Below are 121,896 nucleotides of genomic sequence, written 5' to 3' on the forward strand. Positions count from 1 at the left end.
TCCATAATTAAAACTTACACATTGTATTTGCCCATATGTCCCGGTTATTACACCGTTAAAATTATGTCCCTATCACAATGTATGGCGACAATATTTTATTTGGAAATAAAGGTGCATTTTTTCCGTTTTGCATCTATCACTATTTACAAGTTTAAAATAAAAAAATATAGAAATATTTCATCTTTACATTGATATTTAAAAAGTTTAGACCCTTAGGTAAATATTTACATGTTGTTGTTTTTTATTATTGTAATTTTTTTTATATTAAACATTTTATTTGGGTATTTTTTGGGAGGGTGGGATGTAAACAGTACTTTTATAATGTAAATGTGTGTTCAGTTTTATTTTTTTCACTTTTAGTTGTAGTTTTACTTTTTGGCCACAAGACGGCGGCCATGAGTTTGTTTACATGACGTCACTCTAAGCGTAACATACACTTAGAGGGATGCATGGGGGACGCAACAGCCAGAAAAAGCGGAGCTTCTGAGAGCTTTTTCTGCGGGGGAGAGGAATCAGTGATCGGGCACCATAGCCCGATTCACTGATTCGTGGGCTAACGATCCGCGGCCGGGAGCACGCGTGCACGCGTGCGATCGGCCGCGGGAGCGCGCGGACGCGCACATGGCTTCCTGGGCGTAGCTAGTACGTCCAGGAGGCCAAAGTAGTTAAAAAACATTTTTCTTTGCATTTTTAAAATTGATTTTCTCAAAAACTACAATGTCTTTTTGAAAAATTCTTTTTTTTTACTTGTATTTTTAATTTTACATTGTTAATGGCTGGGTTCTCAAACTTCACACAGTTGGTCACTGAGTGACTGGGATTAATATTCAGGAAAGTGGATGGAGCTTACAACAGCCAATCAAAATTCACCTATTGATTTTCAAGGGCAATATTTGTCACTCTTACACTTGATAACAGAAGCCTCAAATTTGGTATAATCAGTCAGTGGGTAACTGGGGTTCAAATTCTGAAAAGGGTGCAGGGCCACAAAAAGCCAGATTTGTTTAATTCTAATGGTAAAATGTAAATTATTGATGCCAAGGATCCCAAAGCTCATAAACTTGGTCAGTGACTGACTGTATGTCAAGGGTAGAAAAAGTGGGCGGAGCCAACAACTTGACACATTGGCCACTGGGTGACTGGGATTAATATTCAGTAAAGTGGGTGGAGCCTACAACAGCCAATCAAAATTCACCTATTGATTTTCAAGGGGAATATTTACATTGCTGTTATTCTTACGCTGTTAATGGCAGAGGCCTCAAACCTGATACAGTCGGTCATTTGGTGACTGGGGTTCAAATTCTGAAAAGGGTGTGGAGCCACAAACAGCCAATCAGATTTGTTTAATTTCAGTGGAAAAAATATAAATTGTTGATGCTAAGGACCATAAAGCTCACAAACTTGGATATACAGTGACCGTTTGTGGCAAGGTTTGAAAAAGTGGGCGGAGCCAACTACTTTTTTTACATGGGAAAATATATACTGCAGCCATTCTTACACTGTTAATGGCAGGGTTCTCAAACTTGACACAGTTAGTCACTGGCGGGCTGGAATTGAGTGACTGTATGTCAATGTTAGAAACAGTGGGCAGAACCAAAAACAGCCAACTTTTTACACGGGAAAATATAAATTGCAGCCATTCTTATGCTGTTAATGACAGGATTCTGTAACGATCGGTGAAGCAGAGATTACCGGTAATCTGCAGTATCACGGGGAATACAGACGTATACCAGACTATAAGTGATCTGCAGTCTCACCGATAATCCAATATACTAGCTAACCTCTGTTCACCTGAGTAGAGTGTAGTGTTTTGGTGTAACAGTAACAAGCCTCAGCGCAGTCGGAAGTACTGCGCTGATTCCTTCCGCAGATCTGGACTCTCCAAGACGGGAGGAGTTAGACTGATAGTAGGAAGGTTAGTCTGAAAGTGACACTCAGGAGGAGATGCCACTGACAGGACGGGGAACCGCCTCCAATAGTGAGGTCGGTTCTCGAGGTCGGACAAGCCAGGTCGATACACACGGACAGATAAGGTACAAGATCAGGAGGCAAAAGCAGAGTCGAAGTACAGGCAAGGTTTGGCAACAGGGTATCAGATATATCAAGGTACAAAATCAGGAGACAGAAGCAGGGTCTAGGACGAGCCGGGGTTCGGCAACAGAGTATCAGAGATATTGAGGTACAAGATCAGAGTTCAGGAGGATAGTCGAGACAGGCAAAGGGTCATAACAGATAATCACAATCAAACTAGTACTTTAGCTATCAACAGAATCTAGCTAAGTGTAGGATTACAGCTCCAGCTGGTCCCGGCACACTTGCGGATCTGACTACGGATCTGAGTGCTCCCACGTATGTGATCGCACGCCAGACAAGGAACAAGTGAACAGCCAGCAGTACATATACTCAAGGACCTTTCCAGGACCTCACTAATTGCTGGACCAATGAAAGTTGTGGAAAATGTCAGCTGACCAGCCTGGTCAGCTGACTACTTCTGGCTGTTATATAAGCTCTGTCTCTGTGCGCGCGCGTGTGTCACTCTGAATCCTGGTGGACTATCAGTCCCAGCCACACCAGAACTGTCTTGTAATGTATCTTGAGTACCACATGTGGGGGCCGCTTCCAATGCGGATTCCGCCGTTTTCAATGCGGATTCCGCCGTTCCCAATGCGGATTCCGCCGCTCTGCCTAAGCGGCATGCGGCGGTTTTTCCGCGTTGTGACGCCCTGCTGGACGCGGAAACAGCCGCCTCACCTTGAGAGACGGCGGCTTTTCCGCGTTTCCTTACAGATTCTCAAACTTTACAGTTGGCCACCTGATGATTGGGATTAATATTCAGAAACGTGGGTGGAGCCTACAGCAGCCAATCAAAACTCTGCTAGAGATGGTCAATTCAGATGCAAATCATTCTAATTTAATGCAGAATTATGCACATTTTTTATGCAAATGCATGCCAATTAATGGATCAATAGAATATTGCCTCAGCTATAAAAAAAACTATATTCACCCAGAATATGTAATCTAGAAGCCCATTAAGCATTTCTTAATAGCATTAAATTACCCAAAATTAAGGAGGAAGATCTTGAATGGCTAAACTCAGACGTTACCGCAGCTGAGGTATTAGGAGCAATAAAATCTTTAACCCTGGTCAAGGCTCCAGGCCCAGACGGTCTGACGTCAGAATTCTTTAAAATATTAAAATCTGAAGTGAGTGAATCACTGGCTAAACTATATAACAACATACTATCCAAAAAAGAATTCCCACCAACAGCAAATGAAGCCTTTATAAGACTCCTACCAAAACCAGGGAAGGATTCACTAGATCCAGCCTCATATAGACCCATATCATTGTTAAATATAGGCTTCAAGTTGTTATTAAAGATACTGGCTGACAGACTATCAAATTTCCCTCCAGGACTCATTGATGATACACAGGTGGGATTTATTAAAGAATGAAATGCAGTAATCAATATCAGGAGAGCTTTGACTTTCCTGGTTTGTGGTAGAACTAATGGAAGAAAAGATGCTTTGGGGCCTCTCTTGGCACTTGATGCTGAGAAAGCCTTTGACAGCATAGAATGGCCATGGCTAATGGAGGTTCTTCAAAGGTTGTGATTCTCTGGAAGATTTTTGTCATATGTGGGCCTCATGCATGTACAACCCCAGGCTCGTATTTCCTTGAAGGGGACAATTTTGTCTACCTTTAAAGCCATTGGTTACCTATTAAAAAATAAAAAAGTCAGATACTCACCTAAGGAGAGGGAAGGCTCGGTCCTAATGAGCCTTCCCTCTCCTCTCCTGGTGCCCTCGGTGCTGCGCTGGCTCCCCCGTTCGTGTCCGCCGCCGCAGGGACTTCGGAGGTCTTCGGGAGCACTCGGGCTTCCGAAGACGGGCCGCTTCATACTACGCACGTGCGAGTGCATCATACGCGCATGCGTAGTATGGAGCGGCCACTCGGGCTCCCGAAGGCTTCCGAAAGTTCCCTTCGACTGCGGAAAGTGGCAGTATTTGACCGAACTGGTCAAATACTGCCACAGGGGATCCTGCGTGGGACTGGGCACCGGGAGAGGAGAGGGAAGGCTCATTAGGACCGAGCCTTCCCTCTCCTTAGGTGAGTATCTTACTTTTTTATTTTTTAATAGGTAAACATTCACTTTAACCTAGGGAGAGGAGTACGACAGGGCTGCCCTCTATCCCCACTATTATTTAATTTAGCCCTGGAACCCCTATCACACAGAACCAAATATTTGAAGGTATAGCAGTTGGCAAGCAAAAACTTCTATCAGCGTTATTTGCTGATGACATCATGCTATTTGTAGCAGACCCAGAGAGAGATGTAGATAAAATAATAACACATATTAAACTTTTTGGTTCATTCTCAGGGTTTAGTATAAACTTCCATAAAAGTGAACTACTGTTTCTTTCTTCTAAAATAGCAAGTAAACATCACCCAAATTTGGAAAGATGGCAGCTAAATTATAAAAATGAATTCATTACTTACTTAGGCATACAATTACCAAGACAAATTGACCAGTTATATAATCTAAACTATACTCCCTTAATTCAGAAAATATTGAAAGAGCTAGCCGGGTGGGAACACTTACCTCTGTCTTTGGCAGGTAGAATACAACTGGTAAAGATGTTTAGTGTGGCTAGACTACTTTATCCTCTTCAAACACTTCCTCTACTGCTAAAACATAAGGATATTAAAGGTCTGGAATCTGCCTTTATAAAATTTCTATGGAAATCTAGTAAGCCAAGAATAGCACTCACCTAACTGAAAGCCTCCTTCCCTCAACTGGGATTAAATTTTCCCAACTTGAGGACTTATAATCTTTCTGCAATATTCAGACATATAAGAGATTGGCTGGGGAACACATCTTTTTACACTCCAATAAACCTAGATAGGGAAATGGTAGTCCCATTTTCATTGATAGGTATATTACAATACTCCTTGGCATCAACTCCCTGCCCACCTAAAACAAAATATTCTCATAAGAGATACTATCCTTACGTTGAAAGAAGTGAGAAAATGTTATGATTTTTCCGCCCATATATATAAAAATTGGCCCTTTCAGGGAAATACGGCCTTTAACCTCTTGAGGACCCACCCTTCACCCCCCCTTAAGGACCAGCGCTGTTTTAGCTGATCTGTGCTAGGTGGGCTGTGCAGCCCCCAGCACAGATCAGGGTGCAGGCAGAGCGACCAGATCGCCCCCCTTTTTTCCCCACTAGGGGGATGATGTGCTGGGGGGGTCTGATCGCTCCTGCCTGATGGGTGTTGCGGGGGGGGGCACCTCAAAGCCCCCCTCCGCGGCGAGATTCCCCCCCTCCCTCTCCTCCCTGGTGATCTGGGCTGCACAGGACGCTATCCGCCGATCGCCGATCTGCCCTACGGCGCTGCTGCGCAGCAGCGCCGTACAATGTAAACAAAGCAGATTATTTCCGCTTGTGTTTACATTTAGCCTGCGAGCCGCGATCGGCGGCCCGCAGGCTATTCACGGAGCCCCCCGCCGTGAATTGACAGGAAGCAGTCGCTCGCGCGAGCGGCTGCTTCCTGATTAATTAGCCTGCAGCCGGCGACGCAGAACTGCGTCGCTGGTCCTGCAGCTGCCACTTTGCCGACGCGCGGTATGAGTGTATCAGCAAGTGGTTAAACCGGGGGACATGCATGAGGCCTACAGACAATGGGAATCAATGGATATTAACGAACTGGAAATTTTTTTGAATCTGAGCTTTGTACGAAAGGTAACAGGGGGCTTAGGGGTGGTGGGTTCTCATCCTAGCTTTGAGGATCTAATAAGTGGCTTAAAATTCAAACAATGACTCTCAGGGATTTCTCACTTTTTGAAAGATACAAGACTCATTAAAAATAACTATTGTACACAAATAGATAAATGAGCAGAGCTAATGGAATTGCCAAGAGATAACTTTATAGAAGCCGTAAAGCTAGGTTGGAATGCAGTTCAGCAGACTATTCCAGAGGCAAATTGAAGGTAAATGTTTCTCAAGACTCTTTATAGAGCATATATACCTATTAAAAGACCTTATCATCCTCAGAGTTCGGATGATGAAATATTGTGTCCCAAATGTGGAAGTTCTGAACCAGGTCTGGACCACATGTTATGGTTATGTAAGGATATACAATACTTATGGCACACGGTCCTGGAATTTGGGAATAATATCACTTGCAATCAAAGAAAGGTAGATCCCATGCTATGTTAATTTCACCATGCTAACCAAACAGGAGAAGTGGAACCACCCCCGATCAAAAATTGGGAACACCTGTTATTTCTAGCTGCAAAAAAAATGGTCATGAAAAAAGGGTTAGATAAATCCCCCCCTACATTGAATGAGACAAGGGTAATACTCGATCATATACTACAGCTTGATCGATTGTCTTTAGAGCGAATGAAGCAAAAAACGTTCCCAAAAATTTTCAACACATGGCAACCATACATTGAGAAGTCTTACACGAGAGACCAGATTATACAACTAATGAGATTTTTTTTAAGATACGGTATGGTATTTGAAAGGTAAAATTGGGGGCTATTTGGGGTTATTAGAAATTTGAGTTTCAAATTTATATCTAAGTTTTAACCAGGAATAGCCAATTTGAGGAGTCTTTCTAAGGATGTGGAGTAGTGGGGTGGGGAAAGGGGAGGAGGGAAATGTGTGGGGACAGACAGCACTTATTTTCTTGTTTTTGTTATGTTCAGTAGTGTAGTTATCCAAAGGGTAACCTTGAATATGTAACAATTATAAAGTTTGGTATCAAGGAATAAAGCTGGGCATACACGGTTAGTTTTTTATTATCAATCAAGCCGCTGATAGCTCGACTAATAATATCCGACGTGTCCGATGACCCGCCGGATCGATTCCGTGCTCGATACCGGCAGGCAGGACAAAAGAAAAAATGAAGCGCAGATAAGAAAGTGCCCGCGGGGACGAGCAGGAATCGATCCGGCGCCCGCGGGGACGAGCAGGAATCGATCCGGCGCCCGCGGGGACGATCGGGGACGTGCCGGGATCGAGCCAGCGGCTCGATTCTGGTGCAGAAAACGAGCCGTGTATGCCCAGCATTAGACACATTGGTCAACAAAAGACTAACTTTATTATTTAATCCTTTGACAGCGTTGTTGTGGCCAATATTATAGAAATAATTGATCTGTCATGACTGGAACATCTATCACTCATTGTCATCTGCATTCATCTGTGATACCATGTATAAGATTGTTTCAAGCAATATGTCTAGAAAGGTAAACTAACCAGAATTGTATATTTTTTTCCCTGTTGCCTTTTGTTATTGTCCATACACAATCAATCGATTCCGGACTCAACCCTTGCACGAATAATCTTCAGAATTTATTGTAATAATGTATGCGTTTATACAGCATACAAAAAAGCACAATGTTTCGGGCTACATGCCCTTTCTCAAGTGCTTAACCATCTGAACAAACTTAGACCTTCATATGAACACACACATATTGACACACCCCTCCAAAGCATTAAGGGGCGGGCACAAAACTTTTCCAGAACATTAACCCTTACTCCTGAAAGGACAACCATTTAGTATAAGAAGTACTTTAAACTGAAGTCCTCGTTAAGGCCACTGGGGGACTGCGCCCCCAACCTGTCCATCCACCAAGCCTCACGCCGCAACAGCGCACTCCTAAACTCTCTACCTTCTTGGTGCTGAACCACTTCGAGTACCTGCCATCGAAGCTGGCTCACGCCATGATTAAATTCCCCGAAATGGCGTGCGAGGGGATATTCCCGTTTTTTCTCCTCATCCTTTTTCTTTTTACACGCTTCGGGGTGGCGAATGTTGCTCTTATGCTCGTTGAGTCTAGCTTTAATGTCCCTTGAGGTCTGGCCAACATAGGACAGACCGAAAGGGCATTTGATTAAGTAAACAACACCCGTCGAATCGCAAGTGGCGAAATCTCTAATAGGAACCGGCTTAACCGATCTAGTACTTTGTACGTTGGGCCCCCTTATGATGCCATTGCAATGCTGGCAATTGAGACATGGAAAGGTCCCTTTCCTAGGGGTACCCAAAAACACCTGGCGGGGTAATTTAGATCTCCCAATGTCCGCCCTAACCAATTGGTCTTTAATGGACTTACTCTTACGATAGACGAACCTAGGGGGTGCTCGGCAGATCTAGGCAAGCTGGGGGGTTGTCCACAGACCTCAGGAATCACTTTGTTAATCTCGGGGAGTCACAGATCATCGTAGGAGGTCCATGAAGCCTCCAATCATAATCCAGTCCATACACAATCAATTGATTCCGGACTCAACCCTTGCACGCATAATCTTCAGAATTTATTGTAATAATGTATGTGGTTATACAGCAGACAAAAAAGCACAACGTTTCGGGCTAAAAATGTTTTTTTATTGGCCAGTAGTTGCCATCCGAGACCATTGATTAATGGTCTACCTAAGAGCCAGTACATTCGGTTAAAGCGTATCACGTCTGATGATACGTTATATACGTAAAGTTCTGCTGAAGAAAATGCTTGCTAAACAGATAAAGGTGCGGTCGGGGGCTGATCAAGTTGACTGTGATGAGGTTAGAATTGTATTATTAAAGGAAAGAGAGACTCTTAGAGACTTAGAATTATTGATTGATGAAGGTATAACAGAAAATTTACAAGGTCCTGAAGAAAGGCCCATTGTACCCACTGACCTTAGAAAAAGATCGAAGTTTATGCCACCTATCTCGTCTGATAAAAATGTTCAGGCGTTCTCTGAGTTAGTGTCGAGAGATCTAGAAAAGGTTAGATGGGGAAAAAAGAAGGACAATTTAACAGAGAATGAAAGAAAAGCCCTCGAAGAACTCAAAAATAATGATGATGTGATGATCCGCTCAGCTGGCTGCACAGGCAGACAGCTGTTTGTCCATTCCTCTAGTCTGTGGGCTGCAGGTCTCTGGAACAGAGACCTGTCTTTCCATTGCAAGTTTCTGGTCTGTTCTCTTGCTGGGGAATTTGCATACATTCGTTATGCAAATCCCCTACCTGCCTTCTTTGATGACTGGCACTATAAGAGCTTTATGTTTCCCAGAAGGCTTTGCTGGTCATTTCCTTTCCATGGTCTGTTCCTGATGGACACTGCTGGAGTGTCAGCCATTGCTATCTAGTATAGTTAATTCCTGGGGGTTGCTTTAGGCTCCCCTTCTAGCCCAGTCAGGTTGTATTATCTGTATTGCCTGTTCTGTCTTGTCTTGCCTGTTTCCATTGTCCTGTCCCAGCGGTGGTGGACAGGAAATGGTTCTGATCTCTGTTCTTGGAGTATAGCTGGTGCAGCGGTTGCTACCAGCTATCTCTTCTGCTCTGTCTCCTGGGATCGCGCTAGCTACTTTTCGCTAGCGCTGTGGATCCTTCTGTTCTGTCTCCTGGGATCGCGCTAGCTACTTTTCGCTAGCGATGTGGATCCTTCTGTTCTGTCTCCTGGGATCGCGCTAGCCACTTTTCGCTAGAGCTGGGGATCCTTCTGTTCTGCTACTCTGTACCTGGATCACGCTAGCCACTTTTCGCTAGTGCTGTGGATCCTATCTCTCGTTTGTCCCTGTTTTCGTGTGTCTGTCTTGTCCGCTACGCTTGCTGGAGGCTCGGTGAGGTAACCGTTAAGAAAGCGCTCGCGTCCTCTGTTTCATGTTTGTCTGTTAATGGTTAGTTAGGCATGCTTGTCTCTATTGTGCTTATCATGTGGAGATCACGCATAACCGCGTGCACTGTTGCGAATGAGTGCGATGTTCGTGGTTAGGATGCAAGGACTGGGGAAGAGTCTGTGTTCATGGATAGGGAACTGGCTAATGGACAGAAAACAAAGAGTTGTGGTCAATGGATCGTACTCAAAATGGGAGACTGTTAGCAGTGGGGTCCCACAGGGGTCTGTTCTGGGTCCAGTGCTCTTCAATTTATTTATTAATGACCTAGTAGATGCAGTAGTGAGCAATGTTGCTATTTTTGCAGATAATACAAAATTGTGCAGAATCATCAACTCTCAGGAAGATAGTGTCATATTGCAACAGGATCTGGATAGGATGGCTATATGGGCACATACATGGCAGATGAAATTCAATGTTGACAAATGTAAGGTCATGCATTTTGGACGTACTAATGGTCTAGCACCATACAAAATAAATGGGATACAGTTGGGGACATCAAACTTGGAGAAGGACTTAGGAGTACTCATTGACAACAAGTTAAATAATCGTACTCAATGCCAAGCAGCTGCAGCTAAAGCTAACAAAATTTTGGGATGCATTAAAAGGGAAATAAAAACTCGAGATGCTAGCATAATATTGCCCCTGTTTAACTCTCTAGTAAGGCCACATCTGGAATATGGAATTCAGTTCTGGGCACCATATTACAAAAAAGATATTGCAGTTTTAGAGCAGGTGCAGAGACGAGCAACAAAATTGATGCGTGGGATGGAAGGTCTCACTTATCGAGAAAGGTTAGATAAACTGGGTTTATTTAGTCTAGAGAAAAGACGCCTTAGAGGGGATCTAATTAACATGTATAAATACATCAGAGGGCAATATAATACCTTGGCGGATGAGCTTTTTGTCCCTAGGCCTTCTCAAAGGACTAGAGGACATGATCTGCGCATGGAGGAAAAACGTTTTAACCATTTATTTAGGAAAGGGTTCTTTACAGTAAGAGTGATTAAGATGTGGAATGCATTGCCACAGGAAGTCGTTATGGCAAACTCTATACCTGCATTTAAAGGGGGCTTAGATGCTTTCCTTGCGTTGAAAGACATCCATGGCTACAATTACTAGGTAATGCCTAATGATGTTGATCCAGGGATTTTATCTGATTGCCATCTGGAGTCGGGAAGGAATTTTTCCCTTTAGGGGCTAATTGGACCATGCCTTGTAAGGGTTTTTTCGCCTTCCTCTGGATCAACAGGGATATGTGAGGGAGCAGGCTGGTGTTGTACTTTATACTGGTTGAACTCGATGGACGTATGTCTTTTTTCAACCAAAATAAAAAAAAAAATAACTATGTTAGCTAGCGTTTGTTATTTTCCGTATCTCCTTATTGTATTATTTGCTGTGCCTTTGCTACCCTCGTATTCTATTCTGATCTGCCTTGTGTCACGTCTGGCGATCGCACCTCTCGCGATCGCGTTCCTATTTCGTATCTGCTGTTGTGTGTGTGCGCGGTCGCGGGGTGGCGACTGGATTGGCGCACACACATACAACCTGTCCCTTTGCTCAATCTCATTCGCAATCGCCTCTCTTGCGATTGCGTTCTGCGCTTCGTACAATTCCTGTCTGGCACTTGTGGAGGTACAGAGGATTGGTTCCTCTGCACTCCCCAGCGCCATCTGCCGACAGGAATTTCCCTCTACAGGTGCGTAGCACCTTTTGCTGGGTGCCTGCAAATATACGCTTGTGGAGGATTTCCGCCGTGTCAGTGCACGCGTTGTGCGCTGATCACGGAGAAAGTTCCACAATCGTTACAGATGATTTGGTAATCAGAGGAAGTGATAAGGGGGGTAATATAGTGCTGTGGAGCAAAGAGGCTTATTTCTGCGAAATGAAGAGACAATTGGAATGTGGTGATACCTATGCCAGGTTAAGAGATAATCCCTTTCCTGAAATTATAAAAAAGAGGGACATGATATTGGACGAGGCGTTAGCAAAGGAATTGATATCGGCAGGAGAATATGTTTATATGAAGACCAAATCGTACAAAATTCCATGCCTATACTTGATACCAAAAATACACAAAAATCGCACGATACCTCCAGGTCGACCAATAGTTTCGGCGATCGAGGGGCCATTGGAAAAAGTCGGGACATTTATAGATAAGAGCATCAAAGGCATGGTGGAAAGACTACCGTCTTTTATAAAAGATACACGTGATTTGTTGATCATGTTAGAAGATTTTGAGATAAGGGAAGGGGACTATCTTGTTGGCATAGATATTGAATCTCTGTATACCTTCATCCCTCATGAGGTGGGGATGGAGGCTGTTGGTTATTTTTTAAGACATGAAAGTGGTACTTCAAATGGCAGAAATCAAGTGATAATGGATCTTTTGGAGTTGGTATTAACACACAATTGTTTTATGGCAGATGGGGTGATGTACAGACAGACAAGGGGGACGTCGATGGGGGCCGCGTGTGCGCCGGCCTATGCATGCCTGCATTTAGGGGCATGGGAGCGCCAGGACGTGTATGTAAGGCGATATTTTGGTGCACATGCGACCCTCTGGCTGAGATATGTGGACGACGTCCTCCTTGTCTGGAGGGGACCCCTTGAGCCTCTGGAAAAATTCTTGGTAGAGTTGAATAACAATACACGGAATCTGAGAATCACGTACACTATAGACAATGGCTTCAATTCATCAAGCATTACCGCATTCGGTAATGCTGAAAACAGCTGAGTTAACGGAGGACTTAAGAAAATGTTAATTCATCAAAGCTGTTACCGAATGAGAAGCTGAAAATGACAGAGCAATGAGATAAATTACCGACTTGTGCTCAACACATGTCAGCAAATGTCAGTAAATGTTAATTCATCAAGGTTACCACATTCGCTAGCACATTCGGTGTTTATCTCCAGCTCTCCCCTCTCGTTACAGGCTTCGAAAGCCTTCTGTGTGAATGTTTTCATGATTAGCAGGAGCAGGCAGCCAATAGAAACAGCCCCTGTTCTCCTGCAAGTGCCGCTGATAGGTGCTGATAGGTCACAGGCTTCTCCACACAAGCTTCCAGACCCCCCAAGAAGTGAGCAGAGAGAACGGTGGTGTAACCCTTTGAGTCCCTGTTTGAATAGGCAAAGATGCAAGTGGTGAAATCACCAAGCATGGCATTTGTAATGTCTCCAGGAAGTTTATCTACGTTGTGGCAAATAAGTAAAATGTTAAGAAACACTGATGGACAGATTCAGAGCAGCAGAGGCAGTATAAGTAACAGTAAATATAACACGTTTACATGTAAAGGGATGTCTGAATGCCTTCTATTGTTATCAGCTTGTAACAACACAGAGACATTCCAAGCTGTTCTGCACCACTCTGCTGTTATCTAACAGCCTTTGATGAACTGAAGCCGTAGTACTTCGGTAACTTAACGAACCTCTACCACACATGGGAAAATATTGATGAATTAGCACAGTGAAGTGTAAAATACCGAATGCGGTATTTTAAGGACTGGGATTTTGTTATCGAACACCCTTTGATGAATTGAAGCCAATGACTGTATTACCTTCTTGGATCTTAAGATCAGGAAAGGGGAAGGGAGATTGGAGACTAGTGTTTATAGAAAAGAAACAGCTGGGAACACCTATTTACATGGGTACAGTTTTCACCCCAAAACCCAAAAATGGGGAATCCCATATGGGCAAATGGTAAGAGTGAGGCGCAATTGCTCGAAAGAGGATGAATTTCAGGAAGAGACAAAAATGGACAAAAATGGAAAATAGATTTAAGAAACGGGGTTACCCTGAGGAGGTCCTAGATAAGGCAAGAGATAGGGCCATGAATTTGGACCGGCAAATAACCTTAAAGAAAATGAGAAAAAGTAATGAGAATGATCAGGTGCCGGTGATAACCAAATATGGGTCACACTGGCCACAATTGAGGGAGATTCTAAACAAACATTGGCACATAATGGGACGGGATCCCGTCCTTGCACAGATAGTAGGGCCCTATCCTTCAATGACGGCAAGGCGGGCACCAAATTTAAAGGATGCCCTTGTTAGGAATGAAGTGAGTTCAAGGCCAGTGAGGTCAGGATTAGAAGGAAGGGTTTTTTTAGGCCCCAAACCAGTGGGGATGTACCCATGTGGTGGGTGTTCCTATTGTAAATTGGTACATAAGACTAAGATGTTTGAGAATGCCAAAGGTGATAAACAATATGAGATAAGGACCCTGATTAATTGTAACACAGTAGGGGTAGTGTATATGATAACCTGTCCATGTGGCTTAAAGTACATAGGCAAGACTGGGAGACTACTAAAAAAATGCATAGGGGAACATGTGGCCAATATAAATAGTGCTGAGGAAGATAGCCCCCTGGGGACACATTTTGCTGTGTTTCATAACAGTGACCCCAGTATGATGAGATTTAAAGGGATAGTAAAGCCCAAGCAGAGCCAAAGGGGAGGGGACTATGATAGATTGCTATATCAAGTAGAAAGTAGGTGGATTTACACGTTAGGAAACTTATATCCTGGGGGCTTAAACACTGACTTGAATTTGGCAGTATTTTTGCCTAATTGATAGTGGACCCGGTCGGTGCTCATATGCTTTGAGCCACATGTTGCACATGTTCACTATATTAGTGATTATGCAATAATCAATACATTTTGTGTATACAGAATTGAACTTTCTTTGAAGGTGGACAGGAGGGAGCATGCAGCGGATTGAATGTATGTGTCAACAAACTGCGTGAATGTATGGTCCTGACTGCCCCCGGAAAAAGGAATGATGACTTTTGCAAAGTATAGATCTTAAATTATGAGATGAGTAGTTCCAGCAGTAAGAACACAAGGTGAAACACAGTAAACCTATGTGGTGGTAAATGATGGCTCCTGTTGGTTGAATGCTGGTGAATGCCAGATGTTCGTATTACAGACTCTCAAACAGGACCGCTGACAAGTGCATGGAAACCGCAGAAGAGAGTAAGCACTTTCCCCAATACATGTATAGGCCGTCCAATAGGAAGGGAACATGGCGATGAAAAGGGCTGGGAAACGCCCCCTCTCTAGATCCACAGCATTGGCACTGAGGAAGCCCACGTGACGTAGTGGGCGTAACGCGTATGCGGGCGTGGCCATCTGCCATCTGAGAGTGAGCATGGAAGCTCAGCGTCCTCTCGCCCGCTCACACTGACCATCTGGCCGGCCAGGGAAGACTTCCACGGAATCCACATTACAAACCAGTGTGGCAGCGTATACTGCGGGATGCCGCAGATATAAGCCCAACCAAACCGTTAAGTGGAGAAATACGAGGAATGAAGAGGTGGTGAGTGCTGCCTATTAGCGTTGAATTGAAAGGACTCTGTTTGACATACATGCGCGTGCAATCGCGCAGTGACAGCGCAGTACAAGCAGGATAAGTTCCGGATTGATGATAGGGAACAGAGTCACATGTGGATTGAAGTGGTTCTAAACAGCATTCCATAAGATCTGTGTTAGTGGTGCTGTAATAAGAGACTGTCTCTCACATAAAGGAATGTGTTTCCACTAGTCACGATAGAATTCAAGCTAATCAATTTTCCTAGGTCCCTGGCCAAGGGCAGTGTATGTATGGGTGTATGGGTGTGGAGTGAGGTATGCAAGGAGCGCTTCTCTTGAAGCTGGCATCGTTTTTAAGGGGGAGGGAGTTGGGTTGTTGGGGGATTTTTCTATGTACTTTGGATCAATAAATTTATATGCACAGTGAGAAGTTGATTCCTATTATTTGTGCACGTTATATTGGAGGCAGGCTGAGCTCCTCACTCAGGATTTTGTAATAAGAGGGTATGATCAGAGAAGATGTGAGGAGTTAGCGGTAGAGGTGGGAGCTATGAGTAGGGAAGCACTGAGAACTTATGGTGTACAGAAGGATGATAATGACACTAATGTAAATTTTATTACGACATTTTGCAGGGAGTCCTCGATTCTGCGGGACAATGTCCTCCAGTTTTGGCCACTGGTGGAGGCGGATCCTCAGCTTGCCCAGATCTGCCGAGCACCCCCTAGGTTTGTCTACCGTAAGGGTAAGTCCATTAAAGACCAATTGGTTAGGGCGGACATTGGGAGATCTAAATTACCCCGCCAGGTGTTTTTGGGTACCCCTAGGAAAGGGACCTTTCCATGTCTCAATTGCCAGCATTGCAATGGCATCATAAGGGGGCCCAACGTACAAAGTACTAGATCGGTTAAGCCGGTTCCTATTAGAGATTTCGCCACTTGCGATTCGACGGGTGTTGTTTACTAAATCAAATGCCCTTGCGGTCTGTCCTATGTTGGCCAGACCTCAAGGGACATTAAAGCTAGACTCAACGAGCATAAGAGCAACATTCGCCACCCCAAAGCGTGTAAAAAGAAAAAGGATGAGGAGAAAAAATGGGAATATCCCCTCGCACGCCATTTCGCGGAATTTAATCATGGCGTGAGCCAGCTTCGATGGCAGGTACTCGAAGTGGTTCAGCACCAAGAAGGTAGAGAATTTAGGAGTGCGCTGTTGCGGCGTGAGGCTTGGTGGATGGACAGGTTGGGGACGCAGTCCCCCAGTGGCCTTAACGAGGACTTCAGTTTAAAGTGCTTCTTATGATAAATGGTTGTCCTTTAAAGAGAACCCGAGGTGGGTTTGAAGAATATTATCTGCATACAGAGGCTGGATCTGCCTATACAGCCCAGCCTCTGTTGCTATCCCAAACCCCCCTAAGGTCCCCCTGCACTCTGCAATCCCTCATAGTGATAGTTTAAGGCAAGTTAAATAGTACCTGGTGGCTGGCACTGGCAGTGGAGTGAGAAGGAGGAGGAGTCCGAGTAGCAGAGTGACGCGTTGAGGCCGGGCAGCGGGCGGTTCAGCGGTAGTACCCTTGTGGTACTTACGCCCTTTCTCTGACCTCACGTCCTCTGCATACGAGGGTACGCGTCACGCGTACCCTCGTATGCGTCATCACGTAGAGGACGTGAGGTCAGAGAAAGGGCGGAAGTACCACAAGGGTACTACCGCTGAACCGCCCGCTGCCCGGCCTCAACGCGTCACTCTGCTACTCGGACTCCTCCTCCTCCTCACTCCACTGCCAGTGCCAGCCACCAGGTACTATTTAACTTGCCTTAAACTTTTTTTATGGGGAAGCGGGCAGAGGGGGGAGCGCTAGCAGAGGGGGTGGGGGGAATTTCCGACCCCCCCCCCGCGCTCAGGGCATGCTCCCCCCTTATGCCTGCGACCCCATAGGGCCCCCAAAATGGGCATGTTCGGGGGTCCCATTGACTTCCATTGAGTTCGGCGTTCGGGCCGAACATGCCGAACATCTGGCCCATGTTCGGCCTGTTCGGCCCGAACCCGAACATCCAGGTGTTCGCCCAACACTAGTCCAGGCACACACATCCACTAAGCTTCCCCCCAGGCCACATACATTCTAAATGTAGACGCAGGGTTCTAAGTAATAATTACCTGCTCCAGAGCTGCATCAGGTCTCCTCTTTCTTCTGACAGCCCCTTGCTTTATGCTGCATACCCGGCTCACAACCATGTGACATGTATCACGACTCGTGATAGAGCGTGTGGCTGCCAGCAAGAAGAGGAGGTCCCACACAGTGCTGGAACAGGTAAAAATACGAAGTGGCAGAGGAGGCAGCCTCCGTAGATGCGCAGACGTGCGCGAAACGGCCGTCAGGCTTAAGCACCCAGCACCCACAGCACCATAACAGGTATCGCACCAGCTATTTGAACTTTGTTTCTTATACCGCAGTGTTTACAGCATGTTTTATTGCATACGCATGTACCACTAATCAATTGGATAATAAATACAGCTTTCAGCAGTGCCGGTTTCTTCTACTTCCTGCCTCCTCTGCCACTTTGAATATGCCTTGTAACCTGAGCACGCTAAGCTGACAGTGGGGATACTGTACCACCACCGCAAGATACCCGCTCTCACAGTAGTGCCAACTTGCTCTCTCCCTTCCAGACAGACAGGTAAAAATACACTGTTCTGCAGTGGGTACTCTGCAACATAAAGAAGAGAGCAGACCCCTGGGGTGCCAACTTTTGTGGTGGTCACAGGAGCTATTACTAAGCCAGTGGGGGGTTGTAGCCACGCATAACCACACCAGGTGACACAAATGCTAGTGACGCCTCTGATATATACTACAAGTGTCTGTCCAAAAATAGCCAAAAAATAGCCTTGTCCTGCAGGCACTGGTCTACTTTCACTGCAGTGCAGAGTGCATAAAAGAAACTAACTCTTACCAACATCTTACCACCAGCTGCACCACCTCTAAATACATTGGTATGCAGTAAATATGCAGTAATAGCTGCCACTTATTTCAATTTTGAATACCATAAATGTAGAATTAAACCCAAGGTGTGGCTGGAAGATGGTGACAGCATATGGTCCTAGAAGCCACAGTGGCAGAGCTGGAAGACATGTGAGTAGGTAGCAGTGGAAGATAAAATGGCTGCAACCAGTATAGCTATTTATAGCAGCCCCCCACCATGCTCCCCTAAGCTCTCTGCATGGGGAAAGTGGCAGCAGGACTGACAACAGGGGAAAAGAGAATATACACTAGTGACAGGACCATATGTGGGAAAAGAATAGGCAGTAGGGTCAATGAGGGAAGTGATGATGGAGGGGTAAAGGTCTTCAAGTTGTTTTATTTAATTTATATAGCTGCAGATAAAAAAAAATGCTCATATCTCAACAATAAAGCATGACTATCAGAGTGCTCCTAGTATTGGGGATATTTTTGCACCATAGGTTGCATCACAAGACAAAAAAAGAAATGTATTTCTTTTCATCTGCAGATGACTGGCCATTTTTACTACTTCCATGTAGTATGCGAGCATACCTAGACAGTCTGTTCATAGTATTCATTGGAGTGATTTGCCTTTTTAAAATAGAAGGAAATCCTACTAATATAATAAATGGGAAAGTTCGGATGTTTGGATGTTTGTTACTCGATCACGCAAAAACGGCTGAACGGATTTGAATGAAATTTGGCACACACATAGTACAGTACCTGGAATAAAGTATAGGATACTGTTTATTCCCATAACCAAAAAGAGACAAATACAAATTTCACTGGAAAATGTAAACTGCAGACATTCTTACACTGTTACACTGGAGGTGTGTTTAGCTTCTAAGGGTAGAATGGTTAATTTGCATATATTCAGCAGTGATGCACTGGGAGACATCTCAAGCTCACTCCAACCTGAATTATCGCAAATTCTTTCTGTTTTAAGAAAGCAAACTTTTGTTTTTCTTAACATCTTAGTAAGGGGGCTTTTAGGACCATTGTAGTCCCTTACACACTCCAATGAGTTCTGGGTCACCATGAGCTTGCTGGTTAGTCTGTACCTCTCGGTGTTACAAACCCTACTGCATAGAGCTAAATTAATCCATACCATGCACTGATGAGGATCAAACAATCCAAAACAGTCTGTATGCATGTTGGATTATTATGGCTCTGTACAAATTAACAAGCTGACACATCATTGCATTCCAGCGGTACTGGAGGTGTGTTTAGCTTATAAGGGTAACAATGGTTAATTTGCATATATTCAGCAGTGATGCACTGGGAGACATCTCAAGCTCACTCCAACCTGAATTATCGCAAATGTTTTCTGTGTTAAAAAAGCAAACTTTTGTTTTTCTTACACTGTTAACCTCCTTGGCGTTAATTTTTTTTTTTTAAAATGGGCAAAAATCCTTTTTTTTGTATTTATTTTTTTTGTTTCATGTAAAGCTACCAGAGTGGTAGCTACATGAAACACCACTAGAGGGCGCATGTGGCCCTCTAGTGCGATCGTCGCCGGCATCAATAGCAAACAGGGGAGCGCGTATATAACGCGTTCCCCTGTTTGGCTTCTCCTGTCACCATGGCGACGATCGTCATGACGTCATGGACGTCAGCCGACGTCCTGACGTCATGCGCACTCGATCCAGCCCATAGCGCTGCCCGGAACTCATTGGTCCGGGCAGCGCAGGGCTCTGGCGGGGGGGGGGGGGGGCCCTCTTTCGCCGCTGCATGCGGGCGATCGCCGCAGAGCGGCGGCGATCGAGCTGTGCGCGCGGCTAGCAAAGTGCTGGCTGCGCGCACAGCACTTTGAATGGGGCGAATCACCCTAGCAGGCCCTGAGAAATCCTCCGGCGCGGCATAGCCCGAGCTCAGCTCGGGCTTACCGCCAGGGAGGTTAATGGTAGGGTTCTCAAACTTTGCACAGTTGGTTGATTTTCAAGGGGAATATTTCTGCCATTCTTGCACTGTTAATGGCACAGCCTCAAACCTGCCATTCTTGCACTGTTAATGGCACAAGCCTCAAACCTGGTATAGTAGACCATTGGGTGACTGGGGTTCAATTTCAGAAAGGGGGTGAAGCCACAATAGCCAATCAGATTTGTTTCATTCTAATGCAAATTATTGTTGCCAAACACCGCAAAGCTCACAAACTTCGTAATTGAGTAATTGATTAATTGTGTGTTAAGGTTAGGAAAGTGGGCACAGCCAACTCCAGCCAAATACATAAGCGGGCAATGCAGGGTCATAAGTGGGCGGAGACAAATACAAATTTTACTGGGAAAATGTAAACAGCAGCCATTCTTACACTGTTAATGGTAGGGTTCTCAAACTTTGCACAGTTGGTTACTGGGTGACTGGGATTAATATTCAGAAAAGTGTGTGGAGCCTACAAAAAACAATCAAAAATTACCTATTGATTTTTAAGGGGAATATTTCATTGCTGCCATTCTTACACTGTTAATGGCACAAGACTCAAACCTGGTACAGTTGATCATTGCGTGACTGGGGTTTAAATTTATATAAGGGGGTGGAGCCCCAAACAGCCAATCTGATTTGTTTCATTTTAATGCAGGTTATTGATGCCAAAGACCGCAAAGCTCACAAACTTGGTCATTGAGTAATTGAGTAATTGTGGGTTAGGGTTAGGAAAAGTGGGTGCAGCCAACACCAGCCAAATACATAATCGGGCCATGCCGGGTCATCAGTAGGCGTAGACAAATACAAATTTCACTGAGAAAATGTAAACTGCAGCAATTCTTACACTATTAATGGTAGGGTTCTCAAACTTTGCACAGTTGGTCACTGGGTGACTGAGATCAATATTCAGAAAAGTGGGTGGAGCCTACAAAAGCCAATCAAAATCCACCTATTAATCTTTAAGGGGAATATTTAATTGATGCCATTCTTGCACTGTTAATGGCACAAGCCTCTTGCACTGTTAATCACCTGTACCTGGTACAGATGGCCATTGGGTGATTGGGGTTCAAATTCAGAAAAGGGGTGGAGCCACAGCCAATCAGATTTATTTCATTTCAATGCAAATTATTGATGCCAAAGACCGCAAAGCTCACAAACTTGGTCATTAAGTAATTTTGTGTTAGGGTTAGGAAAATTGGGCGGAGCCAACACCAGCCAAATACATACCTGGGCAATGCCAAGTCATCAGTGGGTGGAAACAAACACAAATTTCACTGGGAAAATGTAAACTGCAGCCATTCTTACACTATTAATTGTAGGGTTCTAAAACTTTGCACAGTTGGTCACTGGGTGACTGGGATTAATATTCAGAAAAGTGGGTGGAGCCTACAAAAACCAATCACAATTCACCTATTGATTTTCAAGGCAAATGTTTAATTGCTGCCATTTTTGCACTGTTAATGGCACAAGCCTCAAACCTGGTACAGTTGATCATTGGGTGACTGGGGTTAAATATTTAGAAAAGGAGTGCGGCCACAAACAGAGAATCAGATGTGTTTCATTTCAATGAAAATTATTCTTGCCAAAGACCACAAATCTCACAAACTTGGTCATTGACTATTGACAATTGTGTGTTAGGGTTAGAAAAAGTGGCCACAGCCAACAGCAGCCAAATACATACCCGGGAAACATTAGAACATCAGTGGGTGGAGAAAAATACAAATTTCAATGCTAGAATGTAAACTGAAATTTGGCACACACATAGTACATTACCTGGAATAAAGTATAGGATACTTTTATTCCCTTAACCAAAAAGGGGGCAGAGACAAATACAAATTTCACTGGAAAATGTAAACTGCAGCCATTCTTACACTGTTACACTGGAGGTGTGTTTAGCTTCTAAGGGCACAATAGTTAATTTGCATATATTCAGCAGTGATGCACTGGGAGACATCTCAAGCTCACTCCAACCTGAATTATCGCAAATTCTTTCTGTTTTAAGAAAGCAAACTTTTGTTTTTCTTAACATCTTAGTAAGGGGGCTTTTAGGACCATTGTAGTCCCTTAAACACTGCAATGAGTTCTGGGTCACCATGAGCTTGCTGGTTAGTCTGTACCTCTCGGTGTTACAAACCCTACTGCATAGAGCCAAATTAATCCATGCCATACACTAATGAGGATCAATCAATCCAAAACAGTCTGTATGCATGTTGGATTATTATGGCTCTGTACAAATTAACAAGATGACACATCATTGCATTCCAGCAGTTCTGGAGGTGTGTTTAGCTTTTAAGGGTAACAATGGTTAATTTGCATATATTCAACAGTGATGCACTGGGCGACATTTTAAGCTCACTCCAACCTGAATTATCGCAAATTCTTTCTGTTTTAAGAAAGCAAACTTTTGTTTTGCTTACACTGTCAATGGCAGGTTTCTTAAACTTTGCACAGTTGGTCACTGGGTGACTGGGATTAATATTCAGAAAAGTGAGTGGAGCCTACAAAAGCTAATCAAAATTCACCTATTGATTTTCAAAGGAGTGGAGCCACAGCCAATTAGATTTATTTTGATTTCAATGCCAATTATTGATGCCAACGACCACAAAGCTCACAAACTAGGTCATCCTTGAGTAATTGTGTTTTAGGATTAGAAAAAGTGGGCAGAGCTAACACTAGCCAATTACATACCCAGGCAACGCCGGGCGACCAGCTAGTTTGTAATAATTCAGCTTTAAATCAGATCCGAGATGTGGTTACCCACAATGCACCACTACTGAATATGCAAATTATCTCTTTATGCTGCCGTAGCCAGGCTAGTATCAAGAACCGCTGGGGTATAACAAGCCCATAGCTGTACATTTTACACAGCCACATAAACCCCACATGTAGATAGCCTGTTTTGGACTTTTTTTCCTCCTCAGTGCATGGCAGGGATTGATATGGCTGTATGGGATAGCGCTTGGACCAGTACAACAGAGTAACCAAGCAGCTCGAGGTGACCCAAACCACTAGGTAGTATAGGGGGCTAAAAGAGACCGAAAAAGCCCTCCTACTAAAAAGCAATGGTTGGTGTGATTTGCCTAATTAAAACAGAAAGAAACTTGCAATAATTCAGCTTGCTATACACCAGCGGTTCTAGCTGCTAGCCTGGCTACAGGGGCATAAAGAGATAATTTGCATATTCAGTAGTGGTGCATTGTGGGTAACTACAGATGTTTACTTAAAGAGAGACTAAAGCAAATAAAATTTGCTATTTTTACCTTGTATTTCGCTTCAGTACTCTCATTAGATGTAAACTGCCGCATCCCCGTCGCACAACAAGGGCTTTAGACCCCCCCAAATCCCTGGGGGGAATTCCGGCCGGAGCTTTCTGAAAGAGGCAGAGCTTTCAGCTGCAGCTCTGCCTCTACTGATGTCAATTGCCGCGGATCGCCGCCTCTCCCCGCCCCTCTCACTCTTCCTTCACAGAATTGGTGCGGGGAGAGGCGGAGATCCGCACAGCGATTGACATCAGTAGAGGCAGAGCTGCAGCTGAAAGCTCTGCCTCTCAGGGCAGCACAATCCATGGCCAAGATGGTTTTGGATGTTTACCCGGGGATTTGGGGGGTCTAAACCCCTCGTTTTGCGGCGAGGATGCGGCGGTTTACATCTAATGAGACTACTGAAGCGAACTAGCAGGTAAAAATAGCAATAAAGAGTCTCTTTAAAGCTGAATTATTGCAAGTTTCCTTCTGTTTTAGGAAGGCAAATCACACCAAGCATTGCTTTTTAGTAGGGGGGCTTTTCTGTCTCTTTTAGCCCCCTATGCTCTCCTAGTGGTTTGGGTCAACCCGAGCTGCTTGGTTACTCTGTTGTTCATGGTATTCAAAATCTGTTGGCTTTCATACTACTACATAACTACTACATACTAAATGTCAATGGTAAAATTCGTCAGTCATCTGCAGATTAAAATTGGGTGTGTGTAGAGAGCATTACTGGGCCCACTGGCCTAATATTGTTTAATTTGATCTGTAAGCTTTATATTCAGATCCATCATGTTTATCTGTTCCCATAAGTAACACTGGAGGTCTACTTTTATACAGTATTAAAAATTGGTTATCTTTCACAACATATAGTAAGTACATTTTGCAGAGTTGTTTACTTCTTCTTCTGACTGTTGTAAATGTTAGACAACTAAAAAAACATGATTACACACATACACCACATTTTAGGCATGATTTTAATATTGAAGCATTTCAGCCATGAATACTAGCAAAATTAAGGTAGACTGTTTTTGATTGAAGTTGCTAAAAGCTACAATTTTATGATTGAAGTTGCTAAAAGCTACAATGCAGTAAAAGCTCATCACAAATAATTTGGTTAGTTGATTGCAATTTCACAAATGACAAGACGACTGAGATTGCAAAGTTCATCATTCCATCCTCCATTGTCCCATATTTCTGCACAGTCTTCATTAGGTCCTTTATTATTATTGGGTTCTCCTGTCATCCAGTTGCTATATATTATTGGTTCGTCATTTAGATATCTATACGTGTCTTCTATTTTGATGTCATTTATACCCATCCATGCATGGACACCAAACTGATTGCGGACATTGAGCACAGCTGCATTTTCTTCAGCATTTTGCGGTGTAGCTAGCTGACCTCCATCTTTGGCACAGATGTTCATGGTGTCATTATAATTTGCCTCAACACCATTTGACACAAAGATTTTGGTACCACTTTTGGCAGCTCCTTTGAAAAATGCCAAAGCTGAAACAGACAAGGGTAAATTACAAATTAAAATAATCTCTATGTGATCAGAAGACCCTAAAATTACCTTGAAATGAACTATTGCAGATGAGGATAGAGAACATATTAAGTGCTTTCTTACAGTGTAAATCGATTGCGACAGTGGTGTAGCTAAGGAGCTGTGGGCCCCGATGCAAGTTTTACAATGGGGCCCCCCAAACACTCTATAAATACCAATTGATACGGTGCACCAAAACCTGCCAATGGCAACTACAGTGTCAGAGGTGCAGGAAGGGGATGGGGAACTGATTACCACTATTAAAAATATCTATAGAAGTCATTATTATGAGCACAGGACCAGCAGAGAGCTAATACTGTGTTGCATAATATGCAGGCTGGCTGCCAAAACGCACATAATGAAAGTCTATGGAAACGCATATGCATTATGTTTTCCAAGAGTTTTCTGTAGCGTTTTTAAAAAATAAAGATCTCTGATGTGTTTCTGCTTCCTGTTGTCTTCCTAATAATTTGCATATATTTAATGAAAAGAAACATAAAAAATGCATAGAAAGCGCATATGCATTTTCTATTAGCAAACCGCAAACACGTACAAACGCACGCAATGTGCATGAAAAACGTATCTGCATTAAAAAAAATGCCAAACGCATCAAAAATGCAGTAGAAACACATTACCCTAAAGCAAACGCACCTGTGGAAAACACCAGAAAAAAACGCTATGCTATATGTGAACCTAGCCAAAATGTAACGCAGGTAGAAAAATCTTTACTGCTGGCAAGGTGCATCACTGTGGAATGTTTGTGTGTTGTGCATTTCAAAGTAAGCAGAAACAACACCTCGGCCCTTATTTAATTTACTTTTTCTAGGTTGCTAGGATTGGTAATCCCGAGTCTGGCTCGGGGTAAGTATATGGATGCAGCACAGTAGCGGTTGTAACTTGCCTACTACATGATCTGGATCCTTGCAGCCAGTCTTCTTCTTATCCTCAGAGGCTCTCGATCCCTTGGGTGGGATTGCCGGTTGTCACACAATGACAGACAGCAATCTCGCCATAGGGGTAGAGCGTCACCTTGAAGACAGGAGGAAGAATTGCAAGACTACACTGGATCCTGAGAAAATAAGTCTGTGTATGTGCTGCTGCAGATTTCGCTAGTGATAGGATTTTTTTCCTGCTTTTTCAAATTTTTCAATCTGCTTTTAGACCCTAAAATAAGGACAGAATCATGTCGCCAGGGAGGTTAAAATAGCGTTTCAACACTCTACAAATCAAAAACTACCAAAAAGGAGGTGAAAGGGTACTGTATTTTTTTGCTTGATTGTGGCTAAACAGGCATATTATTGAGAAAATCTGAAATTATCAGCCTGCTACTTGCTAATCAGGAAGTAGAGCGTGTATCAGTGGCTATGCAGAGACCAGCGGCAAGAGATTGGTGATTGGAGCGGCAGGGAAGTTAGTTGCTCTATACAAGGTTTCCCTGTGCTAACTCTGAAGCGGAGGGGGGAGCACAGAGAGCGGCCATGGGGAGAAGTCAGGCCACCCTCCCCGTGGCTGAATCCCCCCTCCATTATGAAGGGGCACCTACCTATCTAACCTATATTGCCGGCACCCATATATCTAACCTATACTGGTCTGGAGGCACCTACCTATCTAACCTATACTGTAGGCACCTAGCCACCTACCTATCTAACCTATACTGGGGGCACCTACTATCTAGCCTATATTGGGGGCACCTAACTAACCTATATTGCGGGCACCCATATATCTAACCTATACTGGTCTGGAGGCACCTACCTATCTAACCTATACTGTGGGCACCTAGCCACCTACCTATCTAACCTATCTAACCTATACTGGGGGCATCTACCTATCTAACCTATACTGGGGCAATATACCTATCTAACCTATACTATGGGAACCTACCTATCTAACCTATACTGGGGGCACCTACCTATCTAACTTATACTGTGGACATTTACATATCTAACCTATACTTGGGGCACCTACCTATCTAACCTATACTTGGGGCACCTACCTATCTAACCTATACTGGGGGCTCCTACCTATCTCACTTATACTGCGGGCACCTACCTAGCTAACCTATACTGAGGCACCTACTTAGCTTACCTATACTGGGGGCACCTACATATCTAACTTATACTGTGGACACCTATCTATCTAACCTATACTGGGGGACCTACCTATCTAACCTATACTTGGGGCACCTACCTATCTAACCTGTATTGCGGGCTCCTACCTATCTCACCTATACTGCGGGCACCTACCTAGCTAACCTATACTGGGGGCACCTACCTATCTAACCTATACTGGGGGAAACTATGCTGGCTACCTATACTGGAGACATCTCCCTGGCTAACCTATACTGGGGGAAATTATATGGGCCACCTATACTGGGGCACCTATGCCTCTGGCTGCCTATACTGGGGACCTATAGCTGGCTATCTATATTGGGTGCAACTAAACCTGGCTAACCTATACACGTGGGCACCTCTACCTGGCTACATGCGTGGGTGGGGGGGGGGCACAATTTTTACACCCTTTCCCTGGGTGCAATGTAGCCTTTAAAACTGCCCTGAGCCTGCTCTAGGGGGAGAAGGCTGTGTGACATCATAGCCTAGGCTAAATTTCACTGGGAGGGTGGGATTATATACCAATATAAAACAATATTTTAAAATAGAAAGTGTATCTGAAACCAGGATAATTAAAGTACAATTGGGTATGAATAATGTATTACATTCTACTATATGTTGTTATGGGGCCTCTTTAAGTCAAGTACCCCCTTTATCCTGGCCTTTAACTACCTAACGACTGCATGGGCATGGCCACGGCAGCAGCCCCAGGACCGCCTAACGCCGATCGGTGTAAAGTCCTGGGGCTGCAGTTTGCAGGAGATCGCACGCAGGCTGCGCGTGCATCTCCTGCTTGGTAGGCAGAGCAGACCCTCAGTCTCCCAGCGGCGATAGCCGGAGACTGTTAGGCAGCGGAACCGCCTTCTAATTGCTGTAGATCGCAGCGCTGTACTGGGGACAGCCGTGTGACACGGCTGTCCCCTGCGTGTGCTCAGAGGTGATCGTCTGTCATAGGCTGAAGCCTATGACAGCTGATCATGGGGATTGGCTGGCGGGGGGAGGGAGGGGGGAGTATAAGAATATAAACAAAATACACATTTTTCTAAAAAAAAAAAAGCTCGTGGTTCTAAAGTGGTTAAAAAACGAATGGGACAGGCAAGCTCAGTAGCTCTTACACTTACATCTCCCCCAGTATGTGAAACTACTGAAAATTTAAGCATGCAGGTTTTCATTAACATGATTAGTATACTGGTAAAGGTTTATGTTAGGCTTCTTTTAAAATTCCTGATTTTATAGCACATGCAGTATAATAATAATGTAATGTTCAGTGGAAACTAATAATACAGTTCAACTAATAATGATGCATTTTTATTTCTGTTGCACTAATAAATATAAAGTTACAATAAAAGCCTATAAAAACTTATAGGAGCAATCCTATCACCTGTCACCATAGTAACCATTTCATTGCTGACACATTGATTATGTACAACTACTGTTTTTTTTTTTTTGTTTTTTTTTAAACACTCAAATTTTTTTATTGAAAGAGACACTGAAGCGAAAAAAAAAAAAGTATATCATCATGAATTGGTTGTGTAGTATGGGTAATTACTAGAACATTGGTAGCAAAAAATAAAATTTTCATATTTTTATTTTCAGTTATACCGCTTTTTTTTTTTTTTTTTTTTTTTATAACATTGCATTCTCTAATATTTGCAGTTTACGCATTTTTCAGCATTCTAAATGTTTTTAAAGAACAGGCAGTGAACTTTTGAACTGTCCTGAACTGTTCTCTGCAAAAGAAAAACACAATACAGTTGAGATAACCTAATCAGAAGTCAGAGCTCTCTGCGACTTTCAAATTCGTGGAACTCAATGGCAATTTGCACTGATTACAACTTGAGTTTCTTAACTCTTCCTGTACTGGAAACAAATATTAGACTTATGTCTCTGCTCCTAATGCTTTATTTCTTAGCTGTTCTACACAACCAATTCATTATATCATATTTTTTTTTTCGCTTTAGTGTCTCTTTAAGAAAAAAGAATACATTTTACAATTTTGCAACACAGAAAAAAAGTCATATTTTTTTCATAAACAAAGGTCAAGTGACAAAGTGAACATATAAACTAGCCTACAGTTTGAGCACTAGCCTACAGTTTGAGCACCGGCAGTGTTTTCAACTCATCCCTTTAATTACTGACACATATTAATTAAACAGGTTTTGTGGTACGCAACGCAAGCCCTTTCACCGCTGCAAGGCGACGATCATGAAGGGGAATTTACACATGTACATGCCTTTTGTTTTGTTGTTGTTGCAGCCACAGTGCAGCCAGAAAAATTAGGCATGTACACACACCAGAAAAATTATTATTATTGGTAGCAGACGCTGCTAGCAGCGGCCTTAAACATTCAGGAATCCACCTGGAGTCATGGACCCTGTTGGTGGTGGCAGAGAAGGTAGTCAAGTGGCCTGCAGGCAGAGAGGCTGTGTGGGGACTGACTTAGTCTTCGGGCAGGCAGTAGCCCTCCGGGATTCAAGCCTCATTCATTTTGATAAAAGTGAGGTACTGAACACTTTTTTTGACCTAGGCGACTTATCTTCTCACTGACAATGCCTCCAGCTGCACTGAAGGTCCTTTCTGACAGGAAGCTTGAGGCAGGACAAGCCAGAAGCTGGATGGCAAATTGTGACAGCTCTGGCCACAGGTCAAGCCTGCACACCCAGAAGTCTAGGGTTTCATTGTTGCTCATAGTGTCTATTTCTGCACTTACGGCCAGGTAGTCGGCTACCTGCCGGTTGAGGAGTTGTCGGACGTTAGTCCCAGAAGGGCTGAGGTGAAGCGTTGGACTAAAGACAGTGGGCTGGTGGAGTACAGCAAGGGCCAGCTGGGACTGGGGGCTGTACGTATGCAGTATGTAACCCACACAAACAACTATGCTATAGTAAGTTCAATCACAAATACAGTGGAAAGATATGCACTGGTAATACAGTGTGCTGGCGGAGTACAGTAAGGGCCAGCTGGGACTGTGGGCTGTAGCCTGTATCTATGCAGTGTGTCACCCACACAGAGAGCTATACTATAGTAAGTTCAATCACAAATACAGTGGAAAGATATGCACTGGTAATACAGTGTGCTGGTGGAATACAGCAAGGGCCAGTTGCGACTGTGGGCTGTATGCAGTCAGTGTCACACACACACACACACACACACACACACACACACACACACACACACACACACACACACACACACACACACACACACACACACACACACACACACACACACACACACACACATCAGAAGAATAGTAGCCCTCAACAGGGCTTTTTTGGGGTACTTTAACAACAAATTTCAGCAAGGAGCAAGCTAACAACATCCTAACTAATGCTTACCCTATCTCCAGCATTGTCTTTCCCTTCCTCTCACGATAGCAGCAGCAGTAGACTAAGAACATGGCCGGCGCTTCTACGTTTTTATAGGGGGGCGGGGGAGTGCAGCCTGATTGGCTGCCTTGTGTCTGCTGATTGGCTGATGTAGAGGGTCAAAGTTTAGCCCAATGACGAGGTTTAGGGGGCGGGTTGAACCTGCTATATGTTCACGTCCCACTGCGGGAATAAACAGCTGAATTTCGCTGGGAACTGTCCACCGGCGAACCGTTCGGGCCATCTCTAAACTTTATCAAGGCTTCTCACATATGAATGATCTAAATCATGGTTTTTGGGGGGTTTTTTCGCAACAAATTAGTATTTTTTTGTGGGTCATACTTGTTTTTAGTAATTACTTTATTTTCTATGGATTTTATATGCAAAAACAAGAAAAAAATACACTATTTCTCTAATTCCACAACCTATAGTTCATAAGCAATGCCACTATAAATTAAACCCACCAATTTTATTTGCCGCTTTGTCCCAGCTATCATAACATTTAACCTCCTTGCCGGTCTTATAAATCCGGCAAGGAGACAGCGCCACACTTTTTTTTTTTTTAAATCATGTAGCCGCTGAGCGGCGGCATCCCCCCACCCACTCCGATCGCCTTCGGCGATCAGAGTAAGCAGGAAATCCCATTGAGAACGGGACTTCCTGCAGGGCTTCCCCGGTCGCCATGGCGACGGGGCAGGATGACATCACCAACGTCATGGACGTCGGGACGTCACAGGGAATCCCGATCCGCCCCTCAGCGCTGTCTGGCACTGATTGGCCAGGCTGCGCAGGGGTTTGCGGCGGGGGGGGGGGGGGTTTGCGGCACGGCGGGTAGCGGCGAATCGGCGGCGAGCGCGTACCACACACAGCTAGCAAAGTGCTAGCTGCGTGTAGGAAAAACAATTATGCAAATCGGCCCAGCGGGGCCTGAGAAATCCTCCTGCGCAGGTTACCCTGAGCTGAGCTCGGGATAACCGGCAAGGAGGTTAAATTATGTTAATAATACAATGTATGGCACTAATATATTATTTGGAAGTAAGGTGTATGTTTTCTGGGGGTTTTTTTGTGTGTGTCCCCGGTCAACTGCAAGACTTTATGTACTGGAATCATAGTAATATACCCTCATGAAACTATTTATTGATTTTTTTAAACTTTTTTTTACATGTGTTTGTTTGGTAACTGGGGTGAGGGTGGGGGCTCTTTAATTTTTTTTTATATTATTAAAAATGAGTGGTGGCTGCAATTTAACTTTTCATCACTAGAAACATTATCCTGGTTTATTAGGAAGTGTTCATGTTTTTATTTTTTTTTAACTTTTCTTTACTTCCGTTATTATGAATGAACATGGCCCCTGATCAGGTTCATGTCCAATCATTCCAGGCGCTGCGATTGGTTCAGGGAACCCTTGTTCCCCTTCCCCAAGCATCGACACAGACATGCCACTGGGAACGAGCAGCGGTCTTGTGTGCATGCACGTGCACCCGCCCCTGTAACACTGGACGCTTAAACATGACCAGTTAGACTTGAGTGGTGTCTATCTGGACAACTATAGTCCTCCAGATAGTATATCTGGAAGAAGGAGGCACTCCACAGGCTTGAACTTGCGTTCAGTTTATTGCATGTCGTTACACTACATGTTTCGGGCTCCGCCCTTCATCAGATAGACTGAAGTGGTTAATTACCTTAATTGACCATAAATACTTACCTAACGTTCCCACACCAATATCCTTGGAAAGGTCCTGCACCAATAACCTTGGATACCTTGATTTAAGATCTCAGTGCACCGCACAGCACATGGCCACATTGCCAGAGGCACTTCCTCTACTAAGTATAGCAAGCCTTCCAATGCATCTCTAAAAATCCCACTTGGGATATCTGTTGGTCCTTTATCAGACTAAAGGTAATCCTCCAGATTCCAACTGGGAGCCACTGACTTTTCAGGATGTCTTGGGAGGCTTGCTATAAATATTTTTCCTAACAAAACTAGCAGAGAAAATGTTTAAAACACACACACGTATCAGCACACCAGCTTCACCTGCTATTCAATGCTACGATCAGCATCACACCAGGCAAGTGCAACCAATTTGAGATTTGTAAATATCCGTATGGCAGTTACAATGCAATATTAGACTCTTCTGGCAGAACTTACATAGTAAATCTTCTTATGCCCGTTATATAAACTAACTCCTAATATCCCAGGCCCGCCACTAGAGTTAGTGGCAAAGTATTGTGTCCTCCTTAGCAACGGCCATTCCTTCCCATATGCTATGTGATAGTGATGTATAGCGGCCATGATACTTCCCTAGCGTGGCCGCTATACGTCATTATTGACGGAAGGAGCGGCCGTTGCTAAGGAGGGCACGCTGCTTTTCCACTAGCGTGCATAGCATGCCTGCGCTATCAGGCAGGGGTGTACCTGGGTAAAATAGAGCCTGCACCCCTCTGGATACGCCTCTGCTATCAGGAAGTGCCGCTAGTTTAAATAATGGGCGTAAGATTTACCTTGCGCTGTTACAGAGTGATGGGCTTAGTGAATCAAGTCCATAGTAAGGTCTGGTCCACACTGGTCCGTTACAGATAGTATCCATTTGAAATGGATCCGGTTTGGTTTTGTTTTTGTTTTATTCCCCACCGTTTTAACTTTTTCTGTCTTTTGCAACATTTGTTTCCAGTCCATGGAAAAGTATGCTCGGGGGTGGGGGCATGCTGGAGGAGAAGCAGCCAGGATTAGGGTGATAGCCGGCAACGGGGAACTCACCTGGGTCCCCCGTCCTTGCTCCCCTCCAGCTATTTGTGCAAAAACTTGTAAAATGTAATGGACACAGAATGTAATTGGACACAGAAACGCATCCGTTTCTGTGTCCAAAACTGCCTGTGTAAATAGGGATCTGTTTTCTTATTCATTTTCACTACCCCTCCGTGTATCCCGGGTCCGTGAAAATGTTGCAAATCTGGACTGTCCGTTAAGTTTTTGAAAACGAGTTCCCCTGAATGCAGCCTGATCAGATTTTTTTTTATGGGTGAAGACCTTTACAGACCAAGTGTGAACCAGCTCTTACATAGTTTAGTTGAAAAAAAGACATCCGTTCATCAAGTTTAACTAGAAAAAAAAAAAACCCTGAACCCGCACATACAGTGGGGTGCAAAAGTTTGGGCAACCTTGTCAATCGTTATGATTTTCCTGTATAAATTGATGTTGTTACGATAAAAAATGGCTGTTAAATATATCATATAGGAGACACACACAGTGATATCTGAGACATGAAATTAAGTTTATTGGATTTACAGAAAATATGCAATAATTATTTAATTAAAATTAGGCAGGTGCATAAATGTGGGCATTTTATTGCTTCCAAAACCTTTTTAACTAATTATTGGAACTCAAATTGGCTTGGTAAGCTCAGTGACCCCTGACCTACATACACAGGTGAATCCAATTATGAGAAAGACTATTTAAGGGGGTCGATTGTAAGTTCCCGGCCTCTTTAAATGTTCTCTCTCAAAACAACTCTCAAATGACCTGAAGACAAAGATTGTTCACCATCATGGTTTAGGGGAAGGATACAGAAAGCTGTCTCAGAGATTTCAGCTGTTTGTTTCCACAGTTAGGGACATATTGAGGAAATGGAAGACCACAGGCTCAGATCAAGTTAAGGCTGGAAGTGGCAGACCGAGAAAAATCTTGGATAAACAGAAGCGACGAATGGTGAGAACAGTCAGAGTCAACCCACAGACCAGCACCAAAGGCATACAACATCATCTTGCTGCAGATGGAGTTACTGTGCATCGTTCAACCATTGGCACACTTTACACAAGGAGATTGTCACGTTCTGTGAAGGTAGATAGGCCCAGAGAGAGTCTGATTACCGGTAATCTGCAGTATCACCGGAATGCAGATATATATCTGATTATAAGTGAGCTGCAGTCTCACCGACAATCCGATATATTAACTAACCTCTGGCACCTAAAGAGTGTAGTGATTGGTGCAACAGTAACACTAGAGGACTAGGCCTCAGTACAGCAAGGCGTACTGTACAAATTCCTTCCGCAGCCCAAGCTCTCCTAGACAGAAGGGGTCGGGCAGCCAGCAGGAAGGATATACTGAAAGTAACCCTAAAATCGGAAGGGTCACTGTCAGTGCGAGGAACCGCCTCTGACAGCGAGGTCGGTTCTCGAGGTCGGACAGGCCAGGTCGTACACACACAGGCAAATAAGGTACAATATCAGGAGGCTAAGGCGGAGTCTAAGAGCGAGCCGGGGTTCGGCAACAGGAGATCAGAAATATCAAGGTACAGTATCACAAGTTCAGAGGCGAAAACGAGAGACAAGGCAAGGTCGGCAACAGGAGATAAGATCGGCAGAAGTACAAGAGGATGAGGCAAGAGCAAGGTCAGAAACAGGCAAAAAGGTCAAAGGCACAGATAAATCACAATGGTATGGTCTTCCAGTACTTATATATTGGCCGCACCAATATATAGGTATACTGTGGATCCGAGAGCTAACACGGGTGTGATCGCTACAGCGGACACAGAATACTGACAGTCTGCTGCTTAAATGCAGACTGTCACTTCAGCAATCTCCACCCCCCCCGATGACGTCAGAAAAGGGGCGGCAACTGTCCCGGCAATCTGCTCATGGGATCCTCCTTCTCAGGGCATAAATGGCGTGACGCTCCGTGCGTGCGCGCGTTGCCCTGCCCTGCTGAGACATGCTCCTAGTGACCCGTTGAGCGGAGGAGGAGGCCGCCGGGACAGACCGGAAGTTCGGGGTCCCGATGACGTCAGCCGCGAGCGCGGCGTTCGTACTACCGCTGGCGGTGGGGGTGAGTCCATGCTTGACATTACCCCTCCCCTGAGGCGTGGTCTCCGAACGCGCCAATGAAGGTCTATCAGGATTAGTATCATGAAATTCTCGTATGAGTTCCTGTGCATGAAATTGATGTGCTGGTACCCAGGATCTCTCCTCCGGGCCATAACCCTTCCAATGAACCAGGTATTGAAGAGAATTCTGAACAAACCGGGAATCCAGAATTCTCTCAACCTCATATTCAGGTTCACCGTCAACAAGCACAGGAGGAGGACCAGAGTCCGCATGTACTGCGGGTTTCAGTAATGACACATGAAATGTTCTTACTCCCCGCATTGACTGAGGTAATGTCACTTGATAAGATACCCGATTGATCCTTTTAGCTATAGGATATGGACCTATAAATTTAGGTCCCAGTTTTGCTGATGGCTGTCGTAAGGCGATGTGCCGAGGAGAGATCCAGACAAGATCTCCGGGAGAAAACTCCCACTCGGGAGAACGCCTTCGGTCAGCCTGTTGTTTCTGGACCGACACTGTTTTCTTTAAATTATTATTAACCTCCCTCCAAAGAGATCTTAGCGTCTCTTGCCAGACCTCCAGAGCAGGGAAAGGTGAGGTCCTGACAGGGAGTGATGAAAACCTTGGGGACCTTCCATTAACAATTTGAAAAGGTGAAAACCCTGAGGAAGAACTCCGAAGATTATTATGGGCAAATTCAGAATATGGTAAGTACTGAACCCACTCCGTTTGATTGTCAGCCACATAACAGCGGAGATACTGTTCCAAGGACTGATTCATTCTCTCCGTTTGCCCATTGGTCTGGGGATGAAACCCAGAAGAAAAGGAGAGGGTGATTCCCAGTGCCTTGCAAAATTCTCTCCAGAATTCCGAAACGAACTGCACCCCCCTGTCAGATACTATGTTTTCAGGAACCCCGTGAAGACGAAGAACGTGGATTACAAAAAGGTCAGCAAGTTCTTTAGCGGAAGGAAGTTTCTTCAAAGGTACAAAATGGGCCATTTTAGAGAATCGGTCAACAATGACCCAGATCACCGTATTACCGTCCGAGGGTGGTAACTCCCCCACAAAATCCATGGATACATGAGTCCAGGGCTCGGAGGGTATGGGCAGCGGCTGGAGGGTACCCACCGGAGATACACGTGAGGGTTTACTCCGTGAGCACACTGAACAAGATACAACAAAATCCTCGACATCACTCCTCCAAGAAGGCCACCAGACGCTCCTGGACAATAATTCTCTAGTTCGAGCCACTCCAGGGTGACCAGCTAGCTTATGAGCATGAAAGAATTGAAGTATTTGTAATCTGAACTGTAACGGTACAAACATGAGATCGGACGGTTTCCCTGCAGGACTATCCTGTTGGTAGGGAAGCAGAACAGATGCAATATCCTCCATAGAGTCTATACTGGCTAACACCACCTTCTCGGATAAAATTGGCTCTGGTTCGGAGGGCAGTACTGATTCAATGTCAAAGCATCGTGAAAGAGCATCAGCCTTGATATTTTTACTTCCAGGTTTGAACGTGATGATGAAATCAAACCTAGAAAAGAATAAAGACCACCGTGCCTGTCTGGGATTTAACCTCTTAGCCCCCTTCAGATATTCCAAGTTCTTATGATCTGTATAGACCGTAATAACATGTTCCGCCCCCTCCAGCCAGTGTCGCCACTCTTCAAAAGCCAATTTTACAGCCAATAGCTCCCTGTTCCCAATATCGTAATTTCTCTCTGCCTCAGAAATTTTTTTCGAAAAAAATGCGCAAGGGTGAAGTCTCCCTTGTGATCCGGAGTACTGTGACAAGACTGCCCCAACCCCAATTTCTGATGCGTCTACCTCCACGATGAATGGCCTGGATGAATCGACATGGTGCAAAATGGGAGCAGAACAAAAAGCAGTTTTAAGACTCGAGAAAGCAGAAATGGCTTCCGGAGACCAATTGTTAACATTAGCCCCTTTCTTAGTCATGTCAGTAAGGGGAGCTACCAGAGCAGAGTACCCCTTTATAAATTTCCTGTAATAGTTAGCAAAACCCAGAAAACGTTGTAAAGCTTTTAGACCAACTGGTTGCGGCCAGTCCAAAACTGCCGCAACTTTACTGCTATCCATAGCTAACCCAGATCTGGAAATGATATAGCCAAGGAATGGAACTTCATTGATCTCAAACAAACATTTTTCCAACTTGGCATATAATGAATTCTCCCGTAACTTTTGTAATACATATTGGACCTGAGACCTATGCTCCTTGATATTGCGAGAAAAGATCAGAATATCGTCCAAATAAACGACCACAAATTTCCCCACCACCTCCCTAAAAATGTCATTAACTAATTCTTGGAAAACAGCGGGAGCATTACACAGACCGAAGGGCATGACTAGGTATTCGTAATGCCCATCCTGAGTATTAAATGCCGTCTTCCATTCGTCACCCTGTCTGATTCTGACCAGATTGTAAGCTCCCCTGAGATCTAGTTTAGTGAAGATCTGGGCACCTGTGACCTGAGAAAAAAGGTCATCAATCAGGGGAAGTGGGTAACGGTTCTTTATCGTTATGGCATTAAGGGCTCGATAGTCGATGCAGGGACGCAGCCCCCCATCTTTTTTCTTCACGAAGAAGAATCCTGCCCCCGCGGGAGATCTAGAGGGTCTAATGAACCCCTTATCTAAGTTCTCCTGAACGTACTCCCTCATGGCCACCTTTTCAGGTCCTGTGAGATTATAAAGATGACCTCTAGGGGGCATGGTTCCTGGTCTAAGCTCGATTGGGCAATCATAAGGCCTGTGAGGAGGTAGTGAATCGGCCGATCGAGGACAGAACACATCGGCAAAGGAGCTATAAGGCTGAGGTAAACATTGCGGAGTTAAGTGAGTGGCACGAAGAGGGCATTTTGATATGCAGTGCTTCTGACAGTAGGATGACCAAGACAGCAACTGACCAGAAGCCCAATCGATCTGTGGAGAATGTAGCCGTAGCCAGGGAAGCCCCAGTATAATCGAGCAAGAAGGCATTCTGATAAGGTAAAATCGTAATTTTTCACAATGTAATACCCCAACGGTACAGATTAATTCAGGAGTAATAGAGACAGGTTGACTACCTTGTAATGGGGAATCGTCAATTGCAGTGACTATAATGCGTTTCTCAAGAGGAACGACTGGAATGCCTAATTTAAGTGCTAAATTAAAATCCATAAAATTGGCTGCGGCGCCCGTATCAACAAAGGCCTGCAGTGCAATGTTTTGTTTGTCCCAAGAAATGGAAATAGGAAATAGGATTTTATCTTTTGGAGGTATGGAATTCTCGCCCAGGGTAGTACCCCCGACTAACCCTAGGCGGAGAAGTTTTCCGGCTTCTTGGTACAAACAGAGGCGATATGACCTTTGTCCCCACAATATAAGCACAAACCCTCCTTCCTCCTTCTTAATTTCTCTGTCTCAGATAATTTAGAGTGACCCAGCTGCATGGGCTCCTCAGTAGAAGAGGAAGAGGCAAAACTTGTGGAAGGCTGTGAGCGCATGAAGGGTCGTTGCCTGGTAGACCTGTGAAACCGTACTCTGCGGTCTATCTTGATAGCAAGACTTATAGCCTCATCTAAAGTTCTAGGTTCAGGATGACTCAACATTAATTCTGACACAGAATCAGACAACCCTGTTAGGAAGCGATCCAAGAGAGACTGCGCCTCCCACCTGGTGGAAAATGACCATTTGCGGAATTCTGCAGCATAGATTTCCAATGAGTTCTGACCCTGTTTGAGTCTTTTTAGTCTCCTCTCAGCGGTGGCGGAAGTATCTGGATCGTCATATACGACCGCCATGGCTTCGAAAAAATTCTCTACAGAGGTAAGAGCCTCATGACCCACGGGTAAACTGTAGGCCCATGTCTGTGAGTCTCCTTGCAAAAGGGTTTTTATGAGCGTGACCCTTTGCAATTCAGAACCAGAGGAAATGGGACGCATCTGAAAATATGATTGACACCGATCCCGGAAATTACGGAAATCGGAGCGTTCCCCTGAAAACAACTTGGGTAACGACATTTTGGGTTCAACTGGCAAAACAGGAGTGGGATTAACTGGTGCCTGCAGGTTTTGCACAACTTCTGCTAGACGGTTAAGCTGGACCTGTTGATCTTTAACGGTCTGGTTTAATTGAGCGACGGCTGTCGTCAAGTTGTTAACCTGCTGGACCAGAGCATCCATATTATTGGTCCGCTGTACTGTCACGTTCTGTGAAGGTAGATAGGCCCAGAGAGAGTCTGATTACCGGTAATCTGCAGTATCACCGGAATGCAGATATATATCTGATTATAAGTGAGCTGCAGTCTCACCGACAATCCGATATATTAACTAACCTCTGGCACCTAAAGAGTGTAGTGATTGGTGCAACAGTAACACTAGAGGACTAGGCCTCAGTACAGCAAGGCGTACTGTACAAATTCCTTCCGCAGCCCAAGCTCTCCTAGACAGAAGGGGTCGGGCAGCCAGCAGGAAGGATATACTGAAAGTAACCCTAAAATCGGAAGGGTCACTGTCAGTGCGAGGAACCGCCTCTGACAGCGAGGTCGGTTCTCGAGGTCGGACAGGCCAGGTCGTACACACACAGGCAAATAAGGTACAATATCAGGAGGCTAAGGCGGAGTCTAAGAGCGAGCCGGGGTTCGGCAACAGGAGATCAGAAATATCAAGGTACAGTATCACAAGTTCAGAGGCGAAAACGAGAGACAAGGCAAGGTCGGCAACAGGAGATAAGATCGGCAGAAGTACAAGAGGATGAGGCAAGAGCAAGGTCAGAAACAGGCAAAAAGGTCAAAGGCACAGATAAATCACAATGGTATGGTCTTCCAGTACTTATATATTGGCCGCACCAATATATAGGTATACTGTGGATCCGAGAGCTAACACGGGTGTGATCGCTACAGCGGACACAGAATACTGACAGTCTGCTGCTTAAATGCAGACTGTCACTTCAGCAATCTCCACCCCCCCCGATGACGTCAGAAAAGGGGCGGCAACTGTCCCGGCAATCTGCTCATGGGATCCTCCTTCTCAGGGCATAAATGGCGTGACGCTCCGTGCGTGCGCGCGTTGCCCTGCCCTGCTGAGACATGCTCCTAGTGACCCGTTGAGCGGAGGAGGAGGCCGCCGGGACAGACCGGAAGTTCGGGGTCCCGATGACGTCAGCCGCGAGCGCGGCGTTCGTACTACCGCTGGCGGTGGGGGTGAGTCCATGCTTGACAGAGATGCTGTATGTGAGAGTGATGCAGAGGAAGCCTTTTCTCCACCCACAGCACAAATAGAGCCGCTTGAGGTATGCTAAAGCACATTTGGACAAACCAGCTTTGGAATAAGGTGCTGTGGATTGATGAAAGTAAAATTGAGTTATTGGGGCATTATGTATGGAGGAAAAAGAACACAGAATTCCAAGAAAAACACCTGCTACCTATAGTAAAATATAGTGGTGGTTCCATCATGCTGTGGGGCTGTGCGGCCAGTGCAGGGACTGGGAATCTTGTCAAAGTTGAGGGACACATGGATTCCACCCAGAATCAGCAGATTCTGGAGACCAATGTCCAGGAATCAGTGGCAAAGCTGAAGCTGCGCCGGGAGTAGATCTTTCAACAAGACAACGACTCTAAGCACTGCTCAAAATCCACTAAGGCATTCGTGCAGAGGAACAAGTACAACGTTCTGGAATGGCCATCTTAGTCCCCAGACCTGAATATAATTGAATCTGTGGTGTGAGTTAAAGAAAGCTGTCCATGCTCATAAGCCATCAAACCTGAGATGTTTTGTAAAGAGGAATGGTCCAAAATACTTTCAACCAGAATCCAGAGAATCCAGACTCTCATTGGAACCTACAAGAATTGTTTAGAGGCTGTAATTTCTGCAAAAGGTGGATCTACTAAATATTGATTTCTTTTCTTTTTTGTGGTGCCCAAATTTATGCACCTGCCTAATTTTGTTTAAACAATTATTGCACACCTTCTGTGTGTGTCCCCTATATGATATATTTAACTGACATTTTTTATTGAAACAACCAATGATTTATATAGGAAAATCATGATGATTAACAAGGTTGCCCAAACATTTGCAAACCACCATATCTCAGTTGATCCAGATGAAGGTGAGAAACCTTACAAGTCCTGGCCCAATTAGCCCCAAAAGGGATAAATTCCATCCTGACTCCAAATGGCAGTCAGAAAAATCTCTGAATCAACTCTCATCGGAAACCTAGTTATTATAGCTGTGGATGTCCTTCAATGCAAAAGGAAAGCATCCAACCCCTCTTTAAATGCAGATAAAGAGGTTGCCATAACTACTTCCTGAGGTAAGATATTCCAGATGTTAACCACTCTCACTGTAATAAGGACCCCTTTCTAAACAGGTGGCAAAAACTTCCATATGCAGATCATGTCCCCTTGTCCATTGTACAACCCTAGGGCCAAAAAGCTCACTTGCCAGCTTTTGTGTTGACACCTGATGTATTTATACGTGTTAATCAGGTTACCTCTCAGTCGTCTTTTTCTAAGCTAAATAAGCCCAGTTTATCCAACCTTTGTTGGTAAGTGAGATATTCCAGCCCTCTGATTAATTTAGTTACCCATTTCTGTACCCGTAACCGTTCTATAAGGTTAATGTCATTTCTGTAGTGTGGTGCCCAAAACTGTATCCAATACTAGAGATGTCCCGAACGGTTAGCCCGCAAACGGTTCCAGGCAAACTTTAGGTGGTTCGTGTTCGCCGGCGAAGGCAAACTTTTGCGGAAGTTCAATTCGCCCCATAATGCTCCATTGAGCAGAAATTTGACCCTCTACATCACAGTCAGCAGGCACATTGTCACCAATCAGACTACACTCACTCTTGAAGCCCCCCCCCCCCTTATAAAAGGCAAGGTTCTGCAGTCGTTTTACTCACTCGTCTACCTCCAGTAATTAGTTAAGGGACAGCTGCTGACAGACTCTGCTAGGGAGAGTTTAGTTAGGATCTTGTAGGCTTGTTCCTAGCTGATTGTTATTCCTTACACTCCCTCCCTCCTTGCGGAGGGAGGAGGGTCTCATCTTCCAGGGAATTGTAGTATTTCAAAAGCCAGGTTACATTCCGTGGCTGGGAATTGAACCCAGGTCTCAGTGTGCGGTGGGTAACTCAATTAACCACTATACCACCAACAACACTACATGCTGAAACTTCTTGGAGCAGACTTACTACTTCCTGCCTCCAAAAGACACACATACATCCCCATAAAATCATTCAACAGCAACTGCATGCACAGTCTTTGTGGTGCACAGTCTGTGTGGCACAATAGGTTAGTGCGTTTGGCTGTTAACTGCAAGGTTGGTGGTTCAAGCCCACACAGGCATGGCCTTGCCTTTTGTGTTCAACAGTAGTGTTGGGCGAACATCTAGATGTTCGGGTTCGGGCCGAACAGGCCGAACATGGCCGCGATGTTCGGGTGTTCGACCCGAACTCCGAACATAATGGAAGTCAATGGGGACCCGAACTTTTGTGGTTTGTAAAGCCTCCTTACATGCTACATACCCCAAATTTACAGGGTATGTGCACCTTGGGAGTGGGTACAAGAGGAAAAAAAATTAGCAAAAAGAGCTTATAGTTTTTGAGAAAATCGATTTTAAAGTTTCAAAGGGAAAACTGTCTTTTAAATGCGGGAAATGTCTGTTTTCTTTGCACAGGTAACATGTTTTTTGTCGGCATGCAGTCATAAATGTAATACATATAAGAGGTTCCAGGAAAAGGGACCGGTAACGCTAACCCAGCAGCAGCACACGTGATGGAACAGGAGGAGGCGCAGGAGGAGAAGGCCACGCTTTGTGAGACACAACAACCCAGGCCTTGCATGAGGGCAAGAAGCGTGCGGATAGCATGCTTTGTACCGCCATGCAGTCATAAATGTAATAAAGATAAGTGGTTCAATAAACAGGGACCACGCGGCAACGCTAACCCAGCAGCAGCAGACGTGATGGAACAGGAGCAGGCGCAGGAGGAGAAGGCCACGCTTTGTGAGACACAACAACCCAGGCCTTGCATGAGGGCAAGAAGCGTGCGGATAGCATGCTTTGTACCGCCATGCAGTCATAAATGTAATAAAGATAAGTGGTTCAATAAACAGGGACCACGCGGCAACGCTAACCCAGCAGCAGCAGACGTGATGGAACAGGAGCAGGCGCAGGAGGAGAAGGCCACGGTTTTTGAGACACAACAACCTAGGCCTTGCATGAGGACAAAAAGCGTGCGGATATAGCAGCAATGCTTTTTGCCGCCATGCAGTCATAAATGTAATACAGATGAGAGGTTCAATAAACAGGGACCGGAAATGCTACACCATCCCAGATGTTCATTGGTCATGTTACTTGGTTGGGGTCCTGGAGTGTTGCGTAGTCATTTCCAATCCAGGATTGATTCATTTTAATTTGAGTCAGACGGTCTGCATTTTCTGTGGAGAGGCGGATACGCCGATCTGTGATGATGCCTCCGGCAGCACTGAAACAACGTTCCGACCAGGGCCGGCCCGCTCATGAGGCGGGGTGAAACATTTGCCTCAGGCGGCAGATCTGGGGGGGCGGCACCCGCCCGTCCATGGACGCTGGGGCCGCCCGCCGAGCTGGAGGGGTAGCGGGCAGAAAGGGGGTATTGGGCCTAGCGGCGGGGAGGGGGGTCGGACCCCCCCCCCCTCCCTCGCCTGGGTCCCCCGATCTGCGCTCCTTCTCCAGCGTAAAGTACCAGCCAACCTGCATATGAGAAGAGGCAACGGGCGGGGGAATCACTCACCTTCCGCGTTCCATCGCGTGCTCCACTGACGTCACTTCCGGCAACGCCGCCCACTGTATTGTAAGTGGACGGCCTTGCAGGAAGTGACGTCGGTGGAGCGCACGATGGAACACGGAAGGTGAGTGATTCCCCCGCCCGTTGCCTCTTCTCATATGCAGGTTGGCTGGTACTTTACGCTGGAGAAGGAGCGCAGATCGGGGGACCCAGGCGAGGGAGGGGGGGGGTCCGACCCCCCTCCCCGCCGCTAGGCCCAATACCCCCTTTCTGCTAGCTACCCCTCCAGCTCGGCGGCACCACCACCCCCCCCCCCACCCACGGGGGGGGGGGGAGCGATTTTTTTTTCTAATTTTGCCTCAGGCGGCAAAAAGTCTAGGGCCGGCCCTGGTTCCGACATAACGCTGGCTGCCGGGCAAGCCAGCACCTCTATTGCGTACATTGCCAGTTCGTGCCAGGTGTCTAGCTTCGATACCCAATAGTTGAAGGGTGCAGATGGATTGTTCGACACAGCTACGTCATCTGACATGTAGTCCTTGACCATCTTCTCCAGGCGATCGGTGTTGGAGGTGGATCTGCACGCTTGCTGTTCAGTGGGCTGCTGCTGCATGGGTGTCAGAAAATTTTCCCACTCCAAGGACACTGCCGATACCATTCCCTTTTGGGCACTAGCTGCGGCTTGCGTTGTTTGCTGCCCTCCTGGTCGTCCTGGGTTTGCGGAAGTCAGTCTGTCTGCGTACAACTGGCTAGAGGAGGGGGAGGATGTCAATCTCCTCTCTAAAGTCTCCACAAGGGCCTGCTGGTATTCTTCCATTTTGACTTGTCTGACTCTTTCTTCAAGCAGTTTTGGAACATTGTGTTTGTACCGTGGATCCAGAAGGGTATAAACCCAGTAATTGGTGTTGTCCAGAATGCGCACAATGCGTGGGTCACGTTCAATGCAGTCTAGCATGAATTGAGCCATGTGTGCCAGAGTCCTACCAGAATCCTCATCATCCTCTTGTGAGCGTTGTGATAGTTGTTGTGATGCATCATAGTCGTCACCTTCCTCCTGGTCTGCTTCTGCTGACCATTCGCGTTGAATTGTGGAAGTCCAACGTGCACCGCTCTGGCCCTCGTCAGTGGTGGCATGAAATTCCTGCTCCAACTCCAGCTGTTCCTCCTCCTCTTCTTCGTCATAGCTGCTGGGGCCAGCGTTCCCTGAGGCGGATGGCCTGATGTTGGTACCATCACGCTGATCGTTTTCTCCTTCAGATTCCCCCAGTTGCATCATGACAGCTGTTTCCTTGATTTTCAACATTGACCTCTTCAGTAAACACAGCAGTGGTATGGTAATGCTGACTGAAGAGTTGTCACTGCTCACAAGCAACGTGGATTGCTCAAAATTTTGGAGGACTTGGCAGAGGTCCAACATGTTGGCCCAATCGGATCCACAGAAGCTTGGCAGCTGTCCGGATGCGCCTCGGTACTGCGCCGTCATGTACTGGACCACTGCACTCTTCTGCTCACAAAAGCGTGCTAGCATGTGCAGCGTAGAATTCCAGCGCGTAGGGACATCACACAGCAAGCGATGGTGGGGGAGATTGAAGCGCTCCTGCATCTTGGCGAGTGCCCCCGAAGCAGTACTGGAATTTCTACAATGTTTGGCCACTCGACGCACCTTCAACAGAAGATCTGCCACGCCTGGGTATGTACTCAGGAACCGCTGAACTACTAGGTTCATCACGTGCGCCAGGCAAGGGATGTGTGTCAGCTTAGCCAACCTTAAAGCGCGAATGAGATTACTCCCATTATCACACACAACCATGCCCGGTTTCAAGTCCAGCGGTGCCAGCCACAAATCCGTCTGTTCCTTTATTCCCTTCCAAATTTCCTCCCCTGTGTGCTGCTTATCCCCAAGGCAGATCAGCTTCAGCAACGCTTGCTGACGCATGCCAACAGCTGTGCTGCACTGCTTCCACGATCCTACTGCTGCTGGGTTAGCGTTTCCGGATGAGGTACAGCTTTGAGATGCGTTGGAGGAGAAGGAGTCAGAGAGGTAGGTGCTGCTGTTGTTATCCAGTGGGAGGGACGGCGGTGCAGCTGTTTGCGGCGTGGGCAACACCCGCGCCGTAGCAGGTGAGGAATCGCTGCCAGGCTCCACAAGGTTCACCCAGTGCGCGGTAAGGGAGATGTATCGACCCTGGCCGAACGCACTCGTCCAAGTGTCAGTGGTGAGGTGAACCTTGCAGGCAACGGCATTCTTCAAGCTTCGGGTTATTTTGCTGACCACGTGCTCATGCAACTCAGGCACTGCAGAGCGCGCAAAGTGGTAGCGGCTGGGAACCACGTAACGTGGGATGGCCACTGACATCATGCCCTTGAAGCTGTTTGTCTCCACCACTCGATATGGCAGCATTTCGCAGGCCAGAAGCTTGGCTATGCTGGCTGTTACTGCCACGGCCCGGGGGTCATTTGCTGGCAATTTCCTCTTGCGCTCAAACATCTCCGACACAGACAACTGAACTGTAGCGCTGCACACGGAAGGGCTGTTGGTTGTTGTGTTTGATGAACACTGGGAGACCTCAAGAGCACTACTCCGGAAAGTGACAGTGTCAGCGTCGTCTGATGTTTGTGAATGTTGTGAACCACGCAATGGCTGGGCTACTGCTGCTGCTGAGGCGGGTCTGGTGGTGAGTCTGGTGAACCCAAGGGAGGCAGTGTTGCTGGTACCCTGTCCTGCCGCGTTTGCCCACAGAGTGGGATGTTTGGATAGCATGTGGCGGCTCATGCTGGTGGTGGAGAGGTTGTTAATACTTTTCCCCCTGCTCAGGCGAGTCTTGCACACCTTGCAAATCGCCATGGTAACATCCTCAGTGCAGTCTTCAAAGAAAGCCCAGACTTTGGAGCACCTGCCTCCTTGCTGGCGATTTCTGTTTCCTCCTCTTTTGCCTCTCACTCTAACTTCCACGCTTGTGGTGCCTGAAATTGCGCGCCGCCTACCTTGTGGCTCAAGGCGAACTCGTGCAGCAGTGGGTTCTTCAACAGACTCATCTGTGCTGCTGCTACGACGGCGATGTTCTCGTTCACAAATAAAATCTGGGTCTCTGTCCACATTGTCCATACCCTCCTCTTCCATCTCCTCAAACTCGTCATATGTCATTGTGGGGGGCCGCCGCCGTGGAGTAGAGCTCCCCAGAACAACCTCTGCGCAGCTCACTCCAACGTCGTCTTCCAGATCTTGTCGGCCGACCTCCTGCAATTGCAACCCCTCCTGCCCAACTTGCTCTGGGATTTGGGTTTCCGAGTCCTCCTCGGACTCGCCTTGTATTTCAGTGCGCGGTGCATTTCCCACAGTTAATGGTTGTGAATCCGGGCACAACATTTCTGGCTGTTCCTCCATTGACCTTTCATAGGTGGAAGTTTGTTGGGCTGGGAATAGCTCCTGCGAATACCCCATTGTGTCCTGAGGTAATTCATAGGACTGGTTATCTGGCAGTTGTGTGCGTGGTGTCGCTGCCGGTTGTGTCAGCTTTGTGCCCACTGGCTCCTTGTAACTGGCTGAGGACTCGGACCTCGTGCGTGATGTGCTGGTGCTGCTTAACCCACTGCTGGACGCTTGAGAGGTCATCCAAGTAATTATCTGGTCCTGTTCTTTTGGATTTGTGAGGGTTGTTGTCCTGGACAACATGGGCGGTATTGAGTGGGTTTTCTTGGGTGCTCCCCTGTGGCCTGTACGTGAACCGTCAGGGGAAACACCTCTTCCCTTGCCCCTTCCTCTTTCACCGGATTTCTTCCTCATTTCACTTATCCTTACAGTACACGCTGACTGGCAGCAGTACAGTGGCAGTACAGAAATGCTATACAGTACCACTATTCCCAGCAGCGACACAGAGCACAATGCTATACAGTGGCGGGTGAGCGGTGTACTACTGTTCCCAGGCCCAGCAGACACAGAGTGGAAGTAAACACAATGCTATATAGTCTGGCTGAGCGGTGTACACAGAGTGGCAGTACACACAATGCTATATAGTCTGGCTAAGCCGTGTACACAGAGTGTCAGAAAACACAATGCTATATATAGCGTGGCTGAGCGAGGTGCACAGTGGCAGTACACACAATGCTATATTAGTCAGGCTAAGCCGTGTACACAGAGTGTCAGAAAGCACAATGCTATATATAGCGTGGCTGAGCGAGGTGCACAGTGGCAGTACACACAATGCTATATAGTCAGGCTAAGCCGTGTACACAGAGTGTCAGAAAACACAATGCTATATATAGCGTGGCTGAGCGAGGTGCACAGTGGCAGTACACACAATGCTTTATAGTCAGGCTGAGCCGTGTACACAGAGTGTCAGTAAACAATGGTATATAGTCTGGCTGAGCGGTGTACACAGAGTGTCAGTAAACAACGGTATATAGTCTGGCTGAGCGGTGTACACAGAGTGGCAGTAAACACAATGCTATATATAGCGTGGCTGAGCGAGGTGCACAGTGGCAGTACACACAATGCTATATTAGTCAGGCTAAGCCGTGTACACAGAGTGTCAGAAAGCACAATGCTATATATAGCGTGGCTGAGCGAGGTGCACAGTGGCAGTACACACAATGCTATATAGTCAGGCTAAGCCGTGTACACAGAGTGTCAGAAAACACAATGCTATATATAGCGTGGCTGAGCGAGGTGCACAGTGGCAGTACACACAATGCTTTATAGTCAGGCTGAGCCGTGTACACAGAGTGTCAGTAAACAATGGTATATAGTCTGGCTGAGCGGTGTACACAGAGTGTCAGTAAACAACGGTATATAGTCTGGCTGAGCGGTGTACACAGAGTGGCAGTAAACACAATGCTATATATAGCGTGGCTGAGCGAGGTGCACAGTGGCAGTACACACAATGCTATATAGTCAGGCTAAGCCGTGTACACAGAGTGTCAGAAAACACAATGCTATATATAGCGTGGCTGAGCGAGGTGCACAGTGGCAGTACACACAATGCTTTATAGTCAGGCTGAGCCGTGTACACAGAGTGTCAGTAAACAATGGTATATAGTCTGGCTGAGCGGTGTACACAGAGTGTCAGTAAACAACGGTATATAGTCTGGCTGAGCGGTGTACACAGAGTGGCAGTAAACACAATGCTATATATAGCGTGGCTGAGCGAGGTGCACAGTGGCAGTACACACAATGCTATAGAGCCAGGCTAAGCCGTGTACACAGAGTGTCAGAAAACACAATGCTATATATAGCGTGGCTGAGCGAGGTGCACAGTGGCAGTACACACAATGCTATATTAGTCAGGCTAAGCCGTGTACACAGAGTGTCAGAAAACACAATGCTATATATAGCGTGGCTGAGCGAGGTGCACAGTGGCAGTACACACAATGCTATATATAGCGTGGCTGAGCGAGGTGCACAGTGGCAGTACACACAATGCTATATTAGTCAGGCTAAGCCGTGTACACAGAGTGTCAGAAAACACAATGCTATATATAGCGTGGCTGAGCGAGGTGCACAGTGGCAGTACACACAATGCTATATATAGCGTGGCTGAGCGAGGTGCACAGTGGCAGTACACACAATGCTATATATAGCGTGGCTGAGCGAGGTGCACAGTGGCAGTACACACAATGCTATATTAGTCAGGCTAAGCCGTGTACACAGAGTGTCAGAAAACACAATGCTATATATATAGCGTGGCTGAGCGAGGTGCACAGTGGCAGTACACACAATGCTATATATAGCGTGGCTGAGCGAGGTGCACAGTGGCAGTACACACAATGCTATATATAGCGTGGCTGAGCGAGGTGCACAGTGGCAGTACACACAATGCTATATATAGCGTGGCTGAGCGAGGTGCACAGTGGCAGTACACACAATGCTATATTAGTCAGGCTAAGCCGTGTACACAGAGTGTCAGAAAACACAATGCTATATATATAGCGTGGCTGAGCGAGGTGCACAGTGGCAGTACACACAATGCTATATATAGCGTGGCTGAGCGAGGTGCACAGTGGCAGTACACACAATGCTATATATAGCGTGGCTGAGCGAGGTGCACAGTGGCAGTACACACAATGCTATATATAGCGTGGCTGAGCGAGGTGCACAGTGGCAGTACACACAATGCTATATTAGTCAGGCTAAGCCGTGTACACAGAGTGTCAGAAAACACAATGCTATATATATAGCGTGGCTGAGCGAGGTGCACAGTGGCAGTACACACAATGCTATATATAGCGTGGCTGAGCGAGGTGCACAGTGGCAGTACACACAATGCTATATATAGCGTGGTTGAGCGAGGTGCACAGTGGCAGTACACACAATGCTATATTAGTCAGGCTAAGCCGTGTACACAGAGTGTCAGAAAACACAATGCTATATATATAGCGTGGCTGAGCGAGGTACACAGTGGCAGTAAACAATGCTATATATAGTGTGGCTGAGCGAGCGGTGTACTACTGTTCCCAGCAGCGACACACAATGACTGGGGGGGACCCTGGCTAGCGTGGCTGGAGAGCGAACTACCCTGCCTGCCTACCCAAAGCTAAACCCACAGACAAATGGCGGAGATATGACGTGGTTCGGGTATTTATTTACCCGAACCACGTGACCGTTCGGCCAATCAGAGCGCGTTCGGGCCCGAACCACGTGACCCGTTCGGCCAATCACAGCGCTAGCCGAACATTCGGGGAACGTTCGGCCATGCGCTCTTAGTTCGGCCATGTGGCCGAACGGTTTGGCCGAGCACCATCAGGTGTTCGGCCGAACTCGAACATCACCCGAACAGGGTGATGTTCTGCAGAACCCGAACAGTGGCGAACACTGTTCGCCCAACACTATTCAACAGTTGTCTGAAGAGAACCCCAGATAGCCAGGTAGATTCATCTCTCTCTCTCTCTCTCTCTCTCTAGTAGGGATGGTCACCGCTTTCCGCGGAATTGTATTTTCCGCAATTTTAGGCAGAAATTGGTCAGTCCGTTCCGTTTGGTCGGAACGGAATTGCTTTTTCAATCGGAATTCCGAAATTGCCTGTGAAATTCTGCCGGTATCCGTTCTTGGTTTTAAGCTGAAAATTAAAATTAATGGCATCAAGTTCTAGAGAGAGAGAGAGAGAGAGAGAGAGATCATTTTTCTCTTGGGTATATCACAATGGTACATGCTAGGCTGGCTTCAGCATGTAGTGTTGTTGGTGGTATAGTGGTTAAATGAATTACCTACTGCACACTGAGACCTGGGTTCAATGCCCAGCCTGGGTTCAATGCCCAGCCACGGTATGTAAGATGGCTTTTGATATAGTACAATTCCGTGGATTAAGCAAGCTAATTTTTCTCTTGGATTGATCATAATGGTACATGCTAGGTTGGCTTCAGCATGTAATGTTGTTGGTGGTATAGTGGTTAAATGAGTGACCTACCGCACACTGAGACCTGGGTTCAATTCCCAGCCATGGTATGTAAGCTGGCTTTTGAAATACTACAATTCCCTGGAAGATGAGACCCTCCTCCCTCCGGGATGAAAGAGGAAGGCATGAGGGAGAGGGGATTCCTGATGTCATAAAGGAGTGTAGGCCTGCTGCATATTGTTTCTTCTAGGGAAAGATTAGTTAGGCTCTTGGCTTGTTAGCTTGCTCCTGGCTGAATCTTATTGCTTTAATAGCACCCCTCAAAAGCTCTTTTCAGAGCTAATCCTGTTCTTGTGATCTATTTTTTTTCTTCTGTGTGTCAAACTGACACTTGTGTTGCATAGACAGCATTGATAATTAATACTGTGTGTGTGCCACTGCCAGCAGCCCAGCACATTCAGTGACTACCTGTGTGTGTGACAGGGAGCTGCACATTGTAATACCCAGTACTGCATATACCTAGTACCTGTTGTGTTTAGGTAACCCACCTCATCACTGCATATACCTACCTTTGTGTTGAGTGAACCCACCTCACTGCATATACCTAGCTGTTGTGTTGAGTGAACCCACCTCACTGCATATACCTACCTTTGTGTTGAGTGAACCCACCTCACTGCATATACCTACCTTGGTGTTGATTAAACTCACCTCACTGCATCTACCTACCTTTGTGTTGAGTGAACCCACCTCACTGCATATACCTACCTTGGTGTTGATTAAACTCACCTCACTGCATCTACCTACCTTTGTGTTGAGTGAACCCATCTCACTGCATCTACCTACCTTTGTGTTCAGTGAACCCACCTCACTGCATATAACTACCTTTGTGTTCAGTGAACCCATCTCACTGCATATACCTAGCTGTTGTGTTGAGTGAACCCACATCACTGAATCTACCTACCTTTGTGTTGAGTGAACCCACCTCACTGCATATAACTACCTTTGTGTTCAGTGAACTCACCTCACTGCATATAACTACCTTTGTGTTCAGTGAACCCACCTCACTGCATATAACTACCTTTGTGTTCAGTGAACCCAGCTCACTGCATATAACTACCTTTGTGTTCAGTGAACCCACCTCACTGCATCTACCTACCTTTGTGTTGAGTGAACTCACCTCACTGCATATACATAGCTGTTGTGTTGAGTGAACCCACCTCACTGCATCTACCTACCTTTATTTTCAGTGAACTCACCTCACTGCATATACATAGCTGTTGTGTTCAGTGAATCCACCTCACTGCATATACCTAGCTGTTGTGTTCAGTGAACCCACCTCCCTGCATATACCTACCTTTTGTGTTAAGTGAACCCACCTCACTGCATATACCCAGCTGTTGTGTTGAGTGAACCCACCTCACTGCATATACCTAGCATCCCCCCGAGATGGACAAAATAGACAAACCAGGTAGAGGAAGAGGTAGAGGCAGACCCAGAGGAAGGCCACCTGGCACCGGCAGGTCTGTGTGAGGTCATGTTTATGTGATTTCGTGCGGACCTGGCCCAAAGTACAGTGCTCAGAAGAAGGCACGTGCCATCACTTCCCAAAATTGTCAGGACATGGTTGACTATTTAACACAGAACACCTCATCTCCCAAAGCCACCACTACAAGCACCACATCCGCTGCATTTGACACTTCGCAGGAGTTATTTGGTGTGGAAATCACTGATTCACAGCCATTACTGCTACAACAAGATGAGGGCGCTAAGCAAGTTACACCACCTCATACATCTGAGTTAGGTGGCGATAGTATGGACGGAACGTGTGAGGAGGGGGATGATGAAGTACCTGGTGTTGGTGCAGTTGTGGAGGTGTCTGAGGAAAGCAAAGCTGGGCAGGAGGATTATGATGACGATTATACGGATGCCACGTATGTTCCCAATAGAGGAGATGACCAGGGGGACAGTTCAGAGGGGGAGTCAGAGAGGAGTAGGAGGAGACGAGTCCATGAAAGAAGCAGAGGGAGCTCGTCCTCAGAAACAGCTGGGGGCAGTGTCCGGCGCCATGTATCGCCAGCTATGAACAGCCAGCCAACATGCCCTTCATGGTCAGCTGCTGATGCCACCTTAGTGCCGTCACCCCAGGGGGGCTCAGCGGTTTGGAAATTTTTTAACGTGTGTGTCTCAGATCGGAGCAAAGCCATCTGTTGTCTCTGCCAGCAAAAATTGAGCCGTGGAAAGGCCAACACTCACGTAGGGACAAGTGGCTTACGAAGGCACCTGGAGAAAAGGCACAAACAGCTATGGCAAGAACACCTGAGGAAAAGCAGCACCCAAAAGACAAGCCACCCTCCTTCTCCTCTTCCTCCTTCAGGTGCATCATCTTTAGCCGCTTTCTCCGTGGCACCTTCACAGCCACCCTCCTCCACACCGCCTCTGCCCTTGAGCGGTTCCTGCTCCTCTGCTCACAGCAGCCAGGTGTCCGTGAAGGAAGTCTTTGAGCGGAAGAAGCCAATTTCTGCCAGTCACCCTCTTGCCCGGCGTCTGACAGCTGGCGTGGCGGAACTATTAGCTCGCCATCTATTACCATACAAGCTGGTGGAGTCAGAGGCTTTCCGTAAATTTGTGGCCATTGGGACACTGCAGTGGAAGATACTAGGCCACAATTTTTCAAAAAAGGCCATACCCAAACTGTACCGTGCAGTTGAGAGGCAAGTGGTGTCATCTCTTGCGAAGAGCGTTGGGTCAAGGGTCCACCTGACCACGGATGCCTGGTCTGCCAAGAATGGACAGGGCCACTACATTACGTACACAGCCCATTGGGTCAACCTGGTGACCGATGGCAAGCAGAGTGTACGTAGCTGCGCAGCGGACTAACTTGTGACACCTCCAAGGCTTGCAGGCAGGCCTCCTGCCACCTCCTCTCCTTCTCCTCCTGCTAGATACTCTTCGCTGTCATCCTCCTTCTCCTCCTTGGCTGAGTGGCAGTTCAACTCTAGTGGTCCTGCCATCTCCTCCTCTCCAGCTACACAGCCCCATCTCCCCAAAGCCTACGCTGCATACCAGGTACGACGGTGTCACGCCATTTTAGACATGTCTTGCCTCAAAGCGGAGAGTCACACTGGACCAGCTCTCCTGGCTGCTCTTAACAAAGAGGTGGAGCAATGGCTGACCCCGCACCAGCTGGAGATCGCCAACGTGATGTGTGACAATGGCAGCAATCTCCTTTCCGCTTTGAATTTGGAAAAGCTGACACATGTACCCTGCATGGCACATGTGCTGAATCTGGTTGTGCAAAGATTTGTGTCAAAGTACCCAGGCTTAGAGGACGTCCTTAAGCAGGCCAGGAAGTTGTGTGGGCATTTCAGGCGGTCTTACACGGCCATGGCACGCTTTGCAGACATTCAGCAGAGAAACAACTTGCCGGTGAGATGCTTGGTATGTGATAGCCCCACTCGCTGGAATTCCACCCTGCTCATGTTCTCTCGCCTGCTAGACCAGGAGAAAGCCGTCAAGTATTTACAAATGAGGTATGCACACCTATATAAATAGCAATAAACCTTAACAACAGGGGGTGCTGAGTCGATAAACAGGCCTATCACAGGCCATACATCAATACAATATATATAAAGGACTCGCACACCAATACAGTGATCTATGCAAAATTAGTTTATCGATGAAAAAGTAGCCCATACAAAATAGCCACGCAAAGTGTTACAAGGTTACAATAATGACACCATAGTAATACACCACAGCAGGTGAGGTTAGCAGCAATTATACATGGGGAAATACAAATGCATACAGTTATATGAATGAACAGCAAAGCGACAATATCAAAAAAATAGCAAATGCAATCAATCATAATGGTATCCCCATGTTTAACAGAAATATACCCTGACAGCGCGCTGTTTCGGAAATGTCCTTCGTCAGAGAGTATATACGACCTTCCGGCTGCTGTAAGAATACTGCCCTAGTGAGACCTTAAATACCTGAATGTTACTATGCCTCCCGCTCTGGACATCCGGGCCGGCCCCTCTGGCGCATGTGAGATTACGCGGCGGCCGCCGCGAGTCCCCATGCGTCACTTCCGGTCCCCCGCAGCTCCGCTTCCTGTGCGGCCAACCACCCGGAGACAGGCCAGCCATCCCCAGTATGGCCACCGCACATGCGCAAGCGGGGCAGCAGTGCCGGGTTTACGACTAACTCTACTCTCATACATGGAGCAAAAAGCAACAATAATCAGCATAGTGCAACGTAGTGTCCAAATAGCGGGGGCTTCAGAGCTTGTCAACAGGATGTCCAGAGACCGGGAATCCCAGCTTCCAACATACAGGCAATATCTAAAAGGATAAAAACCAGAATTAAAATCAAAAAACCGGAAGTCGACAGAATATTAAAGGTAAAGGTCAGTCATAATGGTTAGTTACAGATAAGTCAAAGCACACTGAAGTCACCACACCTAACACTGACCTAGCGACCCCCAAGCCAACATACTTCATCTCAGGAATGGTGATAGGTCCACATCCTCATTCATCCCATTAGGTACTTTGCTATCCAGTTTATAGATCCAGTACAATTCTCTCTGTAGCAACTTTTGTTCCAAATCGCCTCCCCTATACGACGGGGTCACCTCCTCCACCACCCTAAACCTCAACTGAGTTACATTGTGACCTGCCTCCCAAAAGTGGCGTGCAACAGGTGAGTCCATGTCACCGCAGCGAATGTTGCTGCGGTGCTCGCTTATCCTAGTCCTAATCTCTCTGGTAGTCTGTCCGACATATAGTCGGCCACACGGGCATAGCAGGCAATATACTACAAATTTAGAAGAGCAATTGGCAAACCCTTTAAGCATAATACGCTCCCCCGTGCGTGGATGGGGAAAAGAAGGACCCCTTTGTACATAGCTGCATTGTGCACAATGTCCACATGAGAACATACCCATTGGTCTTTGTAAACTGCCAAGCCAAGTAGCCCGACTCGGTGTTGGTGTACTAGTATTCCTGGCATGAACAAGGGAGTCCCTCAAATTCTTGGAACGTCGGTAAGCGCAAATTGGTTGATCATGAAAGGTTTCCGCTAACTCCGGATCGCTACTCAGTACATGCCAATGCTTTCTGACTATCTGTTGGGCCTGCAATGAAAAAGGTGAATATGTTAGGACCATAGGAATACGTTTAGATTTCATTTTAGGTTTATTCTTGAGGAGAGAAGTGCGGTCCTGCCTAGTCACTTTCTCCAAAGCCTGGTTTAACAAATCATGGCTATATCCTCTCTTTCTAAAATTTTCCAACATAACCCCTGCCTCCCTAAAGAAGGCCTCATCCGTGGAGGAGATTCTCCGAAGTCTCAGGAGCTGGCTATAGGGCAAACCCTTTATAAGCCTCTGTGGATGATAGCTCTTAGCCAACAGGTAAGTATTTTTATCAGTCGGCTTCCTGTATGGAGCTGTATGTAGTGTATTCCCCTCAGCAGTGACTAACACGTCCAAAAAATGGACCTCTGATGAACTATAATCCATACTAAAAGTAATGGTGGGGAATGAACTGTCCAGATCCTTTTTGAAACTGAGGGGAGAGTCCTCGGTACCTGTCCATATCAGGAAGACGTCATCAATGTACCTCAGCCAGCACAGGGCATGGCTGAGGTACAAAGGGTGTGTGTAAACAAATTGGACCTCAAATGCCTCCATAAAGAGGTTTGCATAGCTGGGGGCTACATTGCTCCCCATTGCTGTGCCCTGTTGCTGTTGATAGAAACTATCTTCAAATCGAAAGTAGTTTTCGTGAGGACAAGTTGTAACAACTGTAGGAGAAAGTCGGTTAAAGCGGAATCCAAATTCATCTTGGATAAGTTGTTGCTGATCACAGATAGGCCCTCAGAATGAGGAATAGAAGTGTAAAGACTAGTGACGTCCATCGTGCAGAGGAGAATTGGAAGGTGAAAAGACCCAAAGCCAGATAGTTTAGCTAAAAAGTCAGTTGTGTCTAGTAAAAAAGACCGCATACCAGACACCCTGGGGCGAAGAACCTGATCAAGTAAAACCGCCAGTGATTGAAAGACAGAATTAGTGCCCGCCACAATAGGTCTACCTGGGGGGTGAACAAGAGACTTGTGGATTTTCGGAAGAACATAAAAAAGAGGAGTGAGAGGAAATGGGGTATGAAGAAAGTCATGCAATTGTTTAGAGATGATGCCAACCTCTAGTGCCCTTGCAATTAGACCATCAATCTCCAGCTTAATCGAAGTAGTAGGATCTCCTGAAAGTTTCAAATAGACACTTGTGTCATTCAGTTGTCGTAGGACCTCATCTCTGTAATCAGAGCTGTTCATAACCACCGTGGCCCCGCCTTTGTCGGCAGGCTTGATCACCAACCCTGGATTAGCACATAAGGACTTAAGAGCCTGAAACTCTTGTACGGGTAAATTACCATGGGTTGGGTGATCCGGCCTCCCGACATCGTTAAGGTCACGCTGGACCAAGTGAATAAAAGTTTCCACTGTATGAGAGGTTGTAGGCGGAAGCCACTTACTCTTAGCCCTGCACATCGTGAGATCTATCTCTGGAGGAAGTAATTGGACACCTGCGGCAGATCTATTCGGCGTTGCTTTGTTAGTAAAGAATGCTTTAATTCTCAAGGTCCTAAAAAAATTGAAGAGGTCACAATCAAGTTCCAAACGAGACCCCGAGTGTGTTGGGACAAAACCTAGGCCCCGCCCCAATACCTTTGTCTCAAGATCTGTGAGTGTGTAATCCGATAAATTGACCACTAATTCCTCTGCTGCACCTGACTCCTGGTCACCCTGGAGTCTACTGGGCCGCCTCCTGCCCCGCCTCGTCCTTTTCCTCTTCCTCCTCGGCCCCTCGATTGAGGTCCTAAAAAAAGGTCGTGTGAGCCTGAGGTCCCCTCACCTGAACTACTGTCAGAAGGATGGTTAGAGCCCTGGTGTGGTACTCGTGGACGGCGTAATGGTCGCCTGTCTGCTCTCCAGCTATATACTCGGTCCTCCTGATAGTCAAGGGTGTCCCTCCTAAACTTGTCTAATTTTTTAGTCAGAATTTCCTGCTTATACCCCTCAATTGCTGAGTCCTGAACTTCAAAATAAATGGTAAAGTCGTCTCTGGATAAAACTGTGCCAAGTTTAGCTTTAAGATTAGAGGCAAGGGACTCCAATCGTGCAATCTCACTCTGGATACCCTGGACAGTGAGTGTGATTAAATCCAGACTACATTTATTTAAGATCTTAAACCATTTGTCACAAAAGTCTTTGCTGTTCCTACAAAAAGTAGCATGTATATTCAGTCTTAGTCCCCTCGGTATTCTTTTAGCTCTTAAGTACTCAACCAAGGTATCTGAGTGTAGTTTATAGTCAATAAATAATGTATTGATGTATGGCCTGTGATAGGCCTGTTTATCGACTCAGCACCCCCTGTTGTTAAGGTTTATTGCTATTTATATAGGTGTGCATACCTCATTTGTAAATACTTGATTTTGGTTTGTTTCAGGTTTTCTGCAACCTGTTGCTCTGTATAGCCCACAGCATGTCATTTGCTGACTTAAGTGGTTTATCAAACCGATCTGCTGACACTTTAGCATACACCCAGACCGAAATTGACCGGGTGGTCGACCAATTTGCCAACACCCATAGCAATATTTCAACTGACATCCCTTATTTAAAAAGACAGTTTGAGGACCTGGAGAAGAGAGTCATTGACTATAAACTACACTCAGATACCTTGGTTGAGTACTTAAGAGCTAAAAGAATACCGAGGGGACTAAGACTGAATATACGTCCTACTTTTTGTAGGAACAGCAAAGACTTTTGTGACAAATGGTTTAAGATCTTAAATAAATGTAGTCTGGATTTAATCACACTCACTGTCCAGGGTATCCAGAGTGAGATTGCACGATTGGAGTCCCTTGCCTCTAATCTTAAAACTAAACTTGGCACAGTTTTATCCAGAGACGACTTTACCATTTATTTTGAAGTTCAGGACTCAGCAATTGAGGGGTATAAGCAGGAAATTCTGACTAAAAAATTAGACAAGTTTAGGAGGGACACCCTTGACTATCAGGAGGACCGAGTATATAGCTGGAGAGCAGACAGGCGACCATTACGCCGTCCACGAGTACCACACCAGGGCTCTAACCATCCTTCTGACAGTAGTTCAGGTGAGGGGACCTCAGGCTCACACGACCGTTTTTTAGGACCTCAATCGAGGGGCCGAGGAGGAAGAGGAAAAGGACGAGGCGGGGCAGGAGGCGGCCCAGTAGACTCCAGGGTGACCAGGAGTCAGGTGCAGCAGAGGAATTAGTGGTCAATTTATTGGATTACACACTCACAGATCTTGAGACAAAGGTATTGGGGCGGGGCCTAGGTTTTGTCCCAACACACTCGGGGTCTCGTTTGGAACTTGATTGTGACCTCTTTAATTTTTTTAGGACCTTGAGAATTAAAGCCTTCTTTACTAACAAAGCAACGCCGAATAGATCTGCCGCAGGTGTCCAATTACTTCCTCCAGAGATAGATCTCACGATGTGCAGGGCTAAGAGTAAGTGGCTTCCGCCTACAACCTCTCATACAGTGGAAACTTTTATTCACTTGGTCCAGCGTGACCTTAACGATGTCGGGAGGCCGGATCACCCAACCCATGGTAATTTACCCGTACAAGAGTTTCAAGCTCTTAAGTCCTTATGTGCTAATCCAGGGTTGGTGATCAAGCCTGCCGACAAAGGCGGGGCCACGGTGGTTATGAACAGCTCTGATTACAGAGATGAGGTCCTACGACAACTGAATGACACAAGTGTCTATTTGAAACTTTCAGGAGATCCTACTACTTCGATTAAGCTGGAGATTGATGGTCTAATTGCAAGGGCACTAGAGGTTGGCATCATCTCTAAACAATTGCATGACTTTCTTCATACCCCATTTCCTCTCACTCCTCTTTTTTATGTTCTTCCGAAAATCCACAAGTCTCTTGTTCACCCCCCAGGTAGACCTATTGTGGCGGGCACTAATTCTGTCTTTCAATCACTGGCGGTTTTACTTGATCAGGTTCTTCGCCCCAGGGTGTCTGGTATGCGGTCTTTTTTGCTAGACACAACTGACTTTTTAGCTAAACTATCTGGCTTTGGGTCTTTTCACCTTCCAATTCTCCTCTGCACGATGGACGTCACTAGTCTTTACACTTCTATTCCTCATTCTGAGGGCCTATCTGTGATCAGCAACAACTTATCCAAGATGAATTTGGATCCCGCTTTAACCGACTTTCTCCTACAGTTGTTACAACTTGTCCTCACGAAAAACTACTTTCGATTTGAAGATAGTTTCTATCAACAGCAACAGGGCACAGCAATGGGGAGCAATGTAGCCCCCAGCTATGCAAACCTCTTTATGGAGGCATTTGAGGTCCAATTTGTTTACACACACCCTTTGTACCTCAGCCATGCCCTGTGCTGGCTGAGGTACATTGATGACGTCTTCCTGATATGGACAGGTACCGAGGACTCTCTCCTCAGTTTCAAAAAGGATCTGGACAGTTCATTCCCCACCATTACTTTTAGTATGGATTATAGTTCATCAGAGGTCCATTTTTTGGACGTGTTAGTCACTGCTGAGGGGAATACACTACATACAGCTCCATACAGGAAGCCGACTGATAAAAATACTTACCTGTTGGCTAAGAGCTATCATCCACAGAGGCTTATAAAGGGTTTGCCCTATAGCCAGCTCCTGAGACTTCGGAGAATCTCCTCCACGGATGAGGCCTTCTTTAGGGAGGCAGGGGTTATGTTGGAAAATTTTAGAAAGAGAGGATATAGCCATGATTTGTTAAACCAGGCTTTGGAGAAAGTGACTAGGCAGGACCGCACTTCTCTCCTCAAGAATAAACCTAAAATGAAATCTAAACGTATTCCTATGGTCCTAACATATTCACCTTTTTCATTGCAGGCCCAACAGATAGTCAGAAAGCATTGGCATGTACTGAGTAGCGATCCGGAGTTAGCGGAAACCTTTCATGATCAACCAATTTGCGCTTACCGACGTTCCAAGAATTTGAGGGACTCCCTTGTTCATGCCAGGAATACTAGTACACCAACACCGAGTCGGGCTACTTGGCTTGGCAGTTTACAAAGACCAATGGGTATGTTCTCATGTGGACATTGTGCACAATGCAGCTATGTACAAAGGGGTCCTTCTTTTCCCCATCCACGCACGGGGGAGCGTATTATGCTTAAAGGGTTTGCCAATTGCTCTTCTAAATTTGTAGTATATTGCCTGCTATGCCCGTGTGGCCGACTTTATGTCGGACAGACTACCAGAGAGATTAGGACTAGGATAAGCGAGCACCGCAGCAACATTCGCTGCGGTGACATGGACTCACCTGTTGCACGCCACTTTTGGGAGGCAGGTCACAATGTAACTCAGTTGAGGTTTAGGGTGGTGGAGGAGGTGACCCCGTCGTATAGGGGAGGCGATTTGGAACAAAAGTTGCTACAGAGAGAATTGTACTGGATCTATAAACTGGATAGCAAAGTACCTAATGGAATGAATGAGGATGTGGACCTATCACCATTCCTGAGATGAAGTATGTTGGCTTGGGGGTCGCTAGGTCAGTGTTAGGTGTGGTGACTTCAGTGTGCTTTGACTTATCTGTAACTAACCATTATGACTGACCTTTACCTTTAATATTCTGTCGACTTCCGGTTTTTTGATTTTAATTCTGGTTTTTATCCTTTTAGATATTGCCTGTATGTTGGAAGCTGGGATTCCCGGTCTCTGGACATCCTGTTGACAAGCTCTGAAGCCCCCGCTATTTGGACACTACGTTGCACTATGCTGATTATTGTTGCTTTTTGCTCCATGTATGAGAGTAGAGTTAGTCGTAAACCCGGCACTGCTGCCCCGCTTGCGCATGTGCGGTGGCCATACTGGGGATGGCTGGCCTGTCTCCGGGTGGTTGGCCGCACAGGAAGCGGAGCTGCGGGGGACCGGAAGTGACGCATGGGGACTCGCGGCGGCCGCCGCGTAATCTCACATGCGCCAGAGGGGCCGGCCCGGATGTCCAGAGCGGGAGGCATAGTAACATTCAGGTATTTAAGGTCTCACTAGGGCAGTATTCTTACAGCAGCCGGAAGGTCGTATATACTCTCTGACGAAGGACATTTCCGAAACAGCGCGCTGTCAGGGTATATTTCTGTTAAACATGGGGATACCATTATGATTGATTGCATTTGCTATTTTTTTGATATTGTCGCTTTGCTGTTCATTCATATAACTGTATGCATTTGTATTTCCCCATGTATAATTGCTGCTAACCTCACCTGCTGTGGTGTATTACTATGGTGTCATTATTGTAACCTTGTAACACTTTGCGTGGCTATTTTGTATGGGCTACTTTTTCATCGATAAACTAATTTTGCATAGATCACTGTATTGGTGTGCGAGTCCTTTATATATATTGAGGAGAAAGCCGTCACCCACAGGGATGCTCATCCGGATACGGGTACCCAGGTAAACCCGGGTATCCAACCGTTTTTCTGCTATCCGGGTCAGATCCGGATACCTGGGCCCAGATCCGGATAGCTATCTGCGGATATCTGACCGCATAACCCGGGTACCCAGGGGATCCCCCGGGTACCCGCGGATATCCGGACCCGGGTAGTAAACGTAAGGAGATGATGTCATTGAGCCAATCAGAGGGCTCTCAGCAGAAGCCCTAGCAACCAATCACAGAGGGGAACCCTGGCCAGCCCCACCTGACCTCATTGAGCCAATCAGAGGCCTCCCAGCCTAAGCCCTGGCACCCAATCACAGAAGGGAACCCTGGCCAGCCCTCCTGTATAGTAAGGAGGGCTGGCATGATGAGACAGATCGTCCTTGCTTGTGTGGCTGGCTGGCTGCTCACTGACAGACTTGCTCCAGTGCTGTTGGCTTAGCAAGTGCTGTATACAGTGATAAACCTAAAGCTTTGAGTGCTAAACACCTTCACTACACTATTGTTATTTTTAACTAGCTAGCTTGTAATTGTTTGATTTTATTCACTCAGTTAGGTCCTGTCTGTGTCTGTGTGTGCTGTGCAGGCCAGCAGGACAGTGTAGGGAATAAGAGGATTACTGCGTTATTGTATTGTAGTTAGTACTGCAGTTAGTTGTTATGGTGGGTACACGGTGCGGTCCCGCACTCAATTTCCTGCTCGATTACCGTCGACTCGATTATTTCCGACATGTCCGATTTGCGTTTCGATGGATCGTTAGGTTGATTCGCATGTAAAGTATGCCAAATTGACCTAACGATCCATCGAAACGCAAATTGGACATGTTGGAAATAATCGAGTCGACGGGAATCGAGCGGGAAATCGAGTGCGGGAACGCACCGTGTGTACCCACCATTAGACAGGTAGTGTGCACTGTCTGTCCTCTACTCTGCGATCTGTCACTCCGTGCTGATTTGATTTAAAGTCCAACCCCGATTTTATTAAAGTAAAAGTACCCCACATCATCTGGTGACATCATCACAAATAAGTTGTACTATGTCTGCTGGCACAAGCAGCCGGGGGAAGGGCAGCAAGGGCAAAAGGACAGGGAGCAACTTTACGGCCACCCTCAAAAGGTCTGCCGTGTCAGTGTCGACCCCAGCGGGCAGCCTACCCTCAGTCAGCGAGCTTTTCACTCCAGGCAACACGATTGAACTCAGGGCTGTTTGAGGAGGATGTTCTGGGTTTTGAGGAGGGATGAGCATGAGGAGTTCAAGAGGCAGAAGCAAGCTGGCTCACACCACCACGGCGCCACAGGCCACTGCTGCTGATACCACCACCTATATTCAACCCAAAACACAATTGCGGTGTCATTTTTGGAGGTGTCTGGGCTGAAAACTGTCATGTCCCAGTTGTGCGGTTGGACTTTGGACACAATGTGGGTTGCACGACCGTCAACCGCTGTCTGTAACCTATCCTGATGTTAATAATTTACAGGCCCCTTTTTTTTGTTTCAATTTATGTTAACAAAATAATAAATTACTGTTTCCCTTTAAAAAAACATTATGCTACATGCATCATTTACCCTAAAAACCCTTTTTAAAGCTATTTAATGGGCACTTCCGTTTTTTCTATCCGGGTACCCGAATAGGTCGGGTACCCGCGGGTAATTTGGTCAGATATCCGAATTCACTCGGATACCCGCAAGGTCGGATCCGGGTACCCAAATCGGATCCGGGTATCTGGGTACCCGGATCCGGGCGGGTATTAAAAAGTACTACCCGAGCAACCCTGGTCACCCAGTACCTGTACAATTACAGTAGAAAGACACAATCTGGGAAGATGGGGATGTTTTGGCCACAGAACTGGACACTGATGTGAAATGTATGCAGGCTCATGCGGCCGTTCGAGGAGGTGACCAACCTGGTGAGTCGCGCTGAAGGCACCATCAGCGACTTGATCCCCTACGCTTACTTCCTGCAGCGTGCCGTGGTAGAGTGGTGGATAAAGCTGTGGAGGAGCATGAAGAAGAACAGTTATGGCAGGAGGAGTCATGGGAGCAATTTTCATCTGAACCAGATTTTTTCTCAACACCTGCGGCAGCACAGAGGGGAGGAGGAGGAAGAAGAGGAGTCATGTGGGGAAGAAGAGGAGTCAGACTCGGATGATGAGGAAGGTGTTTCTGTGGAGGAGGAGGAAGAGGCGGTGGCAGAAGAAAAACCGCAGCAGCTGTCTCAGGGGGCTTGTGCTGCTCTACATTCCCGTGGTATTGTTCGTGGCTGGGAGGAGGAAGAGGACTTGCGTGACGTCACTCAGGAAGAGCAAGAGGAGATGGAAAGTACGTCTGGATCCGACTTTGTGCAGATGGCCTCTTTCATGTTGTCCAGCCTGTTGAGGAACCCACGTATCAAAAACTCAAGGGGAATGACCTGTACAGGGTGGCCATGCTACTAGACCCTCGGTACAGGCACAAAATGGTGGACCTGTTACCAACTCAACAGAAGGCAGAAAGGATGCAGCACTTGCAGAACAAGCTGGCAATGATGCTTTACAATGCATTTAAGGGTGATGTGACAGCACAACGCAATAAAGGTAACACTGGCAGTAATCCTCCTCCTCCCAAGTCCACGCAGGCAAGGACGGGACGCTCCAGCGATCTCATGGTGATGTCGGACATGCGGACATTCTTTAGTCCAACGCCTCGCCGTAGCCCTTCCGGATCCACCCTCCACCAACGCCTGGACCGGCAGGTAGCCGACTACCTGGCCTTAACTGTGGATGTAGACACTGCGAGCATCGACGATGAACCCTTGGTCTACTGGGTGCGCAGGCTTGACCTGTGGCCAGAGCTGTCCCAATTTGCCATCCAACTTCTCTCTTGCCCTGCCGCAAGTGTCCTGTCAGAAAGGACCTTCAGTGCAGCTGGAGGCATTGTCACTGAGAAGAGAAGTCGCCTAAGTCACGAAAGTGTTCAGTACCTCACCTTTATCAAAATGAATGAGGCATGGATCCCAGAGGGCTACTGCCCGACCGAAGACTAAGTCAGTCCCCACACACAGCATCTCTGTCTGCAGGCCGCTTGACTGCCTTCTCCACCACCACCAACAGGGTCCAGGACTCTAGGCGGATTCCTGAATTTTTAAGGGCCGCTGCTAGCAGCGGCCGCTATACAAATTTTTCTGGTGCGTGTACATGCCTGCCTAATTTTTTTGGCTGCACTGCGGGTGGATGCAAGCAAAAAACAAAAGGCATGTACATGTGCCCATCCCCCTTCATGAAAATTACCTTGCCGCGGTGAAGGGGCTTGCGTATCACGATGAAGCAATGACCGCCAGCTATATGAGTGTCTCGGGTGGGGGTGGCACACCAAAGATAATAAGGTTGTTGCTTCATTGTGGTCAGACCAAATTTGATCAGCTGGACAGTCACTGTGGTCAGACCAAATTTGATCAGCTAGACAGTCACTGTTCGGTCATTCAGCTACATCAGCCGGGCGACCATATGGGCTGTAAAGCCACCATCACCTGCACTCTCGTCATGGTGCGCACCAGTCCAGCGCGGCCGTCACTACACAAACGGCTGTTTGCAGTCACTGCATACCTTTCACTGCATCTGTGACTGCACATTGTATTATACCTGGTAGTCTTGCCCTCCATAACTGATTCCCGTTAAAGGATTTAAAGTTGATTCATTACATTAGGGCCTCAAAAGTCCTACTGAGTCCTGTATTGTTATTTTTGGTCACTACCTCAGGGTGGGCATGCCTGCTGCCCTCCTTGCCTGGATGTGTGATGGTAGCCGTTTGTTAGGCTACAACTCCGGACCGGAATCACACCAGGAAGGATTCCCCGGCCATTACCCATGGTCAGTGGTCACAATGGCAGACTTGACCTCCATAACAGATTCTCGCCGGAGTCCAACCTGGTGAATCTCAGTGAAGGCACCATCAGACTTGCCCTCCATAACTAATTACCGTTAAAGGATTTAATGTTGATTCATTACATTAGGGCCTCAAAAGTCCTCCTGACTCCTGTATTGTTATTTTTGGTCACTACCTCGGGGCGGGCATGCCTGCTGCCCTCCTTGCCTGGATGTGTGGTGATAGATAGCCATTTGTTAGGCTACAATTCCAGACTGGAATCACACAAGGAAGGATTCCCCGGCTATTACCCATGGTCAGTGGTCATAATGGCAGACTTGACCTCCATAACAGATTCTCGCCGGAGACCAACCTGGTGAATCGCAGTGAAGGCACCATCAGACTTGCCCTTCATAACTAATTACTGTTAAAGGATTTAATGTTGATTCATTACATTAGGGCCTCAAAAGTCCTCCTGACTCCTGTATTGTTATTTTTGGTCACTACCTCAGGGCGGGCATGCCTGCTGCCCTCCTTGCCTGGATGTGTGATGGTAGCCATTTGTTAGGCTACAACTCCGGACCGGAATCACACCAGGAAGGATTCCCCGGCTATTACCCATGGTCAGTGGTCACAATAGCAGACTTGACCTCCATAACAGATTCTCGCCGCAGACCAACCTGGTGAATCGCAGTTAAGGCACCATCAGACTTGCCCTCCATAACTGATTCCCGTTAAAGGATTTAAAGTTGATTAAGTACATTAGGGCCTCAAAAGTCCTCCTGAGTCCTGTATTGTTATTTTTGGTCACTACCTTGGGGCGGGCATGCCTGCTGCCCTCCTTGCCTTGATGTGTGGTGGTAGCCGTTTGTTAGGCTACAACTCCGGACCGGAATCACCAGGAAGGATTCCCCGGCCATTACCCATGGTCAGTGGTCACAATGGCAGACCTGACCTCCATAACAGATTCTCCCCAGAGACCAACCTGGTGAATCGCAGTGAAGGCACCATCAGACTTGCCCTACATAACTGATTACCGTTTAAGGATTTAAAGTTGATTCATTACATTAGGGCCTCAAAAGTCCTCCTGAGTCCTGTATTGTTATTTTTGGTCACTACCTCAGGGCGGGCATGCCTGCTGCCCTCCTTGCCTGGATGTGTGGTGGTAGCCATTTGTTAGGCTACAACTCACACCAGGAAGGATTCCCCGGCCATTATCCATGGTCAGTGGTCACAATGGCAGATTTGACCTCCTTAATAGATTCTTGTTGCAGGTACTGAACAGCAAGTAAAAAATGTAATGTAAAAAAAATAGATGTAAGCTTTAACAATGGTAGAGAAAGAACCATCGAAAGTTGATAAGGCAGACAGACATTACCCAACCAGACATCACTGAGTGAGGAGGAGCAATATCGCCATAGTGCGCACCAGTCCACCACGGCTGTCACTACACAAACAGCTGTTTGCGGTGCGTTACACAGTGAGTTTGGTGTGTCAGTGTGAAGCAGTACTCTGATTACACTCCCTGATTGATGTATACATGTGCAAGAAATTTTAAAGCACTTTAGGCCTATATTTAGCATTCAATGTGATTTCTGCCCTTAAAACGCTGCTTTGCGTCAAATCCAGATTTTTCCCCGGGACTTTTGGCATGCATCTCACTCCATCACCTGGGGGTCCAGGTGTTAGACCCCTTGAAACATGATTTGCATCACTTTTCTGGCCAGCATAAGTGTTTCTAGTTTTCAAAGTTCGCCTCCCCATTGAAGTCTATTGCGGTTCGCGAACTGAAAATCGGAGGTTCGCGACATCTCTATCCAATACCTCAGACGTGGGCTCACAAGTGATTTATACAGAGGGAATAGTATACTAGCATCTCAAGATATTATTTCGTGTTTTATGCATTGCAGAATTGTATTTGCTACAGCTACCGCCTACTACTGCTTGACATTGTATACGATTACTTGCTCATCCTTGTTAACACATTAAAGCCTCATTCCCACACATATACCAAGACTGTTGCCTGGGAGGATTAGTACTTTTCCCTCTGGTGACAGTTTGTGGGTGAGGCTGCATAGACATGATGATAGTCTCCAGAATAGTGACACATTCTGTTGCCATGTAGGGGGAGGAGGACCAATGAAGTGGTGCACAAGAAGTGCCACAGAAGAGGTGGGATGAGTGGGGAGATCAATCCTCTTAGCCAAGTTTATCCATCAGGTGGAACACATGCTCAATTTCCAAAGTGTCTTAAAGTGTACCTGAGACATTTAGTCTAGGATCTTTTTTTTTCTTTCAATAAGTTTTTATTGAATTTAATAACATACAGTATGCAGAAGAAACGAATAAAGAACATGGTCCAGAACAAACAAAATCTTTAGATTCGGCTAAGTAGAATAGATAAAGGTAATAAACAACCAAATAACCATACCAGGGACCTTATAGAGACAGGACTGTAGTAGAAAAGGATCTGGTATCACCTTATCACAGTATTAGGTCACCTGCCTTGCGCCAAGTTCACGACCTGAGGTTGTATTTGGGAGTTGCAAGCCAGCAGTTTTCCCAATTAACTTGGCCCATCAGGCTTGGGAAGCCAGCTATGAGGCGATATAACAGGTCAGTGGGTCTTTTAGTGGAATTTTGTACTGTGTATAAGTGATAGAAAAATCTTAAACATATCTAGGGGGAGGGGAAAACACCTAACTAATTATAACCAGATTTATCTGGGTGTGTGGGGTCCCAGGACAGGGTAGAAAGGATATGGCCTATAGGGAGTTGGAGGATGTTTCAGGGATGTCACCTGTTGGAGAGCTTGTCTGTTGGGCTCCATGGGTATAGTGATGAGGTTAGACTAGGTCTACGGATAAGTCAGAGGTTTTTAATGATAACAATTGTGGAGGGGAAAAATGCTCACATTTGTCTAGAGATCTGGATCTAATGATGAACTCCATTGAGAGGTTAGTTTTAGCGGTGGCCATGACTTGGGGGAAAGGTAGTTCGTCTGGAGATTTCCAGTTGTATGTAATTAGTTGCAGGGCGGACATTAGTATGTGACAGGTCACCGGACGTAAATGAGGCTGTATGTCAGTTATACCGTATAGGAGAAGTGCGAGCGAGGGAGTTAGCATGAAATTCTGAGTAATCCATCTTTGTAGTAGAGATTGGACTTTGTTCCAGAGTTTTACTACCTTAGGGCACTCCCAGAGCATGTGGAATAGTGTGCCTGTGGCTTTGTTACACTTCCAACAAGTGGAGGAACCAGTTGGAGAGAAAGAGGCAAGGCGTCTGGGGGTGAGGTACCACTTACTTAGGATCTTTTGGTGCATCTCCCAGTGCGAGTTAGAACGGGAGCGTTTAATAAGAGCACGTGTGCTTTGTAGAATCTGGTGGGCCATTAGCGGAGTGCCAAGGTCTGCAGACCAAGTTTTAATGTATTTGTTCAGAGTGGTATGGCGGTTGGGAAGGAGCAGTCTATACCAGAGGGAGATTGCTCCTTTGACGGGAAGTTTACAGTTGAGATAGGTTAGTAGTGAGTCTGGAAAGGTGGGAATTCTGGCAATTACCTCTTTCAGTATGTGGGCAATTCTATGGTATGAGAATAGTAGGGAGTCGGTAGTTTGAATTTGGCCTGTAGGATATTGAAAGTAAGTATCTTGTCGTTGATGATAATTTTGTTGATCGTATTAATACCACTATCCCTCCAAGCTTTGAGGTTTAAGTCAGGGCTTAGCAATGAAAGGGTAGAAAATGGGATTCTGACACGCGAAGTTGAAGGTCCATTGGGGGGGGGGGGTTAAAAATTGTTCCCAAGCTTTGGTTGTTGCTAAAATAGTGGGGTAGGGGGATGTGTGAATAGCAGGGAGGTTTTAGCGGGAAGTTGGATTGAGAGGCCCAGGGAAAAGGATACTTGCGGGCGATTTCCTCCTTTCTCGGGCCAGGGATGTTAATACCTAGAAGATTACATTTGGTCTGATTTAATTTATATAAGGACACTCTCGAAAACTCATCAAGTATTTTGATGGATTGATCGAGAGAGTTGAGCGGGTCGGCTAAAGAAAGAATGACATCGTCCGCAAATAGACCTATGGAGTGGAAAGTGTCGCTTATTTCGATCCCTTGTATTTTGGGGTCAGACCTTAGTTTTTCTGCTACCATTTCCATAAGTAGGGAGAATAGCACCGGGGAGAGGGGGCACTCTTGTCAGGTGCCATTGGAGATGGAAAATTGATTGGAAAGAAAGCCAGAGGCATTCACCTTAGCGGAGGGGCAGGAGTATAAAGAGAGAACTGCTTTTAATATGTTGCCTTGCAATCCAAACTTTTTCAATGTTTGCTCAAGAAATCCCCAGTGGACTCTGTCGAAGGCCTTCTCTGCATCTAAGGAGAGAAGCAGAGAAGGCCTTCCCGAGTTCTCAATATGTTTGATTATATTAATCATACGTCTAGTCCCGTCGGGGGCTTGTCTGCCGATTGTAAATAGTCTAGGATCTTTTATACTTACCTGGGACTTCCTCCAGCCCCATGCAGACTGTGGGCTCCATTGCCATCCTCCTGGGAACCTCCATTCCTGCACTGTCTACCCTGGTATATTTCTCAGTCGTGGCCCAGTGCTTTACCGTGCATGAGTGCCCTGGCTGAATGTTTGCCCCTCTTGCCCATCAAGCCCACCAAGACCACTTAATATGACCCCCCCCCCCCCCCCCCCCCGTTCTCACAAGACCCCAGGCAAGTGCAGTTGTTGCTTTGCCATTAATCCAGCCCTGCTGTCCACTACAGATTATTTTAAAAGCATATTCCTAGTTTGAGTTAAGAGTATTTATTTTCTCTTTTTTCAAAATGCAACACTATATTGGCTTTCCTGGTGTCTTCCATCTTTTTTCTCTTTTTGGTCCCTCAAACTCATGAGTTGAAGTTTACAGACCAGACACATCCACTGCAGTACTTGATGTTACTTGTGGGATACATTTTGTAATGTCTCATGGATTTACTGTATTTAACCCTTTGAGAACCACAGGTTTATATCCCCTAGTGACCAGGCAATTTTTTACAATTCAGCACTGCGCTTTTTTAACGATTTATTGCTCGGCCATATAACTTACCACCAAAATGAATTTTACCTCGTTTCTTGCCAGTAAAGGATGATTTTTTTTGGGTGGTCTCTTATTGCTGCTGCAATTTTTTTTTTATTAATTTTAAAAGATTTTTTTAAATAAATTTCCCTACCTCCCCCTAAGTTGGCCCTAAGGGCTCGTTCACATTGCACTCTGCTTGCATTAGCGTTCGCATTGGGCGTTTTTTAATGAGTTTTTTTCTCCTCCCGACGCTTGTGTGGGCGCTGCGGTTTTTGTAAAGCGTGCTTTTGCAGGGCGATTGCTTTTTTTCACTCCCTGACGCAAGTCAGGAAGTGAACTCTTTGACCCGGAAAAGAATAAATACAAGGGGCTCGATTCACAAAGCGGTGCTAACCCAGTTAGAGACTTTAGGCGTGATAACCATTGCACCACGCTCGTGAAAAGCCAGTTTAGGCGTGATAAATTTAGGTGTGATAAGTTTAGGTGTGATAAGTTTAGGCATGCTAAGTTTAGATAAGTGTAGATAGCGTGCAAAGTCCTGCACGCAAAGCAGCGCCATTAAACTCTATGCGAAGTGCACCAGACTTTGCTAGCGCAAAACTTTTGATCAGCTGTGCACTGCAGTGCTAACGCAGTTGGTGCTTAAACTTATCATGCCTAAACTTATCACACCTAAACTTATCATGCCTAAACTTATCACACCTAAACTTATCATGCCTAAACTGAGTTTAGGCGTGGCGTGATAAAGGGCTTTTCACCAGCGTGCTAACTGTTAGCACCGCTTTGTGAATCAGGCCCAATGAATTTATTCTTAAAAAGCGAATGCGATCGCTGCACAAAGCGCTTTGCGTTTTTCCTATACCTTCCATTGAAGCAAAATTGCCTCAAAAATGGTACAGGCACCACTTTGCTGAGCAGATCGGAAACATCCCGCTCAGATGTGAACTCTCTCATAGGGAATCATTGCACAAGAGGGTGAAAATTGCCTGCGCTTGAAAAAAGGGCAATAACGCTCTTAGTGTGAGCAAGCCCTAACTGTGCTCGGCATACAACATTCCACTCTCATAGGCATCAGCCTATGAGAAGGATTAGATTGCAGCACTGTACAAATGTTTATTAGCTTTTTTTTAATTACATTGCAGCCTGCCAGCTCCAAACGTGTATGAATTGTTTATATCATGCTATTACTGATAAGAGTCAGAAACTGAAAGGAGAAGTGCAGCTTCCAGTCCTGATAAAACTCTATTATTGTGGACCTCTATAGAAATCCTAGTGATCCTGTAGAATTCCAAAATTTCATAGCTGAAAAACATATAGCTAAAAACATAATTTGCCTAATTTTCAGGAATAGATAAGTGGATTAAAATATATTTGGCTTATGAATGTTTCATGTTTGAAATACTAATGGCAACCCACGTGCAATCTATTATAAGAAATTAAAAATAATTCTACTGACCTTTTTTCAGACCTTCCACCTTGGTATCTAGGCTCGTTTGCAGGTTTAACAGTCTTGAATTCAAACTACTGATTTGCTGCTTCATTGACAGGAGTGCTGGAAAGAGAGACATTCGTATTCATTCACAGCTTCATAGCAAAAACAATTCAAATTTTTTACTTTCAATTTTATTGAATATATGCAGATTAGATCAAGTATACAGCATTCCAAATCTTAAAGAGAAAGCGAGGTGTGCGGTAGGGGGGCAGATGGGACAAAGAGGCATGTTTTCTGCCTCACTACATGCCTCTATGTCCCTCCACGCCGCTTTCTGCAACCCACGCCCCCCCCCCCCCCGGCCACGCTATAGCCCCCCCCCCTGAAATCGGCGACAATATTTGTCGCTACCTCGGAGGGTAATAGAAGGCAAGGCATTCCCTTCTCAAAACATCCACTTGGGATGTTCCTGCAGGTTTTCCAGAGCTGCCATTGGGCAGCTCTCTCTCCCAGGCTGCACCCCCTGCCACTCCCCCGCCTCCCTGCGTGCTGGGAGAGAGAGAGAGCTTTTTCCTTCCAGAATCATGACCCAGAGGTTACAAAAGTGAAAGTGAGGCAGTGCGGGCCTCAGGAGTGGGGAAGAATGGCCGCTCAGTCCCCGGATCAGGTAGCATAGGTTTTTTTTTAAATTACATGAGCCCACCTCGGGGCCTCTTTAACATATAGTTAACCAAATATATTTTCAAGAATGCAAAAATTCACAGCAATTTCCTTACAGTAATGTAATCTGTCATGGTGGGCGCAAGTGCGTTTATATAGGGGGCGTGGTCCATGAGGGAGTGCAGGATGTTTGGCTGCCATGTGCCTGCTGACTGTGATGTAAGGGGTCAAAGTTTAGCCCAATGATGATGTAAGGGGGCGGGTCGAATAGCTCAATGTTTTTGCGGGGAGCATGAGTACCTGATCTCCGCTGGATAGTGCCCTTCCGCAAAGCTTGTTGGCTATCTCTAATTATTTTAGACAGTAGCAATAAAAATTATGTGAACCCTTTGGAATTATATAGATTTCTGCACAAAGTCGTCATAAAATGTGATCTGATCTTCATCTAAGTTTAAACAATAGACAATCACAGACTGCTTAAACTAATACCACACAAATATTTAAATACTTCCATTATTCCAATATTCCAGTATTCTGTCCGGTCTATAAGCTGGAGTTATAGTGACACCTGCTGGCTACTTCTGACTATGGCAAAGGGCAATGTCATACAACACAGCCCAAAGTGGGAATTGATCATCTGTGGAGCAGTAACTTGTACCATATGTTTGACATCACACCTACACAGTAGGAGTGGAAATCATGAACTGCTACATCTCCCTTGCTTATACAGCCGCTCATCAGGAGTCAAATATGTAACAGTGTTTGACTGCGCAGGGTTAGATTTATGGCGCCACGCACACAGTTTATTACGTATCAGCATAACAGCATAAAGAAGGAACATATGCAGTGGAGTAATCATAGAGGATACATAAGCAATACACAGCAGCGTGTCATAGGCACCAATATAGATGTATGTGGCTGCGCGATATGTTAGCGCTATACTATGATTAATGAGTCTTGAGGGAGGATATACAAATAGCACAAAAGCACAACAAGCAGTGTAATATCCACTAAAACGTGGATTCTAGAGAATGCAGTACAAAGACACTGGTCTCAATTCACTAAGTTTATCTCCTGTCTTTAATAACGCTTCTAGAGCTATCACCATGGTGATAAGGCTTGTAGTATTCAGGAAACATTTTACCTCAGGCAAACCTAAAGTTAACTCTTCTGTCCTTAAAGAGGCACTTAAGCCAACTAAAAAAATGAGTTTTACTCACCTGGGGCTTCCCTCAGCCCCCTGCAGCTGTCCGGTGCCCTCGCAGCCTCACTCCGATCCTCCTGGACCCGACGGCGACCACTTCCGGTTTCGCCGTCAGGACCCGACAGGCTGGGAACGCGAGTGATTCTTCGCGTTCCCAGCCACAATAGCGCCCTCTATGTTGCTACAGCAGCCCTCTACGCTATAGCAACATAGAGGCTGGGTGAAGTCTCCTCACCCGGCCTCTGGCACGCATCTCCCGGACAATCCTCCTGCAGTCTCCCGTGCTGACAGGCAGAGCAGGGCTACGGCAAGATGGTGCCCGAAGCCCTGTACTGGAGACACAAATAGTCTCCAGTACAGGGCTTCGGGCACCATCTTCTCGTAGCCCTGCTCTGCCAGAAGAGGAAGACGAAGGAGGCTGGAGCAGGGCTGCGGGCTATGAACTGGCACGGCATCTATAGACGTCGCTGCCAGTTCATGCAATGTATGGTGGCCAGAGTCCCGAGGCCGGGACGTCCCGCGGCTAAAAGCGGGATGTTTCCCGGGACCTCATGCATCCTGGGACAGCACCCCTGCAGGTGGGACGCGTCCCGGGTAAAGCGGGATGTATGGTCACCGTATTTAAAAGCAGCCTCGTATTCCTCAAATGTAGGAATGTACTGTGATTTCTGCCCTTTAGGAATTAGAACCAGACTCTGCTTCAACTCTGTAATTTTTGGTGGGACTTTTGGCATAGATCCCCCTCCAGCATGCCCCTGTCCAGGTATTAGACCCTTTGAAACAAGTTTTTCACCACTTTTGTGGCCTGAAACAGTCTTTGCAGGTTTCCAAATTTGCCTGCCCATTGAAGTCTATGGTGGTTCGCCCGGTTCGTGCGACTGGAACTTTTCCTGGAATGGGAATTTTGGTGTCCGTGACAGCTCTAAAGATAATAACTTATTGAGCTTGGTACAACCTAAGTCCATGGAGTGACTTAGCTTAGGTAGTTATCAAACACTTTTCTCAACCATACGACAATTTATCAGCCTTACATGGATTATTCAGATGTTAGTTACACACTTTGGTAAATTTCTACTCTGTCTGGACTGTAGCCAAGGACTCCACATCAGAGGAAAAGAAGAAATATGTCTGCCATAAATTCAATCAGGACCATGTCATTAATTTTCTGGCTATAACTATTCCAATCAGGGGCGTAGGAATAGGCCCTGCAGCCCCTGCGCCCGCGGGGGGGCCCGGCCCCCCCCTGGGGCCCGCTTGGGGCCGTTTTGTGGGTGCTGGAGGGGTGGCAGCATGAGGGGAAAGCCTTGCCCACAGTCGGCGGGGAGAGGGGTAGTTCCCCCCTCTCCCTCACCTCGGGGCTCTCCCCTCTGTGCTCCCCTCCAGCTCGTAAGTGTCTGTGGGGCTGTGGTGGGCAGCGAGCGGCGGGCAGATACATACCTGCTTCCGTGCGTTCCATCGGAGACTTCTCCCTCTAGCGGCTGACGTCACTTCCGGAAGTGACGTCAGCCGCTAGAGGGAGAAGTCTCCAATGGAACGCACGGAAGCAGGTATGTATCTGCCCGCCGCTCGCTGCCCACCACAGCCCCACAGACACTTACGAGCTGGAGGGGAGCACAGAGGGGAGAGCCCCGAGGTGAGGGAGAGGGGGGAACTACCCCTCTCCCCGCCGACTGTGGGCAAGGCTTTCCCCTCATGCTGCCACCCCTCCAGCACCCACAAAACTCCGAGCAGGCCCCAGGGGGGGGGGGGGGGGCATATTACGATTTTCTGGTGTCTGCTGCCCACATTACGATTTTCTGGTGTCTGCTGCCCTCATTACGATTTTCTGGTGTCTGCTGCCCACATTACGATTTTCAGGTGTCTGCTGCCCACATTACGATTTTCTGGTGTCTGCTGCCCTCATTACGATTTTCAGGTGTCTGCTGCCCTCATTACGATTTTCAGGTGTCTGCTGCCCACATTACGATTTTCAGGTGTCTGCTGCCCACATTACGATTTTCAGGTGTCTGCTGCCCTCATTACGATTTTCAGGTGTCTGCTGCCCTCATTACGATTTTCAGGTGTCTGCTGCCCACATTACGATTTTCAGGTGTCTGCTGCCCACATTACGATTTTCAGGTGTCTGCTGCCCACATTGCGATTTTCAGGTGTCTGCTGCCCACATTGCGATTTTCAGGTGTCTGCTGCCCACATTGCGATTTTCTGGTGTCTGCTGCCCACATTACGATTTTCTGGTGTATGCTGCCCACATTAGGATTTTCTGGTGACTGCTGCCCACATTGCGATTTTCTGGTGACTGCTGCCCACATTGCGATTTTCTGGTGACTGCTGCCCACATTGCGATTTTCTGGTGACTGCTGCCCACATTAGGATTTTCTGGTGTCTGCTGCCCACATTACGACATTCTGGTGACTGACTGCTGCCCACATTAGGATTTTCTGGTGACTGCTGCCCACATTACGATATTCTGGTGACTGCTGCCCACATTAGGATTTTCTGGTGACTGATGCCCACATTGCAATTTTCTGGTGACTGCTGCCCACATGGCGATTTTCTGGTGACTGCTGCCCACATTGCGATTTTCTGGCCCACATTACGATTTTCTGGTGAACACTGCCCACGTTACGATTGTCTGGTGAATGCTGTCCACGTTACGATTTTCTGGTGAACGCTGCCCACATTACGATTTTCTGGCCCACATTACGATTTTCTGGTGAACACTGCCCAAGTTACGATTGTCTGGTGAATGCTGTCCATGTTACAATTTTCTGGTGAACTCTGCCCACATTACGATTTTCTGTCCCACATTACGATATTCTGGTGAACGCTGCCCACATTACGATTGTCTGGTAAATGCTGCCCACGTTACAATTTTCTGGTGACTGCTGCTCACGTTACTATTTTCTGGTGACTGGTGCCCACATTACGATTTTCTGGTGAACTCTGCCCACATTATGATTTTCTAAAGGCCCACATTACGATTTTCTGGTGAACTCTGCCCACATTACGATTTTCTGGCCCACATTACGATTGTCTGGTAAAATGCTGCCCACTTTACAATTAATTTACAGTGAAACGCTGCCCCATTACGATTATTTGGCACCTATGGGGGGGGCCCCATCCAAATATTCGCAGGGGGGCCCAGTGATTTCTAGTTACGCCCCTGATTCCAATCTATATCTTTTGGCAGCCAGGATAAACAATGTTTATTTTATTTATATCATGCTTTCATCTTCTGCAAAGCTTTACAGAGTATATAGCACAATATATGTCACTTAGTGTCCCCGACAGTGGCTCACACTCTAATCTTCACCATAGTTATATCTTTATCATACCGTATGGGCAATTTTGGGGAGCCAGTAAACTTTTCTGTATGTTTTTTAGAAATGGGAGGAGCCAATAGTACCTGTAAAAAAAACCCACACAAACACAGGAAGAACATACAAACTCCATGCATAAATTGTCCTGGCCCAGATTAAAACCAGAGGCCTAGGGCTGCAAGACAAGTGTACTATCCACTACACCACATTGTAAAAGCTTACTTCACAGATTTATAAGTTATTAATTAGTAAAGGGGGGTGGGGCATTTGCTATAATTATGCTATTTGGGGGTAAGGAACTCTGTCTAGCTAAATTTCATTGGCTTCTGACCCTGTAATCATAGTGATGATCGTAATGACCCAATTACGATTACGGAAAATTTCGTGTTGGGGAATTTCGTAATTACGATCATTTACCTAACACAAACAAATCAGAATTTCGTGTTTAACACGCAAATTCCACCTTTCTCAAAATTGTGTTCCAGTCCAGAGGCTCCTGATACATTTAAAGCCACAGCACTTTTAGGTACCTTTGCATTATCAGATATTGCAAGGCCCAAAACCAAGTGTCTCAGCATGCATGACTACTAATTGCATCTTGACAAAGAGCACCTGTCTTAGAAGTGGCTGCATGTAAAGCCTCCTGATACATTTAAAGCAACAGCACCTGCAGGGACTTTTGCATTATCACATATTGCAAGGCCCAAAACCAAGTGTCTCAACATGACAGCTAAGTGCACCATGGCAAAAAGCACTGGTCTTAGAAGTGGCTGTAGATAGAGCCTCCTGATACATTTAAAGCGACAGCATGTGCAGGGTCTTTGCATTATCAGTAATTGCAATCAATGAGTGACTTTCCTGAGTTTAGCCATTACCTAAATGTTTATAATTACTACTAGTAATGAAATTATGTTCATTTTTGTAACTGAAATAACTTTGTTTCTATAGAAAACTTGAAATTACTAAATTTCGGGTTAAACACGAATTTTCGACGAAACGCGAAATTACGAAAATGAAATTTCGCTTACAGAATTCTGAATTATGGTTTGTATAGCAATTACGAAATTACGAATTTGTGTCGTAGCGGCAAAATTTGTGTCCGTAATTAAGGAAATACGAAATTTCGAAAATTTCGGCTCAACACTAATCATAGTAAGCACAGAGGATTTTTTTTATACCTGAAGCTCCACTGTCTCCTGTATCTCCTTTTGGTCCCGGTGGTCCTTGTACTCCTTTTTGCCCGGGAGGTCCAGCAATCCCTTGTGGTCCTGGTGGTCCTGTAATACATTAATTACCAATTAAAAGTCAATTATTGGAAGAACAAAATTACATCCCTAATTCATACTAGTTCTGCAAGTAGAAGCTGTGCATTAGATTGCTTTATAGCTAGCAGGGATGCTCATCCGGATTCCGGATATCCGGGTAACCTTGATATCCAAACTTGTTAGCGCTATCCTGGGCTGAAATCCGCATAGCACTATCCAGATTTCTGGCCGCATACCTGGATATCCGGATCCGAGTAGTGAGATTTCCGTTCCAGCGGAAAAAATAAAAAAAAAAACCTCTCCCTCCTCCTCCTCCTCATGGATCTTGTCTTCCAGGGATTTGTAGGATGTCAAAAGCAAGCTCACATACTGTACATTGGCCAGGAATCAAACCCAGGTCAATTGCTTGGAAGGCAGCTATGCTCACCACTATACCACCAACGCTATTTGCCTAATTTGTGAGATGAAAGCAGTGGGATATATGGTGATACTGCTTACAGGCTTCAATTCAAGACTTCAGAGAGATCATGTCCCCCCCCCCCCCCCCTTCCTGGATGATGTTGGTGTAACACACACAGCAAAGGGCAGCAATTTGAAGTCTGGAAGATTCCAGGGCAAGGGTGGGAAGGATGAAAAGCTAGGTGGCCAACTGGCCATGCAACCATTCCTGCTAACCTAAAGCTTACTTGTGTCTTACCAACACATTGGCTTAAGACTTAACCAAATCCAATGCTCCAATATAGGGAAGCTTCTCTATTTGCTGTTTTTTTTTTTTTAAAGTGTGGTGTCACAGTTCACGCATCTCTTCAACTACAAGAAAGGCCCAGGAGTAGTCTTAGCTACCGTAATATCTATGTTACGGCAGGGCCCTTATTACACTTTCTCTTACAGAGCTATGGAAACCGTACGATAAAGCGAGGTGCAAAAATGAAATCATGCCTAGCAGAGGATGGTTTCAAACCATCAACCTCTGGGTTATGGGCCCACTACACTTCCACTGCGCCACTCTGCTTACATTTGTATACAATCTTCAAGTTTAAGAAGGGTACATTAGTTGAAATAGTTACACTACAATCTATGTTTTTTACACCTTGCTTTACCACATGGGCCAATCGGCGGCCATAGCCCCTTAAGAGAAAGTGTCATTAGGGCCTTGCTGTAACATAGGGATATTAAATACCCGCTGATCCTTCGTTTATTAAAACGAGGAATTTTATTAACCTTCCTAAGTATTTTAGGTTATTTTCATTCCCCCCGGTAGGAGGTGAAATGGTGGTGTCCAAGAATGTGACAGCACCCTGATAGGTTACTGGACTCGCTCTGTCACCCCCGATCTCCCCCCTTTCTTTTAATGGGGCAGGCTTGAGGGTGATGTTAAGGGGGCTTCTTTGTTTTTTAATATGTGAGAATAAAAGCACGATTTTAAACAAGGTTAAGTATTAACAATAGCTGCGTTATGCAATAATGCTGATGTTTAGGGGTGCACTTTATAATGCACAATGTTTATGTATGCACTAAGTCACACGTGTCTATCACTTTAAGCCCTTTATGGGCTCTTTTGCAAGCTTAATAAGGTTTACAGTTCATGTTTTGTATTTTTGTACGCTTTTGCACTCATGCCACATTTTTGTACGCATTAATCACCTTTCCCAAATTTATGTACGCATCAAGCACGCATCCCAGCAATGTTATTTAATACGCCATGCGGATTTTCAGCCGCATGATAGCGGATCCCCGCCCCTTCACATTCGACCTCTTCCATACACATACTCCAGCCAATGAGACAGCGCCGAGGGCGCGGCCTGAAGGTCCTATGAAGGGAGCCGCACGGCGCTGTCTCTCTAAGGACATTGCACGTGAGCAAGCGCCGGTCTTGGCGTGAAACGGCTGTAGTGCCGTCCTGTTCACCCCCTGGTCACCCTTCCCAGCTCACCAGACACCCTCCACCACCCAGGTTTGATGCATCTTTACTATTTGTCAAACTGTTGCATGCGTGGCTGTATGCTGTTTACTGAATAAAAAGGTCTTAAAGAGACAGGTGCACAGTAATCTCTTTATGTGCTTTTTGTATTATAATGTGTTTTGGGGTGTATTTTTACACATACCCATGCTGGGTGGGAGAAATATCTCTGTAAATGGACAATTGTGTGTAAAAAAAACAAAAAATTGTCATTTACAGAGATATTTCTCCCACCCAGCATGGGTATGTGTAAAAATACACCCCAAAATACATTTGTAACGATTGGTGTCAGCAACACCGAATTTTCTGATCATTGGTGATCTGCAGTATCACCAATAATACAGATGCTATACCTGATTATGTGGTGATCTGCAGAATCACCAATAATACTAGACACAGGACACCCAATGTAGTATAGTGTTTGGTGTAACAGTACTCGGAGGAGTTATCTTCCGAGAAGCGGGAGATACAGACACTACTGCAGCCAAGGATTCCCTGAGAGGCAGGGAATCAGACTGTACTGCAGCCAGTGGACACCTGAGGGGCAGGGACCACTGTTTGGAAAGATATGGTGAAGATTGGTCTGCAGTTAGTGATTCTTTGATGAGCAAAGAATCAGACTGTACTGCAAGCAAGGATTCCCTGTGAGGCAGGGAATCAGACTGTACTGCAGCCAGTGGACCTAGAGAGGTAAGGATCCACTGACTATGCTGCCTGATGGCCTCCAGAGGAGCTGGTGACCAAAGGTCTGAGATAGCAGCAAGTAATCACCTGAGGAGCAGGTGTCACAGGTGTACAGTTAGGCTGCTCACCCAAGGGCTAGGTGACAGCCAGGAAGGTCAGACAAGCCAGGTCGGCAACACACGGACAGACAAAGTACAGAAGCGGAAGACTGATTCGGTATCCAGGTACAGGCAGTGTTGGCAACAGATGATCAGATGGGCAGAAGTACCAAATCAGAGAACAGGAGAATAGTCAGGAAATCCAAAGGTCATAACAGGTAACAATAATGTGACACAGTTCTAGACTTAGGTGTGAGGTTCTTGGTCTCAACACCCTGGAACTAGTCTAACAGATAAGTGGTGACAATGATCTCCTAGTCTTCTTAGGTGTGAGGTCCTTGGTCTCAACACCCGGGAACTATTCTAACACATAAACAGTAACAGAGCAGTGATCTCCTAGTCTTGGGTGTGAGGTCACAGAGCAATAGTACTTTAAGCTATCAATGGAATCTGACTCAGTGTGAATTCCCAGCTCCGGCTGGTTCTAACACACTGTGGGATCTGACTCTGGTCTGAGCGCTAACACGAAACTGTTTGCAACAGCAGACAGCTTGCAAGTGACAGGCAAGCCCTATATATACTAACAGCGCTCCACAGCGCCGCCCCAGTCACCTAGCCAATCCAGAGCATAGCTGGAGTCAGCTGATCGGCCTGATCAGCTGACTCCCCTTCTAGCAGTATAAAGGTCCTATCGCCTGGCGCGCGTTCATGTAGCTCTCCATCTGTGTGAACTAGAAGGACCAGGCAAAGCAACCTCACGGTGCTGCGCGGCAGCAGCCGCTGGCTGAAATGCGGATGCCGCTTGCCTCTGCGGCGGCATCTCCGCTATTCATTAAAACATTATACTACTTCTCCTGAGTATGGCGATACCACATGTGTGACACTTTTTTTGCAGCCTAGGTGCGCTAAGAGGCCCAAAGTCCAATGAGTACCTTTAGTATTTCACAGGTCTTTTAGAGACATTTGGTTTCAAGACTACTCCTCACGGTTTAGGGCCCCTAAAATGCCAGGGCAGTATAGGAACTCCACACGTGACCCCATTTTAGAAAGAACACACCCCAAAGCTTTTCTGTTAGGAGTATGGTGAGTTCATAGAAGATTTTATTTTTTGTCACAAGTTAGCGGAAATTGATTTTTATTGTTTTTTTTTTTCACAAAGTGTCATTTTCCACTAACTTGTAACATAAAATAAAATCTTCTATGAACTCACCATACTCCTAACAGAATACCTTGGGGTGTCTTCTTTGTAAAATAGGGTCATTTGTTGGGTTCCTATACTGCCCTGGCATTTTAGGGGCCCTAAAGCGTGAGGAGTAGTCTAGAAACCAAATGCCTCAAAATGACCTGTGAAATCCTAAAGGGACTTATTGGACTTTGGGCCCCTTAGCGCAGTTAGGGTGCAGAAAAGTGCCACACATGTGGTATTGCCATACTCAGGAGAAGTATAATAATGTGTTTTGGGGTGTATTTTTACACATACCCATGCTGGGTGGGAGAAGTCTCTCTGTAAATGAACAATTGTGTGTAAAAAGAAATAGAAAAAAATCTCATTTACAGAGATATTTCTTTCACCCAGCATGGGTATGTGTAAAAATACACCCCAAAAACACATTATACTACTTCTCCTGAGTACGGCGATACCACATGTGTGGCCCCTTTTTGCAGCCTAGGTGCGCTAAGGGGCCCAACGTCCTATGAGTACCTTTAGGCTTTACAGGGGTGCTTACAATTTAGCACCCCCTCAAAATGCCAGGACAGTAAACACCCCCCCAAATTACCCCATTTTAGAAAGTAGACGCCCCAAAGTATTCAGAGAGGGGCATGGTGAGTCCGTGGCAATTTCATTTTTTTTTTGTCACAAGTTAGCAGAAATGGAAACTTTTTTTGTTTCAAAGTGTCATTTTCCGCTAACTTGTGACAAAAAATAAAATCTTCTATGAACTCACCATGCCTCTTAGTGAATACTTTGGGATGTCTTCTTTCCAAAATGGGGTCATTTGGGGGGTATTTATACTATCCTGGAATTTTAGCACCTCACGAAAAATGACAGGTGCTCAGAAAAGTCAGAGATGCTTCAAAATGGGAAAATTCACTTTTGGCACCATAGTTTGTAAATGTTTACCCAAACCAATAAATATACAGTTATTGGATTTTTTTTTTTATCAAAGACATGTAGCACAATAAATGTGGACAAAATGTATATAGAAATTTTACTTTATTTGAAAAATGTCAGCACAGAAAGTTAAAAAAAAATCCTTTTTTTTGGACAAAATTCATGTCTTTTTTGATGAATACAATAAAAACTAAAAATCACAGCAGCAATCAAATAGCACCAAAAGAAAGCTGTATTAAGGACAAGAAAAGGAGGGAAAATTCATTTAGGCGGTAGGTTGTTTGACCGAGCAATAAACCGTTAAAGCTGCAGTGGTCTGAATGGAAAAAAAGTGTCTGGTCCTTAAAGAGACTCTGTAACAAAATGTTCATCCTTATTTCTTTTATCCTATAAGTTCCTATACCTGTTCTAATGTGCTCTGTCTAACTGCAGCCTTTCCTAATTGCACAGTGGCTGTATTATCTCTGTTATATGATCTAATCTTCTCTCCTCTGTCAACTCTGTTGGGCTGAAGCAGTCAGGCTGGAATGTGCTGTGCATCTTGTGATTGGATAGAAGCTATACACACCCTCTCCAGGTCCCCTGCACACTCTGTATGACTCACACACTGAGCCTATCACTTGCTATGTCTTTTGTTTGAATAAAAACAACACTGCATAAAAATGGCAATTACAAGCCAGGATTGCAGCAGGGAGAGGCAGAAACAGCACAGAGGGGCCCAGGAGAACATAATGAATAGAATGGTATGCTTTTCATTTTAAGAATTTTAGAGTAAAGATTCTCTTTAAGGGGTAAAAAGACTGCAGTCCTTAAGTGGTTAAGCAGTTCACCACTAAAGAACGTTTCCCCTTGTGGACCAGATTCATTTTCACATTTCAGCACTTCTCCCGATCATTTGCCAATAACTTAATCACTACTTATAACACCTAAATCATCTATACATCATTTTTTTTTTCACCACAAATTGAGTTCTCTTTAGGTTCTACTTTTTGCAAAGAATTATCTTATTCTATATGCAATTTACATAAATAAAAAAGAAAAAAAAGAAAAAATAGAAAAAAAAAGATTTCTCAGATTTCAGCCATTATACTTTTAAAATAAAATCTGCGACTGTAAATAAAACCCACACATTTTATTTTCCCATTTGTACCAGTTATTACAACAATTAAATTATATTCCTAGTACAATGTTGGCGACAATATTTTGATTTTCTCACTGTACTTTAAGCCCTAATTTGTAATAAAATAACAATAATATTTCCTCATTGTATATATACCCAAAAAGCCCTAACATAACAATTTATGTATTCTTTTTAAAAATTCTGGCACAATTTTTTTAATGTTATACTGTAAATATGGGGGGACATAGACATAGTCTTCAAATCCTTTTTTTTTTTTTGGCTGAAATATAAATTTGGTCCACTAGGACTTTGATTGGGTTTGGAAACTTATGTTTCCAATCCCTAGTCTAAGATCTAACGGCCAGGGACGGGGGAAATTGGGAGAACGCAGGTGCGCATGTACATGCTTGCCACTCATAGAAGGCATGAGAAGCATATCTATGCCTCTTGGACATTAGATGATGTCCTCTGGAGCGTAGATATACTTCCTCATTAATAATAAATAGTTAAACAATGAAGCTTATTTATGTATTTTTTCTATGCATGTTATATTATTAAAATGTATACCTGTATCTCCCTTTTCTCCCTTTACTCCATGTACTCCATTGATGCCTGGTGTACCATCCTTGCCAGGTTTTCCAAAGGTAATAATAGAATAGGCATTTTCATCAGAGTTTTGGCATATTTGGGTGCCTGCTGATACCAAACTCACATGGAGCAAGAGTACCCCACAAACCAGCTCAATCCACATGTTTCAATATTGATCTGTAGAGAAGAAAAATATCAAGAGTTATTTTTATGCCTCAGAGATAAGTAGACAGAAATTATTATTTATTATTATTTTGGATTTATATAGCACCAGCATGGTGCTGTACAATACAGGCTAAATAATAATAATAATAGTAATAACAGTCAAAACAAGTCAGCCAATGAATAGTTCATATAAGTAGAAAACATGTACCACCACTACACAGCTCTAACATAAAACCCTCCTGTTTTGAGCTTCCATTCTAAACTAAATATACCGTACATTTTTTTTCTTTTACGTAATTCTATGTATTAGAGATTAGTTGCTTTCTAGCAAAAATGTTGGCTCCGTAAAGTTTTCCAGCAGGTTTAGCTACCTTGTCCTCAAATAACGGTGCTTGGATTGCCACCTGGGATCCATGACACCATCTTTCTGCCTCATGCCTTGCTAGGAAATACTTGCCTCTCAGTATGAACTTGCTCATTCAGATATCTCAAGACTTTTTGATTAGATTTTTTTTTGCTTGCTCTGATTTTTTGATTTTTATTCTTGATTTCCTATTTTGGCTTATGCCACCCTTTGCGACACTTACAAAGTGAAAATGATTTTTGAATGTCCTCTGACATTTTTACCTTCTGGATTGCATTCTCAATATATTACATATGAGTTGTTTGCCTTGTATATACTGTATCCATCAAGAATATGTAATACAGGTCCTTCTCCAAAAATTAGCATATTGTGATAAAGTTCATTATTTTTTGTAATGTACTGATAAACATTAGACTTTCATATATTTTAGATTTATTACACACAACTGAAGTAGTGAAGCCTTTTATTGTTTTAATATTGATGATTTTGGCATATAGCTCATGAAAACCCAAAATTCCTATCTCAAAAAATGTGCATATCATGAAAAGGTTCTCTAAACGAGCTATTAACCTAATCATCTGAATCAACTAATTAACTCTAAACACCTGCAAAAGATTCCTGAGGCTTTTGAGAACTACTAGCCTGGTTCATTACTTAAAACCGCAATCATGGGTAAGACTGCCGACCTGACTGCTGTCCAGAAGGCCATCATTGACACCCTCAAGCAAGAGGGTAAGACACAGAAAGAAATTTCTGAACAAATAGGCTGTTCTCAGAGTGCTGTATCAAGGCACCTCAGTGGGAAGTTTGTGGGAAGGAAAAAGTGTGGCAGAAAACGCTGCACAACGAGAAGAGGTGACCGGACCCTCAGGAAGATTGTGGAGAAGGACCGATTCCAGACCTTGGGGGACCTGCGGAAGCAGTGGACTGAGTCTGGAGTAGAAACATCCAGAGCCACCGTGTACAGGCGAGTGCAGGAAATGGGCTACAGGTGCCGCATTCCCCAGGTCAAGCCACTTTTGAACCAGAAACAGCGGCAGAAGTGCCTGACCTGGGCTACAGAGAAGCAGCACTGGACTGTTGCTCAGTGGTCCAAAGTACTTTTTCGGATGAAAGCAATTTTTGCATTTCATTCGGAAATCAAGGTGCCAGAGTCTGGAGGAAGACTGGTGACGAGAGGGAAATGCCAAAATGCCTGAAATCCAGTGTCAAGTACCCACAGTCAGTGAAGGTCTGGGGTTCCATGTCAGCTGCTGGTGTTGGTCCACTGTGTTTTATCAAGGGCAGGGTCAATGCAGCTAGCGATCAGGAGATTTTGGAGCACTTCATGCTTCCATCTGCTGAAAAGCTTTATGGAGATGAAGATTTCATTTTTCAGCACGACCTGGCACCTGCTCACAGTGCCAAAACCACTGGTAAATGGTTTACTGACCATGGTGTGCTCAATTGGCCTGCCAACTCTCCTGACCTGAACCACATAGAGAATCTGTGGGATATTGTAAAGAGAAAGTTGAGAGACGCAAGACCCAACACTCTGGATGAGCTTAAGGCTGCTATCGAAGCATCCTGGGCCTCCATAACACCTGAGCAGTGCCACAGGCTGATTTCCTCCATGCCACGCCGCATTGAAGCAGTCATTTCTGCAAAAGGATTCCCGACCAAGTATTGAGTGCATAACTGAACATAATTATTTGAAGGTTGACTTTTTTGTTTTAAAAACACTTTTCATTTATTGGTCGGATGAAATATGCTAATTTTTTGAGATAGGAATTTGGGTTTTTCATGAGCTGTATGCCAAAATCATCAATATCACAACAATAAAAGGCTTGAACTACTTCAGTTTTGTGTAATGAATCTAAAATATATGAAAGTCTAATGTTTATCAGTACATTACAGAAAATAATGAAGTTTATCACAATATGCTAATTTTTTGAGAAGGACCTGTAGTTTTCTTTTGCTACCACTCCTTTTTTTTATATTTCTCCATTTTTCATATGGCAGTGGAGAGCCTTGATGCAATTGGTACTTCTTCATTATTGTCATATGTATAGATTATATTAGTATAGTTATTATTTTGTGGCTGCTGCTCCATCCTACTCTTTGTTTGGGCTGTTCTACAAAGGGAACTATATTATTATTATTATTATTGACTGTTTGGTCCTCCAACCATAGGGGTTGCTGTAGAGGCTAAATACAGTGGGTTCTATCAAACCATGGTGGAATGTGGAACTACAACCACCATCCCACTTTTCTTCAGGCTCGTGTACAGAAAACCGGCCATATTGATTGGAAACTTTCTCTGTAAATACTTTCTCCATTTCTCCTCCCAAGCCGTTGGCACATTGACACATGTTTTTTTCTGCAATTGTCTTGATCCCACTTTGCACTTCATGTCTTCTGTTGTATAAACTATAAGTTATCATTAATTGCTTTAGTGATTAATGTCACATGCCCCCTACTGGCTTGGCTGCCCAATCCACTTAATCCCACGGACTATCCAATCTCGTGGATGCAACTGATGCGCTGAAATCGCTGGAATTAGGCAAACAGACAGGCCAGGAGGGAACGTGTGGGCGACCCAAACACTTCACTACACAATATTTCGGGTATCTGCAATCACCTCTGTATAAGAACAGAGGAATCTGCCCTGACTATTCTAAGCCTGCGGATAAAATTGTTAACACACCCTAGTCTGACAGAAACAATATAATACTTAAGGCAGTGAATCTTCAGAAAGGCTAGGACTCGTTCTGCGGTGCTCAAATCAGGTATGTAGACATAAAAATGACCTTAAGTTGTTTCATTGTAAATGCAATATAAATAATTTATATATACAGACATTTTTTTTTTGTAAAATAAAAGGGAAAAACAAAGAAAATAAATACTAAAGGGTTTTGAAAGAAATATGTCCTTTGTGGAAGTCCAAGCAAAATGGAAAGTTCCTTTGTTCAGAATTCAGTCAAAGATGGAAGCTAGCCTGGGATTCTCTTGCTAGCTTGCAATTCTTAAATGTTGGTAAATTAAGTATATAAAAATGTGTTCAACAAGATTAAATTATGAACTAACCATTGAAAAATGGCAGAAGGCCACTGAGCACATATCTAAATACTCCAAATGTTCTCCCACTGGATAACACTACATAAAATTTTCTTAAAGAGAGTCTGAAGCGAGAATAAATCTCGCTTCAGACCTCATAAATAGCAGGGGCATGTGTGCCCCTGCTAAACCGCCGCTATCCCGCGGCTTAACGGGGGTCCCTTCACCCCCAAATCCCCTCGGTGCAGCGGGGGAGCGCTTCCTGGTTGGGGCTGGGCTAACCGCCGCAGCCCTGCCCCACGCGCGTCTGTCAGCGCGTATCTCCTCCTCTTCCCCGCCCCTCTCAGTCTTCCTTCACTGAGAGGGGCGGGGAGAGGCGGCGATGCGCGGCTGATAGACGCGACTGGAGGCAGGGCTGCAGCCGTTAGCCCTGCCTCCAGGAGCGACCAAGTCTGCGACTAAGTGTTGCAGTGGGGGATTTGGGGGTGAAGGGACCCCCGTTTAGTGGCGCGATAGCGGCGGTTTAGCAGGGGCACACGTGCCCCTGCTAACTTTGAGCTCTGAAGCGAGATTTATTCTCGCTTCAGAGTCTCTTTAAATTGGTACTACAATCCAGAGAAACTATATCAATTTTGCAAAAGAGATTCAGCGCATTGTTGGAGGAACTGTGGAGAAGTAGGCACAATTTACCACTTATTGTGACAATGTCCTGTTATCAAACCGGTATGGATACAATTATTTTCTGAAATATCTAAATCCATTGGATGGATAATTCTCCCTTCCCCTCAACTCACCTTACTCACATAGATCTACACCAAATCCCACATGATTATAGATTATTAGCCACACATTTACTATGTGCCACTAGACATTTTATAGTTTCTAATTAGAAGAACACATCCTACAATAAGCTCTTCTAAATTTAGACATGGAGCACAAACTAAGAGGCATATTGGGTTAATGATCCTTTTGGGATGCTTATTACGCAATATACCTTTGCTCTTCGATTTACTGTTTTATTATAATATCCACTTCTTAGATAAATGTGTGTACAATGCTTCTGATCTCTGCGCTGGAACCTATATCTTATCATTCTAGGATGTTTTGGGAGTTCTGTTTTTGTTTTTTGTTGTTCTTTGTTTTTTTCTTAGTTCTTGTTTTAAGTTCCCATTTTTTAATATATATATTAAGGTCTCACAACCTATTAATCCTTTTATATCTCAACACTTTCATGCAATTATGCATTATTTGACCTTATTGCTATCTCCTCGAATGTTTATACTCTTGTTTATGTTGAAAACCTTCAATAACATTTCAAGTTATAAAAAAAATATTGGTAAATGGAAAACTCTGATTAGATTTCAGCCGGTTCCTTATGTAGGATCCATGTTTGAGAGTAGTACTGAGGGGTTAACCCTACTTTGGAGGTTAACCAACCCCTTACATTTGGGGGGAAATATTAGTCTCAAATGTATGACCAGGCCATATACCCAACAATATGCATTGCACACAAATAATAATAGCAAATTCTGCAACCTCAAAGAATATGGTTTACAATTTATACTAGTCATGAATAGTGTAGGATATTCTGACTGTTACTGAGAAGTGGAATAAGGGGCTGTGGCTTATGTCAGCCCCATTAAAGACATGTGAAAATGTATGTATGTATGAACAAACGATATACAAGTACAGTATCTCTTTAAAGGACAAAATAAGCAAGTATGGTTTATTAAATATAGTCAGGACTACTGCCTCTACTTAGTCTGTCTCCTGCTGTTGGTTTGGGTCTATTTGTACCACCCTCCAGTATAGATAGCTAGGTGTGCTCCTTTATTAACCCCCAAAGGTAGCCAAAGTGTGTCCAAATGTTCCCTTATCCCCTATGAGGAGTCAGGCACTGGGAAGCATTACTCAATCTGGATCTCTCACCTGTCCTTGTGCCAGTGGTCTTCATGGTCCCCTCCGAGCAGTAACGCTGTCAGCCTCGCTATGCCTAAAGAATTGGGTCCATTTGACAAAGTGAGGCTGACAGCGGTAGTGTACTGTTCAAAGGGGATCGGGCCCCCCTTTGTACACTACCACTGTCAGCCCCAGCTACATGAGCGGAAAATATTGATAAAATATTTTACAAGTAAAGGTAGCCTGTTTTTTGAATGTGAGATCTTTTATTAATCAATATTGCTGTACCTTTCATCTTAGAAATGGGTGAATTACTAACTACATTAAGGGAAATCTTTATTGCATAATTTACGATGGGAAACTTCTTTCAAATGTGTCTCCCAAACTAAGACCAAACAAGCCCCCTGTTTCCTGATATCTTCAGTATTCTAGTGAACAGTATTCTATGAACATCGGCTGTTCGCATTTGCAGCGAACATTTGGCGTGTTCGATTCGCCCCCTGTGCATTATCATTGAGTTAAACTTTGACCCCTTACCTCACAGTCAACAGACACGTGGCAGCCAATCAGCTAGCACCCCATCCTGGACCCCTCACCCCGCTTTCAAAAAGCAGTTGTGGTGGCCATATTGGATCAATTCTCTACTGACTGTTAGTTAGAGCAGGGTCAAACTTGCTGCAGATAGGTAGGGAAAGCATTAGCTAGGCCTGTGTTCTTGTTCCTCACTGGCTGTGAAAGCATCCCAAATAGGCATTTTGAAGGCTAGAACAGGCACAGAACCACTCCAATGCATTATTACATTATTATTTCACTGTATTCTAATAGTACTATTGCATTTCTCTGTGTGTGACACTCCACAGCCCACTGACACCCAGAGCTCTGCATAATGGAATTCCTGCCCTTTAGTGATTAAAACCCAACTTTGCGTCAACTCCGTAATTTTTGGTGAGACTTTTGGCATTGTTTTCCCTCCGGCATGCCCCTGTCCAGGTGTTAGACCCCTTAAAATAACTTTTTCATCACTTTTGTGGCCAGAAGCAGTCTTTGTAGGTTTTAAAATTCACCTGCCCATTGAAGTCTATGGCAGTTCGCTCAGATTCGCCTGTTCGCAAACATTTGCGAAAGTTCGCGTTTACCATTCACGAACGGAAAATTCTACGTTCGCGACATCTCTATGTGGGAAGCCTTTTTAGGATCCAGGGACAGGCTTCCCCCTCCCGAGCTAATATACTCCCTAGGGGCACGTTTTTTCATTATAGGATTACTTTAAACAAAAACCTGAGAAAATTAACCACCTTAGCGGTATGGACGAGCTCAGCTCGTCCATTACCGCCAGAGGGTGCCGCTCAGGCCCTGCTGGGCCGATTTACATGAAATAAAGAGCAGCACACGCAGCCGGCACTTTGCCAGCCGCGTGTGCTGCCCGATCGCCGCCGCTCTGCGGCGATCCGCCGCGAGCAGCGGCGAAAGAGGGTCCCCCCAGCCGCCTGAGCCCTGCGCAGCCGGAACAAATAGTTCCGGCCAGCGCTAAGGGCTGGATCGGAGGCGGCAGACGTCAGGACGTCGGCTGACGTCCATGACGTCACTCCGCTCGTCGCTATGGCGACGATCTAAGCAAAACAAGGAAGGCCGCTCATCGCGGCCTTCCTTGTTTATTCTGGGCGCCGGAGGCGATCGGAAGAACGCCTCCGGAGCGCCATCTAGTGGGCTTTCATGCAGCCAACTTTCAGTTGGCTGCATGAAATATTTTTTTTTTTATTTAAAAAAAACCCTCATGCAGCTGCCCTGGCGATCTTAATAGAACGCCAGGGTGGTTAACAGAATCTTCAACGTAAGGATTACTATGAAAAATGCTTTTGCCATCTTTTGGATCCTGTTATTATTAGGAGCCATCCTTTTTGGGAAAGAAGAAGGCATTACCAACTATGAGGTTTGGGGCCATATGCAATTAACTTTTACTCCTAGGTGATATTTTCACACCTAAGCAATAAAATGCCTTTTTAGCCAGCAGGAAGCAAGAAAATACACAGAATAATTTTGACAGCACTTTTTCACATATTTTTTAGTGCACAAGGATATGCCCATGTTAACCCTCCCAAAGGACCGCAAATAAGCAAGTCTCCCCGAAAGCTCTACAACATGGTCTAAGGCAGGGGCGGCCCCAGGAATTTTTTTCTGCAGGTGCTATGCAGGTGCTGGCTTGCCCAGTGGTTTAGCTACTATATAACCAAAATATATACTACAGTATATAACCTTTGTCAGTATTAACCGCCCCCCCCCCCCCCCCCCCCCACACACACACAGCTAACTCAGCCTGCATAGGCAAGATTAAGAACAAATAAAGTAAGTAAAATAAAAGTGAGAAAAAAAATTCTTACCCACAACCCAAAGGCAATTTTCACAGTGTCTGACTGAAAGTTTGTCAGTCTCCTTTCAGACAGAAAATAATCGAATTGCTGTCTTGGTCCCAGGTCCCCTGTCCGAAGCAGGTTGTTTCAGTGCACAATGCCAAGCACTGACTCTGTTACAGAGGCGCCAGTTGTGTAAAATAATCAAGATAAAAGGTTTAAAAGCAGGAAAGCTGGTGGTGGACTTAACTCCCCAATATAGACACAACAAGATAATGTCAATTTGACAGCAAAATAATTTATTCAAATACTCCAAAAAATTGCAACGCGTTTCGTGGGCATAACCCACTTCATCAGGCTATAAGCAGGAGTACAACAACTTGTTGTCTGGGTAATTCAGCTTAGTGACTCTGAATTACCCAGACAACAAGTTGTTGTACTCCTATTTATAGCCTGATGAAGTGGGATATGCCCACGAAACGCGTTGCAATTTTTTTGAGTATTTGGGAGTCCACCACCAGCTTTCCTGCTTTTAAACCTTTTATCTTGATGCTTTTACACTACTGGCGCCTTTATAACAGTGTCTACAATTTAAAGTCCACCCCTGGTGGAGGGGATTTGGCCCCTTTCTTCTAATCTACAGAGAGCGACTTCTTAATCCTGAATGGGGACAGGTCTAATTCTCCCCACCTGCCTATATAGTGGTTACCTGAACGGTAACCCAGATTTGTGAGTATATTTCTTACAATCACACTTCCACTCCATTTATCTCGGTGTCTCCCTTCCTCATTTAAGCGCTGAAAATAGGCACCACTATAGGCTCCCTGGCAGTGGTCTGTGCGCATGCCACATTTATATAGCAGAGAGAGATCTCAGGTCAGGCGTGAGGCACACCTCACCCCTGAACTGTTATCTCTCTCCACTATATTGAGATGGAGGGAGAGAGGGAGAGGAAAGGAAGAAGAAGAAGAGCACTCGCAGGTCTGCAGCAAGTGGTGACTGCATCTGCGAGTGACTCACTTAGTATTACATGCTGATGTCTCAACTGCTGCCAGCCCAGACCTTGTGGTGGTGGGGGTGCTACGGAGGTGCTGTGCCCCTCTAGCTCTGGTGCCACCCTTGGGCTATAGTGATCTCCAGGGGTCGTTTCTAGCCTTTTTTTCCCTCCAGGCAAGAAGTCCTGCATCACCCCTCACCCAACCCCGAATAAATCACCACACACTAGAGAATATAAACCATATTTCGTATCGGTGGATGCATAATAGAGGGTGTTCCTGCACTCTCCCATCTTAGATTGTAAATGCAGTGTATAGTGCAGCAGAAGCTGTGCTCTAACCTCTCCGATGGAGCCTAGTGCTGTGCTTCCGTCTGTCTGCTCACCACTCGCCCTAGTGCTCAGCATCTCCTACCACTACCTGAGGAGAGTCAGCAGTAGAGGGAGCAGAAAACAGACAGGATGGTCGCACAGACTCATCACTGGACTCCAGAGGGGAGCTTTTGCTGCACTATACTCTGCCTTTACAAACTAAACTAGGGGATCGCAGGAGGGGGACATAAACAGATAGTGGGACAAGGGGAGAAAGGGAGCAGGGTGGGATAGAGGGAGGCACAGAGGGAAGCACACAGAGCCAGATCATCCACAAGGCAATTTAGGCAGGTGTCTAGGGTCCCAGTTTATGCTAACACACCACCAATCTTTCCAAAACAAAGCTAGGTGGCCATCAAGTGTGGGCCCAAAGTCGATACTTACCTAAGGCACCATTTCGCTTTAATCAATCTCTGGGCGCATAGTGGAGCAGAGGGTGCACCAGTGGACTGAAGGAGGCACAAAAGGAGACAGAAGGGAGGCACAAAGGGAGACAGAAGGAGGCACATTGGGGCAGAGGTGGCACAGGGTGACTGAAGGCAGCACAAGGAGACAGAAGGGTCTCCTTATCAGAAAGGCCATTATTAGAAAGATCTCCAATGTAAACCATTGTGCACATCTGTTGCTGAAAATTTTTCTTTTTTAAACAACATTAAATTAAAGGATACCCAAAGTGACATGTGACGTGATAAGATAGACATGTGTATGTACAGTGCCAAGCACAGGTATCGGTTGAAAAGGGCGCCCGAGCTGCCTGTATGAAAAGGGCGCCGCCATAGACATCAATGTTATTTCTGGAAATATGGGCTACAAGGTGTAGAAAAGGGCCCCCGAGTTTTGATATAGGCTACAAGCGGGCTCCCCTTTGTAGCCCATATTTTTTCGGCTACAATTTTTTCGGCTACAAGCGGGCTCCCCTTTGTAGCCCGTATTATTTTCGGCTACAAGGTTTTCGGCTACAGTAACGTGCCCCTTTGTAGCCCATATTATTGCCTTTTTTTGTAGCCTAAGTTTTTATATGGGCTACAAGTGCTGGAAGCCGAATTATTTCTTTCCCCCACTATCCATGGCGGCCTGGAGGGGGAATAGTAATTAACACATCCCGGAGTTTTTTTGTAGCCAAAGTTTTTATATGGGCTACACCAGGCGCCTTTTTTGTAGCCAAAGTTGGTATATATGGGCTCCACCAGGCGCCCTTTTTTACCCGCGCCCTTTTCATATAAACCCCAAGCACACTAATAACTATGCTGTGTTCGTTTTTTTCTTTCTCTACTTGAAAGAGTTAAATATCAGGTATGTAAGTGGCTGACTCAGTCCTGACTCAGACAGGAAGTGACTACAGTGTGACCCTCACTGATAAGAACTTCCAACTATAATACACTTTCCTAGCAGAAAATGGTTTCTGAGAGCAGTAAAGAGATAAAAAGGGGCAATAGTTCATACATTTTAGCTCTGGCATACTTCAATGAATGTGTCATTGAGCAAAAACAATAAAACAGTTAAAACTTAAAAGTAGATTTAAACATAAAAATAAAACTGTGGAATATCTATAAAAGTCATTTTTTAGGAGAAGGAAGATAGATACAATGGTTTATTTCATTCATTTATTTTCACTTTGGGTGTCCTTTAAATAAGACACACCTAGGTTTAGAGAGCACAAATAAGGAAAAAAAAAGACTAAATCTGGTGAAACTACAGTGCAGGGGTGTCATAAGGACTCCCCCCCCCCCCCCCCAGGAAAAAAAACTGTCTGTATCCCACCTACACTGCCCAGCTACACTGACTACTCTCCCAACTACTCTCCCAGCTTCACTGACTACTTTCCCAGCTACACTCACTATACTACTCCCAGCTACACAGCCACACTGACTATACAACTCCCAGCTACACAGCTACACTGACTACACTCCCAGCCACACTGACTACACTCCCAGCTACACTGACTACACTCTAAGCTACACTGACCAGTGACTACCCTCCCAGCTACACTGACTATACTACTACTCCCAGCTACACAGCTATACTACCTACATTTCCAGCTACACTGACTACACTCCCAACTACACAGCTACACTGACTACACTCCCAGCTACACTGACTACACTCCCCCAGCTACACTCACTACACTCCTCCAGCTACACTGACTACACTCTCAGCTACACTGACTACACTCCTAGCTAGTCTCACTACTCTCAAATCTGCACTGACTATACACCCATGTAAACTAAATACACTACCATCTAACTGCATGCTCTTACCAATCAAACGACATGCTCAGGGTCCTCTATCCGTCTCTGCTGCTGTATAAAGCCAATTCCGCCACTGTATACACTCGTCCTGCGGGGACTCCACACTTCTAGGTTCTCTGACGCACATCATGCCTGGCCTGACGCCGTGCACAGCTAGAGGGCATCAGTGAATTTGGAAGGATGGAGGCCACACAAGATAAGTGTATACAATGGCTGAATCATTTTTTTACATCAGCACATCAGCAGAGATGGATGGAGGAGACAGACGAAGAAGATGGCGCATGTCGCTGGATGGATAAGAGCATTGTGTGGGGTGACACCTGGCCAGACCTTCAGCATACAAGATGCACGACTTTTTCCCCCCAGTTTTGGGGGAGAAAAAGTGTGTCTTGTATGCTGAAAAATATGGTATAAAACAACAAAAAGAAATATGTTCTTACCTTATTGTAGGTAATGATTCAGCTAAACGACAAATTGTCTGCAATGAAACTGTACTGTGGGTCCCGTGTCATGTCCCTTTTTATACTGCTTTTGTGTGCACAGGCATACGAACGAATGTGCCTGTGCCTGGCAACCATGCGTTGTCACAAGGCATACAAATGAATGTGTCTGGCAAACATCGGACTCAACAGATTGATTATGCCTTTTTATTGATGCAATGCAAGCAAATCATTTTGAGTCCCTGTACAGAGCCTACAGTTGATCTTCAATTCAACTGTAAATTCCATACAGGGATTCCAAATAGAGATGGCCCAAACATCAGATTTAGGATTCGCAAACCGCGAACTTACGCAAAAGTTCATGTTTGTGCTAACCGTCATAGACTTCAATGGGCAGGCAGAAAAAGTTGTTTCAAGGGGTCTAACACCTGGAGGGGGCATGCCGGAGTGGGATACATGCCAAAAGTCCATGGGAAAATTATTATTATTTAGTTATAATCCCTAAAGGGCAGAAATCACATTGCATCCCTAAATTGGAGGCATAAAGTGCTTTAAAACATCTTGCATGTGTATACATCAATCAGGTAGTGTAAGTAGTATACTGCTTCACACTGACAGACCAAACTCACTGTTTAACGCACCACCGCAAACAGCCGCAAAGGGTTGTCATTAGTTGACACTCTCAGGACATAAATGTCAGTCCTCTCTGCGGCAATGTTTGTATAGTGATGGCTGTGCTCGTGCGCACGTTGGCAAGAGTGCAGGCAATGGCGGTTTTCCAGCCCATATGGTTGGGCTGAAGTAGTTCAATGACAGAACAACTGTGACTGTCCAGCTGATCGAATATGGTCTGTCCACAATGAAGCAATTACCTTATTATCTTGGGTGGACCCCCAACACACTGATATAGGTCATTGTTTCATTGTGAAACGCAAGCCTCTTCACCGCAACAAGGTAACGATCACGAAGGGGAATTGACACATGTACTTGCCTTTGGTTTTGTTGTTGTTGCAGCCACAGTGCAGCCAGAAATATTAGGCATGTACACGCACCAGAAACATTATTATTTTTGGTAGCGGCAACTGCTAGCAGCGGGCTTAAACATTCAGGATCCACCTGGAGTCCTGGACCCTGTTGGTGGTGGCGGAGAAGGAAGTCAAGCGGTGTGCAGGCAGTAGAGATGTCGCGAACCACCGCGAACTGCTGTGTATTTGAAATGAATGTACTTTAAATCCTTTAACGAGAACCAGTTATGGCGGGCAAAGATGACACCACATTCCTTTCACGAAAATCATATGGAGGCGGGCAAGTCTGCCATTTGTGACCCCGGGTAATGGCCGGGAATGAGGGGTTTGAATCCGGTGTGGAGCCTGGCCAACGACTACCACTGCACATCCAGGCAAGGAGGGCAGCAGGTAGTGTTGGGCGAACAGTGTTCGCCACTGTTCGGGTTCTGCAGAACATCACCCTGTTCGGGTGATGTTCGCGTTCGGCCGAACACCTGATGGTGTTCGGCCTTTTAAGTTCGGGTTCGCCCCGAACTTCTAATGGCCGCCGAACAGGGCCGAACAGGGCCCCTGTTCGGCCGAACAGGGCCCTGTTCGGCCGAATACTGCCCCCCTATGGGGTCGCAGGCATAAGGGGGGAGCATGCCCCGATCGCGGGGGGGGTCGGAAATTCCCCCCACCCCCTCCGCTAGCGCTCCCCCCTCTGCCCGCTTCCCCATACAAAAGTTTAAGCAAAGTACCTGTAGTGGATGGCCTGGCAGTGGGCGGCACTGTGGAGTGAGGAGGAGGAGTCCGGAGAGTGACGAGTTGAGGGAGGCCGGGCAGCGGGCGTGAGGTCAGAGAAAGGGCGGAAGTACCACAAGGGTACTTCCGCTGAACCGCCCGCTGCCCGGCCTCCCTCAACTCGTCACTCTCCGGACTCCTCCTCCTCACTCCACAGTGCCGCCCACTGCCAGGCCATCCACTACAGGTACTTTGCTTAAACTTTTGTATGTGGAAGCGGGCAGAGGGGGGAGCGCTAGCGGAGGGGGTGGGGGGAATTTCCGACCCCCCCCGCGATCGGGGCATGCTCCCCCCTTATGCCTGCGACCCCATATGGCCCCCAAAAGCTGGATGTTCGGAAAGTTCGGGGTTCAGCCCGAACATGCCGAACATCTCGGCCATGTTCGGCGAACTTTCCCGAACCCGAACATCCAGGTGTTCGCCCATCAGCAGGCAGGCAGGAAAGCACGCCCGCCCTGAGGTAGTGACCAAAAATAACAATACAGGACTCAGGAGGACCTTTTGCGTCCCTAATTGTCATGAATCAACTTTAAATCCTTTAACGGGAATCCGTTATGGCGGGCAAAGATGACACCACATTCCTTTCATGAGAATCATATGGAGGCGGGCAAGTCTGCCATTTGTGAGTGACTCCGGGTAATGGCCGGGGAATGAGGGATGGAATCCGGTGTGGAGCCTGAGCAACGGCTACCACTGCACATTCAAGGAGGGCAGCAGGCAGGCATGCAATACAGGACTTTGAGGCCCTAATTGTAGTGAATCAACTTTAAATCCTTTTAACGGGGATCCGTTATGGAGGGCAAGTCTGCCATTGTCACCACGGGGAATGAAGGTTGGATTCCGGCCCGAAGTGGGAGCCTGCTGAGACCCATGCTGTAGCTGCCCTGACCGTGCTTTGCAGACCAGGCATCTGTAGTCAGATGGACCCTTGATCCAGCGGGAGACAAACCAAGTCAAAAGCATTTGCCAAGAATGTTTTACGGAGGGCAAGTTTTTTTGCCATTTTTTTTAAATTGTTTGAAAATGATAGATGGTTGTATTTTTAAATTGTTTGAAAGTGTAGATGGTTGTATTGCGTTCCGGAGTTGGAGCCTGATCAACGGCTACCACCACACATCCAGGCAAGGAGGGAGGCAGGCAGGCATGCACGCCCGCCCCGAGGTAGTGACCAAAAATAACAATACAGGACTCAGGAGGACCTTTTGCGGCCCTAATTGTAATGAATCAACTTTAAATCCTTAATCACGTCAATCACTTAACACAACAGGTAGTTATGTGCAGTGATGAGGTGGGTTAAGTAAACACAACAGGTAGTAGGTATATGCAGTGAGCTGGGTTCACTCAACACAACAGGTAGTAGGTATATGCAGTGAGCTGGGTTCACTTAACACAACAGGTAGTTATGTGCAGTGATGAGGTGGGTTAAGTAAACACAACAGGTAGTAGGTATATGCAGTGAGCTGGGTTCACTCAACACAACAGGTAGTAGGTATATGCAGTGAGCTGGGTTCACTTAACACAACAGGTAGTTATGTGCAGTGATGAGGTGGGTTAAGTAAACACAACAGGTAGTAGGTATATGCAGTGAGCTGGGTTCACTCAACACAACAGGTAGTAGGTATATGCAGTGAGCTGGGTTCACTTAACACAACAGGTAGTTATGTGCAGTGATGAGGTGGGTTAAGTAAACACAACAGGTAGTAGGTATATGCAGTGAGCTGGGTTCACTCAACACAACAGGTAGTAGGTAAGTAGGTATATGCAGTGAGCTGGGTTCACTTAACACAACAGGTAGTTATGTGCAGTGATGAGGTGGGTTAAGTAAACACAACAGGTAGTAGGTATATGCAGTGAGCTGGGTTCACTCAACACAACAGGTAGTAGGTATATGCAGTGAGCTGGGTTCAATCAACACAACAGGTAGTAGGTATATGCAGTGAGCTGGGTTCACTCAACACAACAGGTAGTAGGTATATGCAGTGAGCTGGGTTCACTCAACACAACAGGTAGTATGTATATGCAGTGAGCTGGGTTTACTCAACACAACATGTAGTAGGTATATGCAGTGAGCTGGGTTTACTCAACACTACAGGTAGTTATGTGCAATGATGAGGTGGGTTAAGTAAACACAACAGGTAGTAGGTATATGCAGTGAGCTGGGTTCACTCAACACAACAGGTAGTAGGTATATGCAGTGAGCTGGGTTCACTCAACACAACAGGTAGTAGGTATATGCAGCGAGCTGGGTTCACTTAACACAACAGGTAGTTATGTGCAGTGATGAGGTGGGTTAAGTAAACACAACAGGTAGTAGGTATATGCAGTGAGCTGGGTTCACTCAACACTACAGGTAGTTATGTGCAGTGATGAGGTGGGTTAAGTAAACACAACAGGTAGTAGTAGGATGCAGTGAGCTGTGTTCACTCAACACAAAGCTAGGTATAAGCAGTGATGAGGTGGGTTAAGTAAACACAACAGGTACTGGGTATATGCAGTACTGGGTAGTACAATGTGCAGCTCCCTGTCACACACACAGGTAGTCAGTCACTGAATGTGCTGGGCTGCTGGCAGTGGCACACACACACTATCAATTAGCAAGGCTGTGCATACAACAAAAGTGTCAGTTTGACACACAGTAAAAAAAATAAAGTACAGGATGAGCTCTGAAAAGAGCTAGGGTGCTATAAAAGCAATAACAATCAGCCAGGAGCAAACTAAGCAGCCAAGAACCTAACTACTCTGTCCCTAGAAGAACAAGTCTGCAGCAGCTCGCCCTAGTCTGTCTAATAGCAGGCACACGAGTGAGTGTAATGGCCGCCGGACCCTGCCTTATATAAGGGGGGTGGGGCTCCAGGGCTTACTGTAGCCTGAATGGATACAATGTGCCTGCTGACTGTGATGCAGAGGGTCAAAGTTGACCCTCATAGTGCATTATGGGGCGAATCGAACTTCCGCAAAGGTTCGCCTGGCGCAGGCGAAGGCAAACTCCCAATGTTCGCCTGGAACCGTTCGCCGGCAAACCATTCGCTACATCTCTAATCTAAAACAGATGATTGTCAGGAGTTCTTTGAATAGGCCTCAACAAAACGGAACATCACCCTGCCGACAAAAAATATGTGGGACCTGCAGACACATTTACTCCACTGACAGGGTAACGATACCAGGTTCACAACAGGAGTACAGAGTACAAGGTACATTTTCCTGTGGTTCCACCAATCTGGTATATCTGATCATGTGTGCTAAATGCCCCAATGTGATGTACGTGGGAGAAACTGGACAAACTCTGCGCAAACGTATGAATGGACACAGGCACGCTATTAATGATACCAAATCTGGACTCCCAGTTGCTACACACTTTCGGTCCAACGGACACAGCATGGATGATCTTCGTGTCACTGCCCTGAAGGGTGGCTTCAAAACGTCAAATGATCGATTAATAGCAGAAACAAAATTTATAAATTGGTTCAAAGTTGTGCAGAACGGTTTGAATAAGGACAACGACTTCTTATATTGGTATGAGGCGGATGATATTTAAACTTTCTCAGCCATTCTAGCTGAACTTATGAACTAAGAATTTACTATACCTCTGGGTCAATCCTAATCCAGGTCTGTGAGCAGGGAGTTAACAAGGATGCTTATCTTAGCTAATAACCTTTACCCCGATTTAGATGGTCTGTTTGAATTAAGGCATCTTAATGACATGTATTTATGCTTGAAAAGAATATCTGTTTTCCCTTTTGATGTTGCATGTATATAAGCTGTCTGTACCACCAGCCTGCAAACTAACAGGATATAAGCCCGACAAAGGCTGCAAGGCCGAAAGCTCGCTTATTTTTATTCATTTTTAGTTAGCCAATAAATGGTATCATCCTGATTTAAAACTTCTTGCTTTTACTGATGGCTAACACAGTACAATAACCTACTGCTACTAGTATAGAGCCATAACTGCGGGTAAAAAAAGAGTGTTATGAAAGTCCACCCTAACCTATAACTTTTCATAGTGCATATATAGGAATAACGTAATCATATTAAAATTAGTAATAAATAAATAGTAAATAACATAAAACACATTTATCCACCCTATTGCCATATCAACTAAAAATGTTGTATTACAGAAACACTATGTTATGTGGCACAACGGCCAGGTAAAAACACACAGTAAAAATTGGCTTGGATATCCCATTAGAAATGTTGCCATGGCAGCCATAGAAACAAAAAGGTCATGCTTCAAAATACATATAAATCAAACGTAGACTAGACAACCTGTGTATATAGAAAGTGGCCGGGTGTGCTGGAATGCTCCAAATCTGCATACATGTAAAAAGGGTGTGTGGACTGGAAAAAAGGAGAAGCAGGATATAGCTGTAAAATAAAGTTTCCCATACTGTTGACTATTCAATCTATCAGTATTTTTCTGATAAATCATTTTCTAAAGAGAATGGCTGTGTGAGCAATTCAAGCACCTCTTCTGCATTCTGGGAACTGATAGCTTTCTACAGCAGAAAATCACACATGCCACAGGATGAGGCACCATCAGGACCCCAGGTACCTCTTAGGTAGAAATAGCAGCCACACTAGGTGAGGCCATAACAATTGGGCAGTTACCTGTCTAAACATTTGAAATAGCAGCCTCACTGGGTGAGGCCATGAAAATTGAGCAGTCACATGCCGGAAAAATATTTGTATTCCAGCCTCTGTATTACACAAAGTACTGCAAGTAACTGGCATGCACCAGGGTAATAATGATAATCATAATAGTAATACTTTTCTTTTTTTTTTGGGGGGGGGGGGGGAGTGTGGGGAGAAGCCAATTGAACCAAGACCAGGAGACATGCTGGGTGGCTGAAGGAGCAGGGAGTCTGTGCCTGTGGCCAGGGTGGACATAAGGCCTGGAGTCATGCACCAGGGTAATAATACTTTTTTGAGTTAGTAAAGCCAATTGATATAGGACCAGGGTAAGTGCTGGGTGGCTATCTCTCCTTATAGGCTTCCTGCCACAGGGCCTTGTAATGGAATTCCAAGTGCCTTCTTAGTGTTGTTGTTCCTACATGCGTGGTGCTCTTTCCACAACAAAGTTTTTGTTGGCACACAATGCAAATGGCGTTGGTTCTGTGAGCAGCATACACACGTAAATATTGCCACACTAAAGAACCTGTTGAGCAGGTCTAGTACCGATAGCAGTGACTGTGCGTGGTGGCTGACTGACCCCTGGTGACATTGTACTGGCTGACCCTAGTGCGACCTCTGCCTGCTTCCTAGCCTTGTCTTCCCTCTCTGAGGCTTGCTTTCTCCCTCTGAACTTTTTTCCTCTTGGTCCTCTCTTATACCACTCATGATTCTAGACAGCCATACCCCTCATCATCGCTTCCACCTTCAATCTCACTGTAGGGCGCAGCAGAAGATATGGCACATCATGTGTAAGGCAGTTATATCTATTTTTTTTACAGAGATGGTAAGGTACCATGGGCCTGTTGATGATAAGACAGGACACAATTCTCACAGCACTGTGACCTGACTGTTATGCACAGTTACACAGTTACTACAGTGAAACAGCAGACAATGGGCCCGATTCACTATTTGGTGCTAACCTAGTTAGCACGCCTAAAGGCTTTGGTCGTGCAAACTAGGGTGCTAGGTAGTTAGCACGCAGAAAGGGGAATCAGGCCGCGTGCAAAGTCCCATGCGCAAAACTTTGCACGCGCAAAGTCCGGTGCGTGTGAAACATCGCATTGCAGTGCAACAAAAACAACGCAAGCGATGAGCCTACAAGGGCGCATTGGGTGCGACCTTAACATTGCATCGGGTGCGCCGTTTTCATTGCATCGCGATGCAATGTTTCGCGCGCACCGGACTTTGCGCACGCAAAGTTCTGCGAGCAGGACTTTGTGCACGAGGGCTAATTAGCGCGCCCTAAGCATCTGTTGGCATGATAATAAGTGCTTTTCACAAGCGTGCTAACAGTTAGCACAACTTTGTGAATCAAGCCCAATATATGTAGTCTGCACTATTGCAGTGTGCCTAGCTGGTACACTACAAGTATCTGCAGCACACAGCAACTATTGAGCAAAATACATCATACAGGCTACATTACAGCACTACTATCCCTCCCAAGCTGGCACACTAAAATATACCAGCAACAGAGAAGTGATATATACAAAAATATATACAAATATATCAGCAGAGCAGAGCACCTTATTATGAGCAACTTCACAGCACACTGTACTGATGAATGAGTCTTAAAAAAGGTCTCAATGGAAGGTAGGCTAGAAAGGTGCTGGCACTGCAGCTAAAGGTGCAGGGAGGGTTGCAGGGGTGCAGACCAGGTATCCAGTGCAATGCAGATAGATCAGCATGCTCATGCTCAGACAGACATCATATACAGGCGGAGAAAAAGATAAGAAATGCCGGCACTGCTGTAAACTGCTTGTTTATTCATAAAACATGGGGCTTGATTCACAAAGCGGTGCTAACTGTTGAGATGTGATGTTTTAATACTGGATACGTCCTAACAATAAAAAGGATTCGTGGTGAATTGGTGCGGACCTTCCTTCTGTTGGAGTGTCTCTGAGGTCTTGCTAACCTGGTCCAGCACAACTATCCACTGGTGGGGTAGAGCGGTGTTCCTTCTACTAGCTAACTGTTAGCACGCCTGTGAAAACCCACTTAGCATGTCTAAACAAGCTTTTCGCGCATAAAACTTTACGCGCGCAAAACTTTATGCGCGTAAAACTTTACGCGCGTACTGCACAGAGCGCAGGGCGCTCCGCGCGAAGTGCCCATTAAAGCCTATGGGACTTAGCGCGCGTAAAACTTTGCGCGCGTAAAACTTTGCGCGCACAAAATTAGGGCACGATCTGATTGAGAAATCCGGTGCTAACCTACTTAGCACCCTGGTTAGCGCGTCTAAAGACTTTAGACGTGCTAAGTAGGTTAGCACCGCTTTGTGAATCAAGCCCATGGTGTAAGAACGTGGATTCAAATTTCATGCATATTGAGAGCTAACATACCAGTTTGCTGGTATGGCAGCCTCCGTAGAAGCGCATCTGCGCAAAACGGCTGTAAGGCTCTCATCCCCCAGCACCCACCCACTGGTATGCTAGCTCTCAATATGCATGAAATATGCATGAAATTTGAATCCACGTTGTTGGACCATGTGTTGTGAATAAACAAGCAGTTTACAGTAGTGCCACTCTTAAAAAGGTATTTTGGGGGTCCCTAGCTGGTGTACAGAGCACCTAGCAGGCAGCTACACACAATAATATACAATATACAGCCTCTCTGTATCAGCAGCAGCAGTTTTTTTTACACTGACTAACACAGAATGTAAAATGGTCTTTTATGGGGATGGAGTGGTCAACTCGGATTGACTTCAAGGTGAAGGGTCGAAAAATGGCCCTATAGGAAAGAATAATCTGCATGATGATTAGTGTTGGGCGAACACCTAGATGTTCGGGTTCGCGAACGTTCGCCGAACATCGCCGCGATGTTCGGGTGTTCGCGCCGAACTCCGAACATAATGGAAGTCAATGGGGACCCGAACTTTCGTGCTTTGTAAAGCTTCCTTACATGCTACATACCTCAAATTTGCAGGGTATGTGCACCTTGGGAGTGGGTACAAGAGGAAAAAAAATATTTGAAAAAGAGCTTATAGTTTTTGAGAAAATTGATTGTAAAGTTTCAAAGGAAAAACTGTCTTTTAAATGTGGAAAATGTCATGTTTCTTTGCACAGGTAACATGCTTTTTGTCGCCATGCAGTCATAAATGTAATACAGAGAAGAGGTTCCAGGAAAAGGGACCGGTAACGCTAACCCAGCACCAGCAGCAGCACACGTGATGGAACAGGAAGAGGAGGCGCAGGAGGAGAAGGCCACGCTTTTTGAGACACAACAACCCAGGCCTTGCATGAGGACAAGAAGCGTGCGGATAGCATGCTTTTTACCGCCATGCAGTCATAAATGTAATAAAGATGAGAGGTTCCATAAACAGGGACCGGCAACGCTAACCCAGCAGCAGCAGCAGCAGCAGACGTGATGGAACAGGAGTAGGCGCAGGAGGAGAAGGCCACGCTTTGAGACACCACAACCCAGGCCTTGCATGAGGACAAGAAGCGTGCAGATAGCATGCTTTGTACCGCCATGCAGTCATAAATGTAATAAGGATAAGAGGTTCAATAAACAGGGACCGGGCGTCAACACTAACCCAGCAGCAGCAGACGTGATGGAACAAGAGGAGGCGCAGGAGGAGAAGGCCACGCTTTCAGGCGCAACTCAGGCTTTGCATGAGGACAAAAAAATGCGTGCGCAAAGCAATGCAATGAGTAGTTTTCAGGACACAATGGGCTATTCGGAGGAGCTATTCCCACCCCCACAATCTTCTACCTGTGAAAGGTCAATGGAACAGCCACAAATGTTGTGCCCGGATTCACAACCTTTTTCTGTGGAAAATGCACCTCGCACTGAAATGCAAGGCGAGGCCGAGGATGAACATGACGTCAACAACTCAACATGACGCAAAATGGGGGCGGAACAGAAAGCTGCTTTCAATGTTTTGAAGGCCTTAATTGCCTCCGGTGGCCAGTTAGATGCATCATTCATCACACCCAAATCCCAGAGCAATGTGTGCAGAAATTTGAATCGCAGGAGGTGTACCGAGATCATCTGGACAAGTGACCAAGTGACAAGTGACCAAGTGACAAGTGACAAAGTGAAAAGTGACAAAGTGACCAGTGACAAAGTGACAAAGTGACAGACAAAGTGACAAAATGACAAAGTGACAAAATGACAAAGTGACAAGTGACAAGTGACAAAGTGACAAAGTGACAAGTGACAAAGTGACAAAGTGACAAAATGACAAAGTGACAAAGTGACAAAGTGACCAGTGACAAAGTGACAAGTGAGAGGTTGTTCTGGGGAGCTCTACTCCACTGCACACAGTCACATATGAGGAGAGGTCTCGTCGGGACTGCTGATCCTCCTCAGCTTGCTCAAAGCCTTGAGGGTTCCTGAAGATCCTCTGCTTGGAGTTCGCCGGGGTTCAGCTTGGTGTCGGGGTCGGCGGCGTCCTCCTCACTCCAACGTGGCAGGTCTTCTGTTGAAGGAAAAAAAAAAACATTTTTTAAAGTCCAGTACCGCTTCTGAAGGACTCACCAAGAGATGCAGGAGCGCTTCAATCTAGCGCACCATCGCTCGCTGGGTGATGTCCCTCCCTACGCGCGGGAATTCTACGCTGCACATGCTAGCACGCTTTTGCGCAGTGCCGAGGCGCATTCCAGCAGCTAGCTAGCTACCAAGCTTCTGTGGATCTGATTGGGCCACCATGTTGGATCTCTGCCAAGTCCTCCAAAATTTTGAGCAATCCACGTTGCTTGTGACTGAGCAGTGACAACTCTACAGTCAGCATTACAATACCACTGCTGTGTTTACTGAAGAAATCAATGTTGAAGATGGAAACCGCTGGCATGATGCAAGTGGGGGAATCTGAAGATGAAAACGATCAGCGTGATGATACCAACATCAGGCAACCTGCCTCAGGAAACGCTGGTCCCAGCTATGACAAAGAACAGGACGAGGAACAGCTGGAGTTGGAGCAGGAATTGGATGCCCCCACTGCCGAGGGACAGAGCGGTGCACGTTGGACTTCCACAATTTAGCGGGAATGGACAGCAGAAGAGGAAAAAAGTGATGCTGGTGACGAATATGGTGCATCACAACAATCACAACGCTCACAAGAACATGAAGACAGAGGAGTCTGGCAGGATTCTCTGGCACACATGGCTCAATTCATGCTAGACTGCATTGAACGCGGCCCGCGCATTATTCACTATTCATTATTATTCATTATTCTGGACAACACCAATTACTGGGTTTATACCCAGTTTATACAAACACAATGTTAAAAAACTGATTGAAGAAAGTGTCAGACAGGTCAAAAATGGAACAATTCCAGCAGGCCCTTGAGGATGGAGACTTTAGAGAGGAGATTGACATCCTCCTCCTTCTCTAGCCAGTAGCCAGTTGTACGCCGACAGACTGACTTCAGCAAACCCAGGAGGACCAGGAGGGCAGCAAAGAACACAAGCTGCTGCTAGTGCCCAAAAGGGAATGGTATTGGCAGTGTCCTTGGAGTGGGAACATTTTCTGACACCCATGCAGCAGCCCACAGAACAGCAATCGTGCAGTTCCACGTCCTCCAACACCAATCGCCTGGAGAAGATGGTCAAGGACTACATGTCAGATGGCGTAGCTGTGTTGAACAATCCATCTGCAGACAGACGGTGAGTGTGACAGCACAGAAGGACCATGGCAACTCACTCATAGTACCACAGTTTGATAGTGCTGCCCAAAAAATTATATGGATCCGTGGACCCGGGCAGTACTGGGAAGTGGGAACGCAGATTTTAGTACCTAAACACACGATACAACATGTTTTCTGGGGTCGGACTCTGAGGCACATACAGATGGTCCCGATCATCATCCTCATCATACAACTCTTCTCCTGAGTCTGACCCACCCACTACCTCTTCCACCGCAACATCCGCCGGCAACAGACCCCTCATCGTCCTCAACATTAACTTGGGATGCTGGCCTGAGCCCGACCTCCTCCTCCACATCAGGCCCCATCATCTCCTCAATGGCAGCCCTCAATAATCGCTCTGGCGCCGGACCGATGGACACAACGTTCTCCTCCGGGGAGGGCTGCTGCTGACCACTGGCTGCTGGGGTGGATGTTATAGCTTGCGTGGGGCGTTGGCTGTTGCTGTTGTTGGGAGTGCTGCTCACAGCGGAGGTCTCTGAGGAACTCATGGTGAGCTCATATAGTGGTTGACGTTGAGTGGAGTATTACTGATCCCAGCAATATACACACTGACTGGCAGAGTACGCAATGCTATATAGTGGTTGACGGTGAGTGAAGTACTACAGATCCCAGCAATATACACAGTGACTGGCAGTACAATGGTATGGGTGGGTGAGCAGAGTACTACAGATCCCAGCAATGCTATATAGTAATGGGGTGACTGAGTGAGCGGCAGTGTACTACTGTTCCCAGCAGACACAGAGTGGCAGTAAACACAATGCTATATAGTGTGGCTGAGCGAGCGGTGTACTACTGTTCCCAGCAGACACAGAGTGGCAGTAAACACAATGCTATATAGTGTGGCTGAGCGAGCGGTGTACTACTGTTCCCAGCAGACACAGAGTGGCAGTAAACACAATGCTATATAGTGTGGCTGAGCAAGGTACACAGAGTGGCAGTAAACACAATGCTATATAGGGTGGCTGAGCGAGGTACACAGAGTGGCAGTAAACACAATGCTATATAGTGTGGCTGAACGAGCGGTGTACTACTATTCCCAGCAGACACAAAGTGGCAGTAAACACAATGCTATATAGTGTAGCTGAGCGAGCGGTGTAGTACTGTTCCCAGCAGACACAGAGGGCAGTAAACACAATGCTATATAGTGTGGCTGAGCGAGGTACACAGAGTGACAGTAAACACAATGCTATATAGTGTGGCTGAGCGAGCGGTGTACTACTATTCCCAGCAGACACAGAGTGGCAGTAAACAGAATGCTATATAGTGTGGCTGAGCGAGGTACACAGAGTGGCAGTAAACACAATGCTATATAGTGTGGCTGAGCGAGCGGTGTACTACTATTCCCAGCAGACACAGAGTGGCAGTAAACAGAATGCTATATAGTGTGGCTGAGCGAGGTACACAGAGTGGCAGTAAACACAATGCTATATAGTGTGGCTGAGCGAGCGGTGTACTACTATTCCCAGCAGACACAAAGTGGCAGTAAACACAATGCTATATAGTGTGGCTGAGCGAGCGGTGTAGTACTGTTCCCAGCAGACACAGAGTGGCAGTAAACACAATGCTATATAGTGTGGCTGAGCGAGGTACACAGAGTGACAGTAAACACAATGCTATATAGTGTGGCTGAGCGAGCGGTGTACTACTATTCCCAGCAGACACAGAGTGGCAGTAAACAGAATGCTATATAGTGTGGCTGAGCGAGGTACACAGAGTGGCAGTAAACACAATGCTATATAGTGTGGCTGAGCGAGCGGTGTACTACTATTCCCAACAGACACAGAGTGGCAGTAAACAGAATGCTATATAGTGTGGCTGAGCGAGGTACACAGAGTGGCAGTAAACACAATGCTATATAGTGTGGCTGAGCGAGCGGTGTACTACTATTCCCAGCAGCGACACAATGACTGGGGGGACCCTGGCTAGCGTGGCTGGAGCGCGAACTACCCTGCCTGCCTACCCAAAGCTAAACCCACAGACAAATGGCGGAGATATGACGTGGTTCGAGTATTTATTTACTCGAACCACGTGACAGTTCGGCCAATCAGAGCGCGTTCGGGTCCGAACCACGTGACCCGTTCGGCCAATCACAGCGCTAGCCGAACGTTCGGGGAACGTTCGGCCATGCGCTCTTAGTTCGGCCATGTGGCCGAACGGTTTGGCCGAACACCATCAGGTGTTCGGCTGAACTCGAACATCACCCGAACAGGGTGATGTTCTGCAGAACCCGAACAGTGGCGAACACTGTTCGCCCAACACTAATGATGATCAGCTTGCATTGGCTGTCCTCCCCACCTGACATCAGGGTGAAGGGTCAAAAAATAGCCCTATGGGAAAGAATAGTACGCATGGTGATCAGCTCGGATTGGCTGTCCTCCCCCACCTGATTTCAGGGTGAAGAGTCAAAAAATGGCCCAATAGGAAAGAATAAGCTGGTCGTGAATGGCACGTACTGTTCGCCACTAAGACGAGCTGGTGAAAGGCCGTCGTTTGCTGTGAACAGTCCACCAGGTGAACTGTTCGGCCATCTCAAGTAGGAAGCGCCAGTCCACCAAACAATATTCGTTTGATCTTTACAGTCAAGCAAACAAGAATTTTCTTAGTACATTTCGAAAAATCATTATAACAGTTGTATTATTTAGAATAGGATCAAAATAGTTTAAGCTGTATTAATAACTATATTAGTAGCTTTAGCTGTTTTAGTGGCTGTGTCAAAACTCATTGCAATCTTCTTGAATAAAATGACAGAAAAATAACATCTAACTGATCTTCTTGCTGAACTTAATACAGAGAAATGAATAAAAACAATTAGCCGAACATTAAGCATATGTACCCCCTTCTGTGTCATCTCTTTACTCCCTAGAACCACATGTGGGAAGGTAGGGCTTCAGAAGAGCTTCAGCTGGTGGGTGTCTTCTCAGAAGATTTTCAGGCTACGCTGTGTTTAAATGTGCTCTATACAAATCATATGTTTTAACATCACATTGTTGACACAAGAAGGATGCAGGGGCCCCCAGGACGAATACAATTTTGTTAAAACCACAAAAAAAGTAGAAAAAAAATAGAGGTGGCTTACCTCTCCAATTACAATTACACAATTAGAAATAATAAAGTATAATTTATTTGCACAGGCAACACGTTTTGTGGGTACAAATTCCTCAGGCCAATAAAGACTATGAGAGTTTATCAGGGCTTTGGAATAATACACAGCAAAACATATAATACAAATAAATAAACTCGCTCAGTATACATATATTAAATAGTGCAAAAATGGTACAGTAAAAACACATATTGCTCACTGTAAAAAAATATATCATTTTTCACATTATTATATAGAGCCATAACTGCGGGTAAGAAAGGGTGTTATGAAAGTCCACCCTAACCTATAATTTTATAGTGCATATATAGGAATAACGCAATCATATTAAAAAAAGTAATAGATAGTTGTAAAGAAAACAGAGGCACCAAAAGGGTAAAATCATGTAGATAAAAGTTTTTAAATTCCTCAAGAGGTGGTGGTGGACTCACCTCCCCGAAGCAGACAATAATACCGTAGTTTAAGGTATAAGCAAATTTATTTGAATACTCCAAAAAACATGCAACGCGTTTCGCAGGTAAATTCCCACTTCCTCAGGCAATAACAACGGAGTATACACAGTAATGTCTCAAGGTCACAGGTAGCACCTCTGTCAAAAGGCACTGACAGAGGCACTACCAGTGACCTTGAGACATTACTGTGTATACTCCGTTGTTATTGCCTGAGGAAGCGGGAATATACCTGTGAAATGTGCTTTTTGAGTATTCAAATAAATTTGCTTATACCTTAAACTACGGTATTATTGTCTGCTTCGGGGAGGTGAGTCCACCACCGCCTCCTGAAGAATTTTAAAACTTTTATCTACATGATTTTATTCTTTTGGCGCCTCTGTTCTCTTTACAATTGCAGCATCCACCCCTGGTGGAGGGGTTGAATCCCCTTTCATTCTTCTATCTACAGAGAGCGACATCTTAATCCTGAGTGAGGACAGGTCTAATCTCCTCACCTGCCTACACAGTGGTTGCCTATGAGGTAACCCTGACTTGTGAGTATATTCCTTATATACTTTTACAATCCACATACTCTCAATTACTACACTATATTGGGCGCTCAGTGTCCCCTCTTTTCTCAATAAATAAATAAATAGTAAACAACATAAAACACATTTATCCACCCTGTTGCCGTATCAACTATAAATGTTGTATTACAGAAACTCTATATTATATGGCACAACAGCCAGGTAAAAACACACAGTAAAAATTGGCTTGGATATCCCATTAGAAATGATGCCATGGCAGCCATATAAACAAAAAGGTCATCCTTCAAAATACATATAAATCAAATGTAGATTAGACAACCTGTGTATATAGAAAGTGGCCGGGTGTGCTGGAATGCCCCAAAGCTGCATACATGTAAAAAAGGTGTGTGGACTGGAAAAAAGGAGAAGCAGGATATAACTGTAAAATAAAGTTTCCCATACTGTTTACTATTCAATCTATCAGTATGTTTCTGATAAATCATTTTATAAAGAGAATGGCTGTGTGAAACACAGAGGTGTGGAATGCTGAGTGGGCAATTCAAGCACCTCTTCTGCGTTCTGGGAACTGATAGCTTTCTACAGCAGAAAATCACACATGCCACAGGATGAGGCACCATCAGGACCCCAGGTACCTCTTAGGTAGAAATAGCAGCCACACTAGGTAAGGCCATAAAAACTGGGCAGTTACCTGCCTAAACATTTGAAATAGCAGCCACACTGGGTGAGGCCATAAAAATTGAGCAGTCACCTGCAGGAAAAATATTGTATTCCAGCCTCTGTATTACACGAAGGCCTGGAGTAACTGGCATGCACCAGGGTAATAATAATAATCATAATAGTAATATTTTTTTTTGTTGGGGGGGGAGGGGTTTGGAGGAAAGCCAATTGAAGCAGGACCAGGAGACATGCTGGGAGGCTGAAGGAGCAGGGGAATCTGTGCCTGTGGCCAAAGTGGAAATGAGGCCTGGAATAACACGCATGGGCTAGGGCGTTAATACTTTTTGGGGGGAGTAAAGCCAATTGCTATAGGACCAGGGGATGTGCTGGGGGGCTACCTCTCCTTAAGGGCTTCCTGACACAGGGCCTTGTAATGGAACTCCAAGTACCTTCTCAGCATTGTTGTTCCTAGATGCATGGTGCTCTTTCCACTGCAAAGTTTTTGTTGACACACAATGCAAATGGCATTGGTTCTGTCAGCAGCACACATTTAAATATTGCCACACTAAAGAACCTTGTTGAGCAGGTATAGTACTGATAGCAGTGACCGTGTGTGGTGGCTGGCTGACCCCTGGTGACCTCGTACTGGCTGACCCTGGTGTGACCTCTGCTAGCTTCCTAGCCTTGTCTTCCCTCTCCAAGGGTTGCTCTCTCTCTCTCTCTCTCTCTCTCTCTCTCTCTCTCTCTCTCTCTCTCTCTCTCTGAACTTTTTTCCTCTTGTTCCTCTCTCGTGGCCACCCATGAGACAGCTATCCCCCTCATCAATGATCATTGCTTACACCTTCAATCTCACTGTAGGCCGCAGCAGGAGTAATGGCACATCATGTGCAAGGCAGTCATATCTATTTTTTTATTTTTTTCTATTTAATTTTTTTCCAGGTACGGTAGGGCCTGCTGATGATAAGACAGGACACAATTCACACAGCACTGCAACCTGACAGTTATACACAGTTATTACAGTAGCAATGTAATATATATACACACACACACACACACACACACACACACACACACACACACACACACGCTTGCAAAAGTATTCTGCCCCCTTGAAGTTTTCCACATTTTGTCACATTACTGCCACAAACATGCATCAATTTTATTGGAATTCCACATGAAAGACCAATACAAGGTGGTGTACACGAGAGAAGTGGAAAGAAAATCATACATGATTCCAAACATTTTTTACAAACAAATAACTGCATAGTGGGGTGTGCATAATTATTCAGCCCCCTGAGTCAATACTTTGTAGAACCACCTTTTGCTGCAATTACAGCTGTCAGTCTTTTAGGGTATTTCTCTACCAGCTTTGCACATCTAGAGACTGAAATCCTTGCCCATTCTTCTTTGCAAAACAGCTCCAGCTCAGTCAGATTAGATGGATAGCGTTTGTGAACAGCAGTTTTCAGATCTTGCCACAGATTCTTCATTGGATTTAGATCTGGACTTTGGCTGGGCCATTCTAACACATGGATATGTTTTGTTTTAAACCCTTCCATTGTTGCCCTGGCTTTATGTTTAGGGTCGTTTTCCTGCTGGAAGGTGAACCTCCACCCCAGTCTCAAGTCTTGCAGACTGGAAGAGGTTTTCTTCCAAGATTGCCCTGTATTTGGCTCCATCCATCTTCCCATCAACTCTGACCAGCTTCCCCATCCCTGCTGAAGAGAAGCTGCCCCAGAACACAATGCTGCCACCACCATATTTGACAGTGGGGGTGGTGTGTTCAGAGTGATGTGCAGTGTTAATTTTCCGCCACACATAGCGTTTTGCATTTTGGCCAAAAAGTTCCATTTTGGTCTCATCTGACCAGAGCGCCTTCTTCCACATGTTTGCTGTGTCCCCCACATGGCTTGTGGCAAACTGCAAACGGGACTTCTTATGCTTTTCTGTTAACAATGGCTTTCTTCTTGCCACTCTTCCATAAAGGCCAACTTTGTGCAGTGCTCGACTAATAGTTGTCCTCAGTGCAGTTTCTAGGCTAAAATGCATCCAGAGCGAGGGTGTAAAAATTGCGCCCCCCCGGAGCAAGGTATGTATAGTTGCCCCAGTATAGGTTAGCCAGGTAGGTGCCTCCAGTATAGGTAGCCAGTATAGTTGCCCCCAGTATAGGTTATATAGGCAGGTGCCCCCGGTGTAAGTTAGATAGGTAGGTGCCCCAGTACAGGTTAGCTAGGTGTGTGCTTCTAATATAGGTAGCCAGAATAGTTGCCCCCAGCATAGGCTAGATAGGTAGGTGCCCCCAGTATAGGTTAGTTAGGTAGATGCCTGCAATATAGGTAGCCAGTATAGTTGCCACCTGTATAGGCTAGCTAGGTAGGTAGGTATAGGTGCCCCCAATACAGGTTAGATAAGTAAGTGCCCCCAGTATAGGTTTGATAGGTAGGTGCCCCCCAGTATAGGTTAGATAGGTAGGTGCCCCCCCCCCCAGTGTAGGTTAGATTAGGTACGTGCCCCCCAGCATAGGTTAAATTATATACGTGCCCCCCCCAGCATAGGTTAGATTAGGTAGGTGCCCCCCAGTATAGGTTAGATAGGTAGGTGCCCCCCAGTATAGGTTAGATAGGTAGCTGCCCCCCAGTCAGGGGCGGACTGACCATTAGGGCACTCGGGCACGGACCGAGGGCCCGTGGTCAGGGGGGGCCCACCACCCGCCATAGAACCCTGAGCAGCGAGGAGGGGAGACAGCCAGTGAAGGAGGGCGATGGGCATAGCAGCGGAGAAGGGGGGAAGTTTCCCCCCCCTCCTCTCACCTTGGGGCCCCCCTTCCTGGCTCTCCCCTCCGTAATCTGTAAGACAGCTGGAAGCGGCTGACAGCGGGTGGAGACGCTGTTCAGCCACCGGAGGGATCGCTGATCTGTGTGCAGCTAGTCTGGGCTTGAGAAGCCCAGACTAGCTGCACACAGATCAGCGATGCCTCCGGTGGCTGAAGAGCGGTGAGTCTCCGCTCGCTGTCAGCCGCTTCCAGCTGTCTTACAGATTATGGAGGGGAGAGCCAGGAAGGGGGGCCCCAAGGTGAGAGGAGGGGGGGGAAACTTCCCCCCTTCTCCGCTGCTATGCCCATCGCCCTCCTTCACTGGCTGTCTCCCCTCCTGGAGACACCTACAAGCCTGGCTGCATATACTGGGGAGACCTATACACCTGGCTGCATATACTGGGGGCACCTATAGACCTGGCTATACTGGGGAGACCTATACACCTGACTACATATACTGGGGGGGGGCACTTATACACCTGACTACATATACTGGGGGCACTTATAGACCTAGCTACATATACTGGGGGCACTTATAGACCTAGCTACATATACTGGGGGCACTTACAGACCTGGCTATACTGGGGAGACCTATACACCTGGCTGCATATACTGGGGACACCTATACACCTGGCTACATATACTGGGGGCACTTATAGACCTAGCTACATATACTGGGGGCACCTATAAACCTGGCTATACTGGGGACGCCTATACATCTGGCTGCATATACTGGGGGCACCTATACACCTGACTACATATACTGGGGGCACTTATACACCTGACTACATATACTGGGGGCACTTATAGACCTAGCTACATATACTGGGGGCACCTATAAACCTGGCTATACTGGGGACACCTATACACCTGGCTGCATATACTGGGGGCACTTATACACCTGGCTATACTGGGGAGACCTATACACCTGGCTATACTGGGGAGACCTATACATCTGACTGCATATACTGGGGGCACCTATACACCTGACTACATATACTGGGGGCACCTATAGACCTGGCTATACTGGGGACACCTATACACCTGGCTACATATACTGGGGACACCTAAAGACCTGGCTATCTATACAGGAGACACCTATAGACTTGGCTATCTGTACTGGGGACACCTATAGGCCTGGCTACCTATTCTGGAGACACCTGTAGACCTGGCTACCTATACTGGGGACAGCTATAGACCTGGCTATCTTAACTGGGGACATCTATAGACCTGGCTATCTTAAATGGGGACATCTATAGACCTGGTTATCTATTCTGGGGACACCTGTAGATTAGGCTACTTATACTGGGGACACCTATAGACCTGGATACCTGCACTGGGAAAACCTATAGACCTGGATACTTCCACTGGGGATACCCTTTGACCTGGTTACCTATACTGGGGGCACCTATTTTGGGGGAACTGCTGCCAGATTAACTATTTTTGGGGAACTGCTGCTGCCAGATTAAGTGTATTTTGAGAAACAGCTGCCAGATTATGTGTATTTTTGGGGAACCGCTGCCAGATTGTGTATAATGGGGGAACTGCTGCTTCCAGATTCTGTGTATTTTGGGGGAACCACTGCTGCTACATGTATTTTTGGTGATCCGCTGCCAAATTATGTATATTTGGGGGAACCGCTGCTGCCAGATAACGTCTATTTTGGGGGAACGACTGCCATATTATCTGTATTTTGGAGGAACCTCTGCCAAATTGCATGGATTTTTTGTGAAATGCTGTCAGATTACATGTATTTTGGGGGGAAGCACTATGGCAGAGTTCAAACTTCCCCAGCAGACCTTTTACACCACTGCTAAGGTCATGTATATTTTGCCCCACCCATGACCACGCCCACATTCTGTTGCGTGACCATACCCATTTTTTGGCGCGCCGCGCTACGCGCGGCGCAGCGGTTTTTGTCGCTGTGTAATATCTCAATATAACATATTTACTGTTGTCAATAAATTATTATATCTTAGTCTGTAAAAATATAACGTGAAAGGTGGGAAACACTGGTATGGGGGCCCCATAATCTCCTATTGCCCGGGGGCCCCATGAGTTGTCAGTCCGCCCCTGCCCCCAGTATAGGTTAGATTAGGTAGGTGCCCCCCAGTATAGGTTAGATTAGGTAGGTGCTCCCCAGTATAGGTTAGATTAGGTAGGTGCCCCCCAGTATAGGTTAGATTAGGTAGGTGCCCCTCAGTATAGGTTTCATAGGTAGGTGCCCCCCAGTATAGGTTAGATTAGGTAGCTGCCCCCCAGCATAGGTTAGATTAGGTACGTGCCCCCAGCATAGGTTAGATAAGGTAGGTGCCCCCCAGTATAGGTTAGATTAGGTAGGTGCCCCCCAGTATAGGTTAGATTAGGTAGATGCCCCTCAGTATAGGTTTCATAGGTAGGTGCCCCCCCCCCCAGTATAGGTTAGATTAGGTAGCTACCCCCCAGCATAGGTTAGATTAGGTACGTGCCCCCAGCATAGGTTAGATTAGGTACGTGCCCTCCAGCATAGGTTAGATTAGGTAGGTGCCCTCCAGCATAGGTTAGATTAGGTAGGTGCCCCCCAGTATAGTTTAGATAGGTAGCTGCCCCCCAGTATAAGTTAGATTAGGTAGGTGCCCCCCCCCCCAGTATAGGTTAGATTAGGTAGCTGCCCCCCAGCATAGGTTAGATTAGGTACGTGCCCCCAGCATAGGTTAGATTAGGTACGTGCCCTCCAGCATAGGTTAGATTAGGTAGGTGCCCTCCAGCATAGGTTAGATTAGGTAGGTGCCCCCCAGTATAGTTTAGATAGGTAGCTGCCCCCCAGTATAGGTTAGATTAGGTAGGTGCCCCCCAGTATAGGTTAGATTAGGTAGGTGTCCCCCAGTATAGGTTAGATTAGGTAGGTGTCCCCCAGTATAGGTTAGATAGGCAGCATCCCCCAGTATAGGTTAGGTAGGTTTCCCCCCCCCCCCCATTATGGAGGGGGGAGTCAGCCGCGGGGAGGGCAGCCCGACCTCTCCCTCCCTCTCCCCGGGCCGCCCTCCGTGCTCCCCCCTCCGATGCACAGTAAATAGTGCAGCAGGAAGCTCTCTCTGTACACAACTACACACCTTCCTGCGTTCCACTCGCTGCTGATCTCCTCTCGGCATAGACGCTAATACACACGCTGCTTCCAGCTAAACAGGAAGCAGCGTGTGTATTAGCGTCTATACCGAGAGGAGATCAGCAGCGAGTGGAACGCAGGACGGTGAGTAGTTGTGGTCAGAGCTTCCTGCTGCGCTATTTACTGTGCATCAGAGGGGGGAGCACGGAGGGCGGCCCGGGGAGAGGTCGGGCTGCCCTCCCTGCGGCTCCGGCTTCCCCCTCCATTACAGCGCCCCCCTCCAAACAGCGCTCAGGGCGGCGGCACGAGTCGCACGGCCCTAAAAACGGCCATGGTTGTCCTATGGACAGATTCCCCCACCTGAGCTGTAGATCTCTGCAGCTCGTTCAGAGTCACCATGGGCCTCTTGATTGCATTTCTGATCAGTGCTCTCCTTGTTTGGCCTGTGAGTTTAGGTGGCCGGCCTTGTCTTGGTAGGTTTACAGTTGTGCCATACTCCTTCCATTTCTGAATGATCGCTTGAACAGTGCTCCGTGGGATGTTCAAGGCTTTGGAAATCTTTTTGTAGCCTAAGCCTGCTTTAAATTTCTCAATATCTTCATCCCTGACCTGTCTGGTGTGTACTTTGGACTTCATGGTGTTATTGCTCCCAATATTCTCTTAGACAACCTCTGAGGCCGTCACAGAGCAGCTCTATTTGTACTGACATTAGATTACACAAAGGTGCACTCTATTTAGTTATTAGCACTCATCAGGCAATGTCTATAGGCAACTGACTGCACTCAGACCAAAGGGGGCTGAATAATTACGCACACCCCACTTTGCAGTTATTGATTTGTAAAAAATGTCTGGAATCATGTATGATTTTCATTCCACTTCTCACATGTACACCACTTTGTATTGATCTGCCATGTGAAATTCCAATAAAATTGATTAATGTTTGGGGCAGTAATATGACAAAATATGGAAAACTCCAAGGGGGGCGAATACTTTTGCAAACCACTATAAATAAATAAATAAATATATATATATATATATATATATATATATATATATATATATATATATATACATACATACACATACCTCCCATCATTTGAAGATGTGAAAGAGGGACACTTAAGCCACGCCCCCTGCGCAAGCCTTAAGCCACACCCCTGCTTTTGCAGGAGGGTGACAATGGGAGGAATGAGTTTGCGGAGGAGGGTGCCAGTGGGTGGAAGAGGGTGACACTGGGTGGAAAGGGGGGTGCCAGTGGGTGGGGGAGGAAGGTGCCAGTGAGTGGGAGGAGGGTGTTAGTGGAAAGTGGAGGGTGTCAGTGGGCAGAGAGGAGGGTGCCAGTGAGCAGGGAGGAGGGTGAACCTGGGTGG

The 121,896-nt window shown here is 45.9% G+C and overlaps 1 protein-coding gene across 2 annotated transcripts; it reads right to left on the reverse strand.

Moving 5' to 3' along the window:
* Positions 1–24,094: 24,094 nt before the first annotated feature.
* Positions 24,095–97,862, reverse strand: LOC137534403 (pulmonary surfactant-associated protein D-like). Of its 2 annotated transcripts, XM_068255898.1 has the most exons (5): positions 97,792–97,862; positions 85,904–86,101; positions 79,275–79,373; positions 72,937–73,032; positions 24,095–24,644 (listed from the first exon to the last, which is right to left on the reverse strand). In XM_068255898.1, exons 2-5 carry the CDS (start codon positions 86,085–86,087, stop codon positions 24,253–24,255), a joined length of 771 nt encoding a protein of 256 aa, XP_068111999.1. In that variant the 5' UTR covers positions 86,088–86,101; positions 97,792–97,862; the 3' UTR covers positions 24,095–24,252. The 2 variants fall into 2 exon arrangements, with proteins under 2 accessions (XP_068111999.1, XP_068112000.1); XM_068255899.1 differs by lacking the exon at positions 79,275–79,373.
* Positions 97,863–121,896: the final 24,034 nt, after the last annotated feature.

Source organism: Hyperolius riggenbachi, chromosome 10 (genome assembly GCF_040937935.1).
Source record: "Hyperolius riggenbachi isolate aHypRig1 chromosome 10, aHypRig1.pri, whole genome shotgun sequence".
NCBI lineage: Eukaryota > Metazoa > Chordata > Amphibia > Anura > Hyperoliidae > Hyperolius > Hyperolius riggenbachi.

Bases quoted from the DNA above. Each gene is read 5' to 3' on its own strand.
- LOC137534403 (XM_068255898.1), bottom strand. From the start codon at position 86,087: ATGTGGATTGAGCTGGTTTGTGGGGTACTCTTGCTCCATGTGAGTTTG. The intron at 79,374-85,903 runs GTATACATTTTA...AATGTATTACAG, and splicing joins GGGAGAAAAGGGAGATACAG to GACCACCAGGACCACAAGGG. The intron at 24,645-72,936 runs GTCAGTAGAATT...TGTCTGTTTCAG, and splicing joins GGTGGAAGGTCTGAAAAAAG to CTTTGGCATTTTTCAAAGGA.